The sequence below is a fragment of the Megascapheus bottae genome, chromosome 6 (assembly GCF_031878675.1).
Source record: "Megascapheus bottae isolate mThoBot1 chromosome 6, mThoBot2.hap1, whole genome shotgun sequence".
NCBI lineage: Eukaryota > Metazoa > Chordata > Mammalia > Rodentia > Geomyidae > Megascapheus > Megascapheus bottae.
Genome location: NC_143514.1, coordinates 61,879,141 through 62,017,981, shown reverse-complemented (window position 1 = coordinate 62,017,981; position 138,841 = coordinate 61,879,141). Strand labels below are relative to the sequence as shown.

The window sequence follows — 138,841 nt, the reverse complement described above, 5'->3', positions numbered from 1 at the left end:
AACTCCTTGGGTTCTATCATCAACTGGGCTGCACATCAGCTGAAGCTGCAGAAAGGGTAAATGTGAGCTTGAGCAAAGGCCATGGTAATCCAGACATGGATAGCACAACAGTATCTGAAACTATGACTTTCATCTTTTCCTTGGTGTTCCTGGGTTCGTCCCTTCTTATGCAGTTAGGTTACTGTGCATCTGTTGCTCCAGGGTACAACAGAATGTAGGCAGAATCCATTTTTAGCTTCTGGATTCCAAAAGCCCAGCCTGCAGGGAAGAATGGAAAGAATCTATGCAGAAACAAATTTAGAAAACTGTGGAATGGAGAGATGTGGGAACCTAACACTGGGATGGAAAGAGGGTCCCCTTCCACATAGATGCTTCTCCAGGGCTGGGGATATCAGCTGGTACTCAGGGATTGCTAGGGAATAAATGCTGGCTTTTCCCCAGGTACAGCATCAGGGAGGTAACAAAACTCTCTTTAAAAATGCGGCTGAGAAGCTGTGGGCTACATTTGGCCAAATTGGGTCTAACCCAAGATCTTTTTTGGTCTAACATAGTCTGAGGAGACCGGGAAAGCAGGTACCTAATTAACCTGGTTCCTACCGATGGGGCAGAGTAACATATAGAGAGGTCTTTTGGTCAGGGAATGATTAAGTAAGCAACTTTCTAGAGCTGATGCCCCAAGGCCAGACAAAATGAGAACCTGTCAGTGGATGTCAGGGTGATGAGATGACTACCACATCTGACAGCCCCTCTCTGGTTTTGGCTTTTGGAAAGGAGGTGCTCCAGAATCCAGATATTATTCTGAGGAAAAATGATGAGAACTCTGAAGCATCTGCAATTAAGTTTCTGCTACTCTGGATGAGTTGGGAAAACAGGAACTAAAGTGAGTAAAAGAAAATCCAAGCTAGAGCAGATGCTCAATAGCACAGGCCTGTAATCCTAGTTACTCAGGAGGCTGAGATCTGAGGATCAAGGTTCAGAGCCAGCCTGGGCACAAAAGGACCTGAGACTCTTATCTCCAATTAACCTCTAGAAATTGGGAGATGGAGCTTGGCTTAAGGGTAGGGCTGTAGCTTTGAGTTGAAGAGCTCAGGGACAATACCCAGGTTCAGGGGTAGGGTGGTAACCTTGAGCTGAAGAACTCAGGAACAGTGCTCAGGCTGAGTTCAAACCTCATGACAAAAATAAACAAACACATACATACATACATAAATAGAAAATCCAAACTGGGTGCCAGTGGCTTATGCCTGTAACCCTAGTTACTCAGGACGCTGAGATTTGAGGATCGCAGTTAAAAGTCAACCAGGGAAGGGAAGTACATAAAGACTCTTATTTCTAATTAACCACCAGAAAACGGAAATTGGATCTGTGACTCAAAGTGGTAGAGCACTATCCTTGAGCAAAAAGAGCTCAGGTACAGTGCCCAGGCCTAAGTTCAAGCTTCCACTATCACCAAAAAAAAAAAAAAAAGGTAGAAAAAGAAAATCCAAGTTCTATTTTCTGCACATCAGAAATTAGTATCAGGGCTGGGGGGTAGTTCTGTGATTCTGTGACAAATCATGTGCTCAATTCAGGACCCAGGTTCAATCTCCAGCTGGGTGCAGTGGCTCATGCCTGTAATCCTAGCTACTCAGGAGATTGAGATCTGAGGATCTTGGTTCAAAGCTGGCCTGGCCAGGAAAGTTTGTGATACTTAATCTCCAATTAACCACCAAGAGCTGTGAGAAGATAGACTGTAACTGAGGAGATAGACTGTAACCACTTATACTGACCAAAGACCTGAAGTCTTGTGGCCCATCACCTGCCTCTTTCTCAGCATACAACAATGTTGTTATCTACTCCCAGCCTAGCTGTGCACTAGCAGTTATGCTTTCCCGTGGCCCTTTAAGTGGCAGGCACCTTATCAGTTTATTTCACTTTTCCCTGTTTATTTCCTTTGCAGTTTCTGTACATACTTTTCTTTCTTGGTTTATTGTCTCGCTCAGTAGAATTTCAGCTAGCTGGGGGCAAGATTCTTTTTTTTTTTTTTTTTTTTTTTGCCAGTCCTGGGCTTGAGCTCAGGGCCTGAGCACTGTCCTTGGACTTTCTCAAGGCTAGAGCTCTACCACTTGAGCCTCAGCACCACTTCTGGCTTTTTTTTCTATATGTGGTACCAAGGAATCGAACCCGGGTCTTCATGCATGCTAGGCAAGCACTTTAACCACTAGGCCAAACTCCCGGCCCAAGATTCTTTTTTTTTTTTCTATGTATGTGGTACTGAGGAATCGAACCCGGGTCTTCGTGCATGCTAGGCAAGCACTCAACCACTAGGCCAAACTCCCAGCCCGGGGGGGGGGGGGGGGGGGGGGCGGGCGCAAGATTCTTATCATGGTATTCCCTTTAGTTGCTATCATTGTGATTTGCCATGCTTACTGGGTGCTTGACTTCCCAAGGGATGGCAGTCAAGTTCTGGCTTCTCATAGGTTGGTAAGCCCTGAGCTTTCTAAGCTTCTACCTGGGTGCCTGACCGCATTTTTCAGCAATCCAGGACCAGGCCACAAGAGACCCATTTTTTCTGGACTTGCAGACATAAGTGTGCTCTCCTCTTGGGCTTGGCTTGAGTCTTAGCAGAGCTTTACTCCTCTCCCTCCCATCTATCTTCCCAGCATTCTGTTCAGGAAGGACAGAATGCCCAGAGAAAGTAGGTGACACTCAAGGAACAGTCTGAGCCTTTCTCCTCTGCAACTCACACAAGCCTGATACTTTCTTCGCTGGTCCTACTGAGGCTACAGAAGTCCCTGGCAAACACTAACGCCTAAGAGTCAGACCGGTCTACTCCTATGCCACTCCCTTCCCCTAGCATGATGTCCTTAAGTTTGGAAGCACTAATGTTCACCCATTAGGGGATGCTGTGAAAACTCTCTACCAGCTCATTTCCCCTCCCACTTGCTGAGGGTCTGTTGACATTTCCACAGCAAGGACCTCTCTCCTGGAACTGCCCCTAGTTTCTCTTACACAGTGGTTAGCTTGTGGTGTTGGTCTTTCAGAGGGGCCTGGAAACTCATTAGATATGGTTTTCTCCTATCTGGGACTGCTGTCCTTCCTGAATGGGCTCCTATAAAAATGAGAAAAATAGGGGGCTGGGAGGGTGGCTAGTGGCTTAGCATGCATGAAGACCCGGGTTCAATTCCTTGGTACCACACACACAGAAAAAGCCAGAAGTGGTTCTGTGGCTCAAGTGGTAGGGCACTAGCCTTGAGCAAAAAGTGTCCAAAGACAGTGTCCAGGCCCTGAGTTCAGGCCCCAGGACTGGCAAAAATAAATGAGAAAAATATAGTGTGCAGAAGAATCATGGCCGTAGGGGGCCAATTTGTGCAAATACCTGGATGATAAGATTTTGGTTCAAGTCTGAGGTCAGGAGCCAGTAAGAAACATTCTTTGCATACATTCTAGCTTTTTTTTTTTTTCTTTTCATTCCTGGGACTTGAACTCAGGGCTTGGGCACTGAGCTTCTTTTGTTCAAGGCTAGCACTCTACCACTTGAGCCATAGCACCACTTCTGGTTTTTTTTCTATTTATATGGGACTGAGGAATGAAACCCAGGGCTTCATGCATGCTAGGCAAACACTCGACCATTAGTCATATTCCCAGCCCTACATTCTAGTTTTGATGATCCATGGACAACAGCAATGCAGTAACCTTGGCCTGCTGGTGCCAAATGGACAATCCTCAATGAAATCTCATGAAATGCAAGCCTTTAAGTTCAGTGGGCTGAACTTAATCCAGAACTCAGGCTTGGCTGTTTTTCAAACTCGTAAAATTACATCTTAGTGCTTTTTTTTTTTTTAACCTTTCTTCCTCTAGACTAGAAGCTTCTTGTAGGCAGGTTCAAATCTTGACTTGTACTCAGCAGAAAGCCTATGGCTGTTCTGTGGCTGTTTGATGAGCATAAACTCTGGTTCCATAAGACAGTTACAGTGGTTGTTTACCTGTGGTAGGCTTAGAATAGAGGGCAACTAGGATTACAGGTGTGAGCCATAGCACCCTGCTTGATTTCTTACTATTAACTGAACTCCTACACCTGAAGAGAGGGCCTGGAATACTATATCCTCTCTGCTTCTTGAAACAGAAGAGAGATTAATGAGATTAATAGTATTTTTCCTGCAATTTGAAGAAAAAGGCCTTTGCCATCTAACCACACTAAAGTACTACTACTGCAGGTCTCATTCTTATGTGTTTTCCAAAATCATCTGGGAAACATGAAAGTCTTAGTATCTGGGCTGTAGTCTACATCAATTCAATCTGACTCTGAGGGTGGGCAGACAGGTGATTCCATCATGCTGCCAGGTTTGATGTCTCCTTCTTGCCTACTATTCAGGACTCACAGGTAGCCCAGCAAAGAGCAGGGAGAACACTGAGGCATGGACTTGTTTGCATCCAAGTTTGGTTTTATGAGATGAACACAATTGCAAAAGGATTTTTAAAAAATCTTTTGACACATGCCCTAATTCAGTAAATCACAGATTCCAATACAAATGATCAAAAAGGGGGGGATTGTCAACTACCCCAAGGCCACAGGCAGACAGATAGGACTCTGAGTCTCAGGGTGAGCCTTGGAGGTGGACTCTATGAAAGGCAGCTGTGAAAGATGGTATCTGTTAAAGATACCAGGCTCTAGGCAGAGAGAGATGGCGGAGTACTGGCTCAGAATAAAGGTGGACCTGAGTTTGGAGCTTGTTAGGGGGACAGCCTCATTTAAGTTTTTGTTTTGTTTTGTTTTTTTCCCCTGGCTGTTGGGACTTGAATTCAGGGCCTGGGCACTGTCCCTGAGCTATTTTGCTCAAGGCTCGCACTCTACTACTTCAGGCACAGCTCCACTTCAGTCTTTGAGTAGTTAACTGGAGATAAGAGTCTCAAAGGGACTTTTCTGCCCAGGCTGGCTTTAAATCACAATCCATAGATCTCAGCCTCCTGAGCAGCTAGGATTATAGGCATGAGCCAATCAGCACCCAGCCTTACTTAAATTTTTTTGAGGGAAATTCATGCCGGCCTTGGCCTTTGCCACCAAAGTTGCGCACACGATGGATGATTTGTAGCTGATGCTCAATGGTTGTGGTGATGTTCACGTCATCTGGGATGTGCACATACCGCACATTGCGGCCTGTCACAAAAAGGTCATCCAGCTCAACCTGATGTCCCCAACGATCGGTGTAGGTGACCTTGGCCAGTCGGATGTTCATAAAAGCATCAACGTTGTCGATGCGTCCACGGGCCACACTCTCATCCCGCAGGTCCACAGTGGTTACTTGGCCCTGGAGGCCCTGTAACAGGATGATCAGGCTGTTCTCTGAGATAGTCCGCTCTTTCAGTGAGTGGCTCAGTGCCATTCTGCCACATGAGCCAGATGCTTGCTATGGATAGGAACAGAGATTGGGAGTTATAGCAGGCTCTAGAGTATGTTGCCAGCTCACCTTCATCAGGTGCTCAAAAATTCCTATTTGGACTCTCCAAACCTGACCATCTCCGCAATTTATTCCCAACTCTTCCCCTACCATCCTCCAGTGCTAGGAATTGAACACAGGATTTTCCACGTATTAGGGAAGTGTTCTACTACTCAGCTACATCCCCATTCCTTTACATGATCTTGCTAAGTTCACAAGGCTGGCCTCAAATCTGCTTATCCTCTTGCCCTAGTCTCCCAAGTAGCTGGGATTACAGGTCTATACCATCATACCAGTCACTTCCCCAATTTTTGCATCTCTGGACACAGGTCCACACTTTTCTTTTTTCATTTTTAGTCTACTTGGGAGACTTGAAGGATCATGGATTGAAGCAGAAGTCTCCAATTGACCTGCCATGCTGGAATGGAGGTAGAGCACCAGCTGTGAGCAAGAAAGCTGAATGAGAGTTTGAGTCCTGAATTTAAGCTCTGGTACCAGCACAAGAAAGGAGGAAAGCCGGGTGTGGTGGCTCGTACTTGTAATCCTAGCTACTCAGGAGGCTGAGATCTGAGCATCGAAGTTAAAGCCAGTCTTGGCACAAAAGACCTAGAGACTCTTTTTCTGTGGGTTGTGGGGCTTGAACTCTGCCTGCAGGCAATCCCTGAGCTCTTCAGGTCAAGGTTAACACCCTTCGCCTGGGCCAGGGCTTTATCCCTGAGCTCTACAGCTCAAGGCTACCACCCTACCCTTGAGCCAAGCCCCACTTTCCATTTTTTCTAGAGGTTACTTGGAGATAAGAGTCTCAAGTCCTTTTGTGCTTGGGCTGGCTTTGAGCCTTGATCCTCAGATCTCAGCCTCCTGGGTAGGATTACAGGCATGAGCCACCATGCCTGTCTAAGACCTAGAGACTCTTATCACCAATTAAATACTAGAAAACGGGAAGTGGGGCTGTGGCGCCAGGGGTAGGATGGTAGCCTTGAGCTAAAGAGTCCAGGGACAGTGCCCAGGCCCAGAGTTCAAGCCCCATGACCACCAAAAAAAAAAAAAAAAAAGAGGAGAGCTGGGCACCAGTGGCTCGTAGCTGTAAATCCTACTCAGGAGGCTGTGATCTGAGGATCAAGGTTCAAAGCCAGCACCAAAGTCTGTAAGACTCTTACCTCTAATTAACACCAGAAAACTGGAAGTGGTACTGTAGCTCAATAGTAGAGTGCTAGGGCCGGGAGTTTGGCCTAGTGGTTAAAGGGCTTGCCTAGCATGCATGAAGACCGGGGTTCGATTCCTTGGTACCACATACATAGAAAAATGCCAGAAGTGGTGCTGAGGCTCAAGTGGTAGAGCTCTAGCCTTGAGAAAGTCCAAGGACAGTGCTCAGGCCCTGAGCTCAAGCCCAGGGCTGGCAAAAAATTAAAAAAAAAAAAAATAGTAGAGTGCTAACCTTGAGCTAAAGAGCTCAGGGACAACACCCAGGCCCACAACCTGAGTTTTCAAGCCCTATGACTGACAAAAAAAAAAAATTAAAAATAAAAGAGGAGAGAGGAAAGGAGAGGCGAGGGGGAGGGGGAAGAAGGGGAGAGAACACACAAGTGTGAGCAAGTTTGTTTAATATGCTCAAGGACCAGGGTGTTTATCCACAGCACCAAATAAATAAATAAATAATGGGAATTTAATGATAGACACTAGTTCTCAAATGTTACTACCCATCATAATCACCTGGAGTGCTTGTTAAACCACAGCCTGCTAGTTCCAATTCCTAACTCAGTGAGACTGAGTTGGGGGCTAGGAACGTGGATTTTTAGTAAGGTTGCTCAAAGGAGTGATGGCTAGAGGCCCATCTTCAGAGATATTCCCTGAAGTTGTCATTTAAGAAGTTAGGGGCCGGGAGTTTGGCCTAGTGGTAGACTGCTTGCCTAGCATGCCTGAAGACTTGGGTTCCATTCCTTGGTACCACATACATAGAAAAAATGCCGGAAGTGGTGCTGTGGCTCAAGTGGTAGAGCTCTCTAACCTTGAGAAAACCCAAGGACAAGGCTCAGGCCCTGAGCTCAAGCCTAGGACTGGCAAAAAAAAAAAAAAAAAAAAAAGTAGGTAACAACAAAAAAGGTAGCTTACAAAGTATATAGGTTCTGAAGGTGGAGAAAATGAAACTTAGGTTAGAATCCTTATTCCCTCCTATTTCTGTAAATTTGAAAGTTACTTAATAACTCCCAACCTGGGGCAGGGAGCATGGCCTACTGGTAGAGTGCTTGCCTAGCATGAAGCCCTGGATTCCATTCCTTGGTATTACACACACAGAAAAAGCCCGACGCGGCATTGTGGCTCAAATTGAACAAAAAGTGTCTCAAGGACAGTGCCCAGGTCCTGAGTTTAAGCCCCAGGACCGGCAAAAATAAACAGAAAAACAAAAAACTCCCAACCTGTTTCCACATGAATCCAACTGTAGGCTCAACAAGGCCATCAGAATCTCACCGTACTGCAGGTTCAAAGTGTCCAAGGGCAGTGCCTCGGCCCTGAGTTCAAGTTCCAGGACTGGCAAATAAATAAAAGCCTTTCTTGCCCATCTCCTACTTCCAGACCCTGTGTCAGGGACGACAGGACCTCACTTCCGACGTCATTCAACAAACATCTCCACCAAAGCTACATGCACAGTGACGAGGGAGGCGGGGGGGCGCCTGGTCTTCGTAAGGATTGAAAGACCCTTTCCCAGCCTTCAGCCTGAGAATGCAATCGAGCAAGGGCGAGGGTTGCCACCGTGAAGGCAAACAGTTGGAGCCCGCTATGGCGGTGCCCACCTGTAACCCCAGCACTTGGGAGGCAGGCGAAGGAAGACGGAACCTGGGGCCAGCTTTGGGCTGCACGGCAAGACGACGCCTCAAAACGCGAGTACGAGCGGAGGGGCAGAGAGACCCGAGAGACACTGGGAGAGAAAAGGGAAGGCAAGGCAGACTCGACCTGGGATCCGTCAGGCCTGGGCACCGGACGGGAGCAGCAGGACCAGCTGCACAGGGGTCCGGCTGGGAAGCGATGTGGGTAAACTGAGGGTGCGCAGCGCACCGAACGCGCAGAGAAATGGGTGGGTTTGAACTTCTTGGGAAATGGAGGTGGGGGGAGCCACCACCCCGCGCTGCCCCACCCCAGGCTCCCCGCGCACGGCTCCCCCTTATTCCGCCTGCCCACGACCCACCGCGCAGAACTCCTTCCGCTTTCCGGTCTGGGGTCGCCGCCGAAGCCCGCCAACGCCTAGCCGAATGGCCTCCCGCCGCCCCCGCGAGGAGAAGCCATGGCAACCGCGGCCCCGCGTGCGTCTGTAGTACCGAGCGCGCGAGAGCGCAGGCCGCGTCGCCGCACACCTAGTCATAGACTACCATTCCCAGGAGGCCCCGCGACATGCGCTCACCCTTTTAGACTACAACTCCCAGGAGGCCCCGCGACGCCAGCTTCCCGCCCGGGACGCACCTCCGTTGTAGTCGTTGGAACTGTGAGGAAGATTTTTTTTATCGTCCTCTCTGACCCGTCACCTGGCAATACCTACTTTCCCATGCCCTAGATGTAGCCCTTTTCATGGTTGGTTCCCTGAGCGGATGACGCTGCTGGGAAGAGAGAAAATAACTTGAAAAAAAAAAAGCCTCCTTGAGATGATGGTCACGGATGGCCTGAGAAGGGCCTGAGAAGGGGCCGCCTAAGCTGGGGTGAATGACATGAAGCCAGCCTGGTGGGAACTGGGACGGGAGCTTGGCAATCAGAGGGAACACCCTGGGCGAGAGACCTGTGGAAGTGACCCTGACGATGTGGGGAAACGTAGAGGCCAGTGAGACTGGGGAGAATGAAGCGAGCAGTCAGAGAAAGCGGGTGCCACCGCAGTGTAGGGCTTGGCAAGCCAAGGTAAGGCCATGTCGTGGATAGTAGGAGAGTGGGCCCGTTGACAGTGCTCTGTGTGCACCTCCGCTACTTGCTGTGTGACTTCAGGCAAGCTGATAGTCCTCCCGGAGCCTCGTGTTTCTCATCCAGAAGTGCCAATGATCGCCTTCCACAGAGAAGATCAGTCTGTAGAGCCTTGGAGAAGCTACGTGTGTTCCTCTTAGCTTCAGTGTCCCCACTAGGAAAACCAAAGATAATCTGTCCCAGACTTGTTTTGAGTGGTAACACAGAGGTGGCTTTTGTTTGCTGACAGGGCCTTGCCGTTGTAGCCCAGGCTGACCTTAAACTTGAGGTTTTCTTCAGCCTTCCTAGTGCTGGGATCACATGTCCCACTCACAGACCCACTTAATAATCTGATTCATAGACTTTTCCATCTTACCCAGGACCCTTGCCATGCTGCCAGCGACCACAGCTGGTCTCAGCCTAAAAATAAAATTGTCTTTCTCTTCCACACAAATTAGTATTCTCTTCCCTTCCTCTCAAGGGAAGCCTCCCCTAGTAGGATCTTTGTTCCAACTAGTTTCTGTGTGAGACTGAATTTCCTTCATTCCAGCCAAAACAACCAGAAATTGGGTGGTGATGCACAAACTGTAATCCCAGGAGAAAGATTTAGAAGGATATCCATTTCCAGGCCATCCTAGGCTACATAGCCTGCCTTAAGACAAAATAAAACAAAAATCTCCCAGGTGTCTTGTTATGATTGACATTAACAGGTCTTATATTAAACAGGCATTTTGTTTTGGAATTGTGTGTGTGTGTGTGTGTGTATGTATGTATGCACATGCATGTATGTGCATGTTAGTCCTAAGGTTTGAACTTGGGGCCTGGGTACAATCTCTGAGCTTTCTTGCTCAAGGCTAGTGTTCTGCCACTTGAGTCACAGCTCTTTTTTCAGGCTTTTTGGTGGTTAATTGGAAATGAGTGTCTCACAGACTTTCCTGCCCCAGTTGGCTTCAAATTGCAATCCTCAGATCTCAGCCTCCTGAGTAGCTAGGATTACAAGTGTGAGCCACTGGTGACTGGTACTTCTCTGACAGATTTAAAGAGACTAATCCCATAAGTTCACCACTGGAAGAGAAATCAGAGGGCAGGTCCAGAAGAGAAGTCCTCCATTTGTGTCTCAGACTCTCAGCAAGTAGAGAGGGAGGGATGTTGGGTCAGTAGGGAGTTTTCACAGCTGCCTCCCTTGATCTCTTTTTCAAACTTAAAGAGGGCTCATGCTGGGGAGGGGCCTACTTGTAAAGGGCTAGATTTTGAAGCCTTAATGACTTCTACAGCCTCAGTAGGGTCTATGAAGAAACTATCTGACTCATGTGGGTTGTTGAGGAAAAAACGCCCCTTAAGCATGTAGGGAAAAACTGACATTCTGTGAATTTTAATGTGAGGTGCGGCTCTGCTTCCCAGATAAGATTATTAAAGTCCAGATATTTCCTTTGATCTTCATCAGCTGTCATTTGAGTTTGCGACTTGAACCTGGTATTATCAAACTTTAAATCTGAAGCAAGTGATACAACCCAACAGGTTTGGCTCTTTTCCTGGTGTCACCCTGATGTGATGTCCTTTGCCATTGCTCACTCTTCCTGGGTTCCCGCTTCGTTGTTTGAGGATTCTCCAGTTTTTATGACAACTCATTGAGTTACCTTATAAGCCTTCTCAAGATAATTTTAAATTTTGTGAGCATTGGTTTCAGGTTTTTGACTAGTATGAGATCCACTTACACTGAATTCATTACAGGAGACCTGAGTTTTTCTGCTTCCTTTTTGATGAGCTCCGCATGGTTCCATTTCCAATTGCTAGAGGACTGTCACAGAATCCTAAAAGAGTGACCTGCCCAGGTCACCTGCTTCCACTTAACTATGCCCAAGTCTCCACTACAAGGTCTTATCAGAGCTCCTGACCTCTGTCTGACTCCAGTAACTAGCTATTCATGGTAAGGATGTTTTGGGAAACTACTTCTAGTTCATTGTGTTTGTGTATGTGTTCTGATATGTGGGTTGGACTCAAGGCCTCATGCTGTCTCTCAGCTTTCTTTTTATTTTTTCTTGTGGGTCATGGGCCTTGAACTTGGCCTGGGCACTGTCCCTTAGCTCTTCAGTTCAAGGCTACGGCCCTACCCCTGGGCCTGGGTGTTGTCCCTGAGCTCTTCAGCTCAAGGCTACCATCCTACCCTTGAGCCAAGCTCCACTTTTCTTTTTCTAGAGGTTAATTGGAGATAAGAGACTCAGGTCTTTTTGTTCTCGAGCTGGCTTTGAACCATGATCCTTAGATCTCAGCTTCCCCAGCAGCTAGGGTTACACGTGTGAACCACCGCACCCGGCTTTTCTCTGCTTTCTTACAGGTGGTACTCTATCATATGAACCACATTTCCAGTCTAGTATTTTTGCTGATTAAATTGGAAATGGGCTTTTCTAAAGGGTTAACACCAGGATCTTCCAAGTCTCAGCCTCTTCGGTAGTAAGGATTACAGGCACGATTCACCAGCACAAAGCTGCTTCTAGTTTTTTCTTATGGAAATCTGTTCTATCTTGTATTACCTTGACTTTTAAAAGTTTCTTCATACTCTATTTTTTATTTGTTTGAGACAAAGTCTTGCTCTATAACCTAGGCTCCTCTCAAAAAATCCCAACTTGTGGGGCCAGGAGTGTGATAGAGTGTTTGCTTAGCATGCATGAAGCCCTGGGTTCGATTTCTTGGTACCACATACACAGAAAAAGGTGGAAGTGGTGCTGTGGCTTAAGTGACAGAGCATTAGCTTTGAGCAAAAAGTATCCAAGGATAGTGCCCAGGCCCTGAATCCAAGCCCTAGGACCAGCAAAAAAATAAATAAATAAAAATAAAAGAAAATCCCAATTTGCCTGCCTTTGCCTCCTGAGTGTTAGTTATGTGCCACTGTGCCCGACCTTTTTTTGACACATTTTAATAAAAATTTTCATTAAGCTGGGTGCTGGAGCTCACGCCTGTATTCCTAGCTACTCAGGAGGCTGAGATCTGAGGATTGCCTTTCAAAGCCAGCCCCACCACTAAAGTCCGTGAGACTCTTATCTCTGATTAACCACCAGAAGACTGGAAGTGGCTCTGTGGCTCAAAGGGTAGGGCGGTAGCCTTGAGTTGAAGAACTCAGAGACAGCATCCAGGCCCAGAGTTCAAGTCCCATGACCCACAAAAAGAAAGAAAGAAAGAAAAAAGATTATATTAATGTTCAGCTCTTCGTTGGGATCTTTCCAGTTAGCTGTTATGATGATCACATGTATAGTCTAAACTTTCCATTTCTGTTTTTTTATGGTCTCTGATGACTTGGACAGTGTGTCAACCAGAGTGACAACGCAGATGGCTCAAAGTAGACTTGTGACATATGATCCACACACAGCTGGGTATCTGGTTGTTATGCAGAAGTCTGTTTCTTTCCTCCTGGGATTTACATCTAAGAAAAAAAAGTGAGTTTTATCAAAATGTTTAAATCGCACCATATAGTCCAGGATGGCCTTAAACTAATAATTTTCCAGTTTCCATGTTTTGTTCTTGTTGTTGTTGCTTATGGGGCTTGAACTCGGGTTCTGGCATTGTCCCTGAGCTCTTTTTGCTTAAGAATAGTGCTTTACCATTTTGAGCCACAGATCCATTTTCAGTTTTCTGGAAAAAGTCTTATAGACTTCCCTTCCCTGGCTTTGAACTTTGATGCTCAAATCTCAGCATCCTGAGTAGTGAGGATTACAGGTATGAACCACCAAACGTAACCTGAGTTACATCTTTAAAAGTGATTACTTCTTCAGGGCCAGGAGTTTGGCCTAGTGGTAGAGTGCATGCCTAGCATGCACAAAGACCTGGGTTCAATTCCTCAGTACCACATAAACAGAAAAAGCCAGAAGTGGAGCTGTGGCTCAAGTAGTAGAATATTAGCCTTGAGCAAAAAGAAGCTCGGGGACAGTGCTCAGTCCCTGAGTTCAAACTCCAAGGACTGGGGGGTGGGGGAGGGGAGATTACATCTGTGGACCACATGGAATGGCTTTCCCTTTCTTCTTAGAATTGGCAGATAAACAGTTTTGCCTCTCTTTTTCTAACTCTTTCACCCATTTATTTTTAAATGACTGCTTTCTCCTGGGAGCCATGAGTGTCTCCTTGGTTTTTTTCACAGTTGCCTCACATGCCCTGTAGGGCCTCTTAAGAATAAGAGTGTGTGAGAACTGTGTGCAGCTTAGATGGAAAGAGGTTGTAGAGGAGATAGAAGAGAGTGGATGTACCCTAAACAGACTCAGTGGGGGATTTAGGGCAGGAATGGTAGCACAGCACAGTGTCTTCACCTTTCCCTGAAGTGTTATATGAGATCTTGGGCCTGATTATAAATGAATATGGATAGTCCACATTTTAGGCAAAATTATCTTTCCTTCCTCCCTTCCTTTCTTGCTTCCTTCCTTCCCTCCTACCTTTCTGTGCTAGAAACTAAACTCAGAAGTCATACATGCTTAGCAGGTACTCTACCACTGATCCACATATCCAGCCCCCATCTTTTTTTTTTTTTCTATCTCCTCCCAGCTTCACTGCCTTTTCTGAATGCTTTGTGCCACCATGCAAATAAACTTGTTTTTCTTACTATTTGTCCAAGTCTAGAGACATGAACCTCTTAGATTGCCTCATCACAGAGCTGCCTCAGTAGAGATTTGTATCTTGTCTATTTACCAAGACGGCAACATGGGATAGGAGAGAGGAGGCTGCTGCTTCTAGGTAACTTATGGCCTACCTCCAAGGCCGTAGGACCTACTCTGTGCCACAGTGAAGTTCGCATTTGTGACAATGTGGAGAGAGCCAGAGTAAGAACAGGACAGAACTTTCCCCTTCACCTGTCACCCAGTTGGGCTCTCAGCTGGAGGCCAGATTGCTTCTGACACTAAACAGAAGGCAAACTTCACACACAAGGAATGTTTTGGGGGGAGAGGAGTGTCATTATAGACAAGACAGTGTAACTTTAATATTTTGTGCCAGTCCTGAGGCTTGAACTCAAAGCCTAGGCACTGTTCTTGAGCCTCTTTTTTTTTTTTTTAAACTTTTTTTTTTTTTTTTTTGCCAGTCCTGGGATTGAGCTCAGGGCCTGAGCACTGTCCTTGGACTGACTTTCCTAAGGCTAGAACTCTACCACTTGAGCCTCAGCACCACTTCTGGCTTTTTTTCTATAAGTGGTACCGAGGAATCGAACCCGGGTCTTCATGCATGCTAGGCAAGCACTTTAACCACTAGGCCAAACTCCTGGCCCCTTTTTGAGCCTCTTTTGAGCACTCTGTCATTTGAGCCACAGCTCTGCTTCCAGATTTTTTAGTGATTAATTGGAGCTAAAGTGTCTCATACTTTCTTGCTTGATCTGGCTTCAAAAAACTATGATCCTTGGATCTCAGTTTCCTGAGTAGCTAGGCTACAGGTGTGAGTTGCCAGTGCCTAGCAAGTATAACTTTCTTGGCTGGGAAGCCATTTTAGTTTAGCTGATGACTTAACCAAAGTCTATGTCCTGGGCCAGCTTAGAAGCAACTTCTCTGCTCTTACATTCTAGAACTCAGCTGAGCAATGACCTGCTCAGGTGAGTTTCTCTACTATCCTTGACCTTCTTAGACAATCCTTCTAAAGAACTTGAGTGGACCCTGACCTCTGGGATGGTGGCTGGCCCTAAGCCTCTTGTTTACTTGGTCTGGGAAGGGACCTTTGCTTGTGGGCTGCTCCTCCTTCCTGAGATGCTAGAGACTGCTCTGGGCATGGGGTATTTCACATGGTTCTCTAAGGAACGAAACTGGTACATTTGAGGAAAAGTAGCATACCACATGTGCCTCCTATGTCCCCTAAGTAAGGCCAAGCTTGGTGACTGAGGGAGAAGCATAGCAGACAGATGTCCTAGCATATCAGGCTGATGTCTTTAGAAGGCAAGCTGCCTAAGTGGCAGAGGCAAACTCTGTGGTAAGGAGGCTTTATGATGCTGGAAAACAATATCCCCTTGGTGAAAATCTTCAATTAGGATAAGTGTTTATATACAGATGAATGGAGAGAGGTTCAAAGAAGTACAGACCTCTGTATGTCCGACTAGCTGAAGGTGTTTTTTCATGTCCTGGCTTTGTTCTGCCAGGAATCATAAATAATATTTTTTTTGGCAGTCCCAGGTCTTGAACTCAGGGCCTAAGCACTGTCCTTGGGTTTTCTCAAGGCTAGAGCACTAATGCTTGAGTCACAGCACCATTTCTGGCCTTTTCTGTGTATGTGGTACCGAGGAATCAGACCTGGGTTTTCATGAATGCTTGGCAAGCACTCTATCAGTAGGCCAAATTCCTGGCTCCAAATGAAGAATATTCTGAGAAAAGCCAGGTGCTGGTGGCTCACACCTGTAATCCTAGCTTTTCAAGAGGCTGAGATCTGACAATCGCAGTTCAAAGCCAGCCTTAGTAAGTAAGTCTGTGAGATCCTTATCTCCAATTAACCACCAGAAAACCAGAAGTGATGCTATAGCTTACAGTGGTAGAGGACTATCCTTGAACAAGAGCTCGGGGATAGCGTTCAGGCTCTGAGTTCAAGCCCCATGACTGCACATACACACACACAAAAAAAGTATACCTGGTGGAGAGTGTCATCCAACTGTACCCTGATTGAGGCAACTACCATTCCCTTTGATTACAAACTCACCTATAAGGTAGAACTTTTTTTTTTTTTGGCCAGTCATGGGGATTGAATTCAGGGTCTGAGCACTGTGCTTGGGCTTTCTCAGGGCTACAGTTCTGCCACTTGAGCCATTGCATCACCATTTCCAGTTTTTTCCTATGTATGTGGTACCAAGGAATTGACCTGGGTCTTCGGGCATGCTAGGTAAGCACTCTACCAGTAGGCCAAACTCCAGACCCAGCAGAACACATTTCAGATTGGGGTGTGTGTGTGTGTGTGTGTGTGTGTGTGTGTGTGTGTACTTACATAACCCAGCAGAACACATTTCAGATTGGTGTGTGTGTGTGTGTGTGTGTGTGTGTGTGTGTGTGTGTGTGTGTACTTACATAACCCAGCAGAACACATTTCAGATTGGGGTGTGTGTGTGTGTGTGTGTGTGTGTACTTGCATACCAGTACTGGGTCTTCAATTCAGGACTTCTCCCTTGGCCTTTTCACTCAATGTTTGTGCTCTATCACTTGAATCACGGCTCTACTTCTGGTTTTTTGCTGGTTAGAGATAAAAAGTCTCATGGACTTTTCTGCTGAGATGGCCTTAAACTAAGATCCTCATATTTCATCCTTCTGAGTAATTAGGACAGTAAATATGAGCCACTAAAGCCTGGCTACATCTCAGAATTTTTTTTTTTTTTTTTTTGTGGGTCATGGGGCTTGAACTCTGCCTGTGCACTGTCCCTGAGCTCTTCAGCTCATGGCTACTGCCCTATCTCCTGGGCATGGGCACTGTCCCTGAGCTTTTCAGCTCAAGGGTACCCTTGAGCCAAGCCCCACTTCCAGTTTTCTATTGATTAATTGGAGATAAGAGTCTCAGGTCCTTTTGTGCCCAGGGTTGGCTTTGAACCATGATCCTCAGATCTCAGCCTCCTGAGTAGCTAGGATTACAGGCGTGAGACACTATGCCATCGCAGAAGTTCTTGATTTTTTTTTTTAAAATAGGGTCTCACTGTAAAGTCCAGACTGGGCTTGAAATCACAATCTTCCTACCCAAGCCTCCTGAGTGCAGGGATTATGATATGTGCCATAATACCTATCTATATTTGATGTTCTGTTATGGCTTACAGGCATCTGTGAGATGCATGTCCTTATGGGAGAGCTGATGTGGTTAAACATGGAAATGATCATGGCAGTAGCTTCTTACTAACTCAAACTCAACCTCTAGCCAAGGATGTTTTACAGTCACCATATAATCAGGAATAAACGGGAAAGGTCTGGTTTAACAGCCAGGATATATTTTGCTGAAAATCCGTATACATGTTTCTTCAGGAGAGGTGGTTTTCTGAGTGAGCCTTGCAGTTTATGACATAATTAGGGACTCACAGGTACCAGCCTCAATCAGTGGAGACTCTGGGCCTTCCTTTCCCAGAGGTTCCCTTCAAGCAGCTTTTCTGGGGAGGGAGGAGGCTGTGTCTGGTCAGTACAACTATAACTCGTCCATCATAGCAAGCAAGTCATCTCCCTTGTTAGTGCTCTGCTTTGGCTGCTCGGGGATCTCAAATTCTCCCATAATCCGTGCCAGCTCTTCCTTCTGTTGTTGGTCCTTTTAGAGAAGCAAGAGAGAAGAGGATGTGTTAGCAGGTTGCCTTTTGGGCCAGTAGGTATTTAGTGTGTGTGTGTGTGTGTGTTGGTACTGCTGCTCTCTTAGATTTTTTGCTTATAGATGGGGTTCTACTACTTGGGCAGATTTTTTTTGCTTGTAAACTAGAGATGAGAGACTCTCAGGTTTTTCTGCCCAGGCGGTTTGGAAACAAGAGCCTGTCTTAGCCTTCTGAAGAGTTAGGATTAAAGGCATAAGCCACTGGTGCCTGGCTCGTGTTTAATTTTTGTCCTACCACAGGTATACATTTCAGTTGCTTACCTGTTTGTCAGATAATGGACTGTAGTTCTATTCCATTAGAAAAGGAGGAAGTCTTTGCAGGCCAAGGTTGAGGGAAATAAGATTGGACCCTTTGAAATCCCCTGTACATACCTGTGTAGCTTGTATGTTGATGACTTCATAGGTTAACTCTTCTGGTCTAGACAGTGCCGCATGTCTGGATGAGAAACAGGTCCAGGTTAGGGTTTTCTCCTGGCTAGCATGGCAAACTACCTTTTGATAACTTGGCAACAATATTCCTGGTCCTATCTTTCTTTCCTTTTGCCTTTCCACCCTATCTCCACTGAAGTATATATATCCTGATGACAGGCTTTAAGTCTTAGACTACTTGTTTTCTCTGCATTAAATATAGTTCTTGCCACAAATAAATACATGAAAAAGTTACTTCAATGAAGGCAAACTCCACCTCCAATATTTGGTTGGTGGGGATCACTGATGTTGGATAGGGCTATCTAGTCTCAAAGACATCAAGTCTCAATTTTTCTCTGCATTTTCTTTTCTTTTTGTTGTTGCTGGTGGTGGTCACGGGGCTTCAATTCAGGGCATGGGCTTTGTCCATGAGATTTTTTTGCTTAAGCTACAGCTCCACTTCTGATTTTCAAGTGGTATTGGAGGTAAGAGTATCACTGGCTTTCCTGCCTGGGCTGGCTTTGAACCATGAGCCTCAGATCTTAGCCTCCTGAGTAGCTAGGATTACAGGTATGAGCTACCTGCAGCAGGCTGTTTATCTGTTTATTTAGTGGTGCTGGGGATCAGCCCCAGGGTCTTGCATGGTAGTACATGGTAGTCAAGAGCTATGCTACTGAGCTACATTCCCAGATCTCATTTGGTTTCAGTAACAAACAGATAAGTCTGTTTGCATGATCATTTTGGATTCAAATACTTTTTGTTCTGGCTATGTTGTACTAAGTAGAACATTAGAACTCTTTTTGGGGGGACTGGGGTGGGGATCATGGGGTTCAAATTCGGGCCTGGGCATTGTCCCTGAGCTCTTCAGCTCAAGGCTACCGCCCTACCTTTGAGCCACAGCTCCACTCCCCATTTTCTAGAGATTAATTGGAGATAAGAGTCTCATGGCTGGGGCCGGGAGTTTGGCCTAGTGGTTAAAGTGCTTGTCTAGCATGCATGAAGACCCGGGTTCGATTCCTCGGTACCACATACATAGAAAAAAGCCGGAAGTGGTGCTGAGGCTCAAGTGGTAGAGCTCTAGCCTTGAAAAAGTCCAAGGACAGTGCTCAGGCCCTGAGCTCAAGCCCAGGACTGGCAAAAAACAAAAAGAAAAACAAACAAACAAACAAAAAAAAGAGTCTCATGGCTTTGTAGTGACCAGAATGGCTTTGAATGAAGATCCTCAGATCTCAGTCTGCAGAGTAGCTATGATTACTGGAGTGAGGAGTGAGTCAGCCATTAAAACTCTTTTTGAACACTCCAGGAGCTTAAATCCATTCAATCCTGTCACATTCTTAAGGTCACTGAATTTATTTCATTTGCAATCTTTACATATGTATGTATATTCTTTTTTTTGTATGTATATTCTTTAGTTTGTCGTGTGTGTGTGTGTGTGTGTGTGTGTGTGTGTGTATGTGTGTGTGTGTATGTGTGTATGTGTGTGTTGGTACCGGGCCTCTCACTGTCATTCAGCTTTTTTGCTCACAGCTGGTACTCCACCATTTGAATTACACTTCCAGCTCTGTTTTTTTTTCTGCTGGTTAACTGGAAATAAGAAGCTCTCAAATTTTTCTGCTCCAAACAATGATCCTCAGATCTCAGCTTCCTGAGTAGTGAGGAACTCATCTCTGGATCAGCTTTCTTGTTCTTATTGCCACTCTACCACTGGAGCCACACCAGTCCATGCATTTGTGGCATTGTTATGTTTTGTTCTTATTACTTTTAGGAGTGTGTGTATAATAGACCTGGGGCTTGAACTCTGAATGTTTGTGCTCAAAGCTAGTGTTCTACCACTTGAGCCACAGCTCTACTTCCAGCTTTTTGCTGGTTAATTGGCAATGAGTCTCATGAACTTTACTGCTTAGGCTACCTTTGAACCATGATCCTCAGATCTCAGACTCCTGAGAAATAAGAGTTTATAGGGATTAGTCACTTAGGTATTCTTTTTTTTTCTTTTTGCCAGTCCTGGGACTTGAACTCAGGGCCTGGTCACTGTCCTTGAGCTTTCTCAAGGCTAGGGCTCTTCTACTTGAGCCATAGCACCACTGCTGGCTTTTTGTGTGTGTCAAACCTAGGGCTTCATGTATGCTAGGCAAGCACTCTACCACGAGGCCATGCTTAGGTTTTCTAAAAAAGATTGTTTTTAGAGAACAGGCTTGAAACATACTCCTCTTCTTCATCAGTAGTAAAGAGGTTCAACCGGAATCCTGATTCAGGACCACTGGGCTTCTTAATTTCCATTCCTCCTAATAGCCTGGCCAAGAAGTTTAGTTCTTCTTTAGCAAGAGGGTTTGGAGCAATGCTTTCCTGTAGAAACAATTGCATGATTTATAGCCACACAAAGGTGATCACATTTCCTGCTTAGGCCCTGGAGACCCAGAGAGGTGCCACAAAATGATTCAAACAATAACTTTAAATTATTTTTGGGCCTAACCAAAGTGTAGAAAGCAGGCTTAACCAAAAGTAAAATAACCTATGTCAGCAACAGAGGAGATCTAGAAGGAAGGAAACTAGAGACGCTCATACTTTCAAGATGAGTGGAAAGCTCTAGGGACCCATAGTTCTCCTAAGAGTACCTTCCTTCACTGAGGAGTGAAGAATTCTGCTGCTTCAATCCAGTTATCTCAGCTTTGGAAGCCGTCCAGGCCTCTCTAGGTCCAAGGGCACCCTTTTGGAGGAGTTCCCACATTGCCCTCTTGTGGCAACATTCAGAAATGCACTGTGTAGACCATTCTCTCCTACATGTTCAGCCTTTGCCTTTCCTTCCCACTTGACATCCAGTTCTTGCTAATCCATTGCCACCACTTGGGTATAATGCAGCTATTCTTTCATTACTTCCTTGCTTAAAGTGAACTTTTTGCACCTTGTATAAAGAATAAACCAAAGCAGGTGGCTCACGCCTGTAATCCTAGCTACTCAGGAGGCTGAGATCTAAGGATAAAGGTTCAGAGCGAGCCTGGCACAAAAAAGACCTGTGACTCTTATCTCCAATTAACCTCAAGAAAAAGGGAAGTGGGGCTTGGCTCAAGGGTAGAGTGGTGGCCTTGAGCTGAAGAGCTCAGGGACAGAAATGAAGAACTCAGGGACATTGCCCAAGCTTCAGAGTTCAAGCCATATGATCCACCATAAATAAATAAATAAATAACAAACCCAAACCAAGTTGTTTAGAGACTTTCCCTAATTAGGCTCTAATGCTACTTGCCTCAGTTATGAAGCTGCCTCCTGCTTCCCCCAGAGACAGTGTTCTTTTATTCCTTGTGCCTTCACTCACCCTGTCACCTTGTCAGCATGCTCATTTTCCCCTCTAGAGCCCCACTTCCATGTCACCTCCTCTGAGAAACCTTTTTGGTCCTTCTTGACCTGTGCCTCCCATCCACTGGACAGAGCATACATTATTCTGGCATAGAATACTCAGTGAGCTTGTCCTGTATCTCACTACCATGACATTTCCAACTCTGTCTGTTCTGTGGTGCTACAAACCCCTTCAGAATAGGACCACATCTATGCCAGTGTTGTATCCTTGTGTCCAAGCTCACTGAAGTATTTGAGAAATGTTTGCTTAATAACTGGATATCCCATGATTCATCCTATATAGCTCACTTATAGCTAGTTACTGAGCATGTATAAAGATGAACAAAATTCAATTTTGAATTTAGCTAACACTTTGGGCTACACGGGAAAGTATTAACAATGTACATTTTAATTATCAGCACACAATTAAGTGCTGGATTCAACAACTATGGACCCAATGACATTGGTGCAATACTGTTTCCCATGTCCTAGTGTGTGGTTCCTGTTTAATTAATGGTGGTGAACAAAGCCTAAAATTACCTAATTAGTCAGATCCTGGAAGCTCTATGAAAAGCTACAATTAAAAACCTGTGTACTTGTAAGGCTGAATGGAGAATGGAGAAGATTGCAAACAATGAGGGCAGTGCTGGCTAGCTCTCCTTCCCAGGCAGATGTTTGTATCTAGAGGGGTGTGGGGAGGGTAAAGGAGGGCAGCAGAAGCTCACTTGTGTCTCTGAGTTTAAGTTCTTTGATGATCCAGACATATGGGTCTCCACAGGCCGATGCATGCTGTACCTAGGGTTGACAGAAAACAGTTACATTATCCAGCCTCTTTTCACTGACTTCTAACTTATAAATATAGTTCATAAGTTTATTTTGAAACACTTAATAGCCTCTAGAAAGGTACTATGAGTACAAAATACAACTGAATGTCAGCCATTCATACACTTTTTTTTTTTAAACTCTGGGCCTGGGTGCTATCCCTGAGCTCTTTAACTCAAGGCTACTGCCCTATCCCCTTGAGTCACAGCGTCACTTCCAGTTTTCTGATGGTTAATTGGAGATAAGAGTCCCATGGACTTTAGTGCCCAGGCTGGCTATGGACCACAATCCTCAAATTTCAGCCTCCTGAGAAGCTAAGGTTACTGGTGTGAGCCATGGCACCTGGCCATTCATTTACTTCTTTCCAAAGACAAATCTCTGGGGAAACTGTGTGGAAATGTCCCCTCCTCCCCCTCCCCGCCCCACTTTCCCCTCCAGAAAAGAGAACATACATCTCTGAGAGGACATAAAGGCTGTGGGTTTCTGAGTTTCGAGAGATTTCCATTGAACAGAGGCTTTGGCTACTTCTCATCCATGGGTACTTAAAATGAACATGTCAGCCTCTTGAGTGAGTTATGTTTGGAGTTCTTGGGTGCCCTTTGGGGCTGTGTATACATTTTATCTGGTGAACCTAACTCCTAATTGTCAGCCAGAACACTCTCTCTCTCTCTCTCTCTTCCTCCCTCTCTCTCTCTCTCTCTCTCTCTCTCTCTCTCTCTCTCTCTCTCTCTCTCTCTCTCTCTTCCTCCCTCTCTCTCTCTCTCTCTCTTCTCTCTCTCTTTTTCAGTCAGGCTTGAACTCTGGGCCTGAGGGCTATCCCTGAGCTCTTCAGCTCAAGGCTACCACCCTACCTCTTGAAACACAGCCCCACTTTCTCTTTTTTAGTGATTAACTGGAGATAAGAGTCTCATAGTCTTTAGTGCCCTGGATGGCTTTGAACTGCGATCCTCAGATCTCAGCCTCCTGAGTAGCTAGGATTACAGGCATGAGCCACCGCACCGGACAAAAGTCTCTTTTTAAAATGAAATGGTTTTCCTTGCACTTGAGTTCATTCAGTCACGGGAATTTGCTTACATGTTCGTTCCAAGTTTTAAGACTCGGTCTCCATGAAGTTCAAAAGAACCTTCTTTAGATGCATGGACATAGTTTCCACCATGCTTGAATTCTATCTTCTTGACTTCTTCACCTTTGTTGTTGAACATTCTATAGTATAAAGTAAAGCATGATGAAATATTCTCTAAGTGTCTTCATTCTTTGTACATGATAGGACAAAAAGGGTATGCATGTACTTTTTTCTTTCTTTTTCTTTTTTTTTTTGCCAGTCCTGGGGCTTGAACTGAGGGGCCTGAGCACTATTCTTGGGCATTCTCAAAGCTAGTGCTCTACCACTTGAGCCACAGCACCATTTCCAGCTTTTTTCATGTATGTGGTACCAAGGAATCAAACCTAGGGTTTTGTGCAGGCTAGACAAGCACTCTACCATTGGCCCCCACTCCTGGCCCTATTATCGGTCTTTCTAATGAAAATATAAATAAATAAATACACATCTATATAATTTGAATTTTTGGAAGCTTTAGCTAGGCTATCAACTTTGGAAAATAATATTTTAGTTTACTGTGTTAAATTGGCATTGAACAGAAACTAATAGCCATATTGGCCTAGAAACGTTAAACTTAATTTTTTTTTTCATTTGTATAGGAGTAAATGCTCTGTATTAAATATATAAGGTCTTGGGGCTGGGAATTTGGCCTAGTGGTAGAGTGCTTGCCTAGCATGCACGAAGACCCAGGTTCAATTCCTTGGTACCACATACTTAGAAAAAGCCAGAAGTGGTGCTGAGGCTCAAGTGGTAGAGCTCTAGCCTTGAGAAAAATCCAAGGACAGTGCTCAGGCCCTGGGCTTAAGCTCAGGACTGGCAATATATATATATATGTGTGTGTGTGTGTGTGTGTGTGTGTGTGTGTGTGTGTGTGTGTGTGTGTGTGTGTGTGTGTGTGTGTATGGTCTTATCTACAGGGATGTGATTATAGAAACTAATAAAATACTCTAAAAAACAGCCTTGGGGCCGAGAGTTTGACCTAGTAGTGGTAGAGTGCTTGCCTAGTACGCACAATAGACCTGGGTTCGATAGAAAAGCCAGAAGTGGTGCTGTGGCCCAAGTGGTAGAGCACAAACCTTGAGGGATGGTGGCTCATGCCTGTAATCCTAGCTACTCAGGAGGCTGAGATCTGAGGATCATGGTTCAAAGCCAACCCAGATACTAGCACTGAAGAACTAAAGAACATGAGGATCTTACCTCCATTTAACCACTAGAAAATGGGAAGTGGCCCTGTGGCTCAAGGGGTAGGGCAGTAGCCTTGAGCTGAAAAGCTCAGGAACAGTGCCCAGGCACAGAGTTCATGCCCCTTGACCAAAGAAAAAAGTTGATTTATTGCTGGTATTGGCTTGGTCATGTTTCTTAGTCATTTTTCCCAAGGCTGGCATTCTAAAACTAGAACTATAGCTTCACTTCTGGCTTTTTGGTAGTTAATTGGAGATAAGAGTCTCATATTTTCCTGCCTGGGCTGGCTTCAAACAGCAATCCTCAGATCTCAGCTTCCTGAGTAACTAGGATTACAGCTGTAAGCCACTGATGCTGAGACTGTGCAAGCATTTTGGAGTACTTATTTATCTTTTATTCCCACAAAATCATTTAACATTTAAATGAATCCTGGGGAACTGGTGGCTTGCTTCAAAATCCTCTACTAGGTGGCAAAGCTGGGCTCAGATCCTAACCACAATAGCTGAGCTTTCCTGATTAAAGGATAAGTGAGCACAGCCTAAGTGGCTCCATGGTGCTGTTCTACATAGTGGCCCCAATTTTGTTTTCCTGGCCCCTCAGCACTGATGGGCAATTACTGTGGAAAACTCACCTGATGAGTCCAGGAACTTGAGTTCCCCAGGGAACAGGCCCAGATACTGGCAACACAAAACGCCCATTAGAATTCTGAACCTTGTCCTTTAAAAATGTGGATACCTGGAAAAAATATGCTGAGTATCATTTTTTTCTGGGAATATTTCATGGATATAAATATTCTAAAAATGAAAAGCATGTAATGGTCTGAGAATATTGCTCAGTGAGTTTGTAATACAAACAAGAACACATCAAAACTGATATGTAGTTACAATTTTTTTAATTGTCTGGATAATGTAAAGAGGGGTTACAGTTATATTCATTAAGTAGTAGGTGCATTACTTCTTGCATATTGATACTCCTTCTCATCTTTTTGTCCCCTTTTCCCTTCCTCCAATGGTTTTTATAAATAAGATTACATCTGAATTTCATAAGTAGACTTTTAAGGCAAGTAGTATATCCCTATTTTAAAGATGTGGTGGCTGAGGTTCAGGATAAGGTGAATTGTCCAACAGGAAAAACAAGACCCAGGGCTGTAATTCAAAACCGAGGCTGAGTCTAAATCCCACACCCACTCTTTGCTCCCCTGTTAACTTTCTTTCTTTCTTTCTTTCTTTCCTTTTTTTCTTTTTTCTTTGTTGGACATGGGGCTTGAACTCTGGGCCTGGGCACTGTCCCTGAGCTCTTCAGCTCAAGGCTACAGCCCTATCCCTTGAGCCATAGTGCCACTTCAAGCTTCACTTTAGTATTTCTGACTCTGGATTTTGAGCTCTTAATTCTATGCTGGCCTGGTGAGAAGTGTGGATCTAGAGAGCATCAGTACCTTATATTATTAATAACACAGTAAAGTCATTGCTATTCCCTGGTTTGTCTATTTGGTAGTAAGCTTTTGGCCAGTGCAATAGAAATTATAGCACTTAGCCAGGCACCAGTGGCTCACACCTGTAATCCTAGCTACTCAAGAGCTACGATCTGAGGATTGAGGTTCAAAGCCATCCTGGGCAGGAAAATCCATGAGACTCTTATGTCCAACTTATCACCAAAAATCTGGAAGTGGAGCTGTGGTCTCAAGTGTCAGGGTTAGTGACAGCATCCAGGCCCTTGCCCCAGGACTGGCCTGTGTGTACACAGACAGATAGACAGATGCACACAAAGAAACTGTAACATTTAAGTAGTCTGAGTCTTAACTTCCTCATCTGTAAAATACAGAGAAAATCTAAAAATTTTTCCAATTCTAAAAGTCTACAATTTTTAAAAATGCCTTTGTCAGTCATAGGGCTTGGTCCCTGAGCTTTTTTTTTTTTTTTGTGGGTCATGGGTCTTGATCTCTACCTGGGCGCTCTTCAGCTCAAGGCTCCCACCCTACCTCTGGGTCTGAGTGTTGTCCCTGAGCTTTTCAGCTCAAGGCTACCACCCAACCCTTGAGCCAAGCCCCACCTCCTGTTTTGTAGAGGTTAATTGGAGATAAGAGTCTCAGGTCCTTTTGTGCCAGGGCTGGCTTTGAACCTTGATCCTCATATCTCAGCCTCCTGAGTAGGTAGGATTTATCTCTGAGCTCTTTAACTCTGTCTAGTACTCTACCACTTTGAGCCACAACTCCCCTTTTGGCTTACTGCTTGTTATCGGAGATAAGAGTCTCACAGATTTTCTTGCCCAGGCAGGCTTTGAATTGATTCTCAGATCTCAGCTTTCTGAGTAGCTATCTCAGCCTCCTAAATAGAATTACAAGCATGAGCCACCACAACCAGCCTGCATCAATTTTCCTTTCCATACATTTAGTAATAATAATAATAATGCCTATTAAGTCAATCTGACAAATCAGATAATGCATAAAATCAGAGCCTAGGAGTGTATCTTAGAGTCTTACCTAGAATACATGTGGCAGAGTCTTATCTAGAATACATGTGGCCCCGGGTTTGATCTCTAGCATCAAGAGAGAAAGAAAAACTAGAGTGGGCACATAGTAAAATGCTCAATAAATGGTGGTTGATGCTCTTAACATAGTCTGCTTGAAGGGTTGGAACTGTAGGCTCAGTGGTGAAGTGCTTGTTTAGTATATGTAAGGTTCTGAGTTCAATACCCAGCAGCACACAATCCCTTCCCGCACAGTCTACTTGGATATATGAACCAAACATGACATGAAAAACTTGGATAGGTTATATAACATGTACATGAATTCACTGGTAAGCTTGAGTATAGGCTGGGGGACATTTTGTAATCAAAGGGATGCTAGTTCAATAAAATGGACAAAGAAATGTTGTAAGGAAAGTGGGAATATATATATATATATATATGCATATATACCCCACCCTTTGCTTGCCTAACTCTAATAAGATGGAGTATGGGAACTCTGAAATGTACAGATTTAGGTCATATGTTTGAGAGTCTGCCCTATACTTGGACAGGAACATTTGGGCTTGTCTAATTCTTCTGCTGGTGTCAGTCATAGCTTTTACTGTGCCTTTCCCCTCTCTCTCAAGCCTTTCTTTTCCCAGGTAGCCTCATCTACTCCCATTTCCAGTGCTCACCTTGTACTGGTAGCTCACACATTTCAAGCTACACTTAGCCTCTTCCCCTAGGCACCCGTCCCATCTTTCCTGTTGCCCATTAGACATGTCCACTTGTTGTGACCACAATACATAGTGAATTCACCCAGGCTCATCTTTGTCTTCTTCAACCAGCTCCTGCTCTAGGGAGCCCAGTTCTCAGTGGATATTACTACCAGACAATCAAGTCTGCACTTTGAGCAACCTGTGTCTTCAATTGCCAAGCCCTGTCAGTCCAATGAGAATTCATTAGTCTAATGAGAATTCATTAGTCTAATGAGAATTCATTTGTATCAGCCTCTAACCTTTTCTCCTAATTCCTACAGCCCTATTGCACGCTTCATCATCTCTGCCAGAACTGGTCTCTGCCTGTCTTCTTATCTGCTTTTAGTTCACTCTCTATTCTATTGCTTAAGAGACCCTTTTGAACACTGATCTAACCATGTCCTGCTTCAAATCTTTCACAGCTCCCTGCTGAATGCCAGATCATGTCTCTGCAGATACTTTCCTGCATCCTGTGTTCCCCATATTCAGACATCTCTTTCCATACCAGACAGTTTTCCCCCTGGCTTCTCATGGGGTCTAATGAAAACTTTTGTGTGTGTGTGTGTGTGTGTGTGTGTGTGTGTGTGTGTGTGTGCGGGTGCTGGGCTTCAATTCAGGGCTTCCTCTTACTTAGCCTTTTTTTTTTTTTGGGTGTTCCACCACTTGAGCCACACTTCAGCTTCCAGCTTTTTGCTGCTTAATTGGAAATAAGAATCTCTTAATATTTGTCTCTTAGATTAGTAGGTAGAATTATAGGTGGGAACCAAACGTGTGCTCTTAGGTATAAATGGCCACACTCTACTCTATGCCCTGTCTTTATATTCTCCTATCTCAGAATGAACACTGGTAAGCCTCTGTTGCATTTACCTTGTTTTCTAGTGGGTTTCTATATAGAGAGAAAATGAAGGTTGCTCTGCTGGGGCCACATGCTGGATGGGGTATCTCCATGAGCAGTAATCTTTCTCAGGGACACGGAAGGATACTGCTGGCAATGGAGAAAGTGTGGTCGGGGATTAGGTACTCAATAAACACTTGTGCATGATGAACATAGACCTGGCTTTGGACAGGGTCATGGTTGATAGTTTCCCTTGCTGTCTTCTCAAGGTGTTAGAAGACTGGTCTGAAAGTGAGGGCAGAATGCTTGACCCTGCTTCTCACAGCTTCCATGTAGCTCAGTCTCTGTCTGGGTCCTGATCTACAAGTCAAGGAGGATGATCAGCTTCTCCCAAAGGTCAGCAGACTTCTGCTCATGCTGATGATTCCCACTGAATCTCTGAGTTGCCTATTTAGCTATTTGATACTTCCATTTGGATGGCTTATAGGTAAACCAAGTTAAATAGATCTTTACTTTTTGTATCTTAAGTATATGTCATTTCTTCCTGAACTCAATAAAAGGTATTACTAGTTGCTGAGATAAAAAGCCCCCCAAAACAGTAGGTACTTTTAATTCAATTTCCCAATAGGTCTCTTTTGACATTGCCCTGAAGGGAGAATCTTCTGACTGTAAGTACTTCTCTCTAACTCTACTGCCAAGCTCTCTGGCTTTTGACCTAGATATCTGTAACAGTTTTCTAAATGCTATCTTCCTCCTACCTTGTCCCATATTGTTCATGTCTAAAATGTAAATGACCTTAAAAGACATTAGTATCTTTTTTTTTTTTTTGTGGGTCATGGGACTTGAACTCTGGGCCTGGGCACTGTCCCTGAACTATTCAGCTGAAGGCTGCTGCCCTACCCCTTAAGCCACACTCCCATTTTCCATTTTCTAGTGATTAATTGCTGTATCTTCATCTTAGATGCACTTCTCTGAGATTTTTGTTAGTCATACTCTCAGAAGGGCTGTCCTTGATTCTATCATTTGAAGATGTGCGATACAAAGCACAAATTAGCAATTTTTTTTTGCTAGTGCTCACAGCCTGAGCCCTGTCCTTGGGCTTTCTCAGGCTAGAGCCTCTACCACTTGAGCCATAGCACCACTTCTGGCTTTTTCTATATATGTGGTACAGAGGAATTGAACCTCGGTCTTCGTGCATGCTAGGCAAGCACTCCACCACTAGACCAAATTCCTGGCCCCCAAATTAATATTTAAAACTCAGTTTCTTGGCCATATATTCCAAGTGCTCAATAATCATATGTAGTCAGGTGCTGGGGGCTCATGTCTATAATTCTAGCTACTTAGGAGTCTGAGACTTGAGGATCATGGTTTGTAGCCAGTGTAGGCAGACAAACCTGAGAAAGTCTTATCTCCAGGTAATCAGCAAAAAGCTAGAACTAAAGTTGTGATTAAAGTGGTAGAGTGCTAGCTATGAGCAAAAAATCCGAACCCTTCCCCCACCCCCCAAAAAAAAGTCATGTGGGGCCGGGAGTTTGGCCTAGTGGTTGAGTGCTTGCCTAGCATGCACGAAGACCCGGGTTCGATTCCTCGGTACCACATACATAGAAAAAAAGCCGGAAGTGGTGCTGAGGCTCAAGTGGCAGAGTTCTAGCCTTGAGAAAAAAACCCAAGGACAGTGCTCAGGCCCTGAGCTCAAGCCCAGGACTGGCAAAAAAAAAAAAAAAAAAAAAAAAGTCATGTGTGGCAATTGCTTATTGTACTGGACAGGCCAGGCACAGAGCATTTCCATCATCACAGAGAGTCGTGTTAGGTAGTGCTGGTCTAACGTAGCAACCCATCTTATCTGTCCTTTATAATTTTACTGAATATTGCCATTTGCCTACAAGTTATTAGCACAGAACATGGTCATATCTTTCCTTTTGCATTTTCCTTCTAGCATAGAACCTCCTCAAAGGAGCAACTTGTTCTCATTCATTCATGCATCTCAAATATTCAAACTAGTGCATGGCAAGTAGTTAGCAGTCACTAAACTTAGTTTTCCAGAGATGAAATATTTTGATGTAGGCTAGCTAATGGAGTGAAGGAATAGGGAACATTCTGTGAAGGTGTTTTCTCAATGAAAAAAGCAGGAGGAAAGTTTGTGCTGGAGTGGTGTATATGAAAAGGAATGATGGGGAATGGGAGAAGATGAGTGGCCTGAGGAGCCTTGATTTTAGGAGGCAACTCTTAGGACTTTGCTGAGGATTTCAAGTGGAATTGGTCTCAGTACAGTCTCTAAGTCCCAGTGTACAAGTCTCAGAACTTTGGCCATCTTAAGGATATTTCATATTCTTTGGAAATATCACAGAGAGATTTGATATTTGGCCTAGTTAATTTTATATTTGCTTTAGTTAAAGAAGCAAGGAGTTATTAGAGCAGAGCTGTGTTTTCTTGATTCTATGGTTTTGCTAACAAATCTAAAAACTATCAAGATTATTTGGAGAAAAATGTGTATTATAAGCAATCACAAACTGCAGCTCAGCAGAAAAACCAATAAAGATAAAACAGGGAAAATGTTCCAGATGTTAAAGATCATTGGCAGGTTATTGTCCAGATATATGATTTCTATTTCTCTTAAAAATGTTTGGATGTGTCATTGCCTGTCCCCTTAGAAATTAAAGCTAAATGCATCTTGTAGCTTAAAACATTATAATGATTTTGATGTAGAATTGTAATTAGGCTAGTAATAATAATAATAATAATAATAATAATAATCATAGGGCTTGAACTGGGCCTGGGCGCTGTCCTGAACTCTTCAGCTCAAGGCTACCACCCTACCCTTGAGCCAAGCCCCACTTCCCATTTTCTAGAGATAAGAGTCTCAGGTCCTTTTGTCCCCAGCATGGCTTTGAATCTTGATCCTCAGAGCTCAGCCTCCAGAGTAGCTAGAACTACAAGCGTGAGCCACCGCATCTGGCTAATACATTTTATCTTCTCAGAATAAGAAATCAATATGTTTTTTTATATTACTATAATCCATATGTTGTGGAATTTTCAGTATTTTAACATTGAGTTTTAGATTTGTTGCGAAACTTAATGTTATTTATGCTTTTGAAAATTTTAATTCACGACTGTTAGAGATCTTAATTAATTTTTTTTTTGCCAGTCCTGGGGCTTGAACTCAGCATGTAGGCACTGTTCCTGAGCTTTGTCAAGTCTAGTGCTCTACCACTTGAGCCACAATACCACTTTTTGCTTTTCCTGTGTTTGTGGTACTGAGGAATCGAACCTAGGGCTTTGTGCATGCTAGGCAAGCACTCTACCATTAGGCCATATTCCTGGCCCTGTAATTTCCATTTTTTTTTCAGGTAAGGAATTGACTAAAGAGAAGAAATTTGCCCCAAATCACAGCCATATGTTTGGATTTGAACACAATGAATTTCTAACTGCAAAACCTTGGTTATTTTGCACAATTCTACCATCTTTCCCATGGTTGTCTGTTAAGTTATTAGATAGGACAAGAGTCTTGTCTAAGAGAGACAGGCTTGAATTCAGAAGCTCTGAAATATATTTTTAATAAGGTGTAGAATTGTCTAGTCATGGCAGGAAAAAAGAGGTTAATTTTGGGGCATAGTGGGCAAAAAAAACCAAGGCTGGGGCTATTGCCCAGTGATGGAGGGCTATGTGTAGCCTGAGCCTTTGCAAACAAACAAACAAATAAACCAGCCATCCAGGTGCTGGTGGCTATAACCCTAGCTTCTCAGGAGGCTGAGATCTGGAGGATCATGGTTCAAAGCCAGCACAGACAAAAAAGTATGAGAATCTCCCAAACAGCCAGCAAAAATCCAGGCTTGAGTCATGGCTTAAGTAGTAGAAGCAAGCAAGCCTAGTAAATGTGAGACCCTGAGTTCAAACTCTGGTAGCACAAGAAAGAAAAAAAAAAGAACAGGAAAGACAAAAGAGAGAGAAGTATTTGAACTGTAGTTAGGCTGGAGGCAGCAGGAATGGAGGGGAGGGTGTGGCTGTAGAAGGAGGCTCTATATGCCTCAGAAGCAATTGGATGAAGATCAGGGAAGGGGAATAAAAACATGACACTGATTCTGAGCCAAGTGAGTGGGGGGAAGAAACAAGGAAGTCTGGCACTACTTGATTTGTGGAGATTAGAGTAGACACAGCCAAGGAGGTGGAGGCCCTGGTGGGTGTCAGCAAGCAGGTGGAGCTGTGTCTGGGGGTTTGGGGCAGGGAGGTAAGGATATAGTAGGGGTTAGAGTCAGATGTCACAGGCATAGAGGATGGTAACCAAAGCAGGGAGGAAAGAGATCTCTTGAGAGCAGAGGCAAGATAGAGGCAGGAGGAGGAAGGCTTGGAGATAGGTAGGGGGATGAGGATAGGAACAAGAGGCATTGAGATGGAAGAGGTTAGGAAGGCAGATGTATGTAGCTTGAACAATCAGGGAGGGCGAGAGTCTTATGGGTGGGAGGGAGGCTTCCTGACAAGTGTCTGATGCTGGGGAAGTCAAGAAAAGGTTTGGGATTAAGATTAGCCTGCCACATAAAATCACATTTCTTTGGCAGAAGAAAGAGACAACATATTTCAAAGAACTACATAATGTAATGGTGAAGGGTTGGTGCTATCATTGTCTCCTGTAGTTTAAAAACTGCTGAGATGTCTTACCTGAGTGCTTGTCATCATGGATTCAAACCATGCCAGACATTACCACCTAGGCAAAATCTCAGCCTTGTCTACCTGATGACCTCTGTGTCCCCAGGTCAGCAGCTGCTGGGGACAGATGGGGCTTAGTTGCCTGCTCACTTACCCGTATATGTAAGTCTTGGAAGAAGATGAGGAGTGTCTGTCGGATCAGCTGGAATTCCCCAGCAGAGAGAGCCCCGTATGTCTGCCAAAGTCAAGCCAGAAAAACAAAAAAAACAAAACACTTAACTTTTCCAGGGAGAGAGCAATATGAACAGGCAGGGTCTGGATGCTCAGGGATGAGGGCCAGACTAGACCAGCAAGGAGGAGCAGAAGAGGGATTGCCAGCATGCATCCTCTCCCTTTATCAGACCTTGCTATGCTATAGTGTGCGGGGCTCCTATTCTCCACAGACCTAGAGAATCTGTTCCTCAAGATTTAGCAAAGTTAGAAGAAAAAGGAGATGCTTTATATCTCTCCATTCTATGAAGATAGCAGCTGAGGGCCTGAGAATGCCTATTGTGTGGGCTTTAGAATTTTCTGGGAGAACCTACCTGCTTTTTTTTTTTTTTTTTGGTCAATCATGAGGCTTGAACTTTGGGCCTGGATGCTGTCCCTGAGCTCTTTAAGCTCAAGGCTTAGGGCTCTACCACTTGATGATTAAGGTCAGTGTCTCAGTGCCCAGGCTGGTTTTGAACCGATATCCTCAGATCTCAGCCTCCTGAATAGCTAGGATACAGGTGTGAGCTACCGGTGCCCAGCAACCCCATCTGCTCTTACAGTGCTATGGGAATAGGTGTTGGGACTGAGAGGCAATAAACTGGTGATACACTTACTTCTGTCAGCTGCTGTAAAGTCTCGTCCACTTGATGCAGGATTGTTGGGGAGTCTTGGATGAATCCCTTGATGGCATCTAAATGATTGAAAGTGACCAGCAGCACATCCTTGGGACGGGGACACAGCAATACTTGGTATTTGAAAGCCATGGTCATCAGGTCGTAGAGCTGTTAACCCCACCCCCCACACAAACAAAGTAAGTGGAATCACAAAAGATGTCAGGCCAGTATGGTGGCTCTCGCCTGTAATCCTAGCTACTCTGGAGGCTGAGATCTGAGGATTGAGGTTCAAAGCCAGCCTGGGCACAAAAGGACCTGAGACTCTTATCTGCAATTAGATTCTAGAAAATGGGAAGTGGGGCTGTGGCTGAAGGGTAGGGTGGTAGCCTTGAGTTAAAGAGATCAGGGACAACACCCAGGCCCACTGGTAGGGCAGTAGCCTTGAACTGAATAGCTCAGGGACAGTGCCTAAGCCCATTTCAAGCCCCATGACCCACCCCCCCCAAAAAAAAAGCCAACAATGATTCAGCCAAGCATTTACTGATAATCACACAGTTCAGGTAATCATATCTGAGAGGAAGGGCATGCTGTTAGTAAAAAAGCCACAACGGGAGAAAACTAGGATTTCTGGATCTTTGGGATGGGGGTGTAGGTGCATGGTAGACTGCTTGCCTAGTGTATGTGAGGCTCCAGATTCAATCTCCAACCCCCAGGCAAGGGGGAAGAACAAAATGATCTGGCCTTCAATCTTCAAATCTGTTGTCAGTACCTCTAGGTTTCTGCCAGTGGGCTTGATTTTGATGTGTTGGTTAGTTGGCACATGTGAATTGTATGTTCCTTTCCTTTGCTACTCTTAGCTCCATGACAGGTCAGGGGCTCTATGATAGGTCAGGTCTGTGGCCAGTCATGATACAGAGTACAAAATGCCTTCTAGCTTTCTGGGCAGGTTGAGAAAGGGGCTGCCTTGATATTAGGTGAGAAAATGGAGTCAGGGAGATCATCAACTTTCCAAAGGAAAATGGCAGGAGGTAAGCAAGCCCAGTTAAAAACAGTCTAGTTCCCTGAGGCTTCTAGGTGCCAGGAATGAGTAACTGTTGATTTTTGTTATGTTTTGTTTTGTTTGCCAGTCCTGGAGCTCAGGGCCTGAGAACTGTCCTTGGGCTTTCTCAAGGCCCAAAGACAGGAATTGAACCTAAGTCTTCTTGCATGCTAGGCAAGCATTCTACCACTAGGCCAAACTCCTGGCCCGTAACTATTGATTTTTAACATCTATTGCCAGTCCTGGGGCTTGAACTTTGGGTCTGGCTACTGTTACTGACCTTCTTTTGCTCAAGACGAACACTCTATCAATTGAGCCATAGCATCACTTCTGGGTTGGCTTTGAACTGCAATCTCCAGATCTCAGCTTCCTGAGTAGCTAGGATTATAAGCATAAGCCATTGTGCTCGGCTACCACTTCCAGTTTTTGAATGATTAATTGGAGATAGGGTTCTCATGGAGATTCTTCTGCCCAGGTTTGCTTTGAACTGTGATCCTCAGATCTCAGCCTCCAGAGTAGCTAGGATTGCAGGTGTGAACCACCAATACTTGGCAAAGTTTTTTTTTTTTTTTTTTTTAAGATTACTTTTTTTTTTTTTGCCAGTCCTGGGCTTGAGCTCAGGGCCTGAGCAATGTCCTTGGACTTTCTCAAGGCCAGAGCTCTACCACTTGAGCCTCAGTACTTCTGGCTTTTTTTTCTATGTATGTGATACAGAGGAATTGAACCTGGGTCTTCGTGCATGCTAGGGAAGCACTCTACCACTAGGCCAAACTCCTGGCCCAAGATTACATTTTTTTTTTTTTTTTTGCCAGTCCTGGACTTGTGCTCAGGGCCTGAGCACTGTCCTTGGACTTTCTCAAGGCTAGAGCTCTACCACCTGAGCCTCAGCACCACTTCTGGCGTTTTTCTATGTATGTGGTACCAAGGAATTGAACCCGGTCTTCGTGCATGCTAGGCAAGCCCTCTACCACTAGGCCAAACTCCAGGCTCCAAGATTACAATTTTTTAATGCATATTCATTGTAGATATTAATAGGTTTCATGGTGACATTTCCATACATGTGTACATCATGCTTGGATTATATTCTCCCTTCTCCAACTACCCTTTCTTCTCCTCCCACCTCCTTCTCTGTTACTCCTCAAATTGAAGTTTTGGGAACTGAGTGAATATGTTCCCTGGCTCATAAATGCTGGCATGAAAAGCAGGATTCTCTTTGGGCAGGTGGGATGACATAAGCTACAATGGGTTGATGAAGATGACTTCTTCAAGGTTCTTCCCAACCTGAAAACTCAACTATAGCCAAGATTTACAAGTATTAGTTTCTTGCAAGATCTCATTGCTTAGGTCAATTTACAGATCCCAGCCTAGGACCATCCAGAAAGGTACAAGAAATGCAGCTAAGCTGAGTGGCTATCTGCTCACCTTATCCATGCTGGCCTGGTTCAGTCTCATAATGGAAGCATGAGCTAGGCGGTCGTAAACAGTCCTCAGGGCCTTCTTGGAGTAGAGCTCTTGGGGTTTGAACAATTCGTCCATAAACTTTCTATTGAACATTGTCGAAATGATGTCATTCAGAACTGTAGAGACAAGAGAGAATCTAGCTGAATGAGGAAGATAGAGGAGGAGGAAGCCTTGGTGAGAAATGCTCTCTGGGTATGAATTGGGGAGCTGGGCATGGAGTTGGGATGCTATGTGCCTGGTGATATTGGCTCCCTGGGGACAAAGCAGAAGAAGGTCCCATTAGGGAGCAGAATTTGAGTGTTTTGTGACAGAATTTCAGGCAAATATCCATGCTAACAATGTCCAAGAAGGCTGTACTTCAGATACTCAGACCAGTTCCACAAACATCTTCCTTGACTCATTCATACATTGATTTTTTTTTAAAGATTGCTAGAAGCATTTTAGATTAGGGCATTTCCTTAAAATGAGAAACAGCACACATTTTTTTTTTGTCAGTCTTGGGCCTTGAACTCAGGGCCTGGGCACTGTCCTTGGGCTTTCTCAAGGCTAGAACTCTACTACTTGAGACACAGCACCATTTCTGGCTTTTTTTTCTATGTATGTGGTTCTGAGGAATCGAACCCAGGTCTTTGTGCATGCTAGGCAAGCACTCTACCACTAGGCCAAACTTCTAGCTCCTGTGCACACTTTTTTTTTTTTTTTTTTTTTTAAAAGCAAACCTCCATTGGGCACAGTAGCTCATACCTATAATCCTAGCTACTCAGCAGGTTGAGATCTAAGAATCAAGGCTCAAAGCCACCCCAGGCACAAAAGGTCCTGAGACTCTTATCTCCAATTAAACTGTAGAAAACAGGAAGTGGGGCTTGACTCAAGAGTAGAGCCTTGAGCTGAAGAGTTCAGGGACAATGCCTAGGCCCAGGGGTAGGACGGTAGCTTTGAGCTGAAGAGCTCAAGGACAGCGCCCAGGCCAAGTTCAAGCCTTATGACCCACAAAACAAAACAACAACAAAACTTTCACATTTTTACTTAATATTAACTTTCATAAAAATAGGACAAATGATAACTGACTTTTTGGAGAAACATTTTATGAAAGCAGTCATAGCTACCTACTGGTTAGAAACTAAAACATTTTTAATGTTTTAATGAGACATGTTTCAGATAGTACTATTTTAGGATGTCTAAGTTTCTACATTTGATCTATAGTGTTGATTTTACACTGTAGTAATGTGTCATATTGCTGTTTAATGAAAATTTCTTCCTGGTGTGAATAAATTAGTAGTATAAAAACCAGCATGCATATAATTTTAGGTCTTTATTCACTTAGATATTTTGTACTAAATTATCACTAGTAAAGGGCCAGTTTAACCCTCTGATATGAGAAATAGGCTTTAAATGAGTCTTTTTTTTTTTTTTGTCGTGGGGCTTGAACTCTGGGTCTGGGCTGTCCCTGAGCTCTTCAGCTCAAGGCTACTACCCTACCACTTGAGTCACAGCACCACTTCCGTTTTTCAGGTGGTTATTTGAAGATAAGAGTCTCTCAGACTTTCATGCCCAGGCTGGCTTTGAACTTCAATCCTCAGATCTCAGCCTTCTGAGTAGGTAGGATTACAGGCGTGAGCCTGATTCTTGTGTATGTATATATTATTGGTACTAGGGCCTGAAGTTAGTGTCTCACACTCCTGTTTAGCTCAAGGCTGGTACTCTTTTTTTTTTTAAGATTTAACTTTTTTTTATTAAAGAATTTATTAACATTGATTTTTATACCATATTTCAAATGACGTGTTTAACAAACAGGTATTCAAGAAGGGAATCTCTATATACAATCACTGGCACTTAGATTTTAGAACATAATCAAAATTAGGCTGAGGGTTTGTATGTCATAGATACATAATAATCTATGTAATAAAACATTATGTCTATATAGTCATAAGTTTTTGTTTTTGTTTTTGTTTTTTTTTGCCAGTCCTGGGCTTGGGCTCAGGGCCTGAGCACTGTCCCTGGATTTCTTCAAGGCTAGGGCTCTGCCACTTGAGCCACAGCACCACTTCTGGCTTTTTGCTACGTATGTGGTATGGAGGAATCGAACCCAGGTCTTCGTGCATGCTAGGCAAGCACTCTACCACTAGGCCAAACTTTCTAGCCCCAAGTTTTTTTTTTTTTTTTTTTTTTTGCCAGTCCTGGGCTTGAGCTCAGGGCTTGAGCATTGTCCTTGGACTTTCTCAAGGCTAGCACTCTACCACTTGAGCCACAGCACCGCTTCTGGCTTTTTTCTAAGTATGTGGTACTGAGGAATCGAACCCTGGTCTTCGTGCATGCTAGGCAAGCACTCTACCACTAGGCCAAACTCCCGGTCCTAGCCCCAAGTTTTTATGGCTATGTAGTTGTGTTTATATTTCCAATACCATGTCCATAGCATTGGGTATACTTCCAATACCATGTCCATAGCATTGGGTATACAACTTTTGAGTCCTTGCTCTTGTACTGTTTGGATCTAATAGCCACATATTATCATGTGCCTTTTGTTCCTTTGGTCTTGACTTGTGTCACTCAACATTATTTGCTGTAGATTCATCCACTTCCCTGCAAATGCCATTATTTCATCTTGTCTGTTGGCTATATAGCGTTTCATTGTGTATATATATATATATATATATATATATATATATATATATCACATTTTCTGTATCCATTCATCTGCAGTAGGGCATCTGGGTTGTTTCCATTGCCTGGCTATTGTGAATAGTGCAGAGATAAACATAGCTGAGCAGGTGTCCTTATCATATCTTGGGTTATGATGTTCAGGATAGATGCCCAGAGCCATATGGCGGATCATAGGGAAGGTCAATTTTCAGTTCTTTAAGAAACCTCCACACTGCTTTCCAGAGTGGAAGGCTGGTACTCTTAACACATGAGCCACAGCTTCATGTGAGGCATTTTGCAAGGATTTGTGTGCTCAAACTAGCTTTGAAATGTAATCCTCAGATCTCAGCCTCCTGAGTAGGATTACAAGTGTGAGCCATTAGCGCCTGGTTAAATTGTTCTTAATTAATCTGCTTGTTCTGGCCTAAAGATGATATATACTAATTAAAATTTGAAAAAAAATACGTTACATATAAAATCAGCTATTAAAGAAACACAAGTGACTATTCCTGAAAGACCTAAACTCCTCCCCTTGCTGAATTCCAAGGACATACCAGGTAATCGCCTGTGGCCATGTATCTTTAGGGAGTAAAGGCAATATAGAGTAGGAAGGCACTCTCTATAAGTAACATCAACAGACGTGCTGAAGGCTCAGCAACAGCCTTATTATTTCTTTTCTTGCTGGCACCAGCATTTGACAGCATTTGAAACTCAGGGCCTTGCACATGGTTGGCTTGCTTGCTTTGCTGGAACTCTGCCACTTAAGCCATGCTGCAGTCCAGCTTGTGTGTGTGTATGTGTGTTGGTACTGGGGCCTGGACCCAGACAGGGGTCATGTTCTTACTCAGCTTTTTCATTCATGTTAGCACTTTACCACTTGAGCCATGTGTCCCGTTCTAGCTCTTTTGCTGGTTAACTGGAGATAAGTCTCTTGAAGAATGTGAGCCCAGGATGGTTTTTAACCTTGGTTTCAGATCTCAGCCTCCTGTGTAGCTAGAATTATGGATGTGAGCCTCTAGTTCATGGCTTCTAGTCCTTGTTTATTGTGGGGTTTGAACTAAGTGCCTGGGCACTGTTTCTGAGCTGTTTTGCTTAAGGCTTATGCTCTACCACGTTGACCCATCGCTCCACTCCCAATTTTCTTACTTAATTAGAAGAGTCTCAGGGACTTTCTTACCTGCCCTGGCTTTGAACTGGGATCCTCAGATCTCAGCCTCCTGAGTAGATAGGATTAAGGATGTCAGTCTCCAGCACCCACTGTGATGGTATTTTGATAATAACCTTGGCCTTAAACTGTGATCCTATAGTTTTTAGCCTTCTGAGTTGCTAGGATTATAGGCATGAGCAACTGGTGTCCAGAGAGGCAAGCCTTTTAAATCTTTACGGGGAATAGGAAAGCTGAGGACTTGTACTTAAATCTTAAAAGGTATTGCTTCAGAGAGAGGGAAGAGGTACACTTTCCCCCTTCTAGCCCAAAGAACTGAAGGTGATACCTTACAGAAGAGCGGAACTTGTCCTTGACCCATTTCCTCTAGACTCCATCTTGTTCCTCTAGATTCCGTCCTATTGGAGATTCAGTGAGGAAGAACTAGATCCACTGCCAACATGGGCATCTTCCCAACGGACAGTTTCCACCTACATTCATCTTTACAGTGAACTAACACTCTCCCCATGAGGACAGTGTAGACACACAAGACCTTTTCTGGGTTTGCCTGAAGCCTGGCCTTTATCCTTGACCAAAACAAGCAATGACCTATAATAAAGTGGGTTTTCATTAAATCATTCTTTTTTTCTTTTTAAACCATAGCCTTAGATATAAAATGTGGAATTTTCAAAGAAACAGGTGCAACTGAAAGGCCACACATGTCCTCAGAGAGGAGAATGGGAAGAATTTTCCATAGACCAAGAGCTGAATCATTTCTCTAGGGTCTTGAAACCTTTACCAGGGCTCTAAGAAAAATAGCTTAGCCCCATATAAATTGGTTTGAAAGGAAAAAAAAAGTCCCAAGGTGATTGTTAGCTTCATAGCAAAGCAAAAAGCAACAGCCTTTCTCCTGGGAAGTGAAGAAGCTTTCTATTGCTATGGCTCCCATACCAGACCTGAAAAAAGGTTCACCTGCTGGGAACGGAAGATGGTGGAGCGGTGTGTATACATCCCACCAAAGAGAAAATGCACGTTTTATACCCAGGGATCCTATTTCACATTTGATTTTTCAGACAGTGTGGAGAACCAGGTTAACACATTTTCTTCTCACCATTGGTTCACGTAGTGCTGGGCTGAGGCAGGCTTGTTATGTACAGAGGTAAATAGCATAGACACACAGAGGAAGGAGATAACACCTTAGCAGTTTAAGGATCTTAGATTCTTGGCACTCAAAGGAGCTTTGCATCCTTTTCATGAACCAGTTTCATCAGGAAGAGGCTAAGGTTGGGGAGGGAAAGGATTTTTCACAGGTAGCTCAGAAACTTTGTTACTATTGGGCTCTCAACATAGCAGGCTTATATTAAACTTAAACTCTAGGGATTCAGTTGTGTGTATGAAAAGTTCAGGTTTCATACCTGAAATTCTGCCACCTGAAATTTTGGGATGGGTCAAAAACTGCTCAAGAGAAGTGTCAAAAGATGGTTGTGGCTGGGAGAGGTAGCTAGTCAGGAGACTGAGATCTGAGGATCACAGTTCAGAACCAGGTTCAAAGCTAGCCCAGGCAATACAAAGCTGTGAGACTCTTATCTCCAATTAATCACTAGAAAATGGGAAGTGGGGCTGTGGCTCAAGGGTAGGAAGGTAGCCTTGAGCTGAAGAGCTCAAGGACAGGTCGCAGGTCAAAGTTCAATCCCCATGATCCCCCCACCCCTAAAAAAAAAAAGAGATGGTTGTGTTGGGGCCAGGTGTGTAGCCTAGTGGTAGAGTGCTTGCCTAGCATGCACAAAGTCCTGGGTTCAATTCCTTGGTATCACATACTCAGAAAAAGCCAGAAGTGGTGCTGTGGCTCCAGTGGCAGAGTGCTAGCCTTGAGCAAAAAGTGTCCAAGGTCAGTGCCCAAGCCCTGGGTTCAAGCCCCAGGACTTGGGAAAAAAAAAAAAGAAAAGAAAAAGATGGCTGCGGGGAGGGGGTGGGGAAGGGAAATGGGTACAAAAACGTAAGAAGGGATATCAATATGTAAGAAGTAATGCACCCTCTCTCTGGCGAATATAACTGTAACCCCTTTGTACATTGAAATAAAAAAAAGAAAAAAAGATGGCTGCAAGATACAAGTATCAAATACTTTAGTTGGGCTTCTCTTGGCGTTAATCTGATGAAATAATTACCTTGATGAATGCAATCCAATTTTTACCAATTACTTATGCTCTAAAATCACTCATTTATGGGAACATGAAATTTGGAGCCAAGGTTAAGAAAGAGAAGTTAGGAAATGCAACTGGATAGTCAACCATGTTTTAAATCTTGCCCATGTTCCATGGGCTCAGAACTTTACATGCACTTTTTTTTTTTTTTTTTTTTGCCAGTCCTGGGCTTGGGCTCAGGGCCTGAGCACTGTCCTTGGACTTTCTCAAGGCTTAGCACCCTACCACTTGAGCCTCAGCACCACTTCCAGCTGTTTTTCTATGTATGTGGTACCAAGGAATCGAACCCGGGTCTTCGTGCATGCTAGGCAAGCACTTTACCACTAGGCCAAACTCCCGGCCCTTTACATGCACTTTCTTAACGTCAAGTTGAAATAGTTACCTTCATTTTATCAAGAAAGAAAATGGACTCTTAATTTTAAATCCAAGGTCACACAGATGGAGGATTTGGAATTAAATAGTGTCTGTTTCATTCTGTATGTGCTGTTAGGTATGTCATCACCCCAGCCCAGCATATTTGGTGTGATGAGACCATTTAAAATATAAAGGACAATTGATAGATGCAACCTACCCTCAAGTATCAAATGATGGAAGGTAAAGGTGACATATAAAGACTGAGAAAAGAGGAGGGCTTTTTTTTGTTTTGTTTTATTTTGTGGGAAGTCAATAACCTTTTCAAGTTTGTTGCTAGTTGTAGGTGAGAGGTAAACTGAACCCTTACCAAGATTAGGCTATCATGCATGCATGATCTCATGCTTTCTGCCCACAATCCTGGCAGTCATGCAGCCACATGCTTCTATTGTTCTCCACTGCTCAACAGATGTCTCTGTGCTAAGGTGAAGGGTGTGTGTGTGTGTGTAAGGGTCACTCATGTTGAAGCAGTTCTATGGCACATACCATTCTTTGATAGTTCTAGGGCTCCCAGATAGGAGCACCTGCCTAAGAGTGGAGCTGCTGCCCCCTAGTTGTCCCTGCAAAGTTTAGAACTGAAAGAGAAAGTTTCCTTAGATGCAATGTGGCCCTTTTGTTAGTTTGTTTTACCTTATGTAATGGGTTTGTCTTTTTGAAGTAAGATTCCAATGTTTTCCTAATGTCTCAGCTAAGAACAATTCATGCCTGTGTGCCTACTTAGAAATATTTAGAGTGGTCCTGCTTTCAGCCCCACTGATAATGGACTTGGTGAACTACTTGTGGATGCAGACTGAATACATGCAGTCTAGAGATAGCATACCTCGTTTTCTGTCCACCTCTGTCCATTCATCTACATGAAGCACATAAAAAGAAAACATCAGTTCATAAAGCAAGAATACATTATTTTCATGGAGGTTTTACAAATACTAATTCTAATTATCTGTCTTATGAAACTTCATTTTTTTGCATTTGTATTTAATGTCTCAGATGAATACAAACTTTGAAGCCAGCATTTGCCGGGCATGATGGTTCACACCTGTAATCCTGGCTAATCAGGAGGCTAAGATCTGAGGATGGAGGCTCAAGCCAGCCTGGGCAATAAAGGTGAGATTCTTATCTCCAATTAACCACTAGAAAACCGGAAGCCAGCCCAGGAAGGAAAGCCTGTTGAGACTCTTATACTCAATTAACCACCAAAATAGCTGAAAGTGGGGCTTGGCTCAAGTGCTAGAGTGCTAGCCTTGTGCACAAAAGCTCAAGGACAGTATTCGGCCCTGAGTTAAAGCCCTAGGACCAGCACAAAACAGAAAAGCCACACAGATCCTTTGAAGGCTTTTAACAACACTACAATTCTAAGGAAGAATAATCATTTTTTTTTTTTTGCCAGTCTGGGCTTGAGCTCAGGGCCTGAGCACTGTCCTTGGACTTTCTCAAAGCTAGAACTCTACCACTTGAGCCTCAGCACCACTTCCGGCTTTTTTCTATGTATGTGGTGCCAAGGATTCGAACCCTGGTCTTCGTGCATGCTAGGCAAGCAGTCTACCACTAGGCTAAACTCCTGGCCCCTAATCTCCATGTTTTAATTTGAAATTTTTGTTAATGTGTACTTTTCCTTGCTAGACTATAGTTGGACATGTTCAAATCAGAAAACCTGAAATGCAGGGGCCAGGAGTTTGGCCTAGTGGTAGAGGGCTTGCCTAGCATGCACGAAGACTCAGGTTTGATTCCTCGGTACCACATACATAGAAAAAAACCAGAATTGGTGCTGAGGCTCAAGTGGTAGAGCTCTATCCTTGAGAAAGTCCAAGGACAGTGCTCAGGCCCTGAGCTCAAGACTGGGACTGGCAAAAAAAAAAAAAAAGAAAAAAAAAAGAGAAAACCTGAAATGTGAATTAAAGGAAAATGATGTCAATATTTGTTTCCATTGTACTTAAAAAAATAAATATGTTCTCACTTGCTTTTTCATCCATGGAGGCATTCTACTGCTTGAGCCATGCCTCAAGTCTGGCATTTTTGCTGGTTAATTGAACAAAGACTTCGGCCTGGGCTGGTTTTATACAATGATCCTTAGATCTCATACTCTGAGTAGCTAGGATTCCAGGTGTGAGCCACCAGGGCCCTCCCTACTCTTCAGATGTACATTTTACATCCAGATGCCTGGCTTCCATGTAAGAGAAAGAAGTAATAGTAGGACAACTTCAAAGAAAGCTCCTATGGGTTAAGATAGGCAGAGGTCAAGAGGAGACCAGATCAGGAAAAATACACTTGGATATGAGAATCTGAGGATTCTTTATGGGTTGGAATCTCACTCTACCGCTTAACAGCTGTGTAAAATTCAAACAACTTTTTAAATTCTAGTTTCCTATTATGAGGACAATGATAGCACCTACCTTATAGGGTTGCTGGGGAGATAAATGGACTACACACACCCCAAACATTTAGCTTTCTTTTTCTAGTTCCATTTTCTCTACCGAAGGACTCTGAAAATCACCCATAAAGGATTAAAAAGTCTTTTTTTCCTTTCCTTAAATTTTTGGAGAGGATTTCCATCTAGATAACCACCTTCAGATAAAGAGATCTACACACATGTACATTTCATCCCTGTTTTCTATTATTTTTCCAGATGGCTTATTTGTGACAATTCTATTTTTAGTTCTATTTTTGAGTGGGGGTTAGGCCCAAGGCTATCCAGTGCTGGATGTTAAATCGGAACTAGAAAAATAAGAAAAACCTTACTGCTATGTATACTTCAGTGCACCAGGTGAACAGCTCCTACCAATCCAGCAGGCACACCCAGGTCACACGCTCACTAGGCTATGCAGAATCTCCACTACAAAGATATTTCTGAGAAGTCACTAAATTTTCCTTGCAAGAGCCACAGGCTTTTGGAGAGGTTTCAGAGGAAAGGTACTGGGAAAGCAGCACCAGGTCTGGCTTTAAAGCAGATGTTGGCTTCTTGGCCAAGATGTCCATGCTGTCAATCTTTCTGTGGCATTTATAACTCAGGTGGTCTAGTGTGATAGGCTTAGGATAATTTGATAAGGGGTCTTGGATTCTTTTTTTTTGCCACTCCTGGGCTTGAACTCAGGGCCTGAGCACTATTCTTGGACTTTCTCCAGGCTAGAACTCTTCCACTTGAGGCACAGCACCACTTCAGGCTTTTTCTATATATGTGGTAACTGAGGAATCAAACCCGGGTCTTCATGAATGCTAGGCAAGCACTCTACCACTAGGCTAAACTTCCACCCCTCGTTGATTCTTTTAAAGGTGTGTTTGGGAACAGTGGTGCATCAAGGGGTCCATCTTCTCTCATACAGTGACTTTACTGTGCACTGAATGGAACTTGCAAGTGTAAGTGGGGAGTACCAGGCACTCCAGATGTCAAGGAGCCTCCCTACCAGCAGAGGGCACTGGAGTGCTGTGGGCACGCACCCATTTTCTCCTGAAGAGGCAAGGCAGTCACCACACTGGTTTCTATTATTTCTCAATATGACTTTGTGACAATTCCTCTTTACATTTTAAGTGGGAGGCAGGCACAAGGCTAATCCAGAGTAAAACTGCCAGTTTTTCCTCACTGTGACACTGTAATGTGCATGTCTTCAAAAAAATATTTTTAAAAATCACTTGAAGGGCCTAGGCCCCAGTTTCCTCTTCTATAAAATGACAAATACAAGCAAAAGTTAAGAGGGTCTAATGGTGAGTGTTTTTAAGAGGACAGGAGTGAGGCAAAAGTAGCTTTTGTTGTCTTGCTATTGCTTAAAAGATGTGGGACAACATTCAATACGCAATGCTCACAAAAGTTACCCCATAAAGAACATACTTCCTTTCTGTTAAATGTTAAACTAAAGCTGTTTTGTGTGTGTGGGGGGGAGAGGGGCAGGGACTGCAACATCTGCGTGGCCTTGTGGGAACAGGGATGGCCTCCTGGAGACCAATTAGTCATGTAAGAGAATGAAAACATCTAGAAGATATATTGTTTTTATTCAAAACTTCCATAAGGAATACTTTATCATGTCTGGTATTCTGTCATAGTGGCTTTGGCTCCCTCTCCTGCAGCCATACCAACTTTAAAACAGTGGAAGGGGAACAGTCAAGTGTTTCTCAGCTTTTATAATCTTATATGTTCTATCTTGCTTTATATTCAACTCCCTATCAGCAAACTACTTTCTGCTCTTTTTTTTTTTTTTTTTTTGCCAGTCCTGGGCTTGAGCTCAGGGCTTGAGCACTGTCCTTGGACTTTCTCAAGGCTAGAGCTCTACCACTTGAGCCTTAGCACCACTTCCGGCTTTTTGCTATGTATGTGGGGTACCAAGGAATCGAACCCGGGTCTTCGTGCATGCTAGGCAAGCACTCTACCACTCGGCCAAACTCCTGGCCCCCTTTCTGCTCTTTCTTTCCTTCTTTCCTTCCTTCCTTCCTTCCTTCCTTCCTTCCTTCCTTCCTTCCTTCCTTCTTTCTTTCTTCCTTTTCTTTTTTGCCAGTCCTAGGGCTTGAATGCAGGGCCTGGGCACTGTCCTTGGGCTTTCTCAAGGCTAGTGCTCTACCACTCTACCACGTGGCCCTTTCTGTTGGTACTGAGGAATCGAATCCAGGGATTTGTGCATGCTAGGCAAGCACTCTACCACTAGGCCATGCTTCCAGCCCCACTATCTGCTATTTTTGTTATAAAATGAGTGGGTATATTAGATGCCTTTTTTTTCTTCAAAGTCCTCTTTCTTCTGATCTTAAAGAGCTCCACAAAGAGCTGGGTGCTGGTGGCTCACACCTATAATCCTAGCTACTCAGGAGGCTGAGATCTGAGGATCTCAGTTCAAAGCCAGCCTGGGCACAAAAGGAACTGAGACTCATCTCCAATTAACCTCTAGAAAACAGGAAGTGGTGCTGTAGCTCAAAGTGGTAGAGCACTAGGCTTGCGTTGAAGAGCTCAGGAACAGTGCCCAGGCTCAGAGTTAAAGCCCCATGACTGCCCCCCACCCCCGCCAAAAAAAAAGGCTCCACAAAGATTCTGATCCATTCTTTCCACTCCCAGGATGAGAGCATGGCCAGGCATACTGGTTATTGGTTAGGAACATGAGCTTGGAAGCCTGATAGCCTGATGCCTTAGGTCTTTCAAATCCTCCCATTTTCCTCACATCAGCTCTGCAACCCTGAGTGAGCAGCTTTTGTCCTTCCATCTGAAAAATATTAACTATGTGATAGAACAGTTGTGGGGATCAAAATGTCTTGATACGTGGCAAGTGCTTCATTTTAAAGTTTGTTATTGTTGTCATTAGGAAGACAGTTTCTAGTTTTAGAATCAGTTACTGGACTGGACTGATCAGTAGCCTACTGCCAGTGAATGCACACGAGCCCGATCAGTTTCTATTCAGCTTCTCACATGGTGTGATATCAGCCAAAAACTGTGGAATGAATGTGTGAATGTGAGTTACTAAATATATCAGAAACTGTCAAAAACAATACAGCAAAACCAGAAAGGTGGTCCTGGGGCTTGAACTCAAGGCCTGGGCGCTGAGCCTCTTCGTGCTCAAGCCTAGGGTTATAGATACTGTGCCCTTTCCTTTCTTTCTTCTTTCCTTCCCTTCCTCTTCCCTCTCTCCCTCCCTCCCTTTCTCTCTCTCTTTCTCTCCCCTTCTTTCTCCTCCCTCACTCTCTCTCTCTCTTTCTTTCTTTCTTTCCAGTCATGGGAGTTGAACTCGGGGCCTGAGCTCTATCCCTGAGTCTCTCTGTGTTCAAGGTTAGTGCTCTACCACTTATGCTGCAGTTCCACTTTCCTTTTCTGTTTATGTGGTACTGAGGAGTCAAACCTAGGGCTTTATGCACGCTAGGCAAGCACTATACAACTAAGCCATATTCTCAGCTTTTTCTGAGTTGTTTATTGGAGATCTCACCCTTCTGAATAGCTAGGATTACAGGCATGATCTATTGGTACATGGCTTAAAAAGTTCTTTTTTTTTGTTGTTAGTTGTGGGGCTTGAACTCTGGGCCTGGGCATGCATTTCCCTGAGTTCTTCAGCTTAAGGCTACCACCCTATTCATTGAGCCACAGTGCCACTTCTGGTTTTCTGTTGGTTAATTGAAGATAAAGAGTCTCACAGACTTGGGCTGGCTTTGAACTGCAAACCTCAAATCTTGGCCTCCTGAGTAGCTTAGGATTACAGGCCTGAGCCACCACGCCCAGCTTTAAAAAGTATTTTAAGTGTAATTTTATTAGTGTACCAGTATATATCAATTGTAAAAAATAGTGGGTTTCGTTGAAGATAAAGACTGTAATAAAGCGGTGGGGGGGAGGGTAAAGGGTACCAAGACATGTGAAAGGGTATCAATGTATGTGAATTAATGCACCTTCTATATGGCAAATATCATGTAACCCTTATATTAATTACAATAAAAAATATATAAAAAAGACTATAATAAAGAGTTCTTAAAGTTTCCCTAGTATTCAAAGGGTCTGGCCTAGACTTCATTTTTTCTGCCCCCTGGTCCTGGGGCTTGAACTCAAGGCCTGGGCACTGTCCCTAAGCCTCTTTGTGCTCAAGGCTATCTCTACCACTTGAGCCACAGTGCCACTTCTAGCTTTTCCTGAGTAGTTTAGTGGAGATAAGAGTCTCATGGTCTTGGCCAGGAGTTTGGCCTAGTAGTAGAGTGCTTGCCTAGCATGCTCTAATACCCAGGTTTGATTCCTTGGTACCACATACATAGAAAAAGCCAGAAGTGGTGCTGTGGTTCAAGTGGTAGAATGCTAGCCTTGGGAAAGCCCAAGGACAGTGCTCAGGCCCTGAGTTGAAGCCCCAGGACTGGCCAAAAATTAAAAAAAAAAGTCTCATGGTCTTTCTTTCCCTGTCTAGCTTTGAACAGTGATACTCAGGTCTCAGCCTCCTGAAGTAACCAGGATTATATGCCCCACTAGATGATTCCCCCCTCCTCCTCTTCCTTTTGCTACTCTTGGGCCTTGAACTCAGGGCCTGGGCACTGTTCTTGGACACTTTTTGGTCAAGACTAGTGCTCTACCACTGGAGCCACAATGCTACTTCCAGCCTTTTCTGAGAGTGTGGTACCAAGGAATCCAACCCAGGGCTTCATGTATACTAAGGGAGCAGTCTACCACCAGGCCACCCTCCTGACCCTTACCTCTTCTTGAACACCAAATACCTGTCACTCCTTGCATTAAGCATGTTAAATGCACTGCTCATTTCAACCTTACAACTTTGCTTTCAAGTACATGGTACTATTACCATTCTATGGAGAAACAGACAAATAGACATTACACTCTAAGGTCATACAACTAGTTTAGTGGCACAATTTGAATTGGGGCCCAGATCTGTATGATTCTAGAGAGTATACTCTTAATGACTAGAGTTTACATTGTCTCTCAAGATATAGACTTCCAACAAAGAACCCTACCCTGTCATGCCACCATTAGCCTGAATGAAATCAGACCATTTAGGCATCAAGGAAAACAGAACCCTCTGGAGGAAGAAGTAATAATGCCATATAAATCTGCCAATTTATGCTCTGTTCAATAAAAATTTATGAAGTACTGATTTACTAAGTGTTCCAGCAAGGTGCTAGAGTATGAAGATGAATAAAGTAATAAAGTGGGGGGAACTGATTCAGTATAACATGGCCAAGTAATAAAAGGTAAAGAGAAACAGCTTCAGGAGCACAGACGCTATAAGAATTCAGGCAGACCCGCCGAGCACAGGGCTCATGTCTGTAATTCTAGCTACTCAGGAGGCTGAGATCTGAGGACTGCAGCTCAAAGCCAGCCCGGGCAATACAAAGCTGAGAGACTCTTAACTCCAATTAATCACTAGAAAACAGGAAGTGGGGCTGTGGCTAAAGGGTAGGGTGGTAGCCTTGAGCTGAAGAGCTCAGGGACAGTACCCAGGCCCAGGGATAGGATGGTAGCCTTGAGCTAAAGAGCTCAGGGATAGTGCCCAGGCCAGAGTTCAAGCCCCATGAACCTCCCTCCTCGCAAAAAACCAAGAACAAAAACAAAGAATTCAGGCAGACTCTTTACTCAGGAGATGTCTTGAGAGAACCATGCAAGTGGAAAGGGAAGAATGGAGGAATGGCTCTTCCAAGCATGGAGAGATGAAGGATGTGATTTAAAGATGTGTAAGCAGTTTGGTATTATTTGAATAGTGAAGTGGGAGACAGTGGGGGAAGGCCTCAAAATGACATGCACAGGACATAGCCAACATCTGGACAAACACAGGAGACTAACAGGGACTTGAGCAAGGTGGGTATGGATAGATCTGTACCTTAGAAGGCCTGTTGGCAACAATGGGCAAAATGAATGCCCCACTTTTTCTGTTTTATAGGTAATTCTCATCTCTTTATGCATGAAATTGGACAGGATTACACAGGCACAATGGTTAACAATATATATGCTTGACATTGATTGCACATAGAGACTATTGGAGTGAACAAATAGTAAGCGGCCATTTTAGTTGCCTTTATATCAACTTTTCTGCCTCTATCTTGAAAATACAGTATATCCTTTATATTTAGACCCAAGTAATTTGGCAAAGCAGTTGTTTGCTGAGAGGGAAGGAAAAGAGTGGCAGTGTTTTTAGTGGTCATTTTGTGGGAATTGCATATGCTGTGCATGTGAACCAGATTTTGTAATTTAGAAGCGTTCTGATATTTTCACAGTTCCCTTCCAACACTTGCAGAAGAAAAGAGTTTCCCCCCCTAAAGTTATCTGTATTATTTTAGAACCTTGTATTTTTTAGAAACCACTTCTGCAATGAGAGAGATTTGTCTCCAGCTCGTGTAGGAGGATATTCTGGTACAGGCATGGAGGATCAGAATCTGTTCCATAGGGGTAAAGGATGCTTAGCCTAGCAAAGACTAAAGTTGCTGGGTGGTACGCATATGGGATCCCATTTTGGGTTTTCAAGAGATTGGGAAATAATTTCTCCTATTTGAAGAGATGGGGAAATGGAGCCATCAGATTCTCTAGTTATGGCCAATCAGTATTAAGTGCTTCAGCTGGGAAAGGACCTTTTGGGGGACAATTTAACTCTAGAGGTGCTTCAACTGCACAGGAACTGCGTCTTGTGAGAAAGGCCCCTGGCTGTGTGTGAAATGCAGAGGAGATGGTGTGGCTGTTGCGTGTTTCACGGCAGCAATGAGGGGGCCGTGGTACTACTGGTCAATCAGTAGGAGAGGGGGTGGTCAGGCTACGGCGAGGGAGGGGCTGAAGGGTGCAGGTCTGGCGGTGAGGGCCAGACCCCTCTCACCTTTGCGGGCCTTGTCTCCCGGGATGTTCTGGGCCCGCAGCCGCTGGTCCAGGACGTAAAGCATCTCCCCGCCCAGGTTCAAGAAGAGCAGCGGTAATGTCCTCACCGACATGGTCCCGGGAGCCAGCAGGGCAAGTAAAGTGCCCCAGGGCTCCGAAGCCTGTGGCCTGGAGGCCCTACCGCGTCCCTTAACCAGTTGCTAGGGCAACGCCGCAATGGTGAAGGCGAGCCAATCAGAGACAGGTTTGGTAGGAAGTGTCTTAAGGGCTTGATGCTCATTGGGCTAGTTGAAAGAGCTCGCCTCAGGGGATGGGTCCAGGGCGGACACGGAAGGCTTTGGAGTCTGCGGCTTGGCGGATCCTGGGAGGTTGGACCAGCCAAGTGGGGAGGGCCGGTCGGGGGGTTCGTGGGCCCAGCCAGCCCCAAGCTCTGGCTCTGGCAGGGAAGCCCCTCATCCGCCTGGCCCTCAGAAGGACCTTGGTAGGACTCCCTACTCCCCGTCCCCTGGCTGTGATCTTGGGCAGGTTTGGGAAGCTTCTCTGTGAAGTAGAAGTAACTCCCACCTCACAGGGTTGCTCAGATTAATCAGATGGAAAAAGCATTCAGTAAATGACCAGCAGCCATTCTGTTAAATAGGGGGAAGGAGGGATGTCCTTTAACCGTAGGCATCTTTTTTTTTTTTTTTTTTTTTTTTTGCCAGTCCTGGGCTTGAGCTCAGGGCCTGAGCACTGTCCTTGGACTTTCTCAAGGCTAGAGCTCTACCACTTGAGCTCAGCACCACTTCCAGGTTTTTTTCTATGTACGTGGTACCGAGGAATCGAACCCGGGTCTTCATGCATGCTAGGCAAGCACTTTAACCACTAGGCCAAACTCCCGGCCCCGTAGGCATCTTCTTGAAGCAGAGGTGGGAAACCTTTTTTTCTGCCAAGGAACTTTTCGATATCAAACATTATTCATAGACCATGTGAAATTAGTCACTTAAAAGTTATCCTGCTCTATCTGGTCAACTATTAACCGATCCCCTATGTGATGGCTAGAATTGCTTTTTAGTGAGGCATGTGCTGTTAGCTGGGTATTGATATTGATACACTCAAGTGCTTGTCTAGTTTTCTGTTGATCCTTCTGGAACATACTTGGTTCATTATGATGGTGAGTTTTGAAGAAAACTGTTTGCAGCAGTAAGTTGTTTGGGGCAGAGATGCATATTTTCATGAATGTCTCCTCAAAGTGAGAATTTTATCATTGCTTATGTAACATTTACAGAGAAATAGCAGTGGAATCATACCTAGCTTTCAGCTCTTGACAACCCTGGAGCTGAATGGCTTAATGTTCTAAGTTATCAGGCACTTTAGCCTGGCTTGTAGTGATAACTAACTTTGCTAAAGAACTTTTTTTTTTGTCCTGGGGCTTGAACTCTGGGCCTGGGAGTTGCCTCTGAGCTCTTAAGCTCGAGGCTAGTTCTCTACCCCTTTGAGCCATAGCATCACTTCTGGTTTTCCTGGTGGTTAGAGATAAGAGTCTCCAGGACTCTCGTGCCCAGCTGGCATGATCTCAACCTCTTGAATAGCTAGGATTAACGGTGTGAGCCACTGGCACCTGGCAGGCAATAGCATTGATTTTTATTTATTTACAAGTGGCTTTCCAATTCACTGAGTTTAGTTTTAGTTATAATGATACTCCAGATTAACGTTTTTTTTCATTGCTGCTAACACATGATGGCCACAAAATGAGGCACACAGGTTTGACTTAAACATCAACCAATCAAAAAAACCATTCACTTGTCCATTTCTCTGAAAAGCAGATATTCTGCATCTTTTATTTGTAGTTGACCATTTGTAGAATATTGTAACATTTAAGTTTTAATACCTATTGAATATGTGTCACCAATAGCATAATCATTTTGCTTTGAAGTTCTAATCTTGCATCTTGGAATTGGAACATATTGTTTGTGTCACTGGCTCTTGAGGTCTTTTCTGTGTACTGTAATTTCCTTAATCTTCATTCAGTGATTATGGAATGGAGTTACTGTTTGTGTTGACAAGTTGATGACATTGCTGTCAGTATTCAGTGGCAAGGTCATCAATTTTTTTTTTTTGGCCAGTTGTGGGGCTTGAACTCAGGGCCTGAGCACTGTCCTTGGACTTTTCTCAAGGCTAATGCTCTACCACTTGAGCCACAGTACCACTTCCAGCTTTTTTCTATGTATGTGGTACCGAGGAATTGAACCCGGGCCTTCGTGCATGCTAGGCAAGCACTCTTCCACTAGGCCAAATTCCTGGCCCCAAGGTCATTAATTTTTTGAGGAATCATTCATTTCTTTTTTTTTTTTTTTTGCCAGTCCTGGGCTTGGGCTCAGGGCCTGAGCACTGTCCTTGGACTTTCTCAAAGCTAGAGCTCTACCACTTGAGCCTCAGCACCACTCCTGGCTTTTTTTTTTTTTCTATGTATGTGGTACTGAGGAATCGAACCCAGGTCTTCATGCATGCTAGGCAAGCACTCTACCACTAGGCCAAACTCCCGGCCCCCATTCATTTCATTTTTGAGGAATCATTCATTTCATTGCATCTTGTCTTGCCATCACCAGACAGTTGTTAATACTCTTGTAGCTTGTACACTCAGCCTGCCTAGCATTGACTGTCCTCTGATTCACCACAGTGTAGACAGATGGGCTATGGGCAACCAAAGGGAAGCATATATATGATTCACAATATAAATTTTTGTGCCACCCCTGGAGCTTGAACTCAGCTTGTTTCTCTAGTTTAGCTAGTGCTCTACTACTTGAGTCACAGCTTCACTTCCAGCTTTTTTTGGTGATTAATTAAAGAAAAATAGAGTTTCACGGATTTTCTTGCTTGGGTTGGCTGGCTTTGTACTGTGATTTTCAGATCTTAGCCTCCCAAGTAGATAGGGTTACAGGCATGGGCCATTGGTGCCTGTATACACTTAAAATAAATTTATGTTAAAAAAAACAACAAAAAAATAAATTTATGTTGCTCTTAGACTATTGAATTTTGAGGCCCACCTAAGGTTGCCTTGCAGGGCCAGCCCAAATAGTTTCATGGCTTTATATGTCCCATGGACTCGATATTCCCCACAAGTACTTGAAACAATGCCTCAGCAGATCCAAACTCCATTTTTCATTATACAAAGCTGGCTTAATCCTGAGGGCCAGGACTTAGATATCCCTTCCCTGTTCTCTTAAGCAGGCCTCCTTTGATATTTCTCTCCTTTGATGGCAGTGAACCTTTTTTACCTCCATCATGAGTTCCTGTGTCACTGTCTGGCCCTCTGTGCATAACAACTTCTGACTTCAATGAACAACTATTCCTGTCCATTTCAATACCTTTTTTTTTTTTTTCCTTCATTCTGGCCCTAGGCTTCAGTCCGGAGCCTGAGTGCTGTTCCTGAGCTTTATTTGCTCTACTATTTTGAGTCACAGCTCGAATTCCTGGTTGATAAGTTGCATGGATTTTACTGCCCAGCTTGGCCTTGAACTTCAATCCTCAGACCTTAGCCTCTTAGGTAGGATTACTGGCATGAGCCACTGGAGCCCAGTAGATTTCAATACTTCTAAAACCTACCAGTCATCTTTTCCTCTAAGGTAGACTGAAGCCTTGAGCTTTGGCTTTTGAATCTCCCTGGACCTGTTAATTATCAGTCACCAAACTCTCCATTAGTTAACCTTTCTCACAGTTATCCTATAGTTTTCTTTCTGTTATGTTCCTTCACTCTACAGCACTGACTGCTAAGCCAAATTTCAGAAGATACTACTTCAATATGACATATCCTTTTAGTAGCTTCCTGCCTTCTGGCAGACCACAATCTAGATGTGTTGGCATGTACTTGAAACTCTAATGACTCCAACTGCCTTTCCAGAGTATTCCTCTAGATCATCTTTAACTCCCCCCTACCCCACTGCCTCCTTTGTGGGCATTGTGTCCATATCCTCCAGAAGGTTGCATCTTGATATACACCAAGCTAAAGTCCTTCAGGTATTAACATCCTCATCCATGGTTTTCTTTTCCTCCTCTTACCAGCCAAGCCTTTTGAAATCTTCTATACCTACATTCTTGAGTTTCTTTTCTATTTTTTTTTGGGTCAGTTGTGGGACTTGAACTCTGGGTGGGCCTGGCTGCCGTCCCTGAGCTCTTCAGCTCAAGGCCACTTCTGGTTTACTGGTGGTTAATTGGAGATGAGTCTCACAGACTTTTTAATGCCCTAGCAGGCTTTGAACCCCGATCCTCAGATCTCAGCCTCCAGAGTAGCTAGGATTAAGGTGTGAGCCACTGTGCCCAGCTTATGAATACACAACTCAGCATTAGGAGTATATATTTGCTGAAAGCTGCCAGTTGTTTTGGATCTGGTTATTTTGCCTGGTTTGTGCACTGTGCTAAAGGGCAGGAAGGCAAAAAGTAGCATCATTCCCTTGTGCCAGACCCTCAGGCCTGATCAGTGGGGTAAGGGCAGACTTTGTGTTCCAGGGCTGAATGAATCAATTCCTCTCCCTCTCTCAACCCCAAAAGAACACTATTGTTTTTCCCATCACTCTGTAAGGCAGACAGAAGTAATTGGAACAGACTTTATTTATTTTATTTTTTTTGAGTGTCTCTGGTCAGGTTTTGGAAGGGCTCTCTGGGATCCCCTGGTTTTCTTGTTTTGGGGCTGTAGCTGCAGCTTTTAAGGCTTTTTTTTGTTTCTTCAGCTTTTGCTTCTCCTGGAAGACCTGGAGGTTGAAAGGGAAAATCTTAATAGAGCAGGTTTCTGGAAACTTGTCTCCCTCTAGCCCCCTTCAAAGAGGTCAGTGGCCTGTGAGTTCCCCGGTGTTAGTTCTAGGCATGTCAGAAACAAATGGTCCTTCCTTCAGTCTCTCCACCCCAGTCTATAGTGAGGCTGACCAAAGCACCCATGTGGTCTCATACCCGAAGGCACAGAGCCCTTTTGTTCAAGAGGCGGTGATGAGGTCTTCTGCAGTACAGAGGGGTGATGGTGTATTCAATCTTCAGCTCCTTGCATATCTTCTCAAATACATCATAGTTGACCATACGGAGGTTTTTGAGCAACTTTTTCCTCTTGGCAGTGCTCATCATAAGATAGCGCTTCTGGGATTTGTCCTGTAGTTTAAAAGATTCTGTATTTCAATATACCTTGTCCTGTATTTTAACTCTGTATTTGAATATTCTATAGATGAGTATATTGCTGTTTGTAGTAAAATGATGTTTATTTATTACCTGAGCATATTCAGGGGCATTGTCCTTGGGATTTCCTCAAGGCTAAGGCTCTGTCACTTGAGCCATAGCACCACTTCTGGCTTTTCTATGTATGTGATACCAAGGAATCAAATCCTAGTGCTTGCATGCTAGGCAAGCACTCTACCACTAGACCAAACTCCTGGCTCCAGGATGTTTTATTTTTTTCATTTTATTGAAACCTTATGAAAATTGTAGTTGAAGGTGGTACTGTCATTCTTCACATTTACAGATGGGAAAATCAAGGCTCAAAGATATTATCTTAGAACTGTGGGTACTGAGATGGGGCTTGAAATGGGGTTTCCTGTTTCATGCTCTTTTTCTATTCCACCTATAGCTTAGCAGACTTGTCATTTGGGGCTGAGAGGGGGAGGCCTGGGGTCTGTGCTGGATGCTGCTCTATGAGGGCCCTCTGCATTGAGGCTGTGGTTCCATACTCAAATGAACACAACTGTAATCTCCAAGGTATATGATCAACCATTTTAGGGGGAACACCGAAGTACCAGGCCTGGTATTGGTTCAGTTTGTATTCATTACCACGTATTAATAAATACAACCTCAGTTTTTTTTTTTGGGGGGGGGGGTCAGTTGTGGGGCTTGAACTCTGGGCCTGAGTGCTGTCCTTGAGCTCTTCAGCTCAAGGCTATTTCCCTACTCTAGGAGCCACAGCACCACTTCTGGTTTTCTAGTGGTTAAATGGGGATAAAAGTCTCATCCTGGGCCTTGAATTCAGGGCCTGGGCACTGTCCTTGCACACTTTTTGCTCAAGCGTAGCGCTCTGCCACTTAGGCCACAGAACCACTTCTGGCTTTTTCTGTGTATGTGGTACTGAGGAATCAAACCTAGGGCTTTGTGCATGCTAAGAAAGTATTCTTCCACTAGGCTACACTCCTAGCCCCACACATTCTTAATTATAGTAGCTCTGTGCCAAATGTTCTGGGGAGATGTGGCATAATGGTTAAGAATATGGGTATTATGGGGCTGGGAGTGTAAAAGTGGTTTAAAAAAAGAAAAAAAAAGGCTCTGTGTTCAATCCAGTACTAAGAAAGGAAAAAGGCAAGACTGCCTCACTTCAAGTCTTATCATCACTTCTAGCAATATGTTAAGTAACTTTATCATGGCACAGCTGGACTGGTCCTCTCGAAGATGGGTAAGAAACAGGGTTACACAAGATGGTGCATGTTAAGCACTTAGCATGGGTTTAAAGACTGTCTATGCATTAGGCTGTGGGCTTTTATGATTTTGTGTAATCCTTACAATTCTGTGGGCAGGTTCTCTTATGATTTCCACCTTACAGTTCAAAGAACCAATACTCAAGCCTATAACTTCCCTAAAGTCACACAGCTTGTTGAGGTACAGAGCTGGGTTTTGAACATGTCAATCTGATTCCAGTTATGCAGTCAACAGACATTTATTAAGCATCCAGTATGTATCAGAGCTCTGCAGTTTGTGTTCTTAACCACTGGTGACATCAGTGGAGCCCTGGCAGGGGCCTATGGGTCCTGTAGAGGTGGGAGCACAGTTTTTTCTCTATTGCAGTTGAAGAGCTGGCACTCAGTCACAGGCACTGGCTTCATATGACCCACAGACCCATTTCTAACTCATCTGCTTTAGACTGCTACTGTTTAGCTATGAGTGGTATCCAGAGTTTACCTTTTGGTGTTTCTGCATATGTTCTTCCAAACTGTGGATCTTGACGCTCAAGGAAACAACTGAAACCACAAACCACAGAGGAAGGAAGAGCCCAGGCTTGCATTACATTTTAAAGAATTTAAAGAAAACACAATCACCAATACTCTCTATAAATCACAAAGCACCTTGTATTTCAAGATCTCAAAAGACTGGATTATCTTTGCTTTGGCAATCAAAGTCTAAGGGAAATTCCTTGTTTTTAAATAAAAGCATTTTAATCAAGCAAAAGCAAATAGCATTATTTTTATTCTGTTTTGTTTTGTTGCCAGTCCAGGGGCTTGAACTGAGGGCCTGGGTACTGTCGTTGAGTTTCTCAAGGCTAGCACTCTAGCACCACTTCTGGCTTTTTCTGTGTATGTGGTACCGAGGAATTGAACCCAGGACTTCGTGCATGCTGGACGAGCACTCTATTGCTAGGCCAAGTTCCCAGCCACAAATATCATTCTCATTACATGGGAGAATTAGATTACCACACTAATTATTATGGTTAATGATTTAATACTGTACTAGAGGCCCTAGCCAATGCAATAAGATAAGATCCTGAATTGGTTAAGGGTCTATTCCTTTCCTCTCCTCTGCCAGCTGCTTTCACAACCAGTTTTCAGAATTCTCAGCTCCCACTCAGCTCTTAAGGCCTTGGGAATATTTGTCCTTTACATTTCCATTTATTCGTTTTCCCACCTGTGTTGTTACGATTGGGCAAAGTAGCAGTTGGCTCCAAGAAGGCCCCAGCAGGCCCTTGCCAGTACATAGTTCTGTAAGCACTGCAATAAGAGTAGTGGGAGCCATGGCTCCTGCACACCACTTGCTGTAAAGTAGAAAGACTGAGATAGGTTTCAGTTCCTGGGGCAGGCAATATGAGAGAAGGAACTGGCCTTCAGAAATCTGGGTTAGGGGCAAACTTGTGGTTAAAAAGGACATATCTTATCATCTTGCCAGTGTCTTGGCAAACACTCTAGGGCATTTCAATAGTGATAAGTGGAAAGGTGAGGTAAAATACACAGCTCTTCTGTGGTTAAGATGGTCCCAACCTGGCTAGGGTTTAAGGCAGGCTAAGGGAAGCAGAAACTCATCTCATAGCCTCTTCAATGGTATCAGTAGTTACTAAGAACTCTGCCAGCTATGGGAAAATAAAACAGGAAGCAGGAGGAGGCAGAGGCTATAATGGAGGCCAAAGGCAGGGGAAGAAACTTGTAGGTCCACATAGGTGCAGCATGCTTTCAGCTCATGGTACTTGTGATAGCTACTTCACTGTTCTCCGAGTCAGTGAAGATAAACTGCCCCCAAAGCAAGGGAGAGGTGGTGGGGTTCCATTAACATTTAGTAAAGGATACTTCTAGTTCCAGCTTGAAACCAAAGTAAGAATTTATGCCCTTGGGAATATCAGACTATTATCATAGTCCATGATCTTTATTTTTCAAGATGTGTTTACATCCTCAAGCTTCTCATTATCTGCCATGAAGTCATAATACTGCTGTCATGCCTCTGATCTCTCCTCACTTGTAGACTAGGCAGCAGAGGTTCCAGAGAGCATGGGTGTCAGGATCACAGGGTCTGGGATCTGGAGTACAGGTCCTTCATGTGTTGCCCTTTCCTAAACCACATCTAAGTGTACTTGTAGACTAGGCAAGGGCCCTAAACTAGGTACCACTGAGCTGATGTGCCCGCCGCCTCCCCCCGCCCCCAGCCCCTTGACCAACTTCGAGCCTCTAGGGATCTGGTGTCCTCAGGGTTCGCCATGATTTTGTTCATCAGCTGTTCTTGCTTGATTTGTAGCTTCTCTTTCTGTTGAAGAGACAGATCAGGAGTATTTGTATAAGCTGCCACCCCGTAAGAACTAACCTGCTTGTTCAAAAGGCCACAGGTGCAATTACTGCATCCAAGCTCATAAGGCTCAGGTCTGGGACTTCATTGTGCTTACCACTGTCTTGGCTGCTCACATCTACGTGAGCCTGAGACAAAGGCCACCAATAAGAGATGTTTGTTGGATGAATGCTTCCAAAGTTTACTCATTTGTGGATGCTTCTTTGAGTACCATCAATGCTTGTCAGATGTTTGGGGTACAACCAGGGAACAAAACTATCTCTGTTCTTACAGGCTCAATCTAGGAGTACTGACTGACAAATGGACACAAAATAACAGTGGGGGTAAATGTTGTGATTGTGAAGCATGGGGTGGAGGTGCTCTCTAAGGTGGGAGGAAGTCCCAGGAAAGAGGGTTGAATAAGGCCTGGCATACTCACCTGGCTAGCCATTTCCAAAGACAGGACTCTCTTCACAACTTCATCAACCCTGTTGAACAACCACAGCAACGATAAGTATGAGAGAAGAAGGGAAAAGGGAAGAAATGTGGTTTTCATTTTAGTTTAAGAAGAAGGAGACTGGCACAGGTGGCTCATGCCTGTAATCCTAGCTACTCAGGAGGCTGAGATCTGAGGATCATGGTTCAAAGCCAACCATAGCAGTAAACTCTGTAAGACTTTTTTTTTTCCCCCTAGTCCTGGGGCTTGAACTTAGGGCCTGAGCACTGTCCTTAGGCATTCCTCAAGACTAGTGCTCTACCACTTAAGCCACAGCAGCACTTTCTGTTTTTCTGTGTATGTGGCACCAAGGAATCAAACCTAGGGCTTCATGCATGCTAGGCTAGCACCCTACTACTAGGCCATGCTCCTGGCCAAGTCTGTGAGATGCTTTATCTTCAGTTAAGCACCAGAAACTGGAAGTAGCACTGTGGCCCAAAGTGGCAGAGCACTAGCCTTGAGCAGAAGAGCCCAGGGACAGTGTCCAAGCCTGGAGTTCAAGCCCCATGATTGACAAAAAGGGATTCCCCTTTTAGTTGGAATATAGCACTCACTCTCTCTCTCTCTCTCTCTCTCTCTCTCTCTCTCTCTCTCTCTCTCTCTCTCTCTCTCTCGATACTTCAAGCCAAACTGTACAGTGGACAGAATTAGAGAGACAGCCTTGCAAACTGATGCTGAAGTATCTGGCTTTGGTATCTGTCGGTCCTGGATTTAAACCTCAGCTCTGCCCTTTAGGTAATACGGGACATGGGGCAGCTTAATAATAATCTAGTAAATGGGGGCACTGTTCTCTCACAGGGAAGACACAGAAGTGAAAGATTTCTACACAGACCCATGAGGCATCTTAACTCCTAGATATCTAGTGGTCCAAGGCCTTCAGAGTACAAATGCAAGCTAGAAGTAGATGCCCTCCATGACAGCCACACTACCAGTCCCTGTAGCTCTCTGCCTCGTCTATAATCGAGCTTCAAATACAGCAGGCCTCCTTTCAAAGCCACTCCTTCTCCACTTGTCTGCCAATTCCCCCCAGGTCTCCCTGCTTACCTGTTAATTCCAGGGACGTTCCGGTAGTCTCTGAGCAGCGTGGAAAGGGGTGGGTCCCCATCTTGGTTGGGCTGGACTGTGGAACGCGGTAAGGGACATCAATGAGCTCCCTGCTCATTCTCCCACAGTCTCGCCGCCGCCACCCCCCCACCCCCCCCCACCTCAAGGCCTCTTACCTGGCTTCTGGCTGGCGTGTCCGCGGGCAGCCTGCAGGAGAAGGCCTGGGCGGATCGGGGCGGGGGGGGGGGCGAGACATCCATTTCCTTAAGTCGTGGGGCCTGGATTCCCCGCCCGCCGCCCCCGCCCCCGCCCCGGGTCTCTACCGCGTCCGCTCCCCCACCGCGCCCGCCCCTTCCCTCCACCTCCGCCAAGCCCCACGTCCCAGCTCCTCACTTGGAGGCTGCAGGCCCCACCGGGCTGAGGGAAGCCTGGCGCTCGCCCTGCTCGACAGCCCAAAGACTGAGGCGTGGGTGCAAACCGAACTCAGAGCCCTCCACGCCGCCCTGAGCATGGTGACTCCCGATCCCCACGGGGGCCCAAGCCACGGACAAGGCCACCGCGCTCCCTCCACCCTAGGGACCAGGGCGCCGCCGGGATGGTTCAGGCTCGACCAATCGAAGTGGCTGCGCAGTCAACCCAGCCGAGGACCGAGAGAATGGATTGGTGGGCGGGACACGAAGATCACAAGGCATCATGGGATGGAGCAGTTCGGCTGGCCGGATTGGGGCGCTGGGCTGCATAGGTGCCATGCTGCGCTCTATGAACTCCAAAATGCCACTTTCCCCCTTTTTCCTTGTCCTCGTCAGTCCTCTCCTATTTTCCTCACCTTAGGCCTTAGTTGCTTTGGGGCATCTGTGGGCCTGGCTCCCTGGTCTCCTCAAACTAGTTAGTATTTTCTTTTTTGGCCTCCTGAAATTGCTGGGCTGGAATCCCAATCTCGTTACCATCACCAGAAAATTAACGGAGCCGCATGTCTGCACCATGAAATAGTAAACCTTCAATAACTTCATGCTGTGAGATTTGTGAAGTGAACTGGGTGTAAGGGAAACATTTGATCTCTGAGGCAGACTCACGCTCCCCGTGCCTTTTCTTCGAACATTTACTTTAGAAAACTTGTAAGAGGGAATTCTTTCTCTACTCTTTCAAGATGTGTGGAAATCTCTATTTCTTTTTAATTAAAAAAGTTTTTTTTTTTTTTTTTTTTTGTAGGTCATAGGCCTTGAACTTGGGCCTGGACGCTGTCTCTGAGCTCTTCAGCTCAAGGCTACCACACTGCCCTTGAGCCAAGCCCCACTTCCCATTTTCTAGAGGTTAATTGGAGATAAGAGTCTCAGGTCCTTTTGTGCCTTGGGCTGGCTTTGAACCCTGATCCTCAGATCTCAGCCTCCTGAGTAGCTAGGATTACAGGTATGAGCTACCACACGCAGTGATGTGTGGAAATCTTACAAGTCAAGTAAACCTCTTGCCAGTTTCACAACCCAGGAACATTTTTCTCAAGGACTTGAGAGAATCATCTCTTTGAAATATAATCATTATAGATAGTGATGTCCTAACTTTTGGTTTATTTGGAGGGATCCCTAACTTCCAAGTTGCAAACCTTTCTGTAACAAATAGATGAGAAGTTAATTTTTCACTTTGGATAAAGGCTATTAAGTGCAGATGGCTACCATACTTATCAGGCATTTTTAATGTGAACTTATGTATGACAAAAATGGTACTGTCAAATCCTATTAATTGAACCTAGTTATTTTTTATTTTGCGAAAGTATATGCAATGAAGTGTATCCACTTGACTATGTAGAAGAGTAGGATTTCTTTCCTCTCCATTATCTCCCCTCACACACTTTTGCTGGTCTTGGGTTTGAACTTAGGGCCTACCTACTGTCCCTGAGCCTCTTGGTGCTCAAGGCTAGTTCTCTACCACTTGAGCCACAGTACCACTATCTGCTTTTTCTGAGTGGTTTATTGGAGATAAGAGTCTCACAGGGACTTTTCTTTCTATGCCTAGCATGTTCTGGCTTAATGCTTATTCAATTTTGTTACATATTTACAAGCTTTCTGGGCTAGCAGAAGTGTTTTTGTTTTTTTTTTTTGCCAGTCCTGGGCTTGAGCTCAGGGCCTGAGCACTGTCCTTGGATTTTCTCAAGGCTAGAGCTCTACCACTTGAGCTTCAGCACCACTTCCGGCTTTTTTCTATATGTGGTACCAAGGAATCGAACCCGGGTCTTCATGCATGCTAGGCAAAAGCACTTTAACCACTAGGCCAGACTCCCGGCCCCAGAAGTTTTTTAATTAAAAATTTTTTTTTTGTCGGTTGTGGGCCTTGAACTCTGGGCGTGGGTGCTGTCCTGAGCTCTTCAGCTCAAGGCTACTGTCCTACCCCTGGGCCTGGGTGCTGTCCCTGAGCTCTTCATCTCAAGGCTAACACCTTATCCCTTGAGCCACAGTGCCACTTCTGGTTCTCTAGTGATTAATTGGAGATAAGAGTCTCATGGTCTTTAGTGCCTTGGCTGGCTTTGAACTGGGATCCTCAGATCTCAACCTCCTGAGTAGCTAGGATTATAGGAGTGAGCCAGGGTGCCCAGTTGCTAAAAGTTTTGTCACTCTGGTAGCAGGGATCAAAACCAGGATCTCATACATGCTGGGCAAACATTCAGTCATGGAGCTATATCCCCAGCCCTGAGAAAGTGTTTTCATTAATATTCCACAATAAGGATTAGTTTTTTTTTTTGCCAGTCCTGAGGCTTGAACTCAGGGCCTGAGCACTGTCCTTGGGCTTTTTCCTCAAGGCTAGCACTCTGCTACTTGAGCCATAGCGTCATTTCTAGCTTTTTAAAAAATGTATTTGGTACCGAGGAATTGAACCTGGGTCTTCGTGCATGCTAGGCAAGCACTCTAACACTAGGCCAAACTTCCGGCCCCAGGTTTTTTTTTTTTTTTTGAGGGAGGTCTCACTTTGTAGCCCAAGCCAGCCTTGAACTCCAGGTTCTCCTGAGTAGTGAAATTACAGGGATGTATGACCACATGAGGCAGGGTTAGTTCTTTCAGAGGGCTGTTTACCGTGTTCTATAGCTCTCTGTGACTCCTTCACGTTAGTCTTGCTCCTGGGCCCTGACAATGTTTGGTCTCCACTGCCAGAATGGGACCTATCTGAGGGTTGGTTGAATCCTTGTCATGCCTACAGGGCCTTGATGCTAGGTGACAGCTGGATGAAGGAGGGAAGGATTCTGAGAGGCTCCCTGACCACTGGAACCCGAAAAGGAAAAAAAAACCAAAACAGATTCTCAGGCATACTCAAGATTTTTCTCTTCCTTCTTTCCCTCCTTTCTTTCTTCCCTCCTTCTCTGCTGACCAAGTAAGTCTGAAACCAAGGTCTTTCTGCCTTAATCTCCCAAGTGTTAAAATTATAGGTATGTACCATCATATCCGGAAAGAGTTTCAACAGACAACACCAAAAACTCAGAGTCGAAAAACAATTTAAGAAACTGAAAAACTGGGAGGGAGAGGGACCCCAAACACAAAAAGCTAGCAGGTGGGCAGGTGGAACATTATCTGGCTCTTGAAGTATGTGGTATAGTCTAGGAGGCCCAGCAAATGGAGGTTGGGGTGAAGGAGAGATGTTGGAGGCCAGGAACAGGGAAAGAGTTGAATTAGTTCTGGGCTGGTAAGTTTTTTTTTCTCTTTCTTAGTGATGGCTTATCAACTTATCCTTTCCTCTAGCTAGAGACAAGCCCAGGTGAGGAGACCCCAGAAAAAACCCTAGAAGGCCCCCAGTCCCTCTACACCATAGACGCGGAGCCCCTGTAAGAGGGGAAAGTCAATTAGTGGCCCAAAGACACAGTCATCTTCTTGGTTTGGGAGTGGGGCCATTGGGGTCTCCAGGGGACTGTTCTGAAACCAAATGTTCTCATAGGACTTGGGACTGGGGGTGAGGCCCCCCAGAAGGGGCTGAGTAGAGTCACAGCGGATGTAGTGCCCTGGTCCTGGACTGGTTGGGCTGCCCAGCACCTGCCCATAAAAGACCTGGTCACTGGTGCTAGACTGAGGTTGTGGTGGGGTGGATGTTGTTCTCGGGCCCCCCTGGAGTACGTAGGCCTGGACCGTGGTGGGGAGGCCACAAGTTTCTGTGCTGTCGCTGGACTCCCAGGATCCCAGCTTCTTCTCCTCTTCCAGCACAGTGATCTTGGTGATGGGTGGCATCCCTGAGTCCCAAAGGCTGGGCAGTGGGAAGGATTCCTGAACACAGGGACAGAAAGTAGAGGAAGGAATGATTCATTTACTCTTCTTTCTGAGTCAGGGTAATTAACATTTCTTTGCCGTGTGGTAGAATGTAAAGAGTTGCACTTGAAAAATACCCTAGATTCCCAGACCCAGCATGGTGACTCTTCCCACCACATACTGAAGTGACTGAGGCTTTGTTTTGGTCGAGTTGCCATGCAAACCACATCCGGGTCTGTATCACTCCTACAGGGGGCAAGTCTTGCTCGCAGTGATACAAAGCTTCATGTGCTTATTTTCAGAAGAGTGTCTCTTCACTTCTATTGAGCCTGAAGCCAACAGCCCCAGCCACATTTCCTTCTTTTCCATGTGCTCACCTCCGCCATGGCTTTGGGTATCCAGGAGCCCAGGCTGCTGTGGGCTGGGTCTGGCACGCTTGGCCAGAGGGGATTCTTCCTGCTGGAGAAGGGGAAAGGTGAAAGCTGGGTCAGGTGTACCTTCCAGCCGTCCTTCCTTTATCTCACCCCAGCAGCTGAAGAGGGGATAAAGTGAGGGGAACAGAGAGGCTGGGAGGGACTTAGATTGCTCCTCTGGCCTTTACTCCCTGCCTGGCAGTGCATTGTGGGTGAGAACCACTTCTCTCAAAAGGACTTACCTGTGACTGCACCAGAACCAGGCAGCCACACAGAGGCAGATGAACAAAGCCAGGAAGCCAAACAGGCCCAGGAAGATGTAGAGCTCCAATTCCCCTAGGGTGAGGGCAAAGAAAGCCAGATGAGGTTAGTGTGCATGTGGAAAAGATGAGCTGTTCTGCAGGTTAGGGTCTGTGGATGAGGCTGGGTCTTCTTCAGGCTGGAATCCATAGGTGAGGCTGCATCTCCTCCCTAGACTGAGATCCAGGGCTGGGGCTAGGGTCTGACCTAGGTTGGGGGGATCCAGAGGTAGGGCTGGATGCCCGCTCTCTGACAAGGGGATTCGTAAGCATGTTCATCTTTTCTCTCAAAATCCTTCAGGTAGGCACAATCCCCATAGCCATTCCTGCCAGCTCCCTTCTCCCCTTACCCGAGGCCAAGGTCATCAGAGTGAGGCCTGTGCTGTTGCTGGCTCCGGCCTGGCTGGTGGCCATGAGGTGGATGTGATATAGACTGGCTGGCTCCAGGCCATGCAGGACAAAGCTGTGGGAGGAGGTGTTCAGGATGGTGGCTGGGGGTGGGTGGGGTATTTGGTCAACTTAGGCTGGGGTGCTGAGCCCCATACAGGGCTACTGAGCACCCCCCTCCCAGATCTTCTATAGTTGTGAGGAGCTGAGGATAGACTCACAGAAGGACTGGTCCTTAGTATTGGTCCAGAAGATGGTATAATGAGTAACTGGGCTTTTGCCCAGCCCAGGGATCCTGGGCACCCACTCCAGCTTGGCCCAGGTCTTGCCAATGTTCTTTAAATGCAGCTCTGGGGCTTGGGGAGGGCCTGCAGAGAAAAGTGGAAGGACTGGAGGAAATAGGACAGAGCAAAGCAGAGCAGAGCAGAGCAGAGAGTTTTGTGGGTCCCTGGACTCTGGAACTGTCCCACACTGTGGGTGGATAAGAGAAGAGTCCAAGGAACGAGTATGGTAGCACAGTCATATAATAGCAGCACTCAGGAGGCATAAAGAGGCATAAAGCAGAAGCATAAAGAGGTAGAGTTGAAGCCCAGTGTGGGTTACATAATAATCCCTTGTCTTGAGGTAAGTATAATATCGGGGGAAGAAGAGTTCAAGGCAACATCTGTCCCAAGAATCATCTTCCCAAAGGTTTTCTTTGACTTGTTTGAGACTAAGTCTTGCTATGTAGCCTAATCTAGCCTGGAAACTACGAGCTGCTGGGATCACAGATGTCTGCCACCATGCCTGGCCTTCCTAGGGTTTTGATCTGAATTCCATCTACCAGTCCTAAGTGTAGAGCCTGAATTTGAATCTAGTTCTGTTTGAAAATCCTTCAGCTGTAATTTCTGCCAGGCCTGATTTTTGTCTGATTTTTTTTTTTATCTGATTCTTGCAGTTCCCTCTCTGAATTTAGGCCAGGACTTTGTCCAGCGGCTTTCAGATGTGGAACCTGATTACTGTTGAGGCCATTGATTGCTTTTTTTTTTTTTTTAATTTTGTGCCAGTCCTGGGCTTGAGCTCAGGGCCTGAGCACTGTCCTTGGACTTTCTCAAGGCTAGAGATGTACCACTTGAGCCTCAGCACCACTTCTGGCTTTTTTCTATGTATGTGGTACGAAGGACTTAAACCCAGGTGTTCGTGCATGCTAGGCAAGCACTCCACCAGTAGGCCAAACTCCCGGCCCCATTGATTGGTTTTTACATGACATTCTCCCTAAATTCCCTCAGGCTCATTGCCCTAATTTCTCTTCAGTGGCAGGGGTACCCTTGGGGTTTGGAGCCAAAAGTAGGTGAGGAAGGGGAATATTCCTCCATGTTCCTGACTCCTCAGGCCCTTGCAGGCCCTGAGAGAGGGTGGGGTGATGGAGGACAGTGGAAATGGGCTAGTGGCTGACAAACCCATCTCTTTGGAGTAGGCATAGATACGCTGAGAGTGTCCCACGGTGCCTGGATACAGGGGAGACACGGTGATCTCGTAGAGCTGAAAGGGCCTGATGTTCTCTGTGGAGAGAGGAGAGGATAGGCACTCTGATTGAGGGGAACCTCTGCTGTGATGAAGGCAAAGTTCAGGTCTCTGGTCAGGGCTAATTACCTCTACCTATTCTTTATATCATCTGGTGGGAATTAGGAGGGAGTCAAGAGAGAGTTAGAAGGTGGCAGGGTTAGGGCTGAAGAGAGACTCAGATTAGACTGCAAGAAGAACTTCCAGATTGTAAGGATGTTAGCTGAGAAGGAGATTAAAGAAAGGTTGGAAGTGGCCCTGTGGCTCACTGAGCTCAAGAGCACTGGCTTTGAGCTGAAGAGCTTAGGGACAGAGCCCAGGCCCAGAGTTCAAGCCCCATGACCGACACACACACACACACACACACACACAATTTTTTTGGGGGGGTTCTTACTCTCTGTAGGACAGCTCAGGCTTCCTTTTTTTTTTTTTTGACAGTCCTGGGGCTTGAACTCAGGGCCTAGGCACTGTCCCTGAGCTTCTTTGGCTCAAGGATAGCACTCGGCTACTTGATCCACAGCGCCACTTCCGCTTTTTCTGTTTATGTGGTTTTGAGGAATGGAACCCAGAGTTTCATGCCTGCTGGGCAGGGACGCACTCTACCCCTCGGCCACATTACCAGCCCTCAGGCTTTCTCTTGTTACCAGGATGGCTTCCTCAGCTTCCCCTTCCACGCTTGCCCCTTCCCTGCCTTCCAGCTCTGGCTTACCCCGTAGCAGGGTCTCTGTGATGCTCCCATTGTGTTCCATCTTGAAAGTCTTATTGCTGCCAGTGGTGCCCAGGCCCCACTCAATCATATAGCCCTGAGGCTGAGTGCAGGGAGGCTCCCAGCCCAACCAGAGGCTGTGAGGGTCTAGGGCTCTGGCATGGAGTCCATCCAGGGGTGGGCCTGGAGGCAGAGTGGAAAACAAGGGGATAAAGGTGAAAAGAATGCAGGCTCCCAAGCCAGAAGCCTAGGTTCCAATCCTGGCTTTGCTACTTACAGGCTGGGTGACCTAGGCTGAGTCAACATCTGAGCCTGTTTCACCATCTGTAAAGGAAAACTTCCTACTGTGTGCAAAGAAAATGAGACGGACCTAGAGGAAGTCTAGCATGGCATCCGTCACAGTGGGACACTTGATGATCCTGGAAACAAACTTTGGACACCCCCTGGCATGTGCCAGGCGCAGTCCTTGATACGTGTCAATTCTCTGGGTCCTTAACAGTCCCATCAGGGAGGTGTGCTATCTTTGTTTGCATTGTATCAATGAGCAAAAGGAGAGACACAGAGATGTGCAGTAATTTATCAAAGGTCACACAGCTTGGATGTGTAATTTTAGGAATTCTTGTGTGTTCATGCTTGTACATGCATGTACACACACCACCGGCAGTTTCACTGGGTTCTGGCTAATGATAGTGGTAGTTGGCGCTGAAGGAAATGGTGCTGTGTATATGGTGCTTTAAGTTGCCTGGCAATTATTTGCCTTTACTGGATTCTGTGTGCGTGTGTGTGTGTGTGTGTGTGTGTGTGTGCGTGTGTGTGTGTGTGTGTGTGCGCGCGTGTGTGTGCCAGTACCGGGGTTTGAGCTCAAGATCTGGCACTGTCTTTTAGCTATTTGATTCCAGATTGGTGCTCTATCAATTGAGCCCTAGCTCCACTTCCAGTTCTTCTGGGTGGTTAACTGGAGATGAGAGTCTCATGGACTTTTCTGCTATGGTTAACTTCTAACTGTGATTCTCAGACCTCAGCCTCCTAAGCAGCTGGTATTCCAGACGAGACCCACTGGCACCCAGCCCTTTACTAGATCTTGAGTAGACAGAGGTGGGGGAGGGAAGTCACTTGCCCAGATCATTCTGTTAGCACGAGACTGGAACTCCACTTTAACCCAGGCAGTGTTGCCTTGGAATTTACCTGTTTACCCCGCTGCTCTTCTGGCTGCCAACCCCTTTTTACCTTTGCTCTCCAAGAAGACTACGGGGGTGGGTTGAGAGGTCCCCGCTGTGTTGTAGGCCACAAGGGTCACCTCTTGGGCTCCAGAGGGCAAGGAGAAAGTACAGCTGAGCTCTGTGGTGTTACAGAGGGTCAAGGCTAGCCCTGGCTGTTTTGAGGGGTTCCAGGAGAGTAGGTACCCTTGGATCCGACCACTGTCTTCCTTGAGGGGCGTTGGCTGCGGCAGGCAAGAAGAAAATGGTAAGAGATCTGTCCAGCTCCTTGTAAGTGCAGCAATGCTGGTCCTAGGAACTGAGTTCCCAATCCAGAGCCAGATATCTCCCCTCTCTGCCTCCCTCCCCGGTTCCCTCATTTTTTTTCTCCTTCCCCTCTTTCTTCTCCCCTTCCTCCCTTTCTCCTTTCCTCCCTCTTCTACTTTCTCTGTCCCTAGTGCCAGCTTCTAGGAAGGAGAGAAGGAAGAAGCCAGTCTGTGTATACAGCACAAGTGAGTCCTGTATTACAGCCTCTTTAGATCACTACTCAGTTTCTTAGGCACACGCAAATTGCATGTAAATTACATGTAAATATATCCAAGTCCTTTCCCCAGGCCAGTGGGAATCCTGAGGCCATGCTATGGGGAGCTGTGGGGTGAGGTAGTATCCAGCAGAAACACAGCATTTGATAAAGTCACCTTCCAGAACAGCTGCCTGCCCACTGTCTCAGGGTCCAGCTGCTGCCGCCGCCGCCACCACATGTCCAGTCTGACGGCGGGAGCTGTGGGGAGTGATGGAGTATGAGCAGTCTTGTTCAGGAGGGTGCTGGTGCCTAGACTGGGCCCTTGTCACCCACTCACCATATTCTGTGGTTCTCAGCTCCAGACTGGGGCTCCAGCTGCTCCAGTAGCCAGGCAGGGGTGAGCGGATGCAGCGCATTTGCAAGGAATAGGCTGTGGCTGGACGGAGCCCACAGAGCTCATACTGGTAGGTACTGGAGGGCAGAGGAGTCACCTGACCAGGTGGAGGCATATGTCTGAGCCTGGATCTCTGGGTCCTTTCAGGGCTGGCTCACACTCAACCCCCTCCTGGATGCCCCACCTCAGGCTTTGACAGTTGACCCCTGCCTCACCTGTGCCCAGCTGGCTCCTTCCTCCTGTAGCCGGTGACGCAGCTCACACTTCTGTTTCATATACATGCTTGGTTTCCATAGTTCCCATGCCAACCAGAGGCAGCATGGCTGGGCTGAGGCTGCCTGAAGACTGGGGTCCAGGGCCCGCAGTGTGGGGGGCTCCAGTTTCACTGTAAGGAGGAGAGTTGTCACACTTCTCCCTGTCCCGCCCTATAAAGCTCTGCCTGAGTTCTTTTCTCCCTACGTGTGAGTCTATTTCCTTTCCTAGGTTTCCAGATGTGTTGTCTACCTCGTCTCTATCTCTGTCCATGTGCCCATAGTCTGTCTGTGTATCTGTCTGTGTTTCTTTAAGTCTCTGTTTCAGGCTCCTGTCTCAGGACCTTTGTACTAGTTTCTGGTACACTCTACTTGCACTCTACTTAAAGTACTTTCTTCCTTAGTTCCTCCAAAGATCTACTTAGTTGTCACCTTTTTAGTGACCTGACATTCTATTTTATTTATTTTTCCTGCCAGACATAATAGTTTGAGGTAGGACTTTTGACATTTTCTTTCTCATTTGGATCTTCAAGATCTTAAGGAGAGCCTCATGTACAGTGAGCACTTTAAGAAATGAACTGGAAGAATAAATGAACTTGCTTTCCCGCCTCTGTGTCCCCATCCCTGTCTCCAGCTGCACCCTCTGTCTGCCTCTCTTCAAGGACGTACAATGTCTCCTTGTGTATTGCTGGAAATGTGCCTTCTCTGTGCCTTTCTGCATCTACTCACTTTGGGGATCCTTCCCGTCCCGTCCCCTGCACCTAGTGTTACCCACCAACATCCACAGGATCAAGGCACAGTTGTGGGGATTCTCGGACCCCTAGTGCATTCTCTGCTTGCACCCAGATGACCATATTCTGGTACAAGATCAGCTGTTTGCGGGGGATGGAGCAGAAGCTGTGTCCTTTATCAGGCATGCAGTCGAAGATGGAGTCCTCCTGGGTCTCACAGTCACCCCGGCTCCTGCCAAAAGGTCAGGCTTGCGTGCCAATCAGAGGAAGAAATCAAGATTCCCTTCTCCTCTCTTCTCTCTGGCTCTGTATTCCTACATTCCTCAGGAGCCAAGGGAAGGGGGCTAGGGTCAGGCCCCTACTCACTTGAAGCTCTTCAGGATGAACGTGGTAGGCAGGTAGGTGCTGGGTCCTGGCTCCCACTGGCAGGTGAGGCTATTGGTGGTGAGGTTCATGAAGCAGGAAAGGTTGGAGGGTGTGGCCGGAGGGTCTGTATGTGGAGGGGAAGAAGGTGAGACATTCAGAAAGCTCCTGCCTACACGAATGACTTTACTTCCAGGTTCTAGGCTGGTGCCTCTGGGGGTCACCTCATTGATCTACTGGTCTTCATGCAGTGTGATCCTGGAGGGGCAGCCCCGGAAGAAGCCAGGTTACAGGAGGTACTGGGTAAGCATCATATACCTCAGTGACCTCTGTCCTCCCATTCCTGTCCCCTTTGCCTGGATGGGTCCTCTAGATTTCCATTCTTGTTCCATCATTCATTAACCATATGATCTTGAAGTTGCTCCATTGCTCTGTGCCTCAGTTTCTTCATGCTGAAAGTAGCAGGTGTTAGCCGCTACCATTATTTTTTTTTCCAACACTAGTGGTTAACACAGGGCCAAGATAGATAGCCTGGAGATTGGTAGGAAAGCATTCTACAACTTAAGCCATGCTTCCAGATTATTTTTCTTGGACTCAAATCCACCTACTTCTGCCTCCTCCATAGCTGGGATTACAGGTGCATGTCCTCAGAGTCAGCCTATTACTTTGTGTGCATGTGTATATGTGAGTAGTGTTGGAATATGATATCAGGGACTCATGCTTGCCAGGCCAGCACTCTTCCACTGAGCCATATCTCCAGTCCTTTTTAATTTTCCACTGGTTAGTTTGAGATAGGGTCTCACTTTCTGCTCTTCAACTCAAGGCTACTGCCCTACTCCTTGAGCCATAGGCGCCACTTCCGGTTTTCTGGTGTGGTTAATTAGAAGTAAGAGTCTCACAGACTTTAGTGCCTGGACTGAATTTGAGGCTGACTTTGAACCTCAGTCCTCAGATCTCAGCCTCCTGAGTAGCTAGGATTGCAGGCGTGAGCCACTGTGCCCAGCCCCCATGTTCCTTTTATGCTTCTTGTTAGCGTGAGTCACCATGTCCAGCTTCTTCCCTGAGATGGTGTCTTGTGTTCTTTTTTGCTTGGTCTGCCTGGAACCTCAATCCTCCCAATCTCAGCCTTTCTATTAGCTCGCCTTCCAGGCGTAGGCCACCAGTGCCAAGCATTATTACAGATTCTGACACAAGGACTTTGTTCTGTTTTTCTTATGTATCAGCTTGGCGCAAACTACATCCTGCTCAGTGTGCAAGGAAAGCGGAGGCTGGGGTGAGAGGAGCTGGTAGGGCTGACCTCCAGGGAGGAGCTAAGCAGCAACACAGAGGAGTGGTTTTCACAATGATGTTAGAGCCACATTAACCCAAGGGAAATCTTGGCTCCATCCTGTCTTAGTGTGTAATCCTCCCTTCCCAGAATGTTCAGTTTCTTCATCTGAAAAATAAGACTATTCCCTGATAACATGTCCATCAAGTGTGAGCCCAGCAAGAACTCAGTAGGCATCCAGGAGGGAATGGGAAAACTTACAGCCTGCTTGCAGCTCAGCTTGGTCCAGGATCTGTGGACGGTTGCCCCACTGCACACAGCAGAAGAGAAAGGCCTGGGTGTGGTTGAGGTAGGGCAGGGTGATGGTCGATTCCCAGGTTCCATCTGGCAAGCGCTGCTGCCTCTGTCCTGGCTGCTCCAGCTCTTCTCCCAGTCTCCATAGAATCTGTGGCTCTGGGTCCAGATGGCTGCAATTCTGGCTGATGGTGCAGGAAGCAGTGACAGGATCTCCCAGGCGGATGATAGGGGCTGAGATGTTGATCTGCCCACATTTCTCCAGGCCTGTGGGTGGGACGAGGGAGGGTGTTATTTGAAGGACTCCTGTGCTGGGCAGATCTGGGCTGAGGCTTAGGTTTTGTCCTGGTCTTACCACCCTAATCTGCCTCATATCCCTGAAAGCAAGAAGCTATCTGAAATGAGTCAGAGGTAGCAATTTGCCATTAATGTTTATTATCAACAGGCTTCAACATAGGCTCTCAACAACTCCTGGTCTTTAGGATTCTTCCATACCCATGGTGTAAATGCCCCCAGCAGGGCTGATTTCAAGCTAGCAGTGTATTCTCCCCAAAGAATTGGAGAGGACATGACACTCCATTCTTTCAAGCCAGCTCTAGTTCCTCACCAGAGACTGCTGTCCTCTCACACCCTCTACCCGAAGATGGTGAAAGCAATGATAAGAGTGATAAGAACCCCTCAGCCACAGCAATCTGTGGTTTTTGAATTGATCACAGCATTCAAAGGCACATTGTTACCCAGAATGCAATTGTGGTGTGCTGGGTAAGAGCCTGGCATTACAATGGGACTGTCCAGGTTTACATTCTGCATGTATTGCTTGCTTGCTTATTATGTCTTTCTTTCTTTCATTCTTTCTTTGTTTTTGTTCTAGTAGTGGGACTTGAACTCACGTTCTTGTGTTCTTACTTGGATTTTCACTCAAGGCTGGCTCTTTACCTCTTGAACTACAGCTCTACTTCCATCTTACTTATTAAGTGAGCCTGGTATATGTTCGTGTTTTTGTGTAGCCTGCTAGATAAGAAAGTTCAAATGGGCTATAGTGTACCACGAAAAAAAAGAGAGAAAAAGAAAAAAGAAAAAAAAGAAAAAGAAAAAAGAAGAAAAAAGAGGTCTGTAAATGCAGCTTAATGGTAGAGTGATTGCTTAGCATGCACAAAGCCCTGGGTTCGGTTCCTCAGTACCACATAAATAGAAAAAGCCAAAAGTGGCACTGCTGCTCAAGTGGTAGAGTGCTAACCTTAAGCACAGAGAGCCCAAGCCCTGAGTTCAAGCCCCAGGACTGGCAAGAAAGAAAAAAGAAAAAAAAAAAGAGAGAAGAAAGAAAAAGGAGGCCAGGCATGGTGGCATGCATCTATAGCCTCCACTACTCTGAGACAGTATTTGGGAGGCCTTGATGCTCCTGCTCAGGCCAGCCTAGGCCAAAAAAACCTCACTAGACCCCATCCCAACTGATAATCAGTTGGGCACGGTGGCTCCTATCTGTCATCCTAGCTACAAAGAAAATGTGAATAGAAGATTATGGTCCAAATCAGCCTGTGTGAACATGTAAGCTTACATAGCAATGGAGATGGGCTGCTCTTCAATTCTCCACACCAGCAGCCCCCCCGGAGGCTCAGTCTTGAGCCTTCTGGGATTCTCTGGGAAGCCTAGAGATGTGTGGCTGTGCTGGGAAAGGGGTCCTTCTGTATCCCCCAATTCTCCATCTCTCCTGGAGACTCCCCACTGTCCTGTACTCACTTCCAGGGAGCAGCAGGATGATCAGGGAAGCTTTAGCCAGGCCATAGGCTCCCAGTCCTGTCATGGTGTCAACTTGATGATCACCTGGAGGCAGAGAAAGGTGGTAAAGGTCACATGGCTTTGGAATCAAAGCCACCCATAATCTTCACTTTGCCACAGTGCAGCACAAAATTATGCAGTCAGAGGGCTTTGTGCTGTGCATGGCACAGTTATTATGTCTGCCTCCCAGGAAAGGAGCAGGGAAAGGACCTTGAGAGACATGTGCTCTTGTCCAGAGGGCCTGTTGACTTGGAGTCCATAAGTCACCTTCGTGCAAATCAGATGCAACTTTCTCCTGGACTAAGACCTGACAGCTGGAAAATGAGTGAGATTTCAGCCTCCCTGGGGCAATTTTGTGTAGTGAGAAACCTGTGCAGCCCTCCCCAGCATCCCTATCTACAGGGTAAGTAGTCAATGGATGGCTGGCTCCTACTTGGTAAGGAAGATTAGCTCCTCAGCCCAGATTTTGGAGACTGACTTCTGTCTCCATGCATTTTTTTTCTTTTTAAGTTGTTAATATAAAGGTGATGTATAAAGAGGTTACAGTTTACATAAGTCTGATTAGTACTTTTCTTTTTATAGCTTTTTTTTTTTTTCCAGAGCCGGGGACCGAACCCAGGGCCTTGCGCTTGCCAGGCATGGGCTATTTCGCTGAGCCAAGCCCCCGACCCCAGTACTTTTCTTTTTAGACATCATCCCTTCCCTCACTCTCTCCCAGTTTTTCCCTCCCATCCCCATCCACAAATTATATAGTTCATTTTCTTTCTCTCTCTCTCTTTTCCAGTCCTGGGGCTTGAACTCAGGGCCTGGACAGTGTCCCTGAGCTTCTTTTGCTCAAGGTTAGCACTCTACCACTTGAGCCAAACCACCACTTTCAGGCCTTTGTATTTATGTGGTACTGAGGAATCAAACCCAGGGCTTCATGCATGCTAACCGAGCACTCTACCACTAAGCCACCTTCCCAGCCATGTATAGTTTTTTTTTTCAACATAGTGTCTAGTGAGTACAGTTCCTGCATTGGTTCATACTCTGTCCCTCCATTTCTGTGTTCCCTCTTACCCTCCTGAAGACAGATAAATGAACAAATAAGACAAAAAGAAAAGCAAACAAAAAGAGCAACAAAGGAGAGAACCACTTGTTTCTGTTTCCTGGAGTTCATTTGATAAATAATATTTTATATGATCAGAGGCACATAGAGCATTACACCTTTGTGTGTGTCCCTCTCCTAAGAGGATGCTTTTTTTCTTTTGCCAATCCTGGGGCTTGAACTCAGGGCCTGAGCACTGTCCTTGGGTTTTCTCAAGGCTAGCACTCTAGCACTTGAGCCACAGCACCACTTTGGGCCTTTTCTGTGTATGTACTGAGGAATCAAACCCAAATATTTGTGCATACTAGGCAAGCACTCTACCACTAGGTCAAACTCCAGTCCCTCTTTTTTCTTTCTACACCCTGGTCCTGTAGACCCAGTAGAGTAAGCAGGAGGCCCTTCTTATGCCTAGTGAGGTTCTGCTCTCTCCTTTTCCACTGTTTGTCTCTATTATACCTAGAGGGGGCAACCAGACCTGACAGGTCCAGATATTCTTCCTCACTTTCCTGGGTGCTGGTGTGTGTCTAGCTGTTCTAGGAGAAGAAGTGGAGAACTCAGCTCCATCACTTACCCACCTTATGACCTTAGACAAGTTATTTCACCTTTTGAGCCTCAGTTTCTCCATCTGTGAATAAAGAATAACAGTAGCTTCTTGGGGTTGTTGTACTGAGGAAATGAGACAATTGCCATCAAAACCACTTGAGCTGTGCAGGGGTGGAGCAAGCGCTCAGTAGTCATGGCTTGCATCCTTCAGCCATAAAGCAGGCTGTAGCTCATGGAGCCCAGCAGGGCTGAGAACCCCTCCCTCAAGGCTGTGTGCTCATAGGGCTGCCACCTTGTTTTTGTCTTTGTAGCACTGTACAGTCCCCAAAGCCTCATTTCTTGGTCCCTTCCCCCCCCCCCAGTTTCTTGGTCCCAAGCTTGTCCCTGTCGTTCTAGCCATTTGTCCAGGCTCTACAGTTATTCTGACCCTCAGTGACCCAGCACACCTAGTACCACCTGCCATGGCCACCAGCACACCAGTCTTTACTTTTCTTTCCCTTCCCATTGCACCCAGCCTCCCTCCTGAGCTCCTTTCTCTCCTGTCCTCTTGAAATTCTTTTTCTAGGAAGAGGTGTAGTAAAGAGTTTACTAACCACAGTGGGGGGGGGTGAGGGAAGAAAGAAGCAAAGAGAGAGAGAGAGAGAGAGAGAGAGAGAGAGAGAGAGAGAGAGAGAGAGAGAGAGGGGTATCTTCACAAATGGCTAGGCAGAAGAGACAGGAGTGATGACCCAGAGAAGCTAAGACCCTGGGAGGCTGATTAAGAAACAATCTGGTACTAAACATTGTAAGTGAAGAGGCAAAGGGACCAAGAGAGCCAGAGAGAGATAGAGACAGAGACTGAGATAGAGATAGAGAGGGGGGGAGAGGGAGGGGGAGGGAGGAGTTGAATGGGAGGCACACAGGTCCTGAGACAGGAGCATGGAGTAGGAAGAGTGGAATGGGCACCCCTGAGCCCAGTTCTGGATTCCTCCAAAAGAGAGATTTGGCTGTGGGTGCCTTCCTCATAGAAATCCCACCCCAGGCTCCTGGTTCCCAGAGACCACCCCACAGGCAGGGTCTGACCCAGGCCTAGGCTCTCGGACATTGCCCTTGGGAAAGCTGGGAGTGGTCCAGGGATTCCAGGTCTCCACGAAAGGCGGGCCTGGGTCCTCCCTGGGCATCCTCTACTCACACTGGGACCGGGCGATGTGAGGCACCCGGCCTCCCTGCTGCCTTCTCTCTTCTCTAAGGGGCAAGTTCCTTCTCTCAGTCGTTAATGACAGGCAGGGAACTGGGATTGCGACACCTCCCCGGCATCCCGGCCTCCCCTGCGCCCTCACCCTGGCAGGCACCCGCAGCCCTTTCCTCCCAGGAAGGGGCCTGAGAGAAACTGAAGAGCCCAATGCCTTCCTGCCTTGGGGGTCTTAAAGAGCTGGGGATGTGGCAACGATGGCCCTCTTGCTAGTCTCCGGATTTCCTGAGCTTGAAGCCTTGAGGCTGGGCTGGGCAAGGCCCTCAGGTGGCTGGGTGCCATCCTGGTTCCCCCAGTTCTGAGAAAGTGTCACTGGGAAGGCCCTGCTACCCCCAGCCTCTTTTTCCACATTGGCCTAGGGGCCCTTGAAATCTGTGTTTTATAACTCAATACTTATCACTGCTTCTCTGTACTACGGCCACAGGCCAGACAGACAGAGGAACTTTGGGGATGAGACAAGATTTGCAAATAAGGCCCAGGGTATTTATACATTCACCCCAAACTGGTAGTACTTGCACACCATGATTGGGTTACAGTGTTCTCTAGTTGAGTGCATTTTATGTCTGTGTCTGACTCCTCGGCGGCTGTTTATAGATGCTCTCTTTGGACAGTTCAGGCTGATCAGAGTTTATGGGATTTATGACCCAATAAAGGCAAGGTGCCTACGGACTGGCTGTGTGCCAGCACTCAAGTGCATGCTGTGTATGTGTAGCATGGTGTCCCGTGAGGAAAGAGGGCTACTGGATCTGTGTGGATGGGGCAGACCATGGTGGAAGCTCTGGATTCACATTAGCCTCTGGCATCAGGTCCTTTGTTTTTGCTGTTTCCTTGGCCTGAATTCCTTTCCTCCAAAAAGCTACATGGCATCAACTCCCTTCCCTTCATCCCTTTGCTCAAATATCAGACTTATCTTCCCTTCCTTTCCCTTCCTTTCTTTTCTCTTCCCTTTCTTTTTCTATCTCTCCCTTCCTTCCTTTATCTTTATTTTCTCTTCTCTTTTCTTAGCAGTCTGGGGCTGGAACTCTGGGCCTGGGCTTTTTTTTTTTTCCTCAAAGCTAGCAGCTTTTGGGTAATTAATTGGAACCAAGTATTGCATGACTTTCCTGCCTGGCTTTGAGCAGCAATACTCAATGTCAGCCCCTTGATTACAGGTGTGAGCCACTGGCATTCCACTTTATATCAGCCTTTTCTGAGCATCCTTTGAAAATTTGTACCTTCTTCCAGTTGTCTCTTTCCTCTATATCCCATTTCACTCTCAGATACCAGCTGTCTTCATCTCCAGCAGAACAGAAAGTCCATGACAGCAGGGGCAGTGTTCCCTTTTCCATTTGGCCTTTCTGTTCAGAACTTTAGTTCCAGTGTGTCTACAACTCTGCCTGTCAATACATGGTTGAATTAGTGATTGAGTGGATGAATCCCCCCCCCCCGCTCATTCTGTCAAATTTGTTACTCGTTTTGGTGAATTACCCACAATCACCTCCTTTCCCAATCACCCCCTTCCACTCTTTCCTCCACATACCCACACCAATCAGTTCTCATCAGAAGATGAGCTTCTTGAGCCCTGGTCCAGCTGTGGTTGTCATGGAGCAACCTCTCAGTCCTGCCCCACTCACAATTCATCTTCTCTCCTGCCTGTCTGCAAGTCTTTGTGTCTTTGTCTTCTCATTCCGTGTGTGTGTGTGTGTGTGTGTGTGTGTGTGTGTGTGTGTGTGTGTGTGTGTGTGTGTTGGCCCTGGGACTTGAACTCATGGCCTGGACACTCTCACTTGGCTTCTCTGCTCAAGGCTTGACACTTGAGCCATACTTAGACCTGTGACTTTTTGGTGGTTAATTGGAGGTAAGAGTCTCTTAGTCTTTTCTGCCCTGACTAGATTTGAACTGGGATCCTGAGATCTCAGCCTTTTGTGTAGCTAGGAATACAGACTTGAGCCACCAGTACCAAGCTTCCAGCTTCCTGATTCCTTAATGGGATAAGCTGGGAGAAAGCAGTGAAGGGAAGCATAGTGGAATGCACTCAGGCGCTTTTGTACCCGAATTCCTAGAAGCCCGAAAAGACCACCAGAGGCCACAGTCAAAGCTAAAAAGCAAGGGTTGTTTATTACGAGTCTAGACTTGGACCTCTGTGTACCGGTAGCCGGCAATGCTAAAGGCCCTGAACAAGGATTTTACACAGCTTTTATAGGGGAATTCCATAGTTACAATCACCTGATTGGCTGTTTGGTAACTCAAACCACTGGTCACTTTAAGATTAATCAGAGCTCAGGTGTCTAACCACTGAGCATCAAGCCGTTGCCACCTGGGGTTCAAGTACATGGGCCCTGAGCAAGGGGGGAGGAGGTCATTCCCAGAACATGGGACAATCTTGGCACAACAGCGCCTCTTTTGCCACTTGCGTGGGCCTCTGCTTCCCACATCTCATGCTCCTGTCATAGTGAAAGTTTGTGTTTCCCTGCTTGCAACCAGACTCTGCAGTACTTCTGTGCTTTTGCTCTTGCCAGATGGCTGCCTCCTGACACCTCTTCCCTGCTGAGTCCTGTCCCCGACTAGCTCTAGCCTCTATCTCTGTGGAGTGCTCCTCAGGGGCTCCTCACCTGAGCGTGTCATTCCCTCTTCATTAATCCTGAAACACGGTGGGATCTTGAGATCTCTTTGAGGGCAGAAACAACTTTCTTGCCTTCCAGAGCATGTTGTGGGGGTACAAAGAACCCTCCGGGTGCATCTATTGGGTAGCAGAGTCTTGGAGAAGTGGTTTACCATGTTCAAGCCTCTGTTTCCTTATCGGTCACTGGGATAAGAACTCCTCCCAAGGGCCTATGGACGGTCAGCTGAGCTATCAGAAGTCAGGACTAGTCAAGGTGTGGTGGTGCTCATCTGGGATCCCAGTACTTGGAGGAAGAGGCAGGAGGATCAAGGACAGCTTGGATTATATGGTGAGATCCTGTCTTATAAAATTAAACCAAACTAGGCCCCCTGCTGTAGCTCACACCTATAATTCTAGCTACTTACTCAAATCTGAGGATCACGGTTCAAAGCCAGCCTCAGCCTGGGGCACTAAAGCCTGTGAGACTCTTATCTCCAATTAATCTCTAGAAAAGGGGAAGTAGGGCTGTGGCTCAGTGGGTAGGGTGGTACTCTTGAGCTGAAGAGCTCAGAGACAGTGCACAGGCCCAGAGTTCAAGCCCCATGACCCACACACAAAAAAATTAAACAAAATCAGATAAAAACATATAAACTAGCCCCAGACCCAACAAACCAGAAAACAAAGCAGTGTAGTGCCTTGCATGGAAACTGCCATAGTTCAACAAGATTATATTCACTTTTTCTTTCTATACACTTTACTATGTCAGGACAAGATTATTTCTGATTGGTGCTTCATTCTCCTTTGAGCATCTGAACCAGGAAACAGAGCTGCAGCAGCTGAAATGAAAGTTAGATTTAAGGAAATGAAAGTTAGATTTAAGGAAGAACTTCTCTTAGAGTAGAGACATTAAGAATATAGAGCAGTTAAAAGCATGGGCTGAGGAGTCAGACCGCTTGATTTTGCTACTCCTCATTTATGTGAGTTCACTTACATGAACAAGTTGTTTTGACTACTTGACAAGTTGTTTCAACCACTCTGAGCCTCAGTTTTTGTCATCTTTCAAATGGGGATCTTGTGCCAGGCACTGACAGTTCATACCTGTAATCCTAGTTACTTGAGAGAATGAGATAGGGAAGATGGTGATTTGAGGCCAGCCTGGGCAAAAATGTTTGCAAGACCCTTTCTCTACCATAGCTGGATGCAGTGGTGCATGCCTATGAGCTCAGCTTTGTGGGACATGTGAAAATAGACAGGTTGATGATCAGGCACACACCTTGGTGTGATGCAAGATCCCATTTAAAAAATAATCAGTGCAATTCATTTTAGTGCGTCACTTTCAGGATTGATTGATTAAGGAATAGGAGTTCATAGATTTTTTTTTTTTACCAGTCCTGGGGCTTGGACTCAGGGCCTGAGTACCGTCCTTAGGTTTTTTGAAGGCTTGAGCTCTACCACTTGAGCCACAACACTACTTTTGGCTTCTATGTATGTGGTACTGAGGAATTGAACCCGGGTCTTCACGCATGTTAGGCAAGCACTCTACCACTAAGCCAAACTCCTGGCCCCTCTATTACCAATGTTTTACTGCCTTTTTAAGATTGTTTTGAGCCAGGTGAGGTGTTTCCTGCCTATAATCCTAGTTACTCAGAAGGCTGAGATCTGAGAATCCTGGTTCAAAGCCAGCTTGGGCACAAAAGTCCGTGAGACTGTCATCTCCAATTAACCATCAGAAAACCAGAAGTGGCTCAAGTGGCAGAGCATTATCCTTGAGCTGAGGAGCTCAGGGAGAGTGTCCAGGCCCAGAGTTCAAGCCCTATAACCAACCAACCCCTCCCCCCCAGATAAAAAAGATTGCTTTGTATAGTTTTATAAAATGGAAGGATACAATACGAGGAAATAAAAATTTTCCTAAGCTGGGCACTGGTGGCTTATACTTGCAATCCTAGCTACTCAGGAGGCGGACATCTAAGGATTGTAGTTCAAGGCCAGCCTGGGCAGGAAAGTCTGTAAGAGTCTTATCTCTAATAACTACCAGGAAACTGGAAGTGATGCTGTGGCTCAAAGTGGTAGAGCACTAGCATTGAGCAAAAATGCTCAGCGACAGCAACTAGGCCCTGAGTTCAAGACCCCACACAAAAACACCACCAACAAAAAATCCTGGATGTTTAATAGGTAAGTATGATGTTCTTAAAATGTTCCTTGTATGTATGACAGTCACCGAATTATTAGAACTATGTCTACCTAACATTTAATATCATGAATGATTTAATATTAAATTTCTTAGAAGAAAAACATTTACAATGTTAGATCTTTGAAGTTCTAACTTGATTGACTCCTCTTGTAACATGGTTTCTAGACTTGAAAAACATTGTCAAATTTTGTTTAATTCTAAAGCAGTAAGTAAAATCTTATAAGTTGCTCATTTATGGCTTTAACTGGTCATGGTAATGTCCTTTGTCATCCATATTATTTTTATTTGAAGAAAAGAAATAATATTCATAACTTACAGATGATCTTTAAAAGTTACATCTAAAGTATTTACTCTGCCAAGGATATCTTTAGAATTAAAAAAAATAAAGGTCTTTATTTCATATAAAATCAATATTTCCATAATTAGAACAAAGCAACCTAATTCTGAAGTTCAATATTTCATATGACTTTCAAAAGATCTTTATAAATATGAGAGTTGTTGACTCATTGAACATTTTGGCCTACATGCTTGTGAGAAGCTTAGTAGAAATACCAGTGTTTCTGTATTCTTTCCTTTCCTTCAGATACTCCACTTTGCATTCTTCATAAAAGGCTGGATGATTATAGTAAGTAGTGAGACATTCTTTCAATGCAGAATTTTCTTTTTGGCATTTGACTACTGTGAGAATTCCAGTGTCCTTGCAACATTTTGTAAAATCTTGAACTTGTTCAGAACATCTCACTTTGGCCTTTTCTCTATTATTTTAGGGATCGGAACATCTTTTTCAACATGTCTTAGATGCCACGGGGTTCCACGCCATTGCGACAGATGGAAGAGGGAGTTACCTTTAGAATTTTTTGAGTCTGAAAATAAAAATTGAATTTATTTCTTAAAATCATCAGTCCAAATCCCATCTTGTTTGAGCCAATCTTACTGCCTTGTTCTGTTTCTTCTCTTACCTTTAGCGCTATAATATTCACCTACACTGAAGGCACATTTACTCTGCCTAACTCATCCAGCAGGGTTAGGGCTGTATCTCTTCCTTTCCTCTCCTTTGAACAACATTTGAAACAGATGAAGATGTTAAACAAAGAGTTTATTAAAGATCCTGTATGAAAATGTACTCTAACTGCTATGACTTCTTTTCTCAATAAAGTGCTTTCCAAGGAATCTTGTCAATAAGATGTTTAGATGTGTTAATTTTATGTGGGAGAAATACTCTGGTGCTTTATAACATGCAGATAAATATGCTATTGAGGGAAGTAGAGTCAAATAGGTTGACTCTCAATTGTGGACAGCTGGCCCTTCATAGTGGGCCAATAATTTGTTAAAAAATTGCCACGGATTTAAGTAACTGATAAAAAGTGTATTTTTATGCTGATCTAAATCATATTACCATGTTTGTCTCTTATGGTCCAATGTTTTATTTATTTATTTATTGGTGGGTCATGGGGCTTGAACTCCGCCTGGGTGCTATCCCTGAGCTCTTCAGCTCAAGGCTACCACCTATCCTTGAGCCAAGCCCCACTTCCCATTTTCTAAAGGTTAATTGGAGATAAGAATCTCAGATCCTTTTGTGCCCAGGCTGGCATCGAACTTGATCCTCAGATCTCAGCCTCCTGTGTAGCTAGGATTACAGGTGTGAGCTACCACACCTGGCTTTGATTTCTTATGTTTTAAAGGATGCTCAGGGGCCGGGAGTTTGGCCTAGTGGTAGAGTGCTAGCCTAGCATGCACAAAGACTCAGGTTCGATTCTTCAGTACCACATACATAGAAAAAAGCCAGAAGTGGTGCTATGGCTCAAGTGGTAGAGTGAGAGTGTTAGCCTTGGGAAAACCCAGGGACAGTGCTCAGGGCCTGAGCTCAAGCCCAGGACTGACAAAACAAACAAACAAAAACAAAAAAAAGATGCTCATAAAATTCTTGACAAAAAAAAGTGCAAAAAGGGTTGGAAGCATGGCTCAGCAATACTTGCCTGGTACGATTGAGGCCCCAAATTCAAGTCCCAGTACTGCTGAAAAACAAGGGACAGGGGAGGGAAGAAATGGAAATCATGATACCCACTTCATAGGAATCCTAAGAGAAATCAGTGAAATGTGAGGTCTATGGAATAGACCTAGGTATACTTAGTAAGTGTTCATTTTGTTGAGCTGAAACTGACGAGGAAAATGAGAAGTCATATCTCCACCGGCATTTGATATCCTCTCTGTGGATACTTCCTCCTTGGGTTCTTGTGTTCCTGTCCCCTTCTCCATCAGACAGGCCTCTGTGGGTCACCTCCCCCACCCAGGGGCTCTGATCAGGGGACCTTCTCGGCAGCACCTCTTGAGATGTGCTGTTCCAGAAGAGTGGACCCAGTGTAAGTGTCCAGAACTACTGTGCTTCTCTGCCAGGACTGGAATACGACAGTCTGCTGAGATTGTGCAAACAGGTCATTGTGCAAACACACCCTTGTATGTGACTTGATTGTGTAAATAGGTGTTTACTGGAGGCTGCTGTGCTCAGACTGCACTTACAAAAACAGTTGAGCTGTTGACTCAGAAATTAGCAGCATTTGGATGCTTATTCTGTACTGAATGTACTTGGCACCTCAGTGTCCCTGCCTTGCTCAGGTTCATCCCTCTGCCAGGAGCCCTCCCTGGTTCTTCTTCATCAATGCTGAAAGTTCACTTTGTTTTTTTCTTCTTTCTAGGCTTAGAGAAAATTCCACCAGGTCTTTCTTCCTCAGCTTCCTCCTCTTGGACCTCCAGGGCATTTGGCACATTTTAATGTTCTGGTCATTATTGACCTTTGGCCTACTAGACTGTTTCCTTGTTCATCTCTAAAAAGTTAGGAAGCAGATCTAGAAAGGGAAAGTGCCTGCCTGTGCCACACAGCTGGCTGGAGGCTGAGCAGAGCTATAGGTCAGATCAAAACCCCCATTCACCTCTGATCCTAGATGTTGGCTCAAGTCCCAGTGTCATCAGGGTTGGCTCCATTTAGAACTTGAGGGATGACTGAGATGTGTGGATGAGAGACGGGTATACAGTGAAGAGCCAAGAGCAAAGGCCTAGGGGTGGAGTGGGCAGCAGGCCTAGGTACCCATCAAAGAGGTGGGAGAGGCTGGCATGGTCCTGGGATTGGTGGTGATGGGGAAAGCTTGCATTCTATACCAGATTCTGTAAGACCTTGAGCAAGTATCTCACAGTCCTGCCTCTCAGGTCCCTGTCTGCTCTTGAAACTCGGCAAACACTCCAAACCAATTGAGCTCCTCCACATTTCCTCCTGAAACCCTGCCCTTTTGTCTCAGTGAAGTCACTCATCTAAAGTCCTATCATCTCTTTGCCCCAGTATCTGGCTCTAGATTCTATCCTATTCTCTTATCTGATGAAGGATATGGCTTCTTGCTGGTATCCTGTCTTTGTCCCTGAGTTATTAGCCTTGTTATACTTAGCCTGGGGGGGATTTAAAAAATTATTGTAAAGGTGATGTATAGAGGGGTTACAGTTACATATGTCAAGTAACAAGTACTTTTCCTTTTGAACACTCTCTCCCAGTTTTTCCCCTCCTGTCTCCCCCCCACCCCCAGTTGTATAGTTCATTTCCAACATAGTGCCTAGTAAGTATCACTGCTGAACTGATTCACCCTTTGTGGGGGGACTTTTTTTTTTTTTTGACCAGTCCTGGGCTTGAGCTTAGGGGCTGAGCACTGTCCTTAGACTTTCTCAAGGCCAGAGCTCTACCACTTGAGCCTCAGCTTCACTTCTGGCTTTTTTCTATGTATGTGGTACCATGGAATTGAACCCGGGTCTTCGTGCATGCTAGGCAAGCAGTCTACCATTAGGTTAAACTCCCTGCCCCTGGGGGGACTTTTTTAAAACCACAAATCCAAGTAAGTTACCAATCAGATGAAAACCATCTACTGGTTATTAAGTTCTAGAGCTTCCTCATAATCTTGAGGCCCTTCAAAACGTAGCTCCTAGGTCTCCCCATCCTAGAGCCTCAGCTCTGGATTCTGCCTTTCTCATTTTTCTCTTCTTCCTTGAGCCTAGGCTCCAGAGATCTGGCAGCTATCACTTGTCAGGCTGTTTTAATAAAGCTCCAGACCTCTTCCCACACCATTCCCTCTGCTTGGAATGCCTTTCCCATAATTCTGTGTCTGCTGAAATTACTTCCATGGTTTCAAATTCAGCTGGAATGTCAACTTCTCCTGTCAGGCTCCCAGGAGCTTGGTGAAGGTAGGGATAGATCTGTGACCCTGGTAGCTAGCATGGGGTCTGGCATGGAGCATGTGCCCCTGGAAAGGGGCCCATACAGTTTGAATGTTGGACTGGGTGATCTTCAGTGCTGAGTATCCGCAGTGGGCTTGCAGTTGTCTTCCTTTAGCTATGGAGTAGTCTCTTCCACCTGTGACAGCCACTATTGCATGTTCCTGCTTCTCTGATGCTCAGGGTTTTCTGCCTTTGATTGGAGCCTTAAAATGAAAAATGAGTTAATTATCACCTAATTGATGCTGAATGCTGGTAAGTGAGTTGCAGGGCTCCAGGCTGTGTAGAAGTTGGGCTGACCCAGGTACTCTTTTGGGGAAGGAAGCAGAATTTTAGTTTAGAGTGGATAAAAGGGAAGCCCTCTTCCCCAGTCTTTTCTTGTTCCTCTTTCCTCTGAGCCACTGCCCAGGGGGGTCTTATCTCAGTTCTCCTGGCCTGGCCTGCCACAGGATGGCTGGGGAGGTTCTTGGTCCTTGTGGTGGGAGTGGGGCTTATCTTGGCTTTAGGAACTCTATTCCTCTGTAACCTGTGGCTAATGATGGGGCAGGGACAGCCAGATAAAGGAATGAGATTCTGGTCCAGCCAGCTTCTGCTCTATCAAGCCTTCTTTGGAAGAGGGAATTGGATCCATTTGTGCAGGGACTGAGCCCCCTTCTCCAATCAGACATGTATGTGTTTCTTAGCATGGGGAGACAGAGGGCAAAGACATGGACATTTTTATATTTCTAGAAGAGCTGAACACACTATCTCATTCTTGTTTCCCCAGCTGCTCAGAAGACTCTGATCTGAGGATCCAGGTTTGGAGACAAATCTGACTCTTATCTCTAATTAACCAGCAAAAAGCTGGAAGTGGGGGCATAGCTCATGTAGTAGAATGCTAGCCATGATTGAAAAAGTTGAGAGCACATGAAGCTTTAAGTTCAAGTCCCAGTATCAAGTGCATGTGCACATATGCATAGGTATGCACCTATGCCCACGCGCCCCCTCCCCCCATCTACCCAGAGAGAATGGTAAGACCTGTTTAAGGGCTAGAGAGAAGTGAAGGTTGCCCAGACTGTCCGTGATCAGTACCTCAGGTCTGCACTCTCTCTGATTCCTGGGTCTGATCTGGATTCAAGAGGGAGCAGGGTTTCCTAGAAAAACCAGTTTCTTTGTTCTGTGTTCTCTACCCCTGCAGCCTGGACCTGGAGACACAGGGCTACTGCTCATAGATGAGCCTTCAGGTGAGGAGGCAACAGGAACAGAAGAATGGTGGCTTTTGCAACCTCCTGTGGTTACAGTGCTTTTATAAGTGGTCTAGGCTTCTGGGCCAAGGCCAGAATTGTTATCTGCCATGTCTCTGGCTGGCCTCCAAGGCTGTTCTCCCCTGTGTTTCTTGGAATGTCCAGTTTATTCAGTTCTTTCATTTACTTATTTGCCTATTCATTTGTTCTACCTTCTCATTGTTCTGTCCCTTTTTTTCTTTTCTCGTAGTACTGTGCTTCTAAACTTAGGGCTTTGTGTTTGCTAGGCTGGTGCTCTATCACTTGAGCCATGCCTTCAGCTATGCTTTTTGCTAGTTATTTTGGAGATGGAATCTAGCAAATTTTTCTGTCCAGGCTGCCCTTGAACTGCAAATCCTCCAGATCTCAGCCTCCTGATAAACTAAAGATTACAGGAGTGAGCCATCAGCATAGGAATCTATTTTTTCACTCATCCATCCATCTATCCATCCATCCATCATACTCAACTACTCATTCATCCATCTGCCATCTCTATTCTACTACTATTCTACCTATTCTACTCATTAATTCATCCATCCTCATTCCCCTGCTTTACCCACCTATCACTCATGAACACATCCATCTACTCACCCATCCCATTAATCCAGTAAGATTTTTTTTTTTTTTGCCAGTCTTGGGCTTGGGCTCAGGGCCTGAGCACTGTCCTTGGACTTTCTCAAGGCTAGAGCTCTACCACTTGAGCCTCAGCACCACTTCTGGCTTTTTTCTATGTATGTGGTACCGAGGAATCGAACCCGGGTATTTGTCCATGCTAGGCAAGTACTCTACCACTAGGCCAAACTCCTGGCCCGAGTAATAATTTTTTTTAGTGAGTCATGGGGCTTGAACTTTGAGCCTGGGTGCCATCCCTGAGCTCTTCAGCTCAAGGCTACCACCCTACCCTAGAGTCAAACTCCATTTCCCATTTTCTAGAGGTTAATTGGAGACAAGAGTCTCATGTTTTTAGGGCCTGGGCTGGCTTTGAACCGCTATCCTCAGATCTCAGACTCTTAAGTAGCTAGGATTACAGGCGTGAGCCACTACGCTTGGCTTCCAGTAAGTATTTTTGAGTACCTACTAGGACCTGAACCTGAACCTGAGAGTAGTATAAGAAATGGTTGTCCTGGGAGGTCATGTCATCCTCTATCTCTTTCTGTTACTCTTTACTGGCCTTCAGCCATTTGGCTTCATTCTCTTGGTAGGGGTGTCTCATCTGCCTCTTGGTCTTCTTCTCTGTTATCCTGGCATCATGAAAAAGTTTCACTGGCCAACTGTGATGGGCTTGTCTTTCAGTCCTTTGTCTGGTTATAGAAAGCACAGGCTTTCTATGTCAGCCACTTTGTTCTTCTCAACTTCTAGAATCTCACTCTCTAACACCCTCCCTCTTTGGTTTCTTCCATGTAAGTTTTACCATCCTCATAACCTGTTTGTACTCTCTAAGCTCAGAGAGGCCTCCCTCCATTTCACATCTGTCAGCCTCTTTCTCTCCCTCACTCTCTAGCCCGGCACCACTTAGTTCTTTACCTGAGACATTGCTAACTAATAGTTTGATCCTCTACCTGCCTGATAAACTGAGCCTCAGGAAGGGACTGGAGCCTTCATTTTTTTATTGAAGAACCTATCTGCCGTAGAAAAATCTTAATTGTACATTTCAAGTGTAATTTTAATTGTACATTTAGTGTAACTGCATATAACTATATCTGAGTGTGTGTGCGTGTGTGTGTGTGTGTGTGTGTGTGTGTGTGTGTGTGTGTGTGTATTTCCTAGGGCTTGAACTTAGGGCCAAGGTACTGTTTTAGCTTTTGTTTGCTCAAGGGTAACACTCTACCACTTGAGCCACAGCTCTGTTTCTGACATTTTGGAAATAAGAGTCTCCTGGATTTTCCTGTCCAGACTAACTTTGAGTCAGGATCCTTATATCTCAGCCTCCTGAGTAGTTAGGATTACAGGTGTAAACCACCAGTATACGGCTTATAAGTGTGTGTGTGTGTGTGTGTGCATGTGTCATGGGACTTGAACTCTGGGCCTGGGCACTAGCCTTGAGCACTTCAGCCCAAGGCTACCTACCTATCTCTTGAATCATAGGGCCACATCCAGGTTTTCTGGTGGTTAACTGGAGATAAGGGTCTCATGGACTTTTGTGTCCAAGCTAGTTTTGATCCTGCAATCCTCACATCTCAGCCTCCTGAGTAGCTAGGATTATAGGCACGAGCCATGAGAACTGGCCATAGACATGTTTCTAAGCTCTTAATTTTATCATAATTTGAGGTTTGTAGGAAAATAACAAGAAAAGTTAAAAAAAAAAAACCAAGCTCTTGAATACATCTATACTCGAATCTTTAAAAAGTTATTTTAAGTATAGTCTCAGTACTTTTTATTTTTGGTGGGTCATGGGGCTTCAGCTCTGGCCTGGGTGCTGTCCCTGAGCTCTTCATCTCAAGGCTACCGCCCTACCCCTGAGCCTGGGCATTGTCCCCGAGCTTTTAGGCTCAAGGATACCACTCTACTCTTGAACCAAGCCCCACTTCCCATTTTCTAGAGGTTAATTGGAGTCTCAGGTCCTTTTGTCCCCGGGTTGGCTATGAGCCTTGATCCTCAAATCTCAGCCTGCTGAGTAGCTCAGTATTTCTTTTCTGTCAGGCAGTGTCTCTTTTTATATGTGTGTATATGATGTATATATAGATACATATATGTATACATTCATATATATACACACATGTACACACATGCTAAGTTTTCTAACCTGAGAGTAAGTTATGTTTGTGATCTTTCTTTATTCATAGGTACTTGCATTATGTACTACCAAAAATAATGACATTATTGTACTTATGCCTACAGTAAAGTAAAAAAAAACTAGAAAATTGAGAACAAGGTAACTTTGACTTATTTATATATATGTCATCTGAGACTGCTTTTGAGGTACAACAGCAGAGTTAAGTTGTTGAGACTTTATTTTCCAAAGATCCAAGAACATGACCTCCTGCTCCTTAAAGTTTACCAACTTGTGGGCAAGATAAACGGGCTGTTGGAAATGCCCTGGCAATTTGTGCTGTGCAATATGGCTCCTGGCCACCTGTGGTTACCTAGCATTTGAAAGGGTAGCTCATGTGTGACTAAGAGCTGAACTTTACATTTTACTTAATTTTAACTCACTTAAATTTAAATCAGCAATCTCCACATGTGGTCAGTGGCTGCTAAATTGTATGGCACAGCTTGGGGACATCACCCATAGCTTTTCATTCTCTTTTTTCCTACCCCCTGCTTCTCTGACTCTTCAGCTTCTACATTTTGAGTTTTGTGATTATCATTCTGTTTCCATTTTAAAATATGCTGATCACAGTTGTATGCTTCTGTGAATATACTTTTTTTTTTGTAGTGTTGAGGTTTGAATTCATATTTGTTTGGCTGGTACTCTGCTACCTGAGCCAAGCTTCCACCTTTGCTTTTGGATGGTTATTTTGGAGATGAAGTCTAGTATACTTTTCTGCCTTGAACTACAGTTTTCCAGATCTTAGTCTTTTGAGTAGCCAGGACAGGATTACATACACCACTAATACCTGCTGGTTTGCTTGGTTTTGAACTTTATAAAAATATTATTCTCCTGTATGCAGTCTTTTGTAACTTGCTATTTAAATTTAATATTATAGTTCTGCTGCCTTGTGATAGATGATTGAAGTCATAGAGAAACTATGGAGGATTGTATGTGTGTGTGTGTGTGTGTGTGTGTGTGTGTGTGTGTGTGTGTGTGTGTGTGTTTGGCAAGGGCTGGGGATCAATTTCATGGCTTTATGTTCTACCCTAAGTCAAATGCTATAACTTGAGGATTTTATCTGCTACATTAGTCTTCAACAGATAAGACCAAACCAAGATCAAACCAAAATAGAGTGATTCATGCTAACTGCCACATAATTAAATGGAAACTTTAAGGAAGCAGTAATTTCAAAACAGCTTTTCCTGAAAACAAGGCCAACCCACTGAGTCAGTATAATTAGGAAGTACTTTCTGACCAGTAATCTTACTATGGAATATATCTATCTCCAAAGGAAGTGCGATCAGAGCCTAGACAGATTATCTGCATGTCAATGTTTATTGCAGTACCATTCATAACAGCTAAGACACAGAATCAGCTTCAGTTTGGATCAGTGGGTGATTGGATTAAAAACTGTGGTGCATAGACACACTCAATAGAATACTGTTCAGTCATAAGAAGGAACGTTTTGTCATTTGTGACAACGTGGGTAGACCTGGAGAATATTATGTTGAGTGGAATCAGCCAGGCATAGAAAAATACTGCATGATCTTATATGTTGACTTAATAGAAAGAGTGTAGGACTTGAGGAGTTGGTAACATGGGAATAAAGACGTCAAAGGACAGGGAGATTTAGAAAATGTTCACAATAGGCCAATTGATAAAAACAAAACAAAACAACAACAACAACAAAAAAAACCAGGGAGAAGTTAGGTGGTTCCTGGGACTGAGTCAGGGAGCTGGGAATAGATGGGAAAGGAAGGAAATGGGAGCAATTACTAATGGCGATGGAGTTTGCTTTTAGGGAGGTGAAAATGTTGTGAAATTGATTGTAGAAATGATCCTATAACTGTGATTATGTTAAAGAGCATTGACTACATTCTATGGGTGAATTTATCTGTGAACTGTATTCTAAGAAAACTCCTTTATGTAGACAGAGTTATAAAAAGAAGTCTTACAGAAAAGTAAATTGAGGGAGCTTGGTTAACCAAAGAGCTTCTTTTCCTGTGGCCTGCTTCTTTCTTCCACTGTGCCGCTCATAGGCCACCTTGCTCCTTTCTTTTTTCTTTTTGCCAGTCCTGGGGCTTGGACTCAGGGCCTGAGCACTGTCCTTGGGCATTTCTCAAGGCTAGCACTCTACCACTTGAGCCATCGCATCACTTCTGGGGTTTTTTTTTGTGTATGTGGTACTGAGGAATCGAACTGGGGTCTTCATGCATGCCAGGTAAGCACTCTACCACTAGGCCAAACTCCCGGCCATACCTTGCTCCTTTCTACAACCCAGGAGGAACTTGCATTCCACAAAGTGGAGGAGCTGCTTCATTCATGAATAACAGTCGAGCTATAGATCTGTAGTTACACATTTTGTCATTTTGGCTCTTGACAAAGCTTTTCCTTTTTTTTTTTTTTTTGTTTCCCCTGTGTAGTTCATTGTGTAACTTTACCAACATTAGTTTTTTAAATCAGTTTTCTTTGTTAATAAGTGTTGTCATTTGTTTTGGTTTTGCTTCTAAGGCCTCCCCTCCCCTCCCTTCCTCTTTCTTCCCTTTTCATTTCCTTCTTTCTTGATTTGGCTATGTAGCCCAGGTTGGCCTGGAGCACTTGAGCCTCCTGTCTCTGTCTCTCAAGTTCTGGGATTATACTGTGGACATCCTTGGGCATCTCTCCCAGTTCATGAGACTCTTTAGAAGAACAAATGCTGAGTAGACATGATACGGGAATGCTCAATGAGCTAAGTGTACAAGTTACTACTAGTCCAGATCCTTGATGGTGTTAACCTTCTTTTTTCTTTTTCCTTCCTTCCTTCATTTATTTATTTATTTAGTTAGTTAGTTATATCACGGTAGTGGGGTGAAATTATTGTCTCAATTTGTATTTTCCTCGTTATCAGTGAAGTTGATTTTGTTTCCTGACTGGTCTCTCAGGTTCCTCTTCTGGGGATGTCTGGTGCTCATGCTCTTAGATGGGTGGTCAGTGGTGTGTGCTGCAAGCCACCATTTGTTGGCTTGTCCTTTCATGTTCTTCATGATAACTTGATACAGAGAAGTTCTTAATTCTACTGTCATTGGATTTACAAATATTTTCCTTGTAATTGATGCTTTCTATCTTCCTGGACAAAGCCTTTCCTGTTCTGAGATTACAAAGTCATTTTCTTGCCAGCTGCCCGTGGCTCACGCCTGTAATCCTAGCTATTAAAGGAGGCTGAGATCTGAGGATGGCAGTTCAAATCCAGCTCAGGCACTAAAGTCTGCGAGACTCTTATCTCCAGTTAACCACTAGAAAACCAGAAGTAATACTGTGGCTCAAGTTATAGAGCAGCAGTCTTGAACTGAATAGCTCAGGGACAGTACCTTGGCCCAGAGGTTAAGCCTCACAACAGGAAAAAAAAAAAAAAAAGCCATTTTCTCCCAATAGTTGTTTGTTGTGTTTGTTGTGCTGGTACTGGAGCTTGAACTCAGGACCTGGGTATTGTCCCTTAGCTTTTTTGCTCTACCACTTGAGCCACAACTTCAATTCTGTATTTTTTTTTTGGTGGCTAATTGGAGATAAGTCTCATGGACTTCCCTGTGTCTGCTTCAAACATCAATCCTCTATGTTATCTCTCATCACTTTTGCTGCCCCTTGGTTATTTCATATTGTTACACTATCTCACTTTGTTATCTGATATATCGGATATATTTGTATTTGGTTATTTGAAATTGGATAGGGAACGGAAAAACGAGATGTAGGGGTGGGGGTGGGGGGGAGGGAAATGGGGACCAAGGCATGTGAAAGGGTATCAATGTATGGGAATTAATGCACCATCTATCTGGCGAATATCATGTAACCCTTCTATTAATTACAATAAGAATATATGAAAAAAAACAAACATCAATCCTCTGATACAACATCCAGCTTGCTTCTAAGAGTTTAACATTGTTTGCTTTTCTTAAGAGGAGTTGGTATCCTCTAGGGTTCAGGAGAAGTCCCAGATTTATTTTCCTGTGGCTCTCCACTTATGGACTTCCTTCGTGTTACCCTTTGACGGACAGCACTGCTTCTGTCTATCCCCACATCAGATTCCCACATATTTGTGGGTGGTTTGCAGGTTTTCCATTCTATTCCCATCGAGTCCATTCGACCATCCCTGCATTATACTAGATTTTTTTTTCAGATCTCTATTTTTCTGTCTTGATATCAGGTAGGAAAATTGCTTTGTCTTATTTTGCGAGATCCTAAGTTCATACCCCAGCACCATCATAAAACTGGCCCTTAATGTTAGCCTCTAGATGTCTAGTGATCTTTTCTAATGTAGTCTTTGGGACATGGGAGTTAAATTTCTTGTATCATCTATAGCACAAAGCACAAAGCTTTCTTTATCCTGGCACAAAGGGCTCCAGTTTTCTCAATCCAACTCACCAATAATTGGTATATATGTATTATTTCTCTAATCAAGTGTTTCTTAACTTACACAAGTGGCATTTCATAATTTTTTTTTTGGTGCCTGTCCTGGGGTTTAAACTCAGGGACTGGACAATCTCCCTGAGCTTTTCTGCTCAAGGCTGTCATTTTATCACTTGAGGCACAGTTCTACTTGTGGCTTTTGCTAGTTGATGGGGGATAAGGGTCTGATGCACTTTCCTGCCTGGGATGGCTTTGAACGGTGATCCTCAGAGTTCATCTTCCTGACTAGCTAGGACTACAGATGTGAGCCACTGGTGCCTGACTGCATAATCTTGATTGCAGTAGTAAATACTATTAAAAATGTCTGAGTGGGCTGGGAGTTTGGCCTAGTGGTAGAGTGCTTGCCTAGCATGCATGAAGATCCAGGTTGGATTCCTTGTTACCACATACATAGAGAAAAGCTGGAAGTGGTGCTGAGACTCAAGTAGTAGAGCTCTAGCCTTGAGAAAGTCCAAGGACAGTGCTCAGGCCCAGGACTGGCAAAAAAAAAGTTTGGGAGCAAGTTCATATATCAGGCTTGTATGTATGTATGTATGTATTTATTTATTTATTTGTGGGTCATGAGGCTTGAACTTGGCCTGGGTGCTGTCCCTGAGCTCTTCAGCTCAAGGCTACCCCCCTACCCCTGGTCATTTTTCTTTTTAATCAAACTTTATATTGCTTGAACTTTTTGTCATTATTGTATTAAACCTCCCCAAGAAGAGATAATAACAATATATTATACATTTCAAAATGGCTAAGAGAATAAACATCAAATGTTCTTACCATAAAATATGGTAAGTATTTGGGTGATGGTTCTGTTAATTAGCTTTATAGTATTCGTAAAATTATGGTCCATAAATATATACATACAAACAGTTTGCAACAAAATAAAAAGATTAGGAGAGGAAACAATGATATTTTGTCAGCAAGTGTGTTAGTGCGCTGAATATGTTCATGGATTTATTATATATGTATATATTTATTATATTTATTATATATGTATATATGTATCATATACATGTGTGTGCTTGGAGATAAGCGTCTCAAGGACTTCCCTGTCCAGACTGGCTTTGGACCTCCATCCTAAGATCTCAGCAGACAGCCCTGTAGTTGTACAACAAATACCTCCATCTTGGCCACATTATCTTACCTTTTCCACTGACTGCTGCTTCAGATTGTTACTGCTTTGTTTAGCACTTTTGTGTCTATGCTCACAAATAGAATCAGCCTGTAATTTTCCTCCTTCTTGTCAGATTTTGGAATGAAGGTTATGCTGTCATCATGGGCCAGACCAAGCTGCTCTGTTTCCTTTGTTCTTATGAGGCCATGTAATTTGGAATGGAGCTGTCTACAGTATTACTTTCTAACATTCCAGTCTCTTCTGGATCTGTAAATGCATCCCTATTCTATTTTTAATAACTTTCCTTGGTGACATCTCTGATTTTTGATCAATCTTGCCAGAGGGTTGTCTTTTTATTAGTTTTTCTTTTTCCCCAAGAAACCAATTTTTTAATTTGTTGATTTTTCTTCTTTTGCTTTGACTTAAAATTTTTCTCTCTTAGAAATTATTTACTTTAGGCTGGGAGTTTGGCCTAGTGGTAGAGTGCTTGTATAGCATGCATGAAGACCTGGGTTCGATTCCTTGGTATCACATACATAGAAAAAAAAAAGCCAGAAATGGTGCTGAGGCTCAGATGGTAGAGCTCTAGCCTTGAGAAAGTTCAAGGACAGTGTTCAGGCCCTGAGCTTAAGCCCAGGACTGGCAAAAAAAATTTACTTCCTTTAGCCGGGCTCAATGGCTCATGCCTGTAATTCCTAGCTACTCAGGAGGCTAAGATCAGAGGATCTCGGTTCAAAGTTAGCCTCAAAGTCAGCCTGGGCACTAAAGTCCATGAGACTCTTTTCTCCAATTAACTACTAGAAAACCAGAAGTGGCACTGAGGTAGGCTCAAGGGGTAGGGTGGTAGCCTTGAGCTGAAGAGCTCAGGGATACCACCACCCAGGCTCAGAGTTCAAGCCCTACAACCAACCAAAAAAAAAAAAAAAAGAAAAGAAAAGAAAGGAAAAGAAATTACTTCCTTTGGAGTGTTTTTTCCTTGCTTTTTTTTTTTTTTTTGCCAGTCCTGGGGCTTGGACACTGTCCCTGAACTTCTTTTTTGCTCAAGGCTAGCACTATACCATTTGAGCCACTTCTAGCTTCTTCTGTATATGTGGTACTGAGGAATTAAACACAAGGCTTCATGCATGCCAGGCAAGCATTTTACCACTAAGCCACCTTACCAGCTCCCAGGGATTGTTTCTTTCTTTTTTTTTTTTGCCAGTCCTGGGCTTGAGCTCAGGGTCTGAGCACTGTCCTTGGACTTTCTCAAGGTTAGAGCTCTACAATTTGAGCCTCAGCACCACTTCCAGTTTTTTTTTTTTTTTCTATGTATGTGGTACCGAGGAATTGAACCCGGGTCTTCGTGCATGCTAGGCAAGCATTCTACTGTTAGGCCAAACTCCCGGTCACCCCTTTTTTTAAATTGTAACTTTAAAGTGAAGGCATATGTTATTAATTTTTTGGCAAGATTTTGAAGGCCCTATTTTGTTGGAAGTGCTACTTTGGCTCCATCTTGGTTTTAAATTTATTTTTAATTGATATAACAATTTTGCATATTTGTGGGTTCAATATGATGTTTTCATATATGCATAGAATGTGTAATGACAAAATCAGCAAATTTGTTGATACAAAACTCTGTGTGTGTGTGTGTGTTTGTGTGTGTATGTGTATTGTTTATTCAGATCATCTAAAAAGTCACCCTTCTAACTATTGTATTTTATTTATTTACTTGTTTGTGGATCATGGGACTTGAACTCTGGGCCTGAGCACTGCCCTCCTGAACTCTTCAGCTCAAAGCTACTGCCCTAACCTGAGAGCCACAGCTCCACTTCCCGTTTTCTAGAGGTTAAATGGAGACATCGCATGGACTTAGCGCACGGGCTGGCTTTGAACCATGATCCTCAGATCTGAGCCTCCTGAGTAGCTAGGATTACAAGTGTGAGCCACCGCCCTGGCCTGACTATTTTAGAATAAACGATACATTATTAACTTTACACACTGTATTCTTTGTTTTTTTTGGTCAGTTGTGGGACTTGAACTCTGGGCCTTGGTGCTCTTCAGCACAAGGTTGGTGCTCTACCACTTGAGCCACAGTTCCATTTCCAGTTTTCTGGTGGTAGCTAGGATTACAGGCATGAGCAACCTGTACCCAGCTCTGTATTTGTTAGCATCTTTTCTCCATTTCCCTCCCTTGTATCCTTTCCAGCCTCTGAAGATCCAGCCTCTTTTTCTCTTGAGCATGATCTTGTGTTGTAATCCAGGCTGGTCTTTAATTTGTGACTCTCCTGCCTCACACTCTCAAGTGCGGGGATTCAGAATTTTTCTTGGCGTCCCATTCTTATTTATTTACTTTATTGTTGTTATAGAGGTGATATGCAGAGGGATTACAATTACATGAGTTGGGCAATGAATACATTTCTTTTCATAAAATGTCTTCTGCTCCCTCATTCTCTCTCAGTTCCTCCCTTTAATCGATGTTCAGTGAGCTACACTGCTGCACTTTTTCATACTTTTCTCCTGGAGTTCTGTCACCTACCCCCCCCAGCACTTCTGAATATGTACACATGAATATACCATACATAAGGAAAGAAGACAGAATCATCAAAAACTAAAAAAAAAAAAAAAACAATAAAAAAGTGTTTTGTGGGCCGGGAGTTTGGCCTAGTGGTTAAAGTGCTTGCCTAGCATGCATGAAGACCCAGGTTCGATTCCTCGGTACCACATACATAGAAAAAAGCCGGAAGTGGGGCTGAGGCTCAAGTGGTAGAGCTCTAGCCTTGAGAAAGCCCAAGGACAGGGCTCAGGCCCTGAGCTCAAGCCCAGGACTGGCAAAAAAAAAAAAAAAAAAAAAAAAAGTGTTTTGTTTCTATATTTTGGAGTTTGTTTCAGTTTGTATATTATTTTATATAAATATGAAGAGACACTTAGACATTGTGCTTTTGTGTTTCTCTCCTAAGAGTATCTATTTTTGTCCTCACTGTGTGTTCTAGAATCCTGTATAATTTATCATATCCCAGTGCATTCTGAACTAATTTCCACATATCAGAGACAACATGTACCTTTTTTCTCTTTGAGCTTGGCTTACCTCAATATGATTTGTTCTAGTTCCATCCATTTCCCTGCAAATGACACTACTTTATTCTTTCTAATGGCTGTATAAAATTCCATAGTATATCCGTGTGTGTGTGTGTGTGTGTGTGTGTGTGTGTGTGTGTGTGTGTGAGAGAGAGAGAGAGAGAGAGAGAGAGAGAGAGAGAGAGAGAGAGAGAGAGAGAGAGAGAGAGAGTGTCATGGAGTTTGAACTTGGCCTGGGTGCTATCCCTGAGATCTTCAGCTCGAGACTATCGCCCTACCCCTTGAGCCACAGTGTAACTTCCAGTTTTCTGATAATTAATTGGAGATAAGAGTTTCACCATTTTTAGTGCCCCAGCTGGCTTTGAACTGTGATCCTCAGATCTCAGCCTCCTGAGTAGCTAGGATTACAGGGGTGAGCCACCATGCCCGGCTTGTTGGCTATCTTTCTTGTTTAGTAACTATGTCCTTAGTTGTATAGAAACTTTTAATTTTGATGTAGTCTTACTTGTCAAGTCTCTCAACCCTCTATTGTGCCCCTGGGACTCTACTCAAGAAGTTTCTTACTATACCAATAAGGTCTAATGTTAATCCTAGTTTCTCTTGCAGTCTTTTCAAAATTTTGAGTCTGACATTGAGATCTTTGATCCACTTTGAATTGATATTAGTGCATGGCAACAAATAGGGATCTAGTTTTAGTTTTCTGCATATAAATGTCCTATTTTTCCCAATATCAATTATTAAAGAAGCTCCTTTGTCAGATAACTGGAAGTGTATGGTTTTATTTCTGGGTCTTCTAATCTATTCCATTGATCTTTGGGTCTATTCATTTTTGTGTCAATTCCAAGCTGTTTTTGTTATTATGGCTCTGTAGTAGAATTTGAGGTCTGGTATTGTTATACCAGCCACATTACTTTTTTTTTTTTTTTTTTGCCTAGAATTCCTTTGGCTGTTCTAGGTCTTTTGTTGTTCTATGTGAATTTTTGTATTGGTTTCTCTATCTTGGAAAAGAATGTTTTTGGGATTTTTGAGGAGATTGCGTTGAATTTGTATATCATTTTTGGCAGTATGGCCATTTTCACGATATTGATTCTAACTATCCATGATCATGGAAAGTCTTTCTATTTTCTGGTGATTTTAATTTCTTTCTTCAGATTTTTACAGTTTTTGCTATAAAGATCTTTTATACCTGGATAGGTTAATTCCTAGTTTTTTTTTTTTTTTGAGGCTATTGACAGTGGAATTGTTCCCATGATTTTTCTTTCGGCTGGTACATTGTTGGCATACAGAAAGGTTACTAATTTTTGCATATTAGTTTCGTATCCTACTACTTTGCCAAAGTGATTGAACAGCTCTAAGAGCTTATGGGATGGAGGTTTTTGGGTAGAAGATCATGTCATCTGCAAATAGGAATATTTTGATTTCTTCTTTCCCTATGGGGAGATTCAGAATGTATTTATTTATTTATTTTTTCCTGGTGGGGCTTGAACTCTGGGCCTGTTTACACTGTCCCCGAGCTCTACAGCTCAAGGCTGTAGCCCTACCCCTTGAGCCACAGCACCACTTACGGTTTTATAGTGGTTAATTAGAGATAAGAGTCTCACTGAGTTTAGTGTCTGGGGTGGTTCTGAACCATGATCCTCAGATCTCAGCCTTCTGAATGACTAGGATTACAGGTGAGCCACTGTGCTTGGCTCAATGAACCAAGATCCTCAGATCTCAGCCTTCTGAGTAGCTAGGATTACAGGTGTGAGCCACCATGCCTGGTTGCCTACAGTCTTTTTTGTTCATGTGTGTGTGTGTGCATATGCTTATGGTAGTCCTGGGACTTGAATTCAGAGTCTAGGTGCTGTCCCTGAGCTTTTCTTTCTTTCTTTTTTTTTTTTTTTTTTTTTTTTTTTTTGCCAGTCCTGGTCTTGGGCTCAGGGCCTGAGTACTGTCCTTGGGTTTTCTCAAGTCTAGCACTCTACTGCTTGAGCTATAGCTCTACTTCCAGCTTTTTGTGGTTTATTGGTGATAAGAGTCTCACAGGCTTTCTTTCCCATGCTGGTTTTGAACTGGGAGTTTATTGTTTCCTAGACAAACTGGACAAAGATCTTCCTTTAATAGTTACACTTTCTGATAGCTGAGATGGCAGATTTATACCACCACACCCAGCTTCTTTCTGTTGAAATGGAGGTCTTATAACATTTTTCCTCCCTGGGTTGACTGGGACTGTGATCTTCTGGATCCCATCTTCCTGAGTAGTTAGGATTACAAACATGAGCCACAGGTGTCTGGTTACATGCCCTGCATGTAGATTTCAAGTGCTTTTTTTTCTTTCTTTCTTTCTTGGTCTATCATGGGGCTTGAACTCTGGGCCTGGGCACTGTCCTTGAGCTTTTCTGCCCAAGACTACTGCCCTACCCCTTGAGCCACAACGCCATTTCTGGTTTTCTAGTGGTTAATTGGAGATAAAAGTATCACAAACTTTAGTGCCTGGGCTGGCTTTGAACTGTGACCCTCAGATCTCAGCCTCCTGAGTACCTAGGATTACAGGCGTGAGCCACTGGCCTCCTGGCAGTGCTTGCTTTTTCTGGCCTCATCTTGGCTGCTCTAGAGAGTGGGACAGATCTCTGAGAAACAAATCATAGAGAACACCTAGAGGCAACTTGAAAGGTTTAAGGTTTGCAAAGTTGGACAGGAAAGCTACCAGAAGAGATAAATTTGCTAAATGTCAAATGTCCAGTGGTGACTGGCTGGACAGAAAACCTTGCCAAAGGGTTGCAACACTGCCTGCTCCCAACAATCTGCCAAGGTTGGACCAAGAGCCCCACTCTCTCAAGGTACCCCATTAGCTTGGTGGTGGTGGCCATGGTAGCTGCATTTATTGTCTTTCATGCTTTGCTCACTTTGCTAAGTGCAGGGAGAGGGCTTTATAAGTTTGACTACATAAACAGCGATGTCCTTAGCTTAGCTTTGTCCTCCTAAGAACAGCATTCTTAGGAATGCTGAGGTCAGCAGGAAGCAAGTTTTCTTCTAGATAAACAACACTCATCTGCCCCAGTTCCCAGTATGCATGAGAGAGAGTCACTAGCCCCCCAGGGGGCCCTCATTTCAGCTGCTTCACTTGGTCCTGACTCATCTTTCCTTTTCCTTCTTTTGTGCTGGCTGAATTCATGGCCTGGGCACTGTCTCTAAGCTTCTGTGCTCAAGGCTAGGGCTCTACCACTTGAGCCACAGCTCCACTCTCAGCTTTTTGCTAGTTAATTCCTGAAGATCAGAATCTCACAGACTTTTCTTCCCAGATCTCAGTCTCCTGAGTAGATGAGATTACTGATGTGAGCCACTGGGCACCTGGCTCTGACATGGGATCCTCAGGCATCATCTATTGGCATGCCTAATGCAGGTTGCTGTGGTTGCCAGTATTTTGAACCCTTTCTCCTAAAAACAAGGACTTTTGAACCCCCTGCCTTTAATCTTGTACAGATTTGCATATTCCCCTTCCTCGTCCCCCAGCATGGCATTTTAGGTTTTTTTTTTTTTTCATTCTATTTCCACAGGTTGTCATTATCTTGAGAGGTATCTGGGTAGATCTCTACATGTTTATCAGCTTCTTTGTTCCCCATTCTCTCATCCATCTATCCTTCCCTCTGGGATAATTTCCCTTCTTCTTATAACAAATGTTTCAGAGCTTCCTGTTGCAAAGATATGCTGTTGATAAGTCCTTTCTGGTTGTTTTTATCTAGGAAAAAAAAAATTCCAGGTATCTCCCTTTCACCCGAAGCCTTGCAAGAAAGATGTCTAAGTTCCCAATTCCAGGTTGACAGTCCTTTTTGCTAAGAGCTTTGAAGCTACTCCCTGTTATTTGCTCCCTGTCATTTGCTTTGAGAGGCGTGTTCTTTAATTATCCCTCCTTTGTAGGGGAAGTGTTCTCCCAGCAAAGCTGCTTTTAAGATTTTCTTCTTTAGTGTTTCACCTGAGACACTACTGTGACTAGTTGTGGGTGTCTTTTTATTTATCTTGTTTGGTGTTTATAGATAGATAGACCCATATCTGTGAAGTCCTGCTTTTCATCAGTTCTGGAGAGTTCTCACTATTGTCTGCACACACATCACACCTCTCCCTCTGTCTCTTCTTTGTAGCCTTGTAGTTTATAACCTGTCTTTCATGTCTTCTGTTTACTTGTGTTTGTTTGGAAATCTGTGTGGTGAGGATTGAGCTGTCACTTAATTTCAATGCTGAGCTCTGCCATTTGAGCCTCCGCTTCTGGCTTTTTGTTGGCTAAAGTTGGAAATGTCAAGGATTTGTCTGTTCAAGATTGCCTTGGAACTGTGATCTTCAGATTTCAGCCTCCTGAACCGTTAGGATTACAGGTGTGAGTCACCAGTGCCTGGCTTCTGTGCTGCTCTTCAGATCTATCTTCTAGCTCACTCTCTTATCCACTGTGTCTTAACAGGCCGTTTAACCCATTTGTTGAAATTTTCTATTTCAACAGCTATCATTTTATTCTAAAAGTTCTGCTTTATTCGTATCCAGACTGATTCATCTTTTTTGGGGGAGGATATCTTCATACTAGATCACTTTTGCAATTTCAACTTAAAAAAATCAATTGAAGCTCTTTCAGATGCTATAACAGGAAAGTTATAATCTCTGTCATCTCTTTTGAGATTTAAACTTAACTGGTGGGTTGTTCCTGCTAATAATTGCCTCCTAGGGACTTGCTATTTTTTTTTTTTTTGCCAGTCATATGACAAACACAAGACCCGGGCACTGTTCCTGAGCTTCTTTTGCTCAAGGCTAATAATGCTCTACCACTTGAGCCACAGAGCCACGTCCAGCTTACGTACTGAGGAATCAAACCCAGGGCTTCATGCATGCTAGGCAAGTACTCTACCAGTAAGCCACATTCTCAGCCCTCTTTTTTTTTTTTTTATGGGTCATGGGGCTTGAACTCCATCTGGGTGCTGTACTTGAGCCAGCTCAAGGCTACCACCCTACCCTTGAGCCAAGCCCCACTTCCTGTTTTCAAGAGGTTAATTGGAGATAAGAGTCTCAAGTACTTTTGTGCCCAGGCTGGCTTTGAACCTTGATCCTCAGATCTCAGCCTCCTGAGTAGCTAGGGTTACAGGCATTGAGCCACCATGCCCGGCTTTTCTTTTCTTCTTCTTCTTCTTTTTAAAATGTGGATTTATATGTTTATTCCTTGGGAATTCTGAGTGCTTATGTTGGGCATGCTCTTCTCCAGAGGGGGGTTCCTTTTCCATTCCTTGCTGGGGTGACCAATAACAATATTTATTGTATAGGTTAATTCAAAATATTAAGTGAGGGCTGTGTGCAGTGGTTTGTGCCTTTAACCCAGCTATCAGGAGATGGAGATTTAGAGGATCAGGGTTGGACTGGGGAAAAACATTATTGAAATCTCATTTCAGTCAATAAATTAGACATGGTAGTGGGTGTCTATGATCCCAGCTATAGGGGATCCATAGGTAGAAGGATCATAGTTTAAGGCTAGCATGGTGCAAAAACTATGAGGTCTTGCTTGAGAAATAATTAAAAGAAAAAAAATGAAGAAGGTCTGGGGATCTGGCTTAAGTGGTAGAGTGCTTGTCTAGCAAACATAAGACCCTACCTGAGTTTGAACTTGAGTACCACAAAAAGTTAAATGAGATACTTGATGTAAGGCCTCTGTACTAGGTGCCCCTGTTAGTGATTGAATTCTTTTAGGTTAATGGGTTATTATTCATTGCATAAACTTCCATTTCACCCAGGGCAAGACCTGGCCCCAAAGAACATGTGCCGAATAAATGAATGGGTCATCTTTAATTCCTAGACTCTGGGATCTGCCCTGTGCTACCTTGCATTGCTTGATTTTTCTCCTCATAGATCCTGGGGCTTTGACTCAGGGCATGGGCACTGTCCTTGAGCTATTATGCTCAAAGCTAGTGCTCTGCAACTAGAGCTACAGCTCCACTTCTGGGCTTTTCTGGGTGGTTTATTGGAGATAAGAGTCTCACTGTTTTACCGGCCTGGACTCACTTTGAACTGCAATCCTCAGATCTCAGCCTCCTGAGTAGATAGGATTATAGGCTTGTACTATCAGTGCTCAGCTTAACCTGTGCTTTTTTTTTTTTAACCAGTCCTGGGCTTGAGCTCAGGGCCTGAGCACTGTCCTTGGACTTTCTCAAGGTTAGAGCTCTACCACTTCCGGCTTTTTTCTATGTATGTGGTACCGAGGAATCGAACCCGGGTCTTCGTGCATGCTAGGCAAGCACTTTAACCACTAGGCCAAACTCCCGGCCCCGAACCTGTGCTTCTTTAAGACTTGCAAGAAACCAATTATAGACTTCTACTCTCAAAGGCCAAGGTCCAGCCAAGGTGAGAAATGGGGAATGACACTTTTTTCCCTGGTCTCTGGTCAGAAGGTGATTCACAGGCGGTCTAAGATTGCCTGATACTGCCTCCTCAGCTCATGTGGAAAGTCTCCAGGGGCTCCTCCTAGTCAACTAGCTTACTAATTTATGTAAATTAGTTCCTGGAAATATGTGGAGGAACTAATCTGCTTCCCCTTTGCTGATAGTAACTCAGGTCTTAGAGTTTGTTTGCTTTTTTTCCCTGGCTTCCAGGGGACTGGAATTCCCATTTCAGGATCAATCAGCATCTATGGCAACTCTTTTGATTACTACTTTCTCTCTTGAGCAGTAAGAATTTGTTGAGTGAATTTATCTTTCTTGTACTAAAGCCATCTCATGTCCTTTTGAGATAAAGATGCAACAGTAACAGGTTTCACATCCACAACAACTGTAAGGCCACTCAAGGATGTGTGAGACAGTGGTGAAAGCCTCTGGACAAACCTGGCTGCGTCCATCACCCACTCAGTCCTCCCATACATGTCTACTTGAGTCCTAGCTCTGCAGCTGATGGACCAGGGAGCCTGTGACCAGTTGTGGTTCCTTCTGGGGCTTAGTATATTTGTAAATGAACTCCATAGACTCGGAGGAGGCTGGATGCTGGCGACTCACATCTGTCATTTTAGCTACTCAGGAGGCTGAGATCTGGGGAATTATGGTTTGAAGCCAGCCCAGGCAGAAAAGTCTGTGAGACTCTTATCTCCAATTAACCACTGAAAAGCCAGAAGTGGAGCTGTGGCTTAAGTGGTAGAGGAGCAGCCTTAAGTGAAAAATTGAAACGACAGCACCTTCGCTTTGAGTTTAAGCTGTAGGCCTGGTGTGTGTGTGCACACACACGGAATCTGAGGGGAAAGCCAAGGTGGATAAAGATTGAGGAAAAGCCTTTTGGGAAGAGTAGATCTATAGGAGTACTGTTCTGTTTCCGAGCAGGAAGCCCGGGAGTCAGAGGCTGCAGGTACTGACCTCTTCCTGGATGGGGTGGAGAGAGAGAAAGGCAGAGCTCCTGATGACTGGGGGAAAGAAGTATGAGCACTGGGATGCCCTGCCCATCCTGGGGCCTTCAGCCCTCCTGGGGCTCCTGGCTGGGCCTCCATCAGTGGGGCAATCCGATAGCCAGATGTGCTCACTACCATGACTCAGAGCTTGCTATTGCACCCCATTGCTGCACATTCTTCAAGGGGACCTGGAATGGGGGTCTAGGAACCCAGCCTTGCCACTGCTGACTGGAGGATGGGTCAGGGGGTACTTTGAGAAACCCAGCAGGGTGTCAGAAGTCCCCTTGGTCCCTTAAGGAGGCAGGATTCTCAGAAGGTGATGTTTGGAGAACAGAACAACCAGAGAAGCTCTTGCCAGGGTTAGAGGTTGGTCACTTGAGAATAGGACACAGTAGAGATGGGCAAAAGAGCTGAGAGTCAGAGAGGGCCGGAGCAGGAAGAAAAGGATGTGAAGGGTGGATGGGGCAGGGTGTGAAACATCAGGACTTCAGCCCTGGACCCTGCTCAGAGCATTGTGAGCCAAGTTGACAGAGGAGCTTAGAGCATTTGTGTTAAATTCTTTTTTTGGGGGGAGGGTCGGGGTTCATGGGGCTTGAACTCTGGCCTGGGCGCTGTCCCAGAGCTCTTCAGCTCAAGGCTACTGCCCTACTCTTGGGCCTGGGTACTGTCCCTGAGCTCTTCAGCTCAAGGGTATCACCCTACCCTTGAGCCACTGCCCCACTTCCTGTTTTCTAGTGATTAATTGGAGATAAGAGTCTCTTGGCTTTGTATTACCCAGGCTGGCTTTGAACCTTGATCCTCAGATCTCAGCATCCTGAGTAGCTAGGATTACAGGTGTGAGCCACTATGCCCAGCTACTTGTGTTAAATTCAATCTGGAATTTTCCACAGTGCCTCTTGTTAGCCAGAAACTAGAGTCCAGGAAGACCTCTGCAAACAATCTGTGAAACAGCTATCAGTGACATGCCATTTTGTAGCTGTATAAGAGCACAAGTAAACTGTAGGCACATAGCAAGAAGTGACTGGGCCAGGATCCGAACCCATCCCAGGACTGAGATGTCCCTTCTCTATGGAAGGGCTAAGGCTATATGTATTTCCAAGGCTTGACTTGTCCTCAGGGCACAGGAAGTGTGTGTATGAGTGTGTACGAGTGTGTGTAGGTATCCTGTGGAGGGAGGCAGGAGGTCTTTTCTGATGGTCTTTTCAGTTACCTTGATTTCAGGCACCATTGTGAGAGAAATAGCAAACTAAAATTGCATGCAGGTCATTCGTAGAGAGGGAAGGCCAAGCCAGGAAAGAACCAGAGTGGAAAGAATCCAGAGTTTAAAAAGACGGAATTGGTGACACTGGAAATAGAAGAGGCTGAGAAGCCAGCAGGAGACATTTGAGAAAGTGCTGGGAGCCATTACTACTCTTAGACAGGAGAGACAGTGATCTTGGAATGCTGGACCTTCCAGCAGGAAAACAGTGTTTTGTTTTGTTTTGTTTTGACAGGTGTTTGCTGAGATGGGTGGGAGGCTGAGAATGGTCCCGGCTTTTCCTTCTTTCTGTCCTCTAGTCTCTAACAAATGCCTCTTATAGACCAGAAAGTGGAACAGGTACCTGGGCCATCAAACCACAGAGTCAGCTCTGGCTTCACAGGGGCTAGGAGAGTCAGGAAGGCCTCTGAGTGCTCATGGGCCCAAAACTGACACACAGAGAAATGAGAAAGGGGACTGGGGCCAGATGCTAGGGCTTAGGACCCTTGGGCCTAACTCTTAACAGCGGTGGTTTCATAGCAGGGCACACCCAAACCCAGTATGACGTTGGGGGTACCCTGTGTTCATTGGCAGGGAACCCTCATCCTGCTGTGATGCCAGAGTGACCTAATAGGATGCAGGGACCTGGTGGGCATGGGCGAGGGGGCATAGGAATGCCAGAGCTGACCTTGGTGCTGAAGGAAGGCCCAGGGTTAAAAGTTTTTATTCACAGGACAGACTTGAGGCGTGCTGGAGATCTGGGATGTGGTGTAAGAGCTAGAGTCTTTCTTGACACGGGACACATTTTCTAATCATGGTCCCCGGTACTAGAATGCTGGTGGTTGCATCTTGTGGGGGCTTTCTGATGGCATGTCCCCATGGCACACATGATACCCTGGTTCAGAGATGCTTCTAGAGAATGGCAGGGAATGACAATCTCTGTGGGAGGATCCAGGGATCTATGAGGCTTCCCCAGAGTCGGGGGGCACATAAGGCATCCAGCAGAGCCTTCACAAGTAGAAGCCTTTGGGTAAGTCCTAGGAGCTCTGATCCTAGTTCGTAAGTCCCAGGCCTCCTACTAGGATATGAGCTGGAGGACGGAGGCCTTAACTCATCACAGGCCTGACTGTCAGGCTGGTCCTGGAAGCTCTCCCAGGCTCTAGGATAGCTGTACCCACGTGCCTAAGCCAGAGACATCATAATCCATGGTCTAGAGGCCATGAGCCCGGGATTCTGCACTCCTGCTTAAACCCCAGATCAGATGGATGTCATATCCCTCCTCTGTGACCAGCCTCATTCCCTGCCCAGATTCTGAGCTTGCTGCTGGCTTGTCATCCTGGGAAAGAGGAATTATCACAGATCTCAGAGCTGCACAGCTTCCTCCTGGATGTGAGCAAGCAGAAATCAGCCTATGAACCCTGGGCCCAGGACACATGACCCAGGCCCCATCTCATCCCTTCACACCCATTTCACAGATGGGGAAACATCAAGGGCCAGAGAGGCGATGAAATTTACAGTCATCAGGCAGTTGAGAATATCCCCCAGTCACAAGCCCTGGTCCTCGGAGGAAGTGAGTCTCTGCATTACTGGCAGTCTTGATGGGGTTCCTTTTCCCTCAGAACCTCCATCAGTACCACAGCTTTCTTACCTATAGACCTGTGCTGGTATGTTTGCATCTGGCACGCTCACTACACCCTCTACATTCTATTTCCACGACTGTAGGTCCTTGTGTCAAGAACTGGGTGAGTTCCAGCTTCTCCGAGGCCTCCAGTCCACCTGAACTGTTTCTTTTCCAGTACTGAGCCCCCCATCCTTGAGGCTGGAGGGAAATGTGTAGCTTTAGACAATAGAGCTACCAGTGCTGTAACTCATCAGCTTTCTCTAGGACTGGTTCCAGAAATTCTACTGGGGCCTTACACAAAGAGAAGGATTCAGGTACCCAATTTGGTAACTGCAGTTCAGGTTTCTGTGGGGAAGTAGCTCTCGAGTCGGTCTTTCTGAGGGGTTGAGAAGCACCCATCTATGCTCCCCATCACGTTTCTTGTGGGTCTCTCATATGGCCAGCAGGTGGCGCTGTGCCTCCAGCTTTGCAGGACTTGGAGCTTGGCTCTACTATTCTCTGCTCACATTGGGGGCTGGGCTGCACCTTGTGGGTCCCACAAACCCTATCCTTTAGTGGCCTCTCCCTGCTATCTAGTGAGACAAAATAGCTCTGAGACTGAAAAGTCTGGACACTACTTCATGGCGTATCGCTTGCCGCAGCTCCTTACTCTTCTGAGAGGGTCTCTTGGTTGTCAGGGGGCTCTCTGTAGCTGAGCATTTCAATTCTGTGTTGTGCACCATTAGCTCCTATGTGAGCTAGTGAGAAACAGAGGTCAGGAATGACCAGCCAAGCCACTTATCTAGCCTAGCATGTGGCAGAGCTGGCCTGTTGCCTATGCCTAGGTATCTCACACATGTGTTCGAACCTTGTGCTGGCCTGTTGACACACCCTTGAGCAATTGCTGTAATTTCTTCTTCACCCCAGTGTCTAGAATGGTACAGCTCTAAACTGAACTGGGAGTGACAGCTTGAGATAGCAGCTTGGGCCAGCCTGATGGGTTCAGTGTGTGTTCACCTTGCCTGGCCCATGTGGGCTGTGAAGTAGTGTGTGTGTGTGTGTGTGTGTGTGTGTGTGTAGGGGGTGAGGTCAGGAAGAAGGAGCTGTGTGGAACTATGCTCCCCAGGCCACAGGCTGTTCTGGCTGTAGGTTCCCATTCTGCTTCTCCCTTAGCTTTTTCATTCTCCCCCTTTTCTCCTTTCTCTCCCTTCCCCTCCTCTTCCTCTCTCCTCTTACTCCCCTCTCCTCTCCCCTTCCTTCCTCTTCTCTTCCCTTTCTCCCCCTTCTCCCTTTTCTCCTTCTCTCCCCTCCCTCTTTTCCCCTCCCTTTTACTCCTGCTACTCCTTTTCCTTCCTTGCTGTCTCTGCCCTGCTCTCCAGATTCTGCCTCCAGCTCCCCCTTTTACTGCCTTGGCTCTTCTGTCAGCCATCATTCTCTCTTTTTGCATCTCTGTCTCTCTTTTCAACAGCATCAGAGTTAAGTGACAAAAGAAGAATGATCCCCTCCTGCCAGGGTTATTAAAATCATGTTCTACAATTGAGCCGCCAGAAGAGCCAGGCTAATGACGGATGGTGAGGACACCGAGTCCCGCAGCTGGGAATGAGGCGATAGGCAGGATTACCACCAATTACTTAGGGCAGCCGGGATTGAGCCGCTCTACTCTTTCCTATAGGTCATCCATCTGAGGGCTGTAGCCTCACTCTGGTCAGGGAGGCTGTCGCTTGGGTTGTGAGGTTCGGGTTGGAGTTGGAACTGTCCTAGAGTCTCTGGGGCCAGGTCCCCTTCATATCAGCTGGGATTAGCTCAGTTTATTCAGAGCAGCCCTTGAGGCAGACAGTGCTGGATTCTCAGTCCCAGAGAGATTGGGGAACCAAGAAGTTAGTTAATTTGTCCAAGATTATACAGTTAAGTGACTGTGCTGGCACTTGAACTTCAAACTCTAGTATCTTTTGTTTTCACCAACCAGCCTGCTTTGCATGAAAAGAACATTGGAAAAGGAAGGTTTTTGTTTGTGAGAAAATGGTAGTCCTTGTCAATTAGGCTTAAAGCCTACCAGAACCACAATAAGAGTAAACCAGTATGTTGCAGCAAAGTGGATTTGAGTGAGACATTAGGAAGGACTGTTAAAGAGTGCGTTCTGCTTGGGTGCTGGTGGCTCATATCTGTATTCCTAGCTACTCAGAAGGCTGAGATCTCAGAATTGAGGTTCAAAGCCAACCTGGGTAGGAAAGTCTGTGAGATTCTTATCTCCTGAAAACTGGCAGTGGAGCTGTGGCACAAAGAAGGAGAGTGCTGGCCTTGAGGTTAAAAAAAAAAAAAAAAAAGAGCTCAGGGACAGCACCCAGGCTCTGAGTTCAAGCCCCATGACTGACAAAAAAAGTGAGTTGTAATATAGATGACTTTACACTCTGTGTGTGTGTGTGTGTGTGTGTGTGTGTGTGTGTGTGTGTGTGTGTAGCAGTACTGGAATTGAACTCAAGGCCTTATGCTTGGTAGGTGGGCACTCATCACTTGAGCCTCCAGCTCTTCCTCTTCTCCCTCCTCTTCCTCCTCCTCCTCCTCCTCCTCCTGCTCTTCCTCCTCCTCCCCCTCCTCTTCCTCCTCCCCCTCCTCCTTCTTCATGAGGAAAGGGAGTCAGTCAAGGTGTCTTGGCTTCAGCTGGGCAATTTTTTTTTTTTGCCAGTCCTGGGGCTTGAACTCAGGGCCTGGGCACTGTCCTTGGGCTCTCTCAAGGCTGGTGCTCTATCACTTGAGCCACAGCACCACTTCTGGCTTTTTCTTTTTTTTTTTTTTTTGCCAGTCCTGGGCTTGAGCTCAGGGCCTGAGCACTGTCCTTGGACTTTCTCAAGGCTAGAGCTCTACCACTTGAGCCTCAGCACCACTTCCGGCCTTTTTCTATGTATGTGGTACTGAGGAATCAAACCCGGGTCTTCATGCTTGCTAGGCAAGCCCTCTACCACCAGGCCAAACTCCAGGCCCGTGGACAATTTTTATACTGCCAGGTTGGGAGGGGGCCAGTTGGGGCTTCGGTGGCATCAGTTGGCACAGTGTCCCATTCTCCTTCAGCCTGACCACTGTTCAGTTCTGCCTCCCCACCCCCAAGAGCAAGTGTGGTCAGCTCCGCAGTCGGCACTGGGCCAATGTATATATCTTTTCCATCTGGATTCTATTATTTTTCAGTTTATCCTGGTCAAAAAAAGCACAAGATGAACGTCTGACAGAAAAGAATATATAATCTTTGAGAAAATTGAAAATATATATCATTGTTTGGGGCTGGGTGGGTGGGGTTGGCTCACCCTGGCTTTTGGCTGGAACCCAGCTTGGACTTTCTTCATACATGATTGCGCTGCAGGCTGGCCAGCCCCATATGACCTGTAGGGACCCCCATCCCCTACTGAAGGCTCTGTCTGTCCAGGACCTTGTCTCCAGGACTATGTGGGTCAGAGAGAGGGGGCCTTGGGGCCTTATGGAGAGACTCAGGGCTTGTCTAGGTGTTACCAGTCCTCAGGATTGTTCCTTATAGGAAAAACAGCCCCTGGACAGTAATTGCTGGAAGGTGGTGGTTTCCAGTGGAACTTTGCAAGCATGTTCACATCTCTAATCATGCCTTTACTCCTCACACCAGTCCTGTAGCTAGGAGCCAATGTCTGCATATTGTGCACAAAGAAACTGAGGTACACAGAGAGAGTAGAGGACATATAACAGGGAAGTGGCACAACCCCTCAAACATAAGTAAACAAGAAGAGTTCACTTGTCAGCCATGTCTCTATAAAGTCTTCCTTCAAGGAAGGAGGAGAGGAAGAGGACTGAAAGATGGTGAGAGAATTTGCACGTGGGAAGGTTATGAGATTCTAATTAGGTCCAGTGTGGGGCTAGGTGGGGCCCATGTATACTGAACTGAATATAATGGTATCTATTCATCCATCCATCCATCCATCCATCCATCCATCTGCCTCACATCTACCTGCCTGCTTACCTCATCTAGTTATATAATATATTATATATATATATATATATACATATATGATGGGGAGTTGATACTGGGGTTTGAACTCAATGACCTTTGCTTGGCTGGTGTTCTATACTTGAACCACCTCTAGCCTGGGCTTTTTGCTGTTAACTGGACATGGAGTCTGAGGACTTTACTGCCCAGACTGGCTTTAAACTACCATCCTCCAGATCTCAGCTTCCTGTATAGGCAGGATTATAGGCATGAGTCATTGGCACTGGCTTTTCACATGCTTTTAAGAGTGGTCAGATACATGTGGAGTTACTCCAGGTATGCCTTGTGAGCATCTAGTGTGTGTGCCAGGTGTCAGGATGCATCTAGATGTTTGGATTGATGGCCTTCCTCTCACTCTGTCATTAGAGACCCTTCCCCCAGCCTTGAAAAGCCACAGGAGGGAGAAAGAGTCCCTGGGCCTTGGTTTCCCTTGGAGCCTCAGCAGAGAGTTAATTAAATCCCTTTCTCAACAAGTGTGGTAATTAGTGCTAATGGTTCAGCAGCTGAAGAGGTTCCTGCTCTGTGTGTGTGTGTGTGTGTGTGTGTGTGTGAGTGTGTGAGAGAGAGAGAGAGAGAGAGAGAGAGAGAGAGAGAGAGAGAGAGAGAGAGAGAGAGTGTGAAAGGGCTTTCTTAGCTCCACAAACTTGTGGGACACCGAGGAGGTTCTCTTCTGCTTGTCCCCTGGTCCAAGAGTGTGAGAAGGCTGGCTTCCCCCACCAGGCCCTGAAGGGCTTGGATGTGGTTCTGATGGCTTGAGGACTCTGGATCTCTCTGTGCTGCAGACTAGGCATGCATGGCTGCCAGCATGCATCTATGCATGGGGACACTGCACCTGGCCATGTGTATATGAAGAACCATGAAATGTGAACACCAGTGATGTGGCTGGTGTCCTTGAGGACATCAGGGTGGTGACCTTGATCCATGGGCCCCAGGATGTGACACGGGGATGGCTGTGTGTTTCTGGGTGTCTCTGAATGTGGGAGCACGTGCCTGTATGTGTAACAAAGGGCCTGAGCAGCAGGGCAGCTGACTTCTGGGGCCTGACTGACACCCCTTGCAAATAAATGTGACAATGAAATATAGTCCTGGAATTGCTTTGGATGCTCTATCAGGCAGGCAACGCAGAATAGGTGAAGTTGTAAAATGTTCCCTGGGGAGCCGTGATGCTGAGTGATAGCCTAGGCCTGGCTCCTTGCCTTTCTGCCTCTCTGCTCGTGCTCTCTCGTGAGGCCCCTCCCAGCAAATGCAGCCCACCCTGACCCACAGTCTGGGAGGCCTGGCAGCCTGTTTTTGAGACCTGTTCAGTGGTGATCTGGGCTCCTTCTTTTCATGTTTGTCTCATTACTCTGTTGGGAAAGGAGAACCCCAGAGATAGGCCGTGCCTGAGATTCCTGAGATGAAGGCCATGCCTGGAGCTAATTGGACACAGGGGTCTTCCCTGTTTGGCAGGGGCTTCCTATAAGCAGGGATGTTTCCTAGAGGTTGGGAACTTCTTCAGGAAAGACCAGGCATACTGGAGCTTGCTGTGCCTGCACTTCTGCTTGCACATGCCCAGACACGCATGCAAGTTTGGGGGCTAAGGAGCAAAAAAACACATGAGGCTTGGTCTTGGGAACCTGGGTTCACAGGTAGCCATGGCCGTGCGGTAACAACAGCTTCCGTAATCTGGGAGCTGCTGAGCTCTGGCCAGGTTATTCAGTGTCATAAAGATGCCTTCTGATTGCTAAGCTCTGAGTGTCCCATGGCAGCTTGGACAGAGCATTAGCTCATAGGGTGTCTTGTTAAGTGCCCCACAACAAACTGGCTGCAGTGGCCTGCACAAGGCAGTGGTGGTGGTGATGATGGGCTTGCCAGATGAGTCACGGTACCATGCACAGTAGCATACTGCCTGGTCCCTGGAGAGTCATGTAACCACGGGGCTAAGACCACCTGGAGTGGGGTTTGGACCTTGCTTGCAGTGTAAGCATCCAGGTGGCTTGCGATTTAAAAGCTGCATGGGGACTCTCCTTTCTTTGTTTCTCTTTATTCTTTGTTTCTCTGTGTCTTTAGAGTTCTAGGGTGGTGTGGTGTGTGGGGAAGAGGAGGAGGTGAGGAAAGAAGGGATGCAGTTCCACGGAGGGAGTAAGGGTATGGGTGGGGAAGGCGTGGGGGTGGGAGGGAAACTGTTCCTTTCCTCCCTTCTCTAAGCTGGATTCTCTCATACTTTGACCTGAGACATCTCTGGGGCTTTACTGCTTTTCCTGGGACAATTCCTGTTATCTCTGTCTTTATACAAAGGTTCCCACAGTGTGTGCGGGGAGCGGAGACAGCATCACAGAGGGAAGAACTTGTCAATCCATCTTGTGTCTCCATCTCCAGACAAAGTCTATCTCTGCAGCCATGGGCAGTGGGGACCCCCCTGTATGGAGCTTATAAGGCCACAGACAGCCAGCAACGTCTTCAGAACCTAGCACATAACATTTTGAATGTCTTATGATACCATTTAACCATGGCTTCTAACATTGTTCCTGTCACATAACTAAAATTAGGGCCAAGGTTGCTGGGCTCGCTGTCAGCTGGCCCTGGAGGTTTTGTGGACAGTTATGATGGACGATAAGTCTGGGGTCTGGCCTGTCTCAGAGGGAAAAGTTTTTGCTCAGTCTTTCTAAGCCCTCCAGAGGCATAACTTAGCTTTCTCTCCATCCATCCTACCTCTAGATTCTCTTCTCCCCAAAGCCTGGCTGCTGACTCTGTCTATCTGTTTCCCTGTCTGTCTGTCTCAACTTAATTAGGTGTACAATGAAGTTTGATATTAACAAGTCTATTTAACTATATAATGCATCTCTATCAAAGAGCCACACCCTTGGTCATTCTCTCTCCTCCCCCTCCCCAGACCATATTCCCTCCCCACTAGAACTTATATCCTTATATCCTAGACAACAGATTCAGTTTCTTAATATTCATTTTTGTTATGATACATGTTAATTGATCCAAGGTGTTTCACCATGGTTATTTCATACATGCACACATCAAATTTTAGTTGGATTGAATATATATATATATATGTGTGTGTGTGTATATATGATACTGTATATATTTGCATGTATGTTTATCTTTTAGGTCTAGCATCCACATATGAGACAAAGCATGCTGCTTTTGTCTTTCTGAACCTGTCTGCCTCTTATTTAATTTTTTAGGCTATGGTCGACTCCTCAGTGTTCTGAGGCCAACTTGGAAAAACTCCCCAATTCTAGACCAGGCATATCAGAGAGAGAACTGACATTTCATCTTTCCCTACCATATGCTTGGTTAAGGATGAGGGTATAAAAATGGACCCCTGGGCCAGAGGCCTTGGGTTTAACAGAGGCTGGCTTAGTATTCTGGACAATTTAATCAGAACAAAGGGAAGCCATTATGCAGATGTCTGATCATTCAAAACCACTAGCTTTTCTCCAAGAGAATGGGGGAGGGGCAGATCCCAAAGGCCGCCCACTCCTGGGTCGTTGTTAATTTCACTTTAATATTAGACCATTGTATGGCAAATAATTATATACCTCAGCAGAGCGGATGACAGGCAGAATGACGGTACACACGGGAGGCACGGAACAGAGGATCTTCTGCCTGAGAGAGAGGAGACCTAGGGTCAGTTCTAAGCCACTCTGTGCATGCCTTGGTTTCCACATCTGCAAGGTAGGGAAGGCACCTACTTTGCAGGATTTTTGTGAGTCTGAAATGTGATTATGGAGAAGATGCTAAATTCCTTGGTGGGCAAACATTAGCTGGGATTATGTTACATTCAGGTGCTTGCATGTGTTGAGTAGGTAATGGATGCTTTGTGTATGTGTGTGTGTGCATGCATGTAGGTGACAGAGACTGTATACTTGTGTGATGGATGTCTATATGTACAAGGATATGTGCACTATGCATGTGACAGAATTTGCATGTGTGTGTTACGATAGAGCCCCATGTGTGTATCTGTATGAGTGCCAAGGTATTTGGGTGTATATAGTAGATGCTTTGTGTGTGTTCTGCTGGGCACTATGCATGTGTGTATATAATAGACAGCCCTGATATGTGTGTGACGCTGTGAGGAGGTGTCTATGTAACACCGTGCCAAGCTGTGTACATGATAGCATTATAGCGAGCATCCAGCGTGGCTGTAATATGATGGACAGCCATGGCTATAGTATGTGTGTGGGGCTCCTGTGTAAAAGAAGTAGTGTAGAGTGGGGAAAAAAATCACAACAAATTTATTTGGGCTTTTAGTTGTCGTTTATATCAAGCTGCCCTCACTTGTTGGAGCTCCAGGGGGCCCTCCCATGAACTAAGCGGAGGACATGGCTTTGTTCATATGGAAGACTGAAAGAGGCAGTAACTAGAACATAAAAAGTTGACTGGTTAAGCTGTTTGCTGGTGGCTCATGCCTGTAATCCCAGCTATTCAGGAGGTAGAGATCTGAGGATCCAAGTTTGAAGCCAGTGTGGGCAGGAAGATCCAGAGACTCTTATCTTGAATGAACCTCCAAAAAGCCAAAAGTGGAGGTGTGGTTCAAGTGGTAGTACACTAACCTTGAGCAAAATAACTCAGAAATAGTGCCCAGACATTGTGTTCAAGCCTCAGGTGAAACACACACACACACACACACACACACACACACACACACACACACACACAGTTGGTAGGTTGGTTGGAAATGACTTGTTGCATAATGGTTAAAGCAGATGTGTGATCCTTCTTAGTCTGTGCTGCCTGGGGATTTGATTTCACTGTCTCTCTGACTGTTCTGATCTCTGGAAGGCTGGCATGAGGAGCTCCATTTTAATTTGGTCTATTGGGCCTAAGCAGGAGCTTAGTCCAAACCAGCCGATCTTACAAAATTTTTACTGCATGATATGAAAATGTATAATGGAGGAAAATAGCCCTGAGTGGGAATTAAGTCTCGTGAACTTGGCTCCCATTTCTACCATAAACTTACATAACATTAGCCGGTCATTTGGCCTATTTCCTCATTTGTAAAATTATGATAAAAGTGGTAACTATAGACATGTTTACTGAATGCCGAACACGCGCCAGGGTAGTAAACTTCAGGGCACTCCACAGTGTTGGTGTACACCCAAATGAGGCCATTGGAGATGTCCATGTGTGGTAAAGGGTGTCTATCAGTGTGTGTGTGTGTGTGTGTGTGTGTGTGTGTGTGTGTGTGTGTATGAGAGAGGATGGGGAGAACAGTGCAGTATCTTTTTCTGTTTCAAGGCCAGTCTAAATGGGCACATATCTGTGCACAGACAATTCTACCGACAGAAGTGTCATGTGTACCCACCCACAAAGCTGCCCTGTGGGTTCACTTCACATCCATGCTCACACGGGACACCGAAGTCAGTGCCTGATCACCTCTGTGTCCCCATGCAGGTGTATGCAAGTACACACATTTGCGTGTGCACGTGCACACACACACACTTCACACACGCACACACAAACACACACTTCTGGGTTTGATTCCTCAGTATCACATACACAGAAAAAGCCAGAAGTGGTGCTGTGGCTCAAGTATAGAGTTCTAGCCTTGAGAAAACCTAAGGACAGTGCTCAGGCCCTGAGTTCAAGCCCCAGGACTGGTAAAAAAAAAAAAATCTCACAGTGTTGGTGAGAATCCTGCTTAGGCAGTCAGCCGTCGATAGCTAGAATTACTGGTATGAGCCACTGTGCCTGGCTTGCTCGTTCCCCCCCCCCCCCCTCTCTATCATCCCAGGTCTGGGGCTTGAAGTCAGGGCTGTGTGCTGTCCCTTAGCTTTTTTTTTTTTTTTTTAAATCAAGGCCCTCTACCACTTGAGCCACAGCTCAATTTCTGACTGCTGGTTAGTCTCAGACTTACCTTTCTTGCCTCTCTCTCTGTCTCTGTCTCTCTCTCTGTCTCTCTGTCTGTCTGTCTCTCTCTTTCTTTCTCTTTTTCTTATCCTAGGGGTTGAACTCAGAGCCTGGGCACTGTCCTTGGGCTTTCCTTAAGGCTAGCACTCTACCACCAGAACCACAGCACCACTTCTGGCTTTTTCTATGTAAGTGGTACCAATGAATTGAACCCAGGGCTTTGTGCATGCTAGGCAAGCATTCTACGACTGGGCTATACTCCTGGCCCCAATACTTTTCTCTTACTTTTGTTTTTGTTGGTTGTGGGGCTTGAACTCAGGGCCTGGATCCTGTCGCTGAGCGTTATCACTAAAGGCTAGTGCTCTACCATGTTGAGCCATAGTGCCACTTCCTCAGGGAGGCTGACTTGGAATTGTGATCCTCAGATCTCAGCCTTTTAAGTATCTGGAATGACACACCTGAGCCACTTGCTCACTGGTTATTTTTAGGTAGTGTCTCATTTCCTTCCTGGTGTGCATTGATTCCCTATGACAGGCTTCTAATCCCTGCTAGAATCATAGGCTGTTGCTACTACTTCTAGCTTCTTTCTGTGGAGACAGAGTCTTGTGTTCTTTGCTCCCAGGTGGGCCTGGCACTGAGATCCTCCAAATCTCAGCCTACCATGTAGCTTTAGGAATGACAGGCATTCTCCATGGCACTCAGAAATGGGTTGAGGATGGATCTCACAAACTTTTTCCTAGGCTGGCCTTGAACCTTGATCCTCCCAATCTCAGTCTCCTCAGTAGCTCAGATCATAAGCATGAGTCATTGGGCCTGGCTTGATAATGCTTTTGTTGCATGATTTGTGAGCCAGTCAGGTCCTTAGCCTATATAAGTGAGGCAGGCTTTCAAGAAAATATTAATAGCTCCATTATTTTTCTTGACTTAAAAATGTAGTACATGGCCATTTAAAAATTCAGACAATACAGGAAAATGTGAAAAAGTGTAAAACCACCAATTGCCCCAGCAACCAGAGATAACAAGTGTTAATATTCTTTAATTTAATTTTTGAATAGGTAATACATTCACAATGTTCAAAATTAAAAATTAGAAAAGGGTATTATTCAGTGACAAATTTCCCTCCCACATCTCTGTCTGCTAGCGTTAGTACCCCTCCCCAGAGATTAAATAAGTCATTAATTTTCTTTTGTGTATATCAGAGATATTTTAAGGTCTGTAAGGCTAGTTTAAGATCTGTTAAGATATTGCAAGGCTATTTGGAAGGATAACAGCCATTTAAAGATTCTCTTTCCCCCTCCCCTTCCTCTCTCTTTGTCACCCCTACTTCCTGCTGACTGTTCTGCTTGTTAAGCAGCATATAATGGAAGGATTTTCCTATCAGCCTTTAAAGGGCAGGCCATTTACCTTTTCTTGTTACAGTTAGTCCTCTAGGACTAAACGTACTGTTTGGGACTTTGGGAGTCACTGGGTGTTGTTGTTGGCCTTTCCTGCTTTACGACACCATGTCATGTTCAGATGTATTTGCTGTGCCCATCTTCAGTTATCCTCTTTAGTGATGCTGTCTGTGGACCACTTAGTCAGTGGCTCAGCATGGATGCATCCAGCCTCTGACAGTCTTTCACCCTGCTTTGCAGACATCAAAGTGTGTCAAATGTGGTTGTGAGGTTTGTGCAGTAATACAGCATCTTGACTTATCATCTTGGAAATTTTGTTCCAAGCTGGGTGAGGTGGCTCACACCTGTAAAACCTAGCTACTCAGGAGGCTGAGATCTGAGGATCTCAGTTCAAAGCCAGCCCAGGCACTGAAAAGTCTGTGAGACTCTTTCCTCCAACTAATCACCAGAAAATCAGAAGTGGCAGCATTAAGGTTTGCCTTGCACTGTAGAACTCAGGGACAACCCCCAGGCCAAAGGATAGGGAGTAGCCTTGCGCTGAAGAGCCCAGGGACAGCGCCCAGGCCCAGAGTTCAAGTCTCATGACCAACAAAAACAAATGTTCCATATGGACGTTAGTGGTACTGGGTCTTGAACTTAAGGCCTCACATTCTTGCTCAGCTTTTTCATTCATAGCTGTTACTCTTCTACTTGAGCCATGCCTCCATTTCTGAATTTTGATGGCTAATTGGAGATAAGAATCCATTTTATCTACTGTGGCTAGCTTTGAACTAGGATCCTCAGATCATAGCCACCTGAATAGCTAGGATTATAGGAATGACCCATTGGCATTTGACAGGACATAGATTTTTTTTTTGCCAGTCCTGGGGCTTGAACTCAGGGCCTAGGCACTGTCCTTGGGCTTTCTCAAGGCTCGGGCTCCACCACTGGAGTCATAGCACCACTTCTGTTTTTTTTTTTTTTTTTCTGTGTATGTGGTATCGAGGAATCGAACCCAGGGCTTCATGCATGTTAGGCAAACACTCTACCACTAGGCCATGCTCCCAGTCCAGGGCATCGCTTTGGACATGACTTACTTGTGGCTCCTGGTGACTTCTCTTTCCTTGAGCCATGTTAACAAATGGCTGTGGCTGAACACTGGCTAGCACAGTGCTTGCCAGACATGGATTTGAACTCTGTGTGACATCGCTTACTCCACTGATAATATTATTATCCTTCCCAGTCTATACTAGGGGAACAGACTCAGAGAGTAAACTCATGTATCCAAAGCCTGTTTCCAGGCTCCATTTCTGGGCTTCTTTGGGCTGCGGATGTCACCACAGAATTCCACCATGTTGCAGCCCTGCATGGCCACTCACCTTTCTGGCCTGCTTGGCACAGGGGCCCAGGCTTCTCGATCGCTCTCCTCTTCACTGAGCTCCTCAAGGGATTGCCAGACACAAGATGACCCACACTCATCCCTTGAGATTCCTCAGAGAAGTTTTAATTCACAGAAACGATGGTGGCAGGCGTGAGCTGATCATCCGGGCCCCGGAATTACCAGTCTCGGGGCAGTGTGGTCAGGGTTAGCCATGAAGGGCATTTTTGGGCAATTTTCTTAGCTTCCCTGGACCTCAGTCTGCCTGTCTCTAGGCTGGGAAGCACCACGAAGCTGGGGTGTGGAAGATGCTTAGGTTAAGGAGGGGTTGGCTAAATTCAGCATCCTTGTGACCTTGTTTGAAGGGCCTGTGTTACCTAGGCCTTCCCTTTGCAGTGCCACATTTCAGTTCCCACCAATCTCACACCCACTCTGGAGGCCCCAGCATGGGGTGGGGAGATACCCAGGGTGACAGGCAGGAGAGTTGAGGAGGGAGGCAGCCCATACTGTCTTGTCTTCCCCAGAAGCCTCTGAGGAACTGGGGCTTCTTAGTCTCCCCAAGGAAAGCAGTCCCTAACCATGTCCCTCTCCACTCCTTGCCCCTGTCTTTCCGGCTGTCTTCGATGGAGACACTGGTCTTTGGCTCCTTCAGCCCAGGGCTTCAGTAGGCAGGTTCTATCGCTTCCCTCAGACCTTCATCACCTGGCTGCATTTCTCCTTTCGGGCTGGTGCCCTCCAGTGGCAGGGCTGTGTCTTTTCCTTCCCAGGACAGGATGAGTAGGCTGCTGCCCCTAGTTGACCTGTGCTGTCTCCTCCCTCAGACCTCCCTCCTTCCTGTCATCCAGGGCTGGGCTGTCTCCTTCTTCAGAGTGGGGCTCCCAGACTAGGCATCTTCAAGTTGGGATATTCATCATCCAGGCGGGTCCTACATCCTGGCTAGAAGTTTAATGCCAGGCAAGTAATTGAATTCTTGAATGTTAACAAGTCAATCATGGAGCATTAATGAGTCTTGAGTAATCTCAGACATGCGTGTTAATTAAATAGCTGTCCGGGTTCTAATCTGCTGGAAGTTAATCATCAGGGAATTGGTGGTGTCAATTGGGAACTTCATTAAGTCCAGGTGGGTGGGACAGATCTAGAAGGGTGAGGGCTGAGGACAAAGAGTCCTAGGATGGGGTCCATCAGAGGGGCAGAGGCCCAGGTTCCCTTCTCAGTAGCTAGGATTACAGGTATAAGCCAGCAGTGCTCAATTCATTATTTTTGAGATGCGGCTCTCTCTAATTTTAACTAGAAATAGAGATTTCATAGATTTATCTACCTGGGCTGGCTTCATACTTCAACCCTCAGATCTCAGCCTCCTGAATAACTAGGATTTACAGGTGAGAGCCTAGCTTACTTGTCCCTTCTATGCCAAGGCATTTAAGAATCTGGACATGTCACTTGCCACCCCTAAGGAGGTCCCATATTCCAGAAAGTACAGCTAGCTAAACACAGAGGCCCTCCTGCTTAGCAGGATTGAATCTACCATGTGGGCAATAGTACTTTGTTGTGTCATGCCATGGAGGTTTGGGGGTTAATTTGTTACTGCAGCTTGGCCCATCCTTTCCCGACGAATGCCCCTCTTCTAATCTATTCCACTACCATCTATAGCTGCTCTCCAAGAATGGGAGTATAAATTGGTACAACCTTCCTAAGAGACGATTTGGTTGTAGGTACAGATGAAAACCCCCTAAATAAGTGTATTGTCTTTGACTCAGAAATTTCCCTTCTAGAAATTTATCCTAAGGAAAATAATTGGACAAGTTCAAAAAGTTGTATGGATAAGGAGGATATTCATCACATAAAATGTTGAGAAATTGGATCAGTCTAAATATTCCCCAACAGCAAATTGGTTAAATAAATTGTGATTCTGCTCTACAATAGAATAGTGGCTGCTGCCCGTGATACATATTTATTGACACGGAGAGAGTCACACTCCATTGCAGTGCAGCATGTGCATAATTCCAGCCTGTCTTTGTTAAGCTTTTTTTTTTTCTTTTTAAACATGAAGATGGTCTGGATGAGAGTCAGCAAATACTTGACAATAGTCATTTCTGGGTGTGGAATCTCAGGAGGTTTTACATTTATTTTTATTTTGCCTCTTTCTATTTACATTTTTTTCTTTAGTGAGTTTATATCAAGTGTATGATTTAAAAAAATAAATGAGGGAGGAAAAGCTACTGTAATCTTGGATGGGTAAATTTCTAAGGTTAGACTTCTTTCCTTAACGATGGCCTTCTTTGGGTAGGTCATGTGTCATGGCCACCAGCACCCATCAGCACCATGGTTATCAGCACCAGTGAACCAGGTGTTAACCCATTTACCTATCCAGTCACTCGATAAGCACATCATACCTGGGAAACAACGATGTTGTGAGCCAGGAGGCATCACCTCTGGAGCAGAGTCAGTCCTTACCTGGAATCTAATCTGCAGGCATCTTGATCTTGGACTTTCCAGACTCCAGAATTAAGAGAGATTTCTTTTACATAAAAATCTCTCAGGCTCAGTGTTTGTTATAGCAGCCTGAGTGGACTGAGCCTACAAACACTGAATCACTGTAGAGGCTGCAAGAGTGGTGGAGCTTTGTGCCAGAAAACAGGAAGACCAAATATTTGCTCACTATGTACTATAGCAGCTTCCTTAAAACTGCCTAAATTCCCTTGTGAAGTCACTGGGCTCTTCAGTTACCTTTGCAGGTTTTATGTTGTTTTGGTTTTGTTTTGAAGACAGGATCTCGCTGTGCAGCCCAGGCTGCCCTGGAACTTTCAGTCCTCCTATCTCAGCCTCTCAGGAGCGGGAAGGATGAATGTGTACCACTATACCCAGTCCACTCAATGACCATTCCCTTTTCCATTTTAGTAACTGTAGAATGTGTAGGGATACAATTTCTTTGATTCCAATATTGATAATGACTGTTCTTTTTCCTTCATCAGTCTGGTTAAAGGTTCATCAATTCTCCTGATTTCTTCTCCAACGAATCAGTTTCTGTCTTTTAAAATTACATCCATTTTTTTTTGTTTTCTATTTTATCGATTCTGGCTCTAATCCCTTCTTCTTCTTTTTCTTTTCCTTCTCTTCGTCCTCCTCTTCTTTCTCCTTCTCCTTCTTTCTGCTTACTTTAGATTTTATTTGCCCCTTCCCCAATGCTACTGGATTTTGAACTCAAGGTCTCATGCATATTGGGTAAAACATTCTATCACTGAGCCATACCCCACTGGTCTAGAACTCATGGGCTCAAATGATCCTTCCATCTGAACCTTGAATAGGTCAGACTATAGACACATGCTACCACACTGGCTTACTCCTATTTATATGTTTATTTAGTGCTAGGGATTGAATCCAGGGTCTCACACACACGAGATTAGTGGGGTACTGATGAGCTACATCTAATTTCTTAAGTTAGAAGCTGAAGTCATTAATTGAGTCCATTCTTCTTTTCCAAGTAATGGTATTTAGTTCTATAAATATTTTCCTAAGCACTGTTACAACAGCATCCCTCTGATTTTGTTTTTATTTTTTAGCTTAAAATGCATTATAATTTCTCTTGATTTCTTCTTTGACTCATGGATTATTAAAAGGGTATTGTTTAGTTTCCAGATATGGTGATTTCTATGTCCATTTTGATTCCTAATTTAATTCTGTTGTAGATGTGTATGATGTGAATTATTTTAAATTTCTCCAGATGATTTTTATGCCTCAGACTGTGATCTGTCTTCTAAACTAATCCATGCATACTTGAAAATAATATGTATTTTGATGGTGAGTGGTGTGTTCTAAAAATACAAATTAAACCAAGTTGTTTTATAGTGTTGTTCAAATCTTTCAAATCTTCAGTGATTTTCTGCCTGCTTATTTTTAATCAATTATTGAGAGATGAATATTGAAATATTCAACTGCAATTGTGGATTTGTCTATTTTTCCTTTGGTTCTTTTCATTTTCCTATTATGTATTCTGAAGCTCTGTAATTAGATGTAAAATCATTTTGAATTGTTATTCCTCTTGATTAATTGATCCCTTGATAATTATGAAATGAATTTTCTTATTGCTAGTGATATTATGATCTGGAATATATTTTTTCTGATGTTAGTTTACCTATCCCAGCTTTCTTTTATTTAGTGTTAGCAGGGTGTGCCTGTTTATTTACATTCTCTTGCTTTTAACTTATTTGTGCCGATATTTAATATATTTGAAGTAGTGTGTAGTTGAGCCTTGACATTTAAAAATTCAGTCTGACAATCTCTACCTTTTTATTAGGATGTTTAGGTTACTTACATTTAATGTGATTATTGATGTAGTTAGGTTTAACCTTGGATGTTTTATAGTTGTCTCATTTTTTATATGTTCTTTTTATTAATTTTTATTATTTATTTACTTATTTATTTATTTTTGTGTGGGTTGTGGGGCTTGAACTCTGGGCCTGGGTGCTGTCCCTGAGCTCTTCAGCTCAAGGCTACTGCCCGAACCCTGGAGCTTCAACCCCACTTCCTGTTTTCTAGTGGTTAATTGGAGATGAGTCTCATTTTCTTTTAGTGCCCAGCTGGCTTTGAACAGTGATCCTCAGATCTTAGCCTTTTGAGTAGCTATGATTATAGGCATGAGCCACCACACCTAGCTTTTTTGCCTTTTTTGAGTTAAATGAGCTTTTTTGTTTCTAGTTTATCATTGGTTAATTAGCTATAACTTTTTTTTTTGCCAGTTCTGGGACTTGAACTCAGGGCTGGGAAACTGTCCTTGGGCTTTCTCAAGGCTGGCACTCTACCACTTGAGCCACAGAACCACTTCCAGCTTTTTCAGTGTGTGTGGTACTGAGGAATTGAATCCAGGGCTTCATGCATGCTAGGCAAGTACTCTACCATTCCTGGTGTAGCTATCACTTTTAATTTTGTTATTTAGTGGGTCTCTCTAATTTAAGGATTGCTTTCTTTTCCCCCCATTCTTTCTGTTTTTAGGCATCATTGAAACTTGAACTCAGGGCCTTGTGAATTCTGTGCAAACACTTTATTACTTGAGCTATGGGCCTTGCTCTTTTTGCTTTAGTTATTTTTCAGGGTGGCTCTTTGCTTCTTGCTCAAGTAGACAATGGACTGTAATCCTCCCATGTCTACTTCCTGGGTAGCTGGGACCACAGTATGAACTAATATGCTTGGCTTGCTTTTATAAAAACTTATTTTTCTTATCTTTAAGTAGTTATACAAAGGGGTTTCAATTCAACAGGTTGGCTTTTTTTGGCCCGGGGGGGGGGAGGGTGTGAGTCAGGGGGCTCGAACTCGGCCTGGGCGCGTCCCTGAGCTCTTCAGCTCAACGCTACCTCCCTACCCTTTGGCCAAGACCCACTTCCCATTTTCTAGAGGTTAATTGGAGATAAGAGTCTCAGGTCCTATTGTGCCCGAGCTGGCTTTGAACCTTGATCCTCAGATCTCAGCCTCCTGAGTAGCTAGGATTACAGGTGTGAGCCACTGTACCCAGCCGGTCTGGTTTACTTTTGAAATAGGATCTCATCACCTTTTGCCTGGGCTGGCCTCACACTGGTCTTCATCTCCTTGTAGCTGTGATTAAAGGTGCGAACCACTATGCTTAGCCTTTACAATAGAATACACTACTTGCTGTCCCTCAGCAATTATTCTACAGCTGTCATACATTTTACAACTACATATATTTGTTATAATGCCCACAGTATACATTGTCATTGTTTAAATAATTATTTTTGAAGTACTTTACATAATTTAGTACTATATATATGTATATATATTTACCTCTGGATTTAAACACTGATGGATCTATATTTCTATCTAGTATTATTTTGCTTCTTCCTGCATCATTTCCTTTGAATGTTTCTTTCTTTTTTTTTTTTTTTTTGGCCAGTCCTGGGGCTTGAATTCAGAGCATGAGCGCTGTCCTCAGGCTTTCTCAAGGCTAGCACTTTACCACTTGAGCCACAGTACCGCTTCACCTTTTTCTATGTATGTGTTACCCAGGAATCAAACCCAGGTCTTCCTACATGCTAGGCAAGCATTCTACCACTGGGCCAAACTCCCAGCCCCCTTTGAATGTTTCTTGTAGCAAAAACCAATCTTTCCTTCCTTCCTTCCTTCCTTCCTTCCTTCCTTCCTTCCTTCCTTCCTTCCTTCCTTCCTTCTGTCTTCCCTCTCACCTAGCCTCCCACCCTGCCTCCTTCCCTTTCCCCCCTTCCTTGTTGGTCCTGGGGCTTGATCTCAGGACCTGGGTACTGTCCCTGAGCCTTTTGCTCTAGGCTAGTGTTCTACTATGTGAGCTACAGTTCTGTTTCTGACAGCTGATGAATTCCTTAAGCTTTTGTATGCTTGAATGAGTGAGTCTATTTTGTCAAATTTTTTTGGTGGTAATATTTGAACTCTGGACCCTACGTTTGCTTTGCAGATTGCTCTCCCATTTGACCATAGCTCTAACTCCTTTTTGCTTTAGTCTTGTTTACTAAGTTCTCATGTTTTTTACAGATGTCCTTAGAGACTCCTTCCATCAGTTTCTATGCAAAATAACACCCTTGCTGCTTTGTACTTCCTTACTCGGCTTCGTTTGCTCCACCATAGCCCTCATCACCACCGGATGCCTTCTGTATTTGCTTGGTCATGTGTATATTGCTTAGCTCTCTCTCACAGTAGAATGTAGGCTTCTTAAGGGCAGGGACTTTGTCATGTTCCTTGCTGGTTGCTCGTGTCTATGACCATACTGTTGTACAGTCAGTGTTTGATGAGGCAGAGCAAATGAATGAATGAGGGCTTTCTGGGCTATCAGATACAATCTACTTGCTGTGTGACACTGGAAAAGTCTGGTGCCGTCTCAGAGCATGGCTTCTTCTTCTCCCCAACCTTCCCCCCACCCCCACCCAGTTGTGAGGCTTGAACTCTGGGCCTGGGTGGTATCCCTGACCTCTTCAGGCTACTGTCCTACCTTTGAGTCATAGCACTACTTCCAGATTTTTAGTGGTTAGTTGGAGATAAGAGTCTCATAGACTTTAGTGCCCGGGCTGGCTTTGAACCACGATCCTCAGACCTCAGCCTTCTGAGTGGCTAGGATTACAGGTGTGAACCACTGCGCCTGGCTTAGCATGGCCTCTTCTAAGTGGGCACTGACTGGGATCTTGCACTGTGCATTGTGTTCCCTGTCATTTTGGAGCTTTGTTGGGCTGGGTGCATGGCTGGTTTTAGATTGGCACAATGGCCACCAGAGGGTGCACAATGTTTGGATTATGAACCAGGGTTTCTGCCTAAATTCCTCTCATTCATACAAGAGCCATCTGTGTAGGAATTGTAAATATGTGTAAGGTTTGGAGATGCATTTTGAGGAGCCCTGGCTCCAGAATTCGAGATATGCAGGAGGAGGGGGGGGGTGGTCCCAGTTCTCGCCACTTCCTCCTTCTATGATCCCCACCCAGAGACAGATTGGAGGAACTTTCCTGTTTCTTCATGACTTTGCACATGTCTACACTCTAAAATGTCATCACAGCTTTGGATAAGACAAGTGGGCCTTTTGACATCACTGAGTACCTTTTTTTGGCGAGGGGGGGGGGGGCGGGGGGGGGACTTGAGCTCAGGGCCTGGGCACTGACCTTGGACTTTAAAGGCTAGTGCTCTGCCAAAACACCACATCTGACTTTTTCTGTGTATGTGGTACCAGGAATTGAACCCAGGCTTCGTGCATGTTAGGCGGGCACTCTACCACTAGGCCACACTCCCAGCCTATCACTGAGCACCTTTATGCTTGGGAGCTCTTTAAGGAGCCAGAACCCTGGCAAGACTGCCTCAGCCCCCTGGCTTCTTTTAGGGCTGAGTCTTTTGTGCTTCTCCAATGAAAAGTCAGGGAGATCCTTTGCCTTAGCCTTAGGTGTCCCTCAGAGTTCTGAGGTCGTAGTGGAGAATCTCAGTGGGAGCAAGGAGATGCCTTTTGAGTGGGGAGACACACATGAGCAGGCTTACTTTATATTCTCTGTAAGTTGGATTGGTGTGTGTGTGTGTGTGTGTGTGTGTGTGTGTGCATGTGTGTGCTGGTCCTGGAGCTTGAACTCAGGGCCTGGGCACCGAGCTTTTTTGTTCAAGGCTAGCACTCTACCACTTGAGCCACAGCTCCATTTCTGGCTTTTTGGTGGTTTAACTGGAGGTAAAGAGTCTCACAGACTTCCCTGCCCAGGTTGCCTTTGAGCTGCGGTCACCAGCTCTCAGTCTCCTGAGTAGCTAGGATCTCGGTGTTTTTGTCATCATCCCACTGACAGCTGGAGTAACTAACCATGCACAGGTGGAGTCCAGGCCTGATCTCTTGGGCAGGCTTTGTGCTGGAGCTGATGGAGTTTGCTGAGGGCCTGGGTTGGGGCTGCCCACTGGACTGCACTGTCTTTGTGCAGCCCTTGGCCTTTGCTGCTAGGCAGGTAGGTGGGGTAGGGAAGGAGGAAGGCCAGAGTCATCCTGGAGTGTGAGGGATGGGTGTACTTGGTTTAATTCTCATCCATGCAGCTTGGTCACCGAGACCATGGCACTACAGTCTAAACTCAATTAGAAATTTAACAAGCCTTATAAATCCTCCCTAGCCTGAGCCTTGTAAATCTCTAGAGCGGGGCTGGCTTAGCACTTATCCATCTCTGGCTTAATGACCTCCCCAGCCCAGCCTGGGAGTGATTCTGGGCTGGCGACAGGTCTAATTAGCGAGCACAAAACTGCAGCTCCCAGCAAGGGCAAGAGGAAGAGCAAGCAGGCTGGTTCCTGATGTCATCAGGGAGGTGAGTCTTGGCCTTTACCCAGCCTGGGCCTCTGGACTCTTTGTCACAAGGGAGGAAGGGCCAGAACATGGCAAATGTCTGACTCTGTGGTCGGTTGTGTGGCCCTATCTGTGGAGTCTGGTTTCACAGGTGCCATTGTTTGGGGAAGGCTGCTCTGCTATCATGTGGTCCCCTAGGAAGGCAGCACTTTCCTGGGAGACCTGAGGCCATGTTGACAGCGTGAATGGTGAGAATTTAGGGCTGGGTTCCTCTTTCCCAGGGCAGGAGAAAACTGCGTTCCAGAGGGACACACGTGAGACCTGGGTGTATTCTAGGGAGACCCATTTTTTTTTCATATAATAAGGTGAATTTATTGGGAAAGTAGATGGTGAACTGACCGGCCAGGGACACAGTGCAGACTCGGGAGTTGACACTGTGACCCCGAGCAGCTCTCAGGCTGGGTTTTTAAGGGCAAAACCCATGCATTCGAACCTGGCCACACAGGTGACCAATGGGATAGTTACATACACAGAGGGACCATAGCCAGCTCCGGCCACACGCAGGTAGCCAATAGGGTTACAGCCCAGTGTTTGAGTTTACCTATCACCTTAGTTGGAGTTGGCGCACAATTGGGCAGGGGGAGACCCATTTTTAAGGGCTCAGAGTTCAAGGTTAGTGACAGGATGAACTTTCTAACTACGCTGAGTATCCTTGGGAGACAGCCAGCTCCTGTCAATGGCTTTGTGGTCCACTGTGTGTGTGGGGGGGGGGGTGAGGACTGTGTGTGCATGCATGCAGGTGCACGTGTATACTGGTCCTGGGGCTTGAACTTAGGGTTGAGGTGCTTGAGGCTAGCACTCTACTACTTTAGCCACAGCTCTACTTCTGGCTGTTTGGTGATTAACTGGAGATAAGAGCTCATGGACTTTTTTGTCCTGGCTGGCTTCAAACTGTGATCCTCAGATCCCAGCCTCCTAAGTAGCTAGGATTACAGACGTGAATCACTGATGCCCAGCTCCAGTGTGTTCTACCCCTAACGGCAGCCTGCACTGTCCTTACCAGATGCTGAATCTTCTGTTACCTTGGACTTCCTAGCTTGTAGAACCCTGAGAAAGAAATGTCTGTTGCTTTTTAGCCACCCATGACTGTTAATCAGCCGAGTGGCCCAGGACACTGGGGGTGTGGGTCTGAGTCCTTTCCCTTTGCCCATGACACCTCTTGCATAGATGCAGGAATCCATGGCTGGCTATGTTTCAGGGTGATGAATGCCAGCTCTCTGCCCCCCTCTCCACTGCCCCAGATAAACTCTCCCTTCCCTGACCCCAGTGTAGCTACCGGGAGGAGGTCTGGGTAATTGGTTTCATCCAGCCCTCATCCTCAGTGGCGTGAAAGAGAAAGTTATAAATATTTTTATCTATAACTCACGACGAATAAAAATTTAATTACCCTGAAAAATTTAAATTTCATAAGAAATAAATATTAATCCTGGAGAGTGACTTTTGTGGGAAGTTAACTTTCAAATGTCGTAAGTCTTGGAGGTACCTGGGGTCTGAGAGGGAATGAGCACCAGATGGGCTCTGGGGTAGGGGTCTCCATCCCCAGAAGCTCAGATCTCCCTACAGGGCGGCGGCTCTCTCCCTAGCCAAGCCCACAGGTGGCCCCCACTTCTGCCTCAGCCCTCTGCTCTCTCGTCCCTCTCTCCAGTGATAATCAATTACTTCCCAGGTCCAGACATTTTTCTAGGTTCCGGGGAATACTGCAGACAGAAGTCAAGATGTCCTTGTCCACACACAGCTAAGGTCATGTGAAGGAGGCAGACATGAGATGAATTGCCACCCATGCCACTGCCTAGCTAATGCTACTCCGCTAGGCAAGAATCCCCTCTCCCCACTGCTTTAATGTCATTGTTATTGTTATTTTATGATTTTAAAACTCAAGCAATTGTACATCCGAAAGGTGCAGGAAACAATGAAGGCAGCTCTATGAGCAGCAAGGACATGTATATGGACTCTCAGAGTGAGGGACACCCCAGGTTCCTGTCTGAGGTGGGTGTTTTGGGGAAGCGGAAGCCTTTGCCTTGGGGCCCTTTGCAGACTGCCTGATGGATTGTGCCTGCTGTCCGACCAGGGAAAGAATGATTTGGGGAGTGTATGTGTGGAATGGCCTAATATTAGTAACTACATCTCACTACATACTGAGCATTTATCATGCACTGACCTCAATTCTAGGAGCTGTTGGGACCTTGGCTCATTTAACCCTGCAAACCCTGCACCGTAGGTGCGATATTCCTCTATTTTACCAATGAAAACCAGGCGTGCAGAGGTTAGTTATGTCACAAGTCCAAAGTCACACAGCTGGTGGGAGGTCAGTGGGGACCAGTCTCTCCAGGGGGAATCCAGGTCCTGGCCCCAGCAGGTCTGGGGTCTTATGCCCTCTGGATCTTTGTAAAACCTTTTGAGATTTTCCTGCTGTGCAGCCTTGGACAAGTGTCTTAGTCTATCTGAATTTCAGCCTCTTCTTCTGGGAACTTTGCATCTGCCTGGATTTATATGGTATGGGAACAGAGGCAGACATCACACCTTTCTTCACACTGCCACCACCAACCCTGGCCAGGCCAAGGTTGATGCTGTGCCCTTGTACTGGGCACACTGTGGTCTCACCCACTGGCACCACAGAAATCATCCATTCCCATGAGCGAGGACCTGGGCCCTTGGGAGGACTCTGAAAGAAGATTAGGTGGGCAGATACTTTTTTGGGGGAGCAATGGAGTCAATGGGCAAGATTTGGAATCTGCATTAACCCTAACCCTAATTAGGATAAGAGGCTTAGAAGGCAGTGTGTGTGTGTGTGTGTGTTGTTGGGGGCTAGGAAGGTGACCTCTGTGACCTCTGCTGGATCAAGGTGAAGCCAGGCTGGACTTGGAGCTGCCATCTCAATTGCCTCTCCATGTGCGTGGGGGCAGATGCCAAGGGCAGCAAGGGTGGGGCTGCAGGGCCTGGAACTGTGGCCCTGAGGCACCCAGTTGGAAGAAGGGGGCATAGGCATGATAACTTGCACTTGCGTTAGAAGGGATAGCTGGGGCTAAATGTCAGCTTGGAGAAATGGGGTGAGCACTAAGGAGTCTTGTCCTTTAGTTGCCAGTGATACAGTTGGCTGAGACAGCTATAGCCAGGTATGCCAAGGAGGAGTCCAGAAAGGTCTGATTTCCTTCCACAGCCCTCCACCAGTGGGCACCTTATTGGCTGGTCCAGGTCCTGATTAAGAGCACTGTAGGTAGGAAATTAATCTCTGTAGCAAAAGCACAGGAAATGTCACCCTTCCCCCAGACACAGATCCACACATTTCCAGGTATGGCTATGCATGTAGACATCCATGTGCATGCAGGCCGCATGCACGCTTCCCTGACACATGTGTGCCGCCTGTGCTCCTCCACAGGCTCTGCATAGCCACAGGACCGCTGGGTGGGCCTGCGTCCCCGGGATCCACCTTGCTGGCTGTGCTGTGCTGATGAAATGCTGCAATATTTTTCTATTAAATGTTGCATTTGTTGTGCCTTTTAGTAGCTTTCCTCATTAAAAACGATATTATCCCCATAAATAAGCTGGGACCCGAGAAGAGTGCCCGACTCCATTTCTCTTCCTAATTGAGACACTTAGCTTTGATTTGCACGTCGGCACGTAGCAAGGGGATTAATTTTCAATTAATGTTCTTGGGCTGGGAGCTGCAGGCAGTATGGGCTTGCAGCCCAGGGGCCTGGGAACAGCCACTATGGGAAGAAGGTGGGGGCCAGGAGTTCCTGATCAGGGTCTGTGTCTTGGCCTTGTGGTTTTGTTATTTGTGGGAAAAAGGTCCCTGGGGCCTTGTCTGTGAGTAGCACCTATTCCTATAGCAGAGGAAGGCCCCCAAATGCTGGCCCTTTACTAAAGGAAGTTAAAGATGTGTGTGTGTGTGTGTGTGTGTGTGTGTGTGTGTGTGTGTGTGTGTGTGTTGTGTATATGCTGATATTGGGGCTTGAATTCAGGGCCTGTGCTCTCACTTGGCCTTTTTGCTCCAAGCTGGTGCTCTACCACTTGACCCCCACCTCTTTGCTGGCTAATTAGAGATAAGAAACTCAAGGACTTTTCTGCCCAGGCTGGCTTTGAGCCCCAGAATACTCAGGTGTGAGTTACCAGTGCCCAGGAGACCTTGGCTTTTACAGACCTTGCTTTGGTTTCTGGCAGCTTTGAGTGAAACTGGTTGTGGTAGCTGCCATGCCACTGCACAGTGGAGAGCCTGCTGCTCAGAGGTCTCTAGCCTCTGTTAGTCCTATCAGCTCCGGGGACTTTGCGTTTCTCCTCCTAGCTGTCCTACACAGACTAAGGCACAGGGCAGGAGAGCACATGAGAATTCCTTTATTTGTATTTTTGTTTCTCTTCTGGTATTTGGGAGATTATCCCCAAAGCTGGGACCAGGGCAACTCTTCCCATTCTGGGAGGATGGAGCTCCCAGGCCTCTAGGCAGTTTGGATCAAAAGTCCTCTACCCCCAGTGGACTAGCCCAGGGCTCTTTCACTGAAGCTGGAGAAATTTCCAGAACAAGGATCTCTTCCTTCTGGTTACAGCACTGTCACTGTCTATTTTCTAATCATAGCTTCCTTTTTACTGAGGCCAAAGCTTCTCTTGAAAATGGGGCTCCCTCCCAGCTCCTCCTGTCTCAGTACCACCTTAGCCTACCAGGCCACCTGGGTCACAACCTTGTTCTTCTGTTCAGGCTCTGTTGTTTGATCAAGCTGTTTCATGTCCCTAAGCCCCAGTAGACTCTGTCTAACAAGGACCATAGTAGCTACCTATTTGATCACATGTTGTGCCAGCTAAAGGCGACATGACATTCACACCATGTCAAAGTGTGGTCTGGTCTAGTGACATCCCCATCACCTGAGTGCAGAATGACACCCTCCTTCCACTCTAGACGTTCTGATCTAGATCTTTCTATCAACAAAGCACCCAGGGGAATCCCTCTGCTCTATCAAGTTTGAGATGCACTGATTTGGGTTTGAGTGCAAATTTCCATCTCCTGCTACATCACTTCTTGTCCTACCCTGGAGAAATGGAGATAGTGATGTCACCTTTTAGAGCTGACTGAGAGTTAAATAATAATATTAACCAGAAAGTACTTTTAAGAGTTGGGGAAAGTGGTTTTGAGATATTGAACCCTATTTATTTATTTATTTATTTATTTATTTATTTATTTATTTAATGTTTAGGTGGTGGTAGTGGCCTGTGATTTGAGCTCAGGACATTGTAACGGCTAGGTATGTGATTTACCAGTTAAGCCATGTCCTGAGCCTCATATTAAACATTCAAAACTTTCTTTTGGTTGTTGTTCGTGTGTTATTACTTTCTGCCGTTCCTGTTTTATAGGTGAGAAGTGAGGCATTTCAAATCCAAGGGTTTACCGAAACCTGTGGAATCACTTGGCCCTTCACGGGGGTCCAGTCATCAGACCTTGACTCAGGACCCTAGGAAACCCCTTAGAGATGGCCTGGGTCACCAGCGGGGCCTCAGTCAGGATCCACAGGCCATTTGCCTGCCTCTTCCCAAGGGACATGGCAATATTGTGCTGTTGGCCAGTGCTTACTGCTTGTTTGTTTGTGTTGGGGACCATACTGGCTTCAGACCAAGAGGAGGGGAGGGGGAAGGAAAGATGAGGCTGTTCTGGGATCTGACGGTTAATTAAAATGTCCTTAGAGGTGATCAATCCCCAGTTAATGGCTTGAATCGCAATGACCCAGCTCCTCTCTGGTGGAGTGGGGCCTTGCTGGGGTGGTAGGCAGGAGGCCTGGCTTGTCCTGGTCCTGGTCCTCCAAGACCTGGCACTGGGCAGTGCTGTTGATGCTGCCTCCAAAATATTCTTGTCTTGTTTCCCTAATAGCTTCTGTCACTGCTCTTGACAGGCCAGCCATTAAGTCTTTGGCAAAATTGTAAGAATTATTAACATATGAGGTTTTA

General features: G+C 45.3%; 4 protein-coding genes across 8 annotated transcripts; all 4 read right to left on the bottom strand.

Annotated features, from left to right (window-relative positions):
• Positions 1-4,392: 4,392 nt before the first annotated feature.
• Positions 4,393-8,857, bottom strand: Lsm10 (LSM10, U7 small nuclear RNA associated). Of its 3 annotated transcripts, none has more exons than XM_090335215.1 (2): positions 8,812-8,857; positions 4,393-5,387 (listed from the first exon to the last, which is right to left on the bottom strand). In XM_090335215.1, the coding sequence occupies exon 2, from the start codon at positions 5,361-5,363 to the stop codon at positions 4,992-4,994; it is 372 nt and encodes a 123-aa protein (XP_090191341.1). In that variant the 5' UTR covers positions 5,364-5,387; positions 8,812-8,857; the 3' UTR covers positions 4,393-4,991. The 3 variants fall into 3 exon arrangements, with proteins under 3 accessions (XP_090191341.1, XP_090191339.1, XP_090191340.1); XM_090335213.1 differs by lacking the exon at positions 8,812-8,857 and adding an exon at positions 8,599-8,775; XM_090335214.1 differs by lacking the exon at positions 8,812-8,857 and adding an exon at positions 8,595-8,673.
• Positions 8,858-17,225: 8,368 nt separating this feature from the next.
• Positions 17,226-52,332, bottom strand: Oscp1 (organic solute carrier partner 1). 3 transcript variants are annotated; one of them, XM_090335209.1, is made up of 11 exons: positions 52,143-52,332; positions 43,715-43,744; positions 36,460-36,614; positions 33,999-34,166; positions 33,287-33,367; positions 25,085-25,188; positions 23,247-23,375; positions 22,076-22,145; positions 20,227-20,366; positions 17,985-18,048; positions 17,226-17,555 (listed from the first exon to the last, which is right to left on the bottom strand). In XM_090335209.1, exons 1-11 carry the CDS (start codon positions 52,252-52,254, stop codon positions 17,439-17,441), a joined length of 1,170 nt encoding a protein of 389 aa, XP_090191335.1. In that variant the 5' UTR covers positions 52,255-52,332; the 3' UTR covers positions 17,226-17,438. The 3 variants fall into 3 exon arrangements, with proteins under 3 accessions (XP_090191335.1, XP_090191338.1, XP_090191336.1); XM_090335212.1 differs by having other exon boundaries at positions 33,999-34,106; XM_090335210.1 differs by lacking the exon at positions 43,715-43,744.
• Positions 52,333-56,707: 4,375 nt separating this feature from the next.
• Mrps15 (mitochondrial ribosomal protein S15) lies at positions 56,708-63,048 on the bottom strand. The gene is made up of 8 exons (XM_090335207.1): positions 62,817-63,048; positions 62,600-62,644; positions 62,424-62,499; positions 61,323-61,371; positions 60,781-60,865; positions 59,042-59,100; positions 57,062-57,253; positions 56,708-56,865 (listed from the first exon to the last, which is right to left on the bottom strand). The coding sequence occupies exons 1-8, from the start codon at positions 62,932-62,934 to the stop codon at positions 56,755-56,757; spliced, it is 735 nt and encodes a 244-aa protein (XP_090191333.1). The 5' UTR covers positions 62,935-63,048; the 3' UTR covers positions 56,708-56,754.
• Positions 63,049-66,103: 3,055 nt separating this feature from the next.
• Positions 66,104-79,652, bottom strand: Csf3r (colony stimulating factor 3 receptor). The gene is made up of 17 exons (XM_090335208.1): positions 79,584-79,652; positions 78,445-78,494; positions 76,744-76,827; positions 74,974-75,273; positions 73,449-73,572; positions 73,127-73,314; positions 72,316-72,485; positions 72,044-72,197; positions 71,882-71,964; positions 71,215-71,428; positions 69,991-70,170; positions 69,179-69,280; positions 67,961-68,107; positions 67,703-67,843; positions 67,296-67,389; positions 67,018-67,099; positions 66,104-66,658 (listed from the first exon to the last, which is right to left on the bottom strand). The coding sequence occupies exons 3-17, from the start codon at positions 76,805-76,807 to the stop codon at positions 66,182-66,184; spliced, it is 2,520 nt and encodes an 839-aa protein (XP_090191334.1). The 5' UTR covers positions 76,808-76,827; positions 78,445-78,494; positions 79,584-79,652; the 3' UTR covers positions 66,104-66,181.
• Positions 79,653-138,841: the final 59,189 nt, after the last annotated feature.

Excerpts from the sequence above, each read along its gene's own strand:
- Lsm10 (XM_090335213.1), bottom strand. The coding sequence starts at position 8,772 with ATGACTAGGTGTGCGGCGACGCGGCCTGCGCTCTCGCGCGCTCGGTAC. Across the intron at positions 5,388-8,598 it reads AGCGGAAGGAGTTCTGCGCG|CAAGCATCTGGCTCATGTGG; the intron begins GTGGGTCGTGGG and ends TCCTATCCATAG.
- Csf3r (XM_090335208.1), bottom strand. The coding sequence starts at position 76,807 with ATGACAGGACTGGGAGCCTATGGCCTGGCTAAAGCTTCCCTGATCATC. Across the intron at positions 75,274-76,743 it reads CATCCTGCTGCTCCCTGGAA|GCCTGGAGAAATGTGGGCAG; the intron begins GTGAGTACAGGA and ends TCCCACCCACAG. Across the intron at positions 66,659-67,017 it reads TACCCAAAGCCATGGCGGAG|GAATCCTTCCCACTGCCCAG; the intron begins GTGAGCACATGG and ends CCCTGTGTTCAG.
- Oscp1 (XM_090335209.1), bottom strand. The coding sequence starts at position 52,254 with ATGTCGGTGAGGACATTACCGCTGCTCTTCTTGAACCTGGGCGGGGAG. Across the intron at positions 36,615-43,714 it reads AGAGGTGGACAGAAAACGAG|TTCTGAATGACATCATTTCG; the intron begins GTATGCTATCTC and ends TTGTCTCTACAG. Across the intron at positions 22,146-23,246 it reads TTAAAACTTGGAACGAACAT|GTACAGCATGCATCGGCCTG; the intron begins GTAAGCAAATTC and ends TGTCAACCCTAG.
- Mrps15 (XM_090335207.1), bottom strand. The coding sequence starts at position 62,934 with ATGCTCAGGGCGGCGTGGAGGGCTCTGAGTTCGGTTTGCACCCACGCC. Across the intron at positions 61,372-62,423 it reads AACGTCCCTGGAATTAACAG|GGTTGATGAAGTTGTGAAGA; the intron begins GTAAGCAGGGAG and ends GTTGTTCAACAG. Across the intron at positions 60,866-61,322 it reads CTTTGGAAATGGCTAGCCAG|AAAGAGAAGCTACAAATCAA; the intron begins GTGAGTATGCCA and ends TCTCTTCAACAG.